At 47.0% G+C, this 144179-nt stretch overlaps 1 protein-coding gene across 1 annotated transcript; it reads right to left on the bottom strand.

Annotated features, from left to right (window-relative positions):
* Positions 1-82903: 82903 nt before the first annotated feature.
* LOC144772248 (uncharacterized) lies at positions 82904-139386 on the bottom strand. Its single transcript, XM_078656464.1, is given in 3 exon segments — positions 82904-85130; positions 85132-88691; positions 139304-139386. Coding segments are annotated over 2 exon segments (2100 nt in total). The 5' UTR covers positions 86959-88691; positions 139304-139386; the 3' UTR covers positions 82904-84857.
* Positions 139387-144179: the final 4793 nt, after the last annotated feature.

Genomic DNA, 144179 nt, shown 5'->3' with positions numbered 1-144179 from the left:
GGGCAACCAGCCGCCAATATTCGGCGACAGTCGCCTCCAGCCTCCGTTGCCGGGCCCTTTTAGCCAGCTCCTTCCATGTTGGTTTGGAAGGAGCATCTATATGAAGAAAGAAAGACATAGTCTGTAACCAATGTTCTTTAAGATTAACACAAAATGATTCAGCAGAAAGTTGTGTCACAGTAGAACTAGCAACTTGCAAGCGCAGTACATAACTATTGTGCAGGGATGTGGAATTCCTATAGCCCGACGGCCAGGACATATTGTTTGGTGTCAAGGGCAACAAGTTTTAATGTATATTTTGTCCTTGGGACAAGTAGGCCCAACCCCCTGCAGCGCAAACCCTTTGGCTGCCAGTTTGCAGTAGCACATTAAGGACCAGGGATGGGCACTGCCTGAAGTTAAGTTATTATTTGTGTGCCAATGTTAATGCTGTTCAAACTTGTATTTATGGTTCATTAATTGAAAGCCTTTATTATTAGGGTGAGCGCTCTAAGTAAATGTAATTTCCTACTGCATTACTGACTGTGGTTACAGTATAAAAATATGTACTCACGGTTTCAAAGTTTAGCAATATGAGGCTATGCATAATTCTCCCAGAATGCTCTCTGACTAGATGCAACTATTTGCAGAAGCCTGAGAGCAAGATTAATGACTCTTTGCTTTCAATATAAAATGTTCCTAAAAAAATGAAAGTAGGAAAAAAAAACATTTTGCTAAACTACTGTGAAATTTCAGGTACCGTTTCTTTGCAGCATCATTTAGTAAAATGTGTTGATGCATGCTAGTATTTTGCAAAAATATTCATATTGGAAAATCAGTGTAACCAGTTTCAATAAGATTATGAGAAACCTAAAAATAAACAAGCAATGGCAAAGCCAGTAGGTCTGAAATTAGTGGTTAGCTTTTCAGTTTTGCTAATGTGTGACTTGTTTTGGCATGGTTTTTGTAAAGCCTTCTTGATGTGAGAGCTGCCCGGCCCTCACCATTATAACAAACATTGGCAAAAGCAAAAAAATAAATTGTTCTAAAAAAAGCACACACCGCCACATATATTTACAGCCACTGAACAAAACTACTTTGTGGGCCAATATACTCCTTGTGAAAGAGCTTCATGCCGTCACTCACAGTGAAGCCAGCCGATACAGAGAGAGGGAGAGAGAATTTTAATAAACACAAAAGGTTGTGGTTAACGCCAGACCAAATTAGGGGCCCTATCATTAAAGAAAGTCTCAAAAGTGCACCCTTGGTATATATCCTTGCTTTAAGTGCAGCAATATAGCTTTCGTGAATTTACAAGAATTTATAGAAGTAGGGCAAGAAATGTACTCTTGGAAAATATTTCTGAACTGCAGTTCATCATGAGCAAATATGCATGTGTAGATTTCCTCATGCAAAAACCAGAGTGTTTGCAAGGTCATTTTCCCATCAACCACTTTTTTCCAAACTCTGGAAGAAGGTTTACGTCTGCCATTGTCAGGAGTAAATTTCCAACATTTCTCAGTATGGAAAAAGATTAGAGAAGAGTTGTTGAAAACCCTTAAAACATGCAAGTTAGTAGATTTGCACGGACTTAAAGGGCATTCCAACCCTGGAACTATTGCTTACCACTATCTTCAGTCCCAGTATGTAGATCTGCAGAAACGTGGCAACATAAAGGGATTGCTAGTATTAAAAAACTACTATGGTTTGAGCCCTGGCATAATCAGAGAGGCTATATAAGAGCTCTTATATAATGAGTGCTGCTATAATTTGTCGCCGAACCACATGGCACCAAAGGGACAAGTGGATTTTGTTACAGGACAAGTAGATTTATGAAGCAACTTGCCCCATGGACAAGTAGATATTTTAATAAATTCCACGCCCCTGCTATTGTGGCCAGTATCTATCTAACCTCCCACTTCTTCATCCTTGCTCTAACATTAGTGGGAGTTTAAGGAATCAATTCTACGAGCACTATGGACTCACTCCATTAGAGTCGAGTATGACAGTACACCATTCTTCTTCTTCTTCTTCTCTCTTGTTTAGCAAAATTGGTACGTTAACTTCTGCAAGCCGGCATAATGCCAGCGCAGTCAACTTGCACCCGAGAAAAACAGACGCCCGCCATGATGAGTGAGACAGACTTGCGTTACTGTACCAGTCCAGTACATGCAGGTGGTGATGCTCTTACTTCTCTATTACAGGTGGCACTGAGAATACTCTATTACAGGGGTAACTGCTTAATTAATTTAACTTTCACCCTACCGTGCCAATGAATACTAGAAAAGGAAAATGAAGAAGATAAATAATCTGATTATCTATCACTGCACATGGTATGTATTTGCTTACATACGGGATGACTTTAGGTGCTTTGCTTTTTATTGAGTGAACAGTGATACATCCACACATGAATGACTGAGTTGTACTAAACTTATTAACAGAGGTAGTGAGTGGCCATCGTAATAGCCGGATATATGCTTTGCTTGCAATACAAACTACTGCTACTATTCATGGTAGTATTCGGACAAAATTAATACTTCTTTTCCTTGCCTTTCCTACACTGGAACGGACGTGCGGGTGCGGTGTTACATGCTCTTCAAAGTAACACTTAGTTCATCCAGTGACCGTCTACTCTCTCTAGATACACATATGCTATCTAAGAGTCAGATAGTACCATGATCCAGGCATCCATCCATTCAAACTATATGTCAATCATACTTCTTCATGTCTCTCATCTGGACAAACCTTACGTTTTCTCTCGGGAAAACAACCTTTTCATTTTATTTGGGAAACCGCAAGCCATACATCCGTGCTTGACTTGCATTTGAATTTCAACCAAAGGATATATTGCGCACACATACAGTTTCTGTTTCACCCACCAAGGCTGTTCTCCTTCCACCCATCCTTGCTTCATCCTTCACCCAGCCATGCATCATATTCCTTCCTAGCCACCTCGGGCACCAATCAAACACGTATCATTCTTCTTTGCCAGTCATCATTACTTTTAACTTGCTCGTCCTTCCACACTTACTTACACCCTTCTTTCACTTTTCGTTCATCCCATCCATCAAGTTCATCTCAGATCTGATTTGGATTCTCGAAAAAAATTTCACCGCTGAGTTGAAGTAAATTTAGAGGAAGCTACTACCTGGTTGATAAAAACTTTGGGGCAGATTTACAAGCCCCCTGCGCCACCACTACGTCACTTTTCCTGACGTACTGGTGGCGCAGGGGGCTCCTCCATATTTACAAGGAGAGGGAAAGCCACCCTGCGTGACTTTTCCACTCCTTGTAAATATTGCCTCTTCACACGCAGCACGGTGCGTGGAAGGGGCGTTCCATGGGTGTTGCTGTGGGTGTTCCTACACAACACCCATGGACCAAAACACATCTCCAGATTTACGAGAAATCGTAAAGATGGAGATGCGTGTGAATGCTATGCCACCCTAGAGGTGGCGTAGCGAGGCGCAACGAGGAGAAATGTTTTAATTTCTCCTCGTTTGTTCCTCTTTGAAAGCGTGCTGCATTCTGCAGCACGCATTGAAAGAGGAAAAAGCCTCTTGTGATTGTTTTTGTGCTGGAAGGTTCCCCTTCCCGCACAAAAACAATCTCCCCATGGCGCAGACATCCTTGCACCATGCTGCAAGGGTGCCTGCGCCGGCGCATGGCAGCAGTTTGTGCGCCAGCGCAGGGGGAAGTGCAGAGATGCGACATATTGTAAATATGTCGCATCTCTGTGCTTTCCAAAGTAACGCAGCACGGCGCAGCAAAATGACTTGCTGCACCGTGCTGCGTTAGTTTGTTGTAAATCTGCCCCCTTGTTCTAAATTTGAAAGTCTTCTTAACAGTATAGTAACTTAACTGTACAACATATATACACCCGTGCAGAGAGCACACTCTGCAGTCTGCAATCTCAATAAGTAAGGAATATAAGAGCTTACCACTGCCCGCCACTACCGTGGCAACCCTCACAGCAGTTTCCTCTGGCACTTGCACCGCCTCCTTCCCAGAAGTGTCCGCCTCCAACTCCACGCTGGCCCCAGCACCAGATGTTACACCTACAAAGTACATTTAAGAATGTTAGATGTCATAGACATACACCACTCACTAGTATTTTGTCTAGGAATGAAGAAATGTGAATACAGAAACCAATCTAATAATTTGTGACTGTCTAGTCTAAAGTAAAAATGTCCCTTTTTCCAGGGAAGGGTGTTGCTGCACTTTTTGGCACAACTGATGAATGCTTGCTTTTTAACACGCACCATTTTTCTCATAACAGACAGAAGCTTCACTTCTAAGAACAAGAGCAAGATCAGATCATCATCACTAGGACGGAGTGACCAACGATTCAGCACCAAAAAGAAAAGTTAAAGTTCAAACCAGGTGAGGGCTCGGCTCGCCCACAATAAATGTGTGAAACAAATCACTAAACACTTTTCCATTTTTAATCAACCGTTTATGTTTTATGACAAACTTGATTTTAATAAATGTTTTTACTTTTAATAAAGCTTTAAAACTTAAATAGACTCTGTGGTTTTTGGTCAACAGTGACTTAGCGAAAGGTTTTGCAATTTGCAAGCATGAGTCCGTGCCTCTGACACTTCTGGACTCTGACTCCGTACTCTTGTCCTGCGTTGGATAATCATCATTGGGGATCAATCGTCGATTAATTCGGGAGCTAAATGACTCTGCCACACCATCTAATCAGTAAGGAGATTGGGGGTTCTTCAAAGTCTGTTATCACTGAGGTATGTGGAAAGTCTACCTGCGCCTATTATAATTGATAAACAATGCACTATTTAGTGTCCATAGTTCTGTTTGTGCAGATTTGTCCCTGCAACAGTAGTAGTATGGATTATCCTCCTATCCAAACCAAAAGTAAAGTAGTATCTTATTCTTTCTTGGTGGTCATTCACATTTTATTGTTGGGAATTGTCAAAGCATAAACATTTAGAAGACTTCAAAGGACATTATGGACAATCCCAGAGGACTGCACTCAGTGCATAGAGCTATTGCTGACTAGAATGGGAGTTTCGTTTAACACCTTTTGCCAACTGTGCAATCTTAGTTAGCTACACATACAGACTAATAAGAATAATCTAGTAATACCACAGGGAGTCATAGTAGAGGCAGGATAAGAATGTAGATACAGTCTACAAGAAGATCAAAGACGATTTAGAAAAAATCGAATGAGGAACGCTAGGAAAAAATAGGTACTCTATATTAAAATAAAAACTTACTGGGGCCAGCAAAGGAGCCCTCGCCTGACCGATCCTGGCCTGCATCCAGTTCTACAGCAGCCTCCTCCTCTGTCCTCTTGCCCCTGGGGGGAGCTGATGAACAACATGAAAGAAAGAGCCAAAAACATGGATGATTGTTGTCAACCAAATCAAACATTTCAAAAGAACAATAACAAAATATTTCGGCGAAATAGCAAATAAACAACAATTCCAATAGATTTAGTGACCTATCTGATGTGGTCTACTAGGATATTAGTATTTCTTGATTTGCGGACCGTCGACTTGGAAAGTTATGTAACTCACTAAACAAACGACTAAAAAAGGTTCGCCTAGGACTGGCAGGCAGCAGTCCGCAGCACGCGAAGTGACAGACATACTCTATCGTGATTGCAGATCAGTGACAACACTAAAAAGTTTCCTACTACATTAACCAGTGTGAGAAGTTGGCCTGATGTGCAGTGTTCACTATTCTAGTGATCACTATATATCAGTCCAAACAACCCTTATTGATGATTGGTTGTAAGTCAACCTTATAGACCAGCTATCCTAGTAGCATGGATACGAGCAGTCTAAGGCTAAGACTCTAGAGGGCGTGTTAAGCCAGCTGTTTTACCATCACATTACCCCTTGAACACCCAGTGAAAGGACACCACACAAGTGTTATGAAAATAAACAGTGTATTTATTAGAATCACAACAACCCTGTACTCTTTATGAGGACAGGGTGCTAGGCACACAACAAAACTCTTACGAAAATACTTAAGTTAGCACGTTATCCACAAATGCCCGAGGGGCACGAAAAACCATATACTTAAAAAGTGGAATGCGAAATTACTAGCAGGTAAGTACAGTACTAATAGGCTTTGGAATCACTAGGACTTGACTATAGAATCGTTAGATTACTTCTAGGGGACCTAGGGGACTCGGGTGCAGAGTGTGCACTCTCACGCGGGATGCGGGACAAAGTCTATGGAAGCTAGTAAAGGCAAAGTTAGTGTTCACGGGCGAACCCGACCTGGTAGGAAGAAAACGACAGTGGATCCTGACCCTAGGATAGTGAGGCTATGCTGGGACACCGAAGTGCCGAAGTTACCTAGCCCAGGGGCTGCAGCTGCATAGGTCTGAAAAGACGTCGGGGATCTCGTTGCCGGACCAGGAGCCTGGAAGAAGGAAGTTGCTGGCAGGCGACCAGTGAAGGAAAGTTCGTTGGATCCAAGCCTGGATCGAGGAAGAAGAAACCTGAAAGCAGAGGGGACCAAGTTCTTGAATCACTAGCCAGTGATTAAGTGGGCACCAGGATGGCACCGGGCGAAGTCACCTCGACTAGGTGAGTGGGCGACGCTGGCTCTGCAGATCTCACGGACCAGGAGGCGTTGTCGGCAACCAGGATGGAGAGGCGAGCTGTCCCACGATGGATGAAGCTGTCGGCGTCGAAGTTACCCAGGGTTGGGCAACAAGCCTTGGCTAATTCAAGCCCACGCGGTGGACTCAAAATGGCGTCTTGAGTGGACCAGGAGGGTCCGGGGGGCTCCTCTTTTGGAAGGGAGCAAGGGCCAGCCTGGAGCAACCAGACCAGCAGCAGAAATGTCGTTGGGCGTTGTTCAGGAGGCCACAAGCCAGCGGGCTAGTAGCCAAACAACGCGGTGAGCAGCAAAAAGCAGAAGGGCCCCACGCAGATCGTGGAGATGCTGGGAGGCTGCACTTCGGTGCTGGAGCTGCTCAGGGTCGGGGCTTCTCGGACCCCAAAGCACTCACCAGGAAATTACTCGGCGGGCTTGCTGGAAAGAAGTCGTGCAGTCTTGAAGATGGCCGGTCCCTCGAGGTCTCGTCACACCCACGAATCTCAGCGTGACTGATGATGCAGGTAGAGGTCAGAGGTGCCAGGGAAGCCGGTTCTCGTCGAGCTGGGCAGTCTTGATCCGGAGGAGAGACTTGCAGCAGACCGCAGTGTTCTTAAGGTGGTGCCTGCGGATGCAGGGTGACTACTCCTTAGTCACAAGGGAGAAATCTTAGGAAGAAGTCTTGAGTTCCTTTCGTGGAAAGTAGTTTCAGGATTCAAAGATGATCTGATTTGGAAGGGGGCCAGTTCCTACCTTTATCCTGTAAAAAGGGGCTGGCACGCGACTAAGTCCTGCCCTATGGGTGGGACTAGGAGGGGGGTGGTTACACCCACTTCCTTGGTGGGCTTTTCCCCAGCACAGGGTCTGGAGTGACCCTGGAACTGGTTCCAGCCAGCCTATGCACAGTGAGCACCGGGGTGCCACGTGCAGTCACCTTCCTCTAAAGCCCTGCCTACCTACAATACACAAAACCCTGTCTGGGACGGTGCTGGCACCGCCCCTGGCAGGAAACCCTTTGTCCTTATCTCCTGCTCTGGGAGGACTCCCAGCAGCAGGAGGGCAGACTTGTGTCTCGGTGGCAGCATCCATTTTGTGGAGCTGAGGCTCTGTTTGACTTTAACCGGGGTTAGGGGTTACATACATGTCGTGTCCCTCTAGAAGGGTGGAATGCTAACCCCGTCGCCAGAATTGGCGAGGGGTTAGTATTCCAATTCGTATGACACCTTACTCGACATGTTTTGATAAAGCGATACCAGAGTTGGCATATAACCGCGAGGATTATAATGCACTTAAGAGTATATGGTATGCGATATCATGGAAACGGCTAAGGGATGGATCCCGAAAGCCGCAGACAGGCTCAGCTCATGCCAGAGCACCATCTCACACGATTCCAAGCACTCTGCCTTCAGGATTGTTAAGGCCTGCCATAGGAGTGACTGATAGGAGATCTGTGTGTCCATTTTAGGGTTAGATATAGGTATACTATATCTAAAGCAAAGGGTGAGTACACCACCTTGCCCCAGCTGTCGTGCAGCCAGTTGTGTCAGTTTAGTTAGTCAGCCCAGGGGTGGCATAATACATGCTTCAGCCCCTGGGAGACTTCTGGGTACCTCAGCCCTGGGTACAGGGACTTAGAGAGGGCCCAGTGCCAATTCAGTACCTGAGTACAATTTGGATAGAGAGAACAGCTAGGCTGTGGGTCTGATTAGCAGGCCCACAGCCAGGGAAAGTCGTAAACCAGTGCAGCAAAAAGCAAACATCTGGGTGATCATAGGATTGCAGACCCTACTCTCCTACATGACCCCCCCCAAACTTTGGGACAATAAACTAACCTTGACCAGGTGAGTCTTCTTGCTCTAAGTGGAAATACCTGGAGAGCCCATCAGCATTGCTGTGATCAGTACCAGGTCTATGCTCCACTGTAAAATCCATCCCCTTTAGGGAAATGGACCACCTAAGCAGTTTGGGGTTTTCACCCTTCATCTGATTTAGCCACAAGAGGGGCTTATGGTCTGTCTGAATGGTGAAGTGAGTGCCAAACAAGTAGGCCCTCAGCTTCTTCAGGGCCCAGACCACAGCAAAGGCCTCCCTCTCGATAGCTGACCAATTTTTCTCTCTGGGTATCAACCTCCTACTAATGAAAGCAATAGGCTGATCATTACCATCAAAATTCAGTTGAGACAGAACAGCCCCCACACCCAACTCAGAAGCATCTGTTTGGACAATGAATGGCTTGGAGTAATCTGGACTCTTTAGGATAGGTGCTGTGCACATGGCCTGCTTTAGGTCATTGAATGCTTTCTGACAGCTTGCTGTCCACTGAACTTTCTTTGGCATCGTTTTGCTTGTCAGGTCATTAAGAGGGGTCACTATGGACCCATAATTTCTGACAAACTTCCTATAGTACCCAGTCAGGCCCAAGAAAGCTCGAACCTGAGTCTGGGTGATTGGAGGAGTCCAGTCCTTGATGGCCTGTATCTTACTCTCCAGTGGCTGAACCTGGCCTCCACCTACAAGGTGGCCCAGGTATACAACCTGTGTCTGCCCTATCTGGCACTTTGTGGCCTTGATAGTGAGGCCTGCCTTTTGCAGGGCCTCTAACACTTTCCTCAGGTGGACCAGGTGATCCTCCCAGGTGGAGCTAAAGACAGCAATATCGTCTAGATATGCTGCACAGAAGTCATCCAGCCCAGTGAGGACTTGATTCACCAACCTTTGGAAGGTGGCAGGTGCATTTTTCAGTCCAAAGGGCATTACCACAAATTGATAATGCCCTCCAGGGGTAGAAAATGCTGTCTTGGGTTTGGCCTCCTCAGCTAACCTGATTTGCCAATACCCAGCTGTCAAATCAAATGTACTTAAGAAGTTGGCAGAAGCCAATTTATCTATAAGTTCATCTGCTTTTGGTATTGGGTGGGCATCAGTCTTAGTGACTGCATTGAGGCCTCTGTAGTCTACGCAAAACCTCATCTCTTTCTTACCACCCTGGGTGTGAGGCTTTGGCACTAGAACTACTGGGCTAGCCCAAGGGCTATCTGAGGGCTCAATGACTCCCAGCTCCAACATTTTCTGCACTTCAGTTTTGATGCAGTCTCTAACATGATCAGGCTGTCTGTAGATTTTACTCTTGACAGGCAGACTGTCTCCAGTGTCAACATCATGGGTACACCAATCAGTTTGGCTGGGTGTCAGAGAGAACATATGTCTGTAGGATTGCAGAACTTGCCTGCAATCCTGTTGCTGATGTTCAGTGAGGCTGCCACAAAAGACAACACCATCAACTGATCCATCATCAGGATTCTGAGTGAGCAGGTCTGGGAGAGGGTCACTCTCTTCCTCCTGTCCCTCATCTGTGGCCATGAGCAAGCTCATGTCCTTCCTGTCAATATATGCCTTGAGCCTGTTAACATGGAGCACTCTGAGAGGGCTCCTGGGAGTTCCAAGGTCCACCAAGTAGGTAACCTCTCCCTTTTGCTCAATGATGGAGTGGGGCCCAGACCATTTGTCTTTCAGAGCTGCTGGGGCCACTGGCTCCAGCACCCACACCTTCTGTCCTGGCTGGTACACAGTCAGAACAGCCTTTTGGTCATGCCAAGCTTTTTGAAGTTCTTGGCTGGCCTCAAGGTTTTTAGATGCCTTTTCCATATACTCAGCCATCCTGGAGCGGAGACCAAGTACATAGTCTACTATGTTGGTTGCAGGCTTTTTGAGAGGTCTCTCCCATCCTTCCTTCACCAAACACAGGGGTCCTCTTACAGGATGCCCATACAGAAGCTCAAAAGGGCTGTAGCCAACCCCCTTCTGTGGGACCTCTCTGTAAGCAAACAAGAGGCAGGGGATCAGGACATCCCATCTTCTCCTAAGAGTTTCAGGTAGTCCATGAATCATCCCTTTCAGGGTCCTGTTGAATCTCTCAACAAGCCCATTGCATTGTGGGTGGTAGGGTGTGGTGAACTTGTAGTTCACACCACACTCCTTCCACATTGCAGTCAGATATCCTGACATGAAGTTTGTACCTCTGTCAGAAACGACCTCCTTAGGGAAAGCCACTCTGGAGAACACTCCAACTAGGGCTCTTGCCACTACAGGGGCTGTAGTGGTCCTAAGGGGAATAGCTTCAGGATACCTGGTGGCATGATCCACTACCACCAGTATAAACTTGTGCCCTGATGCTGTCTGGGGTTCCATTGGACCAACAATGTCAATCCCCACTCTTTCAAAGGGAACCCCCACCACAGGTAGTGGTATGAGGGGGGCCTTTGTTGTGCCACCTGACTTACCACTGGCTTGGCAAGTGACACAGGAGCGACAAAACTCCTTGGTATTCTCATTCATATGGGGCCAGTGAAAGTGTGAGACAAGCCTGTCCCAAGTCTTTGTCTGACCTAAGTGACCTGCAAGGGGAATCTCATGGGCCAAGGTGAGAAGGAAACCTCTCAGAGACAAGGGGATGACCAGCCTCCTGGTTGCACCAGGCTTGGGGTCTCTTGACTCAGAGTACAGGAGTCCATCTTCCCAGTATACCCTGTGGGCACCTGTGGCATTCCCTGCAGCCTCAGCAGCAGCCTGCTGTCTGAGGGGTTCAAGGGAAGGGCAGCTCAACTGTTCCTTCCCCAGGTCTGCTCTGGAGGGTCCCCCTGAGCCCAGAAACTCAACTTGATCAAGTTCAAGCTCTTTAGGCTCAGTTTCCCTCAGCTCTTCTAGATCAGCCTCCTCAGAGACTTGATCCTCAACCTGGGGCAAGGGGGAAGGCAAAGCCTTACCCTTACTGCTCTTCTTCTTGGAAGGTGTCTGGTCCCTCATTTCAGGATCCAGCACCTGTTCAGTGGGGCATTTTCTGGCCTGTGACCTAGTCACAGCAAGCACATGTGCTGGCAAGCCTAACATTTCCATGTGAGTCCTCTGCTCCACTTCTGACCATTGTGATGACTCCAAATCATTGCCCAACAAACAATCAACTGGGAGGTCTGAACTGACTACAACTTTCTTTTGTCCCTTCACTCCACCCCAGGAGAAAGCCACAATTGCCACACTATGACTAGTAGTGACATTGCTGGCATTGGTCACCAGGAAATCAGTACCTGGCATGATCTGTCCAGGGTCCACAAAGTTAGGTGTCACCATGGTGACACTGGCACAAGTGTCCCTATAGGCCTGAGCCATTTTGCCATTTATTAAAGGTGTCTGCCTGTATTTGCCCAAAGTATTGGGACTTATTTCAGGGGTTATATCCATATCCCCTGTACAGACAAGGACAGCCTGAGTGAGTGTGCCAACTAAGTTGTCAGACCCCTCAGTACCCAAGGTTAACCCAACTAATGCCTTGGGAGGTACACTACCACTACTGACTGTACTAGGGGGTGCAGTTGCCTTAGGGGCTGTAGTGGCAGGAGTTTGTCCTCCTCTTTTGGTGCACTCACTAAACCAGTGAGATTTACTTTTACAGTACTGGCACCACCTTTTTGACTGGCCTTCTTGAGTCTCCTTCTTCCGGGAACCTTGACCCCCACCCTCTTTGGTTTGTTGGGGACCTGGTGAAGACTTCTGGTCATTTTGCTCATTCTTAACATTACCCTTCTGGTCTGCTTTCTTCTGACCACCCTGGTTCTGGTTCTGGTTCTGCTTGATCCTTGTCCTGACCCATTTGTCTGCCTTCTTTCCCAATTCTTGGGGAGAAGTCAGATCTGAATCAACAAGGTGCTGGTGCAACAACTGGTTCTGACAATTGTTTAAAATTTGTTCTCTCATCATTAGATTATACAATCCTGTGTAATCTGTAACCTTGCTACCCAGCAACCAGCCCTCCAAAGCCTTAGTGGCACAATCCACAAAGTCAGACCAGTCCTGAGACTGAGTTTTCTGGGTGTCTCTGAACAGCAACCTGTACTGCTCAGTGGTTAAACCAAACCCATCAACCAGTGTATTCTTCAGGACCTGGTAATTGTTAGCATCCTCCACTCTTGTAGTGAGGAGCTTATCTCTACCTTTACCATCAAAGGAGAGCCACAGTATAGCTGCCCACTGACTCTGGGGAATGCACTGCACAGTGCAGGCCCTCTCCAGAGCAGCCATCCATTTCTGGATATCATCCCCTTGCTTAAAGGGGGGCACTATCTTAGTCAGGTGTTTAGTATCTAAACCCTTCTCTCTATCTCTTGGGAGGTTGCTGCCACCAGTGGGAGCTAACCCACTCATCTGCTGCTCTCTTGCCAGGGCAAGCTTCTCTTTGGCCAGGGCAATTTCTTCCCTTTCAATCCTCAGTTCAGCTTGTCTCATCCTAGCTTCATGCTCCTTTCTCTGAGGGGAAGTAAATCTCCTCTGTGGAGGATTCCTTCTCCCCTGAGAAGAGGCATTAGAGTGCAGAGATCTATTGGAGTCCCTAGAAAGAGATCTATCTCTCCTAACTCCAAGGTTAGGCCCACTTCGGGTTAGTACTGGGGGTCCCCCAGATCCTAGCCCAAGTAAGTCTAAGTTGGCCCTGGTTAGCCTTCTGACTACCTCAAGACCTTTGTCTACCTCATCCCCAGAGAGTTCCTCCTGATCCTCCTCCTCCTCAACTGCAGTAGCAGTGTTGGGGAGGTCTGGATCCCCAGAGGTCCCCTCTAAGGCTGGCATGTTCTCATGTAACTGAGAAAGCTTTCTGGCATCATATGTCTCTAAGAGACCTATCAGAAAGGGAATGGTGGGGTTAGACCCCTGCTTCAGTTTTCTGGAGACACAGATCTGTCTCATCTCCTGGAAACTGAGAGCTGCATATCTTGAAGTGACCTGTGGAGGGTCAACACTGACCAGGGGAGTCTCAGTAGAATCTCCCTGGGTAGACATGCTTTTCTAGTGAGGTGTAAGTGGTGCACTTACCTACACTATATGTTTGCCTACTGATCCCTTGCTAGAGTTGTAGTTTAGGGTGTGCTAGGCCCTAGGAGCTACAACAGCTGGTTCAGTAGAACTCAGAGTATTCTAAGCTAAGTTATATGTACCTTTAGTACTTATGTGATCTTTCACAAGATATTCTTAGGGCATGTGTGGTAAAACAACAGCAAGCTCAAATCCCAACCGCTGCTCACCAATGTGAGAAGTTGGCCTGATGTGCAGTGTTCACTATTCTAGTGATCACTATATATCAGTCCAAACAACCCTTATTGATGATTGGTTGTAAGTCAACCTTATAGACCAGCTATCCTAGTAGCATGGATACGAGCAGTCTAAGGCTAAGACTCTAGAGGGCGTGTTAAGCCAGCTGTTTTACCATCACATTACCCCTTGAACACCCAGTGAAAGGACACCACACAAGTGTTATGAAAATAAACAGTGTATTTATTAGAATCACAACAACCCTGTACTCTTTATGAGGACAGGGTGCTAGGCACACAACAAAACTCTTACGAAAATACTTAAGTTAGCACGTTATCCACAAATGCCCGAGGGGCACGAAAAACCATATACTTAAAAAGTGGAATGCGAAATTACTAGCAGGTAAGTACAGTACTAATAGGCTTTGGAATCGCTAGGACTTGACTATAGAATCGTTAGATTACTTCTAGGGGACCTAGGGGACTCGGGTGCAGAGTGTGCACTCTCACGCGGGATGCGGGACAAAGTCTATGGAAGCTAGTAAAGGCAAAGTTAGTGTTCACGGGCGAACCCGACCTGGTAGGAAGAAAACGACAGTGGATCCTGACCCTAGGATAGTGAGGCTATGCTGGGACACCGAAGTGCCGATGTTACCTAGCCCAGGGGCTGCAGCTGCATAGGTCTGAAAAGACGTCGGGGATCTCGTTGCCGGACCAGGAGCCTGGAAGAAGGAAGTTGCTGGCAGGCGACCAGTGAAGGAAAGTTCGTTGGATCCAAGCCTGGATCGAGGAAGAAGAAACCTGAAAGCAGAGGGGACCAAGTTCTTGAATCACTAGCCAGTGATTAAGTGGGCACCAGGATGGCACCGGGCGAAGTCACCTCGACTAGGTGAGTGGGCGACGCTGGCTCTGCAGATCTCACGGACCAGGAGGCGTTGTCGGCGACCAGGATGGAGAGGCGAGCTGTCCCACGATGGATGAAGCTGTCGGCGTCGAAGTTACCCAGGGTTGGGCAACAAGCCTTGGCTAATTCAAGCCCACGCGGTGGACTCAAAATGGCGTCTTGAGTGGACCAGGAGGGTCCGGGGGGCTCCTCTTTTGGAAGGGAGCAAGGGCCAGCCTGGAGCAACCAGACCAGCAGCAGAAATGTCGTCGGGCGTCGTTCAGGAGGCCACAAGCCAGCGGGCTAGTAGCCAAACAACGCGGTGAGCAGCAAAAAGCAGAAGGGCCCCACGCAGATCGTGGAGATGCTGGGAGGCTGCACTTCAGTGCTGGAGCTGCTCAGGGTCGGGGCTTCTCGGACCCCAAAGCACTCACCAGGAAATTACTCGGCGGGCTTGCTGGAAAGAAGTCGTGCAGTCTTGAAGATGGCCGGTCCCTCGAGGTCTCGTCACACCCACGAATCTCAGCGTGACTGATGATGCAGGTAGAGGTCAGAGGTGCCAGGGAAGCCGGTTCTCGTCGAGCTGGGCAGTCTTGATCCGGAGGAGAGACTTGCAGCAGACCGCAGTGTTCTTAAGGTGGTGCCTGCGGATGCAGGGTGACTACTCCTTAGTCACAAGGGAGAAATCTTAGGAAGAAGTCTTGAGTTCCTTTCGTGGAAAGTAGTTTCAGGATTCAAAGATGATCTGATTTGGAAGGGGGCCAGTTCCTACCTTTATCCTGTAAAAAGGGGCTGGCACGCGACTAAGTCCTGCCCTATGGGTGGGACTAGGAGGGGGGTGGTTACACCCACTTCCTTGGCGGGCTTTTCCCCAGCACAGGGTCTGGAGTGACCCTGGAACTGGTTCCAGCCAGCCTATGCACAGTGAGCACCGGGGTGCCACGTGCAGTCACCTTCCTCTAAAGCCCTGCCTACCTACAATACACAAAACTCTGTCTGGGACGGTGCTGGCACCGCCCCTGGCAGGAAACCCTTTGTCCTTATCTCCTGCTCTGGGAGGACTCCCAGCAGCAGGAGGGCAGACTTGTGTCTCGGTGGCAGCATCCATTTTGTGGAGCTGAGGCTCTGTTTGACTTTAACCGGGGTTAGGGGTTACATACATGTCGTGTCCCTCTAGAAGGGTGGAATGCTAACCCCGTCGCCAGAATTGGCGAGGGGTTAGTATTCCAATTCGTATGACACCTTACTCGACATGTTTTGATAAAGCGATACCAGAGTTGGCATATAACCGCGAGGATTATAATGCACTTAAGAGTATATGGTATGCGATATCATGGAAACGGCTAAGGGATGGATCCCGAAAGCCGCAGACAGGCTCAGCTCATGCCAGAGCACCATCTCACACGATTCCAAGCACTCTGCCTTCAGGATTGTTAAGGCCTGCCATAGGAGTGACTGATAGGAGATCTGTGTGTCCATTTTAGGGTTAGATATAGGTATACTATATCTAAAGCAAAGGGTGAATACACCACCTTGCCCCAGCTGTCGTGCAGCCAGTTGTGTCAGTTTAGTTAGTCAGCCCAGGGGTGGCATAATACATGCTTCAGCCCCTGGGAGACTTCTGGGTACCTCAGCCCGGGGTACAGGGACTTAGAGAGGGCCCAGTGCCAATTCAGTACCTGAGTACAATTTGGATAGAGAGAACAGCTAGGCTGTGGGTCTGATTAGCAGGCCCACAGCCAGGGAAAGTCGTAAACCAGTGCAGCAAAAAGCAAAAATCTGGGTGATCATAGGATTGCAGACCCTACTCTCCTACAACCAGTCATTAAAATACTCAAACTATCAATACACCACCACTATTTCTTCTTATTGCCAGGTGTACAAAGGAAGGACTTGACTTGAGTCTCTAGGGGCAGATTTACAAGCCCCTTGCGGCTCTTTTGCTCTGTTGTTGCGTGACTTTTGTGACGCAGCGGCAGAACAAAAGAGGCGCCATGGTGCGGCGTATATTAACAACATGAAGCATATGGGAGATGCATCACGTTGTAAAGCCCTGCGCCATCAGGGGGCGTTACGGCGCAAGGGAGGGCGCTCCTGCGCAGGAACGCATCCTAAAAGTGGCTGAGGGAAATCTACAAGATTTCAATCAGTCACTTTTAGGACAATGATGCGTCACTCAAACCCTGCGCCTTCTTGAAGCAGACGTACGGCTTGACAAAGCATTGGGGAGATAGGGCACCCCAGAGCATTGCTGGAGCTGCGCCATTGTTGCGATGCAACTCCAGCAATGCGCCGCCTTTACGGCACAGATGTGTAACGCTTTTGGTGACGTTTTGGGCCCATGGTGCGCAGCATTGTAAATACGGCGCACCATGGGTGGTGGTGGTGGTGTGGCTCACAATTACTGGCGCATCCCTGCTACTTTGCAGGGATGCGCCGGTAATTGCAAATCTGCCCCTTAGTGTCTAGCATTACGCAGTTCTGTAAAGTACACTCATACATAATTTCTTAGGCCAATGAAAAATTAATTAACACAAAATCGAAAACAAATAAGCATAGTAGCAACGCTACTGAGAAGGAGAGCAGTGCACCTGAAATGCACAGAAGATTGTGAAATATAATTTACCTACAATGTAATCGGCAGCATTATTGCTCTTGGTAAAAAACAAAAATTTGCAATATAATAACACACAGAGCAGGAGAAAACAGAGTAGTCATGAAATAGCTACTACTACTCACCAAGCCCGGGGATCTCGACGCCGAGCAGGTCGCGTTCCCGGTCCAGGACATCCGTTCAACGGTGGGTGGCCTAGTTGTAGGTGCGCCGGACCCGAGAGTGTTGATACCAGGCCCGGCACAGCTTGTCCCACCGCTTCCGGCGCTCCCGCAGCCCATAGCCGCTCGCGATCCTGCCACCTGCCGCGATGGTCCTGGGGAGGCGGCGCTGCACATAAAACACTAGTGCGCCCACCTCCTCCGCGCTAAAGATCTCCCGGGGTGTGACAAGCTCCCCCCTCAAAGCCGGGCACGGGGTGCGGGACCCTTCCCCTTCTTGGGCTGCTTCCCGGCTCCCTTTACCATGGTCTGGGCAGAAAGAAAAGTAAATAAGAAATAGAATAGGGAAGAAGAAAAGAAAAGAGTTTAAAAAAGTAGTTTAAAATTAACCAAAAGTAGCAGAAAACACAAAAATATAGAGCTAGAAAAATAGAGGGATAGATAATAAGTAAAACAGATTAAAAAAAACTTCAAACAAGCAAAGGATGGCAGAGATTGAGAGAGGATACAGGAAAGATACCCAGAACCATAGTAATGAATGAAAAACAAGATGGCTGCGCCCGTTCACGACCGCGTGGGTAAGTTCGCGCGAGATTTCCCCCGCGATCACATGCGAACTTGTACTAGCGAACCGCACACTTCACGAGATTACACATAGCGCCCGGAAACGGAAATACGTCACGCAAACTTGCCGCGCCCATGTACGACCGCTAAGGTAACTTCGCATGAGAATTCCCCTGCGCACACATACGTACTTGTACTAGCGACCCGTACACTTCACGAGATTACACATAGCGCCCGGAAACGGAAATACGTCACACAAACAAGATGGCTTCGCCCATGTACAACCGCTAGGGTAACTTTGCATCGTTGCGCTACAAGCGGATCGCAAAAACGCAAAAAATCACACGAACTAACACGCCGCAAAAAAAAAAAAATCGCATATTCGCACGAATTCGCGGCTTCCGAATTCGATCTCGCGCAAATTCGCGCCCCGCGAATCCAGCGAAATTGCAGAAAAACGATTTTTGCAAAACTGAAAGCACTCAGCAGGGCAAAAGTTCAAGCTCATCATTAGTAACCATTCCTGTAGTGCTTCCTGAGGGGCCCCTCCAGAGTTCAGTTGCCTACTTGCAACTATTCTATGACCCTGCTCTGACCCTCACAGCAGGCTCAGAGAATAGCTACAAGTATGCCACAAAGGTCCTGTTAAAAAAAATTACACTGCAACAGAAAGCAATTACAGATAAGGAAGCAGGTGCCAGACTGGAAGTTCAAATTCAGTGACACATTAATCAGCCCCTAATTCATTCATGTCAGTTGAGGCAGGGCAGGTGTGCTAACGAACTTTTGCAAAACTGAAAGCACTTAGCAGGTGCCAAAGTTCAAGCTCATCATTAATCAGGAAGCACTTACAGCTAAGGAAGCAGGTGCCAGCTCAAATTCAGTGACACATTAATCAGCCCCAAATTAATTCATGTCAGTTGAGGCAGGGCAGGTGTGCTTTTCCACCCATAATCTACAGTGATGAACCAGAGGGTGGCAGTGATGAACCAGAGGGTGGCATGGTTGAACCAGAGGGTGGCAGTGGTGAAACAGAGGGTGCTGTGATGAACCAGACGTAGAAACAACATGGTCGCGACCGTTGCGACCCGACAAGTAAGTTCGCGTTTGCGAACTGGTAAAAAAACCCTCGCGAACAGGCAGAAACCCTTGCGAACACAAAAAAAAAATCCGCAAATTCGCAAAAGTTCGCGAATTTTGCGAATTGCGAATTCGCTAATTCGCGAATTCGCAAAATTCGCCCATACTTAGTTTCTCATCTATTTACACCACAAACTGAAAGTAGGTAGAAACTACAAAAGTATAAAGTGACTACAACTTAGAAAATTGCAAAACCTGGAATGTAATGTGTTTAGTAACTCTGCCTGTTCAAGCGAGCTGGGAAGAAGGTGATCATAGCACAGCAAAACGTTTGTTTGAAATGTTGGGAGAACAAAATTCTTCCCATGTTTTAAAATAAATACATTTTTATTTTTTACATTTGTTGGTTCCCACAAGGGGATATGCAAACCTTGCGTACTTTTAGAATCCCCAACATGTGGGGACAAAAGGATGCAAATGAGGCCTGGATACCTATCTTGGATGAGAAGTAATGAAGGCTTAAGTTTGACATGCCCGAAACATCAAAAAAAGGGGTCCGCACTAGGTGAGGCGGGGAAAACTCTAAGGAGTGTTGTTTACATTTCAAAGCAGTAGTAGTGAAACTCTCAACTTGTATATACCTTATCATTTGTTTTGGGAATGGTATTAATAATGGTGGGAAGTGAAAAGATAAAGGTAGAAGAGGAAGACACAAACTTAATGTATGCAATACATCTTGAAGCTGGCAAATTCACTATACTTAAAACTAATTCTAACCATTATCTAGGTAATAATCGATTCAAGATAGTAGTACAGAAGGTGCTCTTTCTAGTCCAGATTAGTTGTGCATTTGTTATAAAAGCTTTTCCATTTATTTTCCAGCCCTAAAAGTTGCAGATTTTCATCAGCCATGGAGAGTCAGATATACAGAGATCCTCAAAAAGTATACCAAAAGTTAGAGCAAACACAGACGTTTATGACAAATACTAAAGTTATTCATTACTGTAAATAGCAATGCTCCCACAATGCATAGCGATCCCAGCAGGAAGAATAGGCAGTGTGAAGATATCCAATGTTTATGTTATCTATCTCTTGTCCAAATCCTCTTTCTCGGGTCCACTGCAGGCCAGCATAACTTACTGGCATGGTGGCGATTGGGATCAGGGAAGTGCAGATAGTAGCTTTTCTACCTGATAACAAGACCTTGGAGCATGATGCATCTTAGCCTTTTATACCAACTCAGCTGTTCTTCCTTCTGACTCGTTAGCAAGAGAGACAGGCCTGGACACATCACACTTTATCGCCTTGTGTGCAGGGCCAGTATTAAAGACGATTCAGGCTTCACTTGTTTCATCACCCTGATGTGCGCAGCCAAGGGAATGTCATAGGACAACTGCATCAGGAAGTTAACTCTACAGCGACCACCAGCAAATAACTCATGTAACTTTGGAAGACTCAAGTACTCAAACACCTAGCTAGAAGCAGGGTGCCCGACCGGACCCAGGGGTCAGGACCCATGGTCAGGGCCCATGCTCAAACTTTGTCATATTCTGGATTGAATTAAGGGCCCTGGAGCATAATGCGCCCCACTTGGAACCACATATTAGGAGTGTGCTCTTGGCAGAAAATCTCCTTATAGCGTACAAGAGGACAAAAACCTTCCCCCCCACATTGGCAAGGGAAAACCCCCCAGCCCTAGTAAGCAGATAAAATTCATGCTGCTTAATACACGCTCACTCCAGAAGCATTGGCTGGAAATATTTACCCTACTGCAGGAAGATTCACCCAACATTCTTGCACTCACCGAAACATGGCTCGAAGATTATTCAGGGCCAAATATATTTGCGGCACTCCACGCAGGCTACGATGCCATATGGCATAATAGGCCTGATGGGAGAAGAGGAGGGGGGGTGGAGATACTACATAATAGGCAGCTGACTATAGGAAAATTAGCTGGAGAAAATCAGGAAGGTGCCGATATTTTAATAGCCAAAGCTTGCACAGACATCACAAGCCTGGCAATAGTGGTGGTGTACCGACCCCCGTGAGCTTCCCCTAAGTTTACCAAACACCTGACTGAAGTTGTTACCAACCTCTGCTCATGTTTCCAGCAGCTCCTGGTAGTTGGGGATTTCAACTACCATTGGGATCAGCAACCTACAGACACACAAGTCCAACAGCTAGAAGAAATTATGTCCACACTGGGGCTACAGCAGCTAGTAGAGACCCCAACTCATGAACAAGGTCACACTCTAGACCTCATGTGGTCAACTCTAACCCGGATTGACTTGGTGGAGACCCCTCGCTGCGGATGGTCTGACCATTATTTAATTAACTACCAAATGACCCTAGACAACCATGCCCCATGCTCCCACCTAGTTGGAAAAGTGTGTAGTTTGAACAAAATTGAGGGTAATAATCTAAGGGATACCCTATGTGAGAACGGACCTAGGAATAGATGGTCAAAGGATCTTGAAATTAGGAGCGAATCCATCTCCAACCATCTGAGAATGGCCATCAACAGGCTGGTGCAAACCCGTAAAATATAAAGGGAAGGGTTCCCCCTGGTTCACTGAAGAACTTAGGGTACTGAAGCAGACCCTCCGCTGCTGCGAAAGACAATGGTGTAAAGACTACGAGCCACATGCGCTCACAGAATACAGGGCCAGTCTCACCTGCTACAAAAAAGCCATCCTAAACAGAAAGGCTGAATTCTACTAATCCAGGATCAAGAAAGCTGACAACAAACAGAAAGAAACCTTTAAAATTCTGAAGGAGCTTAGCCAAAAACAGACGCTAGAAGCCTCCACCAGTCAGGAGCAATGCAACAAGTTCCTGACCTTCTTTCGGGATAAAGTGGAAGACATTCTAGCAGGTATTCACAGAAAGCCTATTAACCAACAGGCGTTGCCAAAGGCAGGGCGGCATATTAATAGGACAGTATCCATCACCTCCTTTTCCGAAGCTAGACCATAACTCCATGCTCCATATTGCGAGCAGGATCAAGTCTGGCTCACCCGTGGACCCCTGCCCAGCAAAGATTTTCAAACTAGCCCTTCCCACGATCAAGGAAGACGTCCTCTCCCTTATTAACCTCTCTCTAGATACAGGGAAGGTCCCCAGGAATTTTAAGGAAGCTAGAATTATTCCGCTATTCAAAAAAACACTACCAATTTGAAAAACTATAGGCCCATCTCCCTACTTCCTTTAATGGCCAAAATCCTGGAACAACACGTTCTCAAAACTCTGTCAATATTCATGGAAGAACATCACTTACTTGGGGACAGACAGGCTGGCTTCAGAGCCCATCACAGCACTGAGCTGGTGATGCTGTCAGTATTGGATGAAATCAGGCTCACGGCTGTAGGAAGGTGGACATCTGACTATGGTTACCCCCAAACTTTTTGCCTGGTGTTTAGCTGGTTTTTGACTTTAGTTGGCCTGGGATCCTGCTATCCAGGGCCCTAGGCTAATTGCTCTCTCCTTAAAATGGACTCCATGTACCTTAGGTACATACACAATTGGAACTGGTTCACCTTATTGGCCCCTGTAACAGTGTACCCAGGTACCCATGGCATAGGTGCTTCCAAGGCCTACCAGGGGCTGCAGCATGTATTGTGTCACCCCTGGCCTGGCCTCCATATTTGACACAACTGGCTGATCACTCAGCTGGGGTAAGTCGGTGTAACCACCCCTTACTTAGGTGTAGTATGCCTATACCTAACCTAAAATGGACACATATGTTCCTATCAGTCACTCCTATAGAAGGCCTCATCAATCCTGGAGGCAGAGTGCTTGGAAATATGTGAGATGGTGCTCTGGCATGAGCTAAGCCTGTCTGCAGCTTTCGGAACCATGTCCTTTAGCTGTTTCATGATATTGCCATACCATATACTCTTACGTGCATTATAATCTTCGCGGTTAAATGCTATCTTAGGTTTGGCTTTATCAAAACATGTCGAGTAAGGTGTCATACGAATTGGAATACTACCCCCTTGCCAGTTCTGGCGACGGGGGTAGCATTCCACCCTTCTAGAGGGACACGACATGTACCTAGCCTGAACCCCGGTTAAAGTTAAACAGAGCCTTAGCATCACAAAATGGATGCTGCCACCACAGACACAAGTCTGACCTCCTGCTGCTGGGAGTCCTTCCAGCGAGGGCAGCTTGGACAAAGGGTTTCCTGCCTGGGGAGGTGCTAGCACCACTCCAGACAGGATTTTGTGTATTGGGTAGGACAGGGCTGAATAGAATCAGACATGCCTGGGGCACACAAGGTGTCCCTGTGCATAGGCCATTTCAAACCGGTGCTGGGGCTTTCCAGCCCCAGTCCTGGCGCAAAACTGGACAAAGGAAAGGGGGTGTAACCACCCCCCTTCCTGGTTCCACCCAGAGGAGGGACCTAGTAGGTGATCCGGCCCCCCAGATTCGAATAAGAGTGGGAGCTGTGTCCTGAGACTTCAGATCATCCTGAATCAACTTGAAATACAGAAGAAGACTGGACTTCGACATTCTGCTGCACAGAAGACGGAAGAGAATCTCCCTTGTGGCCAAGGAGTGACCACCCTGTTCACACAGGCACCATCCAGCAACTCGACGTCTGCTTTGCCGCCGCCTCCCGCCGGAGCCCGAGCCCAGAGCCTGACAAGACCCAGACTCCCAGACTTCTCACAGCCCGATCCACAGTCCCTGCAAAGAAGGGACCCGTGGAGGCACCGAGAGACGTGGGACCAGACATCTTGGAAGACCCCCGAGACGCTGACTGCGCAGCATCAGAGGCACCCTTGATGCTGTGCTTTGGGGTTTGAGAAGCCCCAACCTCGAGCAGCCCTTGCACCGAAGATCAGCCCCCCAGCATCTCCACGATCTGCGTGGGGCCCTTTTGCATCGTGCCACTCGACGCGCCTAACCGTCCACTTGCCACGCGGCTAGTGGCCATCTTGGCAACGAAACCTACAACTTTCACTGCGGGTCTGGTTGCTCCAGACTTGCCCTTGCTCCTGTAAAAAGGAGTACCTGCTCTGACCTTGCTGGTCCGAGTAACAAGCCTTTTTCGATTCCTGCGTGGCTTGCATTAGCCAAGGCCTGTTTGCTTCTATCAAGACGCCGACACCGCCAACAGTGAGAAGCCTGCGTGGGACAGCTCGTGACTGATTCTGGACGTCTTCGACCCCTCGTGTCCACGTGGCTGCAGAGAGAAGCTACACCTCGACGCCTGTTTGCACCCGACATCGCCTTGTCCCACTCTGGTTCCACGGTAGTCACTGGCTAGTGACTTTGAACATTGTCCCCTCTGCTTTCAGGTCTTCACCTCTTCAGATCCACCCTTGGATCCACCGGAACTCTTCACATCGAGCCGCCTGCAGCATCTCCAGCTCCAAGCACCATCGACCTGCGTGACGAAACCCGACACTACTTCGACCCTATGCACCCGCTTCCTGTGGGTGAGGTAACTCAGCTCCGCCGGTGTTCCCACACTGGTACACACCTCTAGTGTCTGTGTCTCAAGTTTCAGCTTTCTAGGTCACTCGGAAGGTTCCTTTCTAACTAACTTTGTACTTTTTACGCACCATTGACATTGCATTGGTAAAGCGTGCACTTTCCGCACTGCTCCCGAGTCCCGCGGGCCTTTCCCGACTTCTTCACTGCTAGTCCCGAACAGCTCCAGCGATTCCCCAGGCCCTAGGCCTCTTCACTTTCCCCATAGTGGTTCTTATACCACTATTTTAGTATATGGTTTAGGTGGCCCCTAGGGCTCATCCATATTGTGCAACTTTTGTGTATTTAAACTGTGTTTTGTTTTAACGCATTTGCTTCTGTGCTCATAAAGAGTATCAGGGATAATTGTAGTAATAAATCTATATATATTTTCAATATATATCTGTGTGGTGTCCTTTCATTTGGTATTCGAGGGATTGTGTATGGTAAAACAGCTTGCTTCACATGCCTTTACAGAGTTTAGCCTAAGACTGCTTAGTCCATGCTACCCCTAGGATAGCTTGTCTATAAGGTTGACTTTACAACCTGCACCATAAGGGTTGCTTGGCATGATACAAGGTGATCACTAGAACTAGTGAGCATCATATATCAGGCCAACTTCTCACAACGGCGGACAGTAAGAAGCTGTGTGTCCTGGTTCTTCTCGACCTGTCGGCCGCATTCGACACGGTCGATCATGACCAACTCCTGACAAGAATTTGTGATATAGCAGTGGATTGCATCCTTCCTGACTGATCGCACCCAAATAGTTCAGATAGGTGATTATGTATCTGACAGAGGATCCATAACCTGCTGAGTCCCTCAAGGGTCTGCCCCGTCTCCACTGGTGTTCAATATTTGTCTCGGACCACTGGTAATGGACCTGGCCCGGATGGCCTGCCAGGTGTTTAACTACGCGGATGACACTCAAATCATCCTACAAATGGATAACAACCCTCAAGCCCACGCACTGGTACAAGACATCCTAAGATTTGTGGTAAACTGGATGACAAACGATTCTCTCCAGGTCAATCCAGACAAAACAGAGGTTTTAGCCATAACTACGGACAACAACCCCTTGTCCAACCAATTTGGGCCACAGGAGTTGGGAGACACACCGTCTCCAGCACCAGAGGTGAAAAGCCTGGGTATTAAAATTGATGCCAATCTCTCTCTGTCCAATCAAGAATCCCCTGTGTTCAGGACCTGTGTGAGCCTGCTAAGGCAATTGAGTACATTTTCACCCATCCTCCCCTTCTCCTCCTCCATACGTACGGTGGTGACCGCTACGATTCTATCACGCCTGGATTATGGCAACTCACTCTATATGGGGTAGCCGGACAACCTGCTGGGCAAACTCCAGGTGGTGATGAACGACGCTGCCAGGCTGATTTTTAAGCTCCCCAGACACACACGGGCCTCTCCCTGCTGCAAAAACTCCATTGGCTCCCCATTAAACAGAGGACCAAGTTCAAGGGACTTTGTATTGCCCACAAAGATCTATATGGCCAAGACCCCAGATACATCAAAGAGCGCCTGGTGAAATACGTACCCGGCCGCTCCCTAAGATCTTCCACAGGGGCCAACTATCTTGTTCACGATTCAACTACAGGAGGAAAGGAGGACGAGCCTTCTCTATCCTCGTCCCCCAGCTCTGGAACAGGCTGCCATGCCACCTTCGGCTAGAGAAAGCGCTCCTGTCATTCAAGAAGAAATTGAAGACTCTCCGCTTCACCGAAGCCAGGGCCGAACATTGCCCTTTTAGGGGCTACACTCACCCAAGGGGACTGTAGCTTGCTTCTCACAGCGCTTAGAGACCTGACAGTTTAAGTGTTCTACAAGTTACAATTAACCATAACAATACCTCTCCTACATCCTTGGAGCACTGTTCATCTAAGAAGTCTGGTCTTGGTTCCCCTTTGACCTCATGGGAATATCTCAGCACCCCTACTGAGTCACGTTTTTTTGCATGATCTTGAAATAGTCTGACTGATTCTAGAATAGAGGGTCCCATCTTGCTGAATTATATTACTATAGAGATGCCAAAACAACACGTTGAAGCTCTTACTAAGTACTCTTGTCTAGGAACTTGGAGATGTGAGAGGTGTTCTGTCTACTCTTTAAGGTGTGGGAAATAGATGTCCTGTGTACTTGGGGCCAGATGTACGAAGGTAATTGTTTGCGATTACCAATTAGAGAATTTTTGTGATTCGCGATTTGGTAATCGGACACAGCAATGTACAAATATGTGTTTCTCACATTCTGTGATCCGCAGTTGGTCGCAACTAGATCTACCTCATTAATATTCATGAAGTATGTTTCAGTTTGTGACAGTAAAGAAGGCCATGACCATTAAAGCTTGATTTTAAAGGCCAGTTTATTCAGAGGTAACAACCACGACCTCCTGCGACCTGACAGGATCCCCTTTCAGGAATGTCTCAACTGAATCTGGAATCCACACTCACTGCTCACTGGGCACACGAGATACATTTATGTGTATAGACGTTTAAATAACAATATCAAACTACCCACGTGTCTGTCACCAGCACAGAACAAGAATCACACAACAGGCGCGCTTAATATATACACTTACACTTACTACATCACCTTCCCCCTAAAAAAATGAAATGAGAAACCCCAAGCAATCAATATTATCCCCAAAACAAAACCCACCAAAATACATGTGAAACTAAGTCACCACACATAAGAACATTTTTGATCCTGGCTAGGACCCTAATATCACATGTGTTGCAGGCTCAATACATCAGATAATCCTTGCACCTGGTTGGCACCCTGATATTGAATGTCCTTCCCTGTCTCCTGTGTGCAGGTGTGGTCAACAGCGGAATCAGTAGGGCAGGGAAATTCAGGTTTTCTAAAATCATCAGATGTGGTCTGCGAGGATTGTAACACGGTTGCCCAATCATATTCCAACACTGGTTTTCCTTTGCTCAGTATAATGTTGGCTTCTTGAACAGATAGTTTCACTAATTGGCGTTTATTCCACAACCCTCAAGTAGTGCAGCAGCGTTGCTGACCCTTACAACTTTAACAGGAGCTGGGTAAATGGATTCTCCCTTTTTAAGTTTAACTGGACTTCTGAGTAGTACCCAGTCACCTTTATCAATGTCTTGGGATAACACATAATGCTTTCTGTCAAGATTCTCCTTCATCTGACTTTGATTGGCGTTTTCTTTTGAGACAACTTTTCTTTGTGCACAGTGCCACTCGTCTCCCCATTACCAACTTGTTTTCCCAACCAAGTGGAAAAAATGGTTGTATGAAAGTTTCTGCCCCTGAGCAAGGAAAAAAATGTAACCCCTATACAACAATGGGGTGTTGTGTTGTAACACAACACTTTCTGCTTAAGAAACACTTTCACATCCAGAATAGCAGCTAAAGTCATTTGTGCCTCCTCCTTAATGATCCTGTTCTCTCTCTTTACGTGTGCATTGGAGGAAGAGGGAATACAACGCCACCTGCAGATGTGTGATATTGTGCTCTTTAAAGAACTTGGACATGCATTCAGAGGTAAAGTGTGGTCCACTGTCAGTGACAATGCTCCTGGGTGAACCTTCCAGACTGAAAACCTTCTCTAAAAATTCCACTGCTGACTCGGTGTTAGGTGATTTTACAAAAGAAAAGTACATCCATTTCGAGTGGTTGTCCGCCACCAGAATCAAATACTTCATATGATCAGGTAATAAGGCATACGGTCCAGAAAAATCCAGACCTAATTTCTCCCAAGCTGCATTTGGGTATGGTACAGGATGTAACGGAGTGTTATCTACTTTCCAGTGCTTGTACAGGTATTCTCGACACTTATCAATAAAATATCTAACTTGTGCATCAATACCTAGCAATATGGTTTCACTCGCATAATGATTTTGGTCGCACCAAGGTGGCCTTGATGCATAGTAATGGCATTGTGTTGCTTGATGGGAGGTATGTGCAAATCCCCTCTCAACAGTAGACCATTAGCAAAAGACAATTTATCTGCCACCTGCCAGAACTGCTTCAATTCTCCAACTAGTTGTCTTTCCTTAGGCCACCCAAACAATGCACTCACTCACTTTCTGCAAGACCTAATCACGTTGACAAGCAGCCAACCACTCCGACTCACTCAGACCTATACTGTACTCCCTGCTGACAGTTATCAACAAAAGCTACACACACCACTTCAATCAGCAAATCGTCATCACTCGAGTCCTCAATTGGCAGACAGTCTACTCGAAAGATTTTACCTCCTGGGACATGCCTAATCTCAAAAACAAATTCTTGTAGTTTGGAAGCAAGCCTAGTCGGTCTGGCTGATAAGTTGGTGCTTGTCCCTAGAGGACAAATATGATCTGAAGGCTTGTGATCTGTATTGAAAAGAGATTTACAGCCCCACACATACATTTTGAACTTGTGGATGGCTCATACGCAAGCCAATGCTTCACGCTCAATGGCACTGTGCTGTTTTTCTTACTAGAAGCAAAGGCCAATGTGCATTATTTTCCTGACATTCTTTGAATTAAAATTGCCCCAAAGCACATCTGGCTTGCATCTACAGTGATAATGGAAGTTTGCCCTTCTTGAAAAGCACTCAACTCAGGGGCCTTTTCTATGAGTACCTTTATCTCGTTGAAGGCACTTTCCTTGTCAGTGGACCAAAGAAATTTCACACCTTTTCTCAGCAAACTCCTCAGACGTTCTACTGCCTGGGCATAACTGGGAACAAACCTAGCGTAGTACTCTGCAAGACCAAAAAGGGAGCAGAGGGTTTCTCTGTCAGATCGAGATTTAGCCTCCTTAATGGCAGTGCTTAATTTGAGCTGGTGGTTTCTGGTGCTCAGCACTGGCAATTAATTGACAGGACCGGCACTTATGGCAGCCTGCCACATGGTCAATCAATCAATCAATCAATCAATCAAAAACATTTATAGAGCGCGCTACTCACCCGCAAGGGTCTCAAGGCGCTGGGGGAAGGGGGGGGCGCTACTGCTCGAAAAGCCAGGTCTTGAGTTGCTTCCTGAAGGAGAGATGGTCCTGGGTAAGTCGAAGGTGGGCGGGGAGGGTGTTCCATGTCTTGGCTGCCAGGTAGGTGAAGGATCTTCCTCCGGTGGTGGTTCTGTGGATCCGTGGGACGGTGGCGAGGACCAGGCTGGCGGAGGGGAGCTGGCGGGTCGGCGTGTAGAACGTGAGGCGGTTGTTGAGGTATTCGGGCCCAAGTCATGGAGAGCCTTGTGTGCATGGGTGAGGAGTCTGAACGTGATCCTTTTGCTGATGGGGAGCCAGTGCAGGTCCCTCAGGTGGGCGGAGATGTGGCTGTGTCTGGGGATGTCCAGGACGCGTCGTGCTGATGCGTTCTGGATGCGCTGGAGTCTTTTCTGTAGTTTGGCAGTGGTCCCAGCGTAGAGGGCATTCCCGTAGCCCAGACGGCTGGTGACGAGGGCCTGGGTGACCGTCTTCCTGGTTTCAGTGGGGATCCAGCGGAAGATCTTATGGAGCATGCGGAGGGTGTTGAACCAGGAGGAAGTAACGGCGTTGACTTGCCTGGTCATCGTGAGGGAAGAGTCAAGGATGAAACCCAGGTAGCGTGCGTGGTCCGTGGGCTTGGGGGGGGGTGCGCAGTGCAGGGCCAACAGGAGTCATCCCAGGCGGAGATGGATGGGCCGAGGATGAGGACTTCCGTCTTGTCTGAGTTCAGTTTCGGACGGCTGAGCCTCATCCAGTCCACGACGTCTTTCATTCTGTCCTGGAAGCTGGCTTTGTCGGTGGTGGGGTCGTTGGTGAGGGAGAGGATCAACTGGGTATCGTCGGCGTAGGAGATGATGTTGAGGTTGTGCCTGCGTGCAATGGCTGCGAGGGGGCTCATGTAGACATTGAAGAGGGTGGGGTTGAGCGAGGAGCCCTGAGGCACGCCACAGATGATCTTGGTGGCTTCTGCGAGGAAGGGCGGGAGACGGACTCTTTGGGTTCTGTCAGAGAGGAAGGAGGTGATCCATTCCAGGGCCTTTCCTTGGATCCCGGTGTGGTGGAGGCGGGTTGTCAGGGTGCGGTGGCAGACCGTGTCGAATGCAGCCGAAAGGTTGAGGAGGATGAGGGCGGCGGTTTCTCTGTTGTCAAGCAGGGTCCTGATGTCATCGGTGGCTGTAATGAGGGTGGTCTCTGTGCTGTGGTTCGCTCGGAATCCGGACTGCGATGGGTCGAGGGAGCCGTTCGTCTCGAGGAAGGCAGTCAGCTGATTGTTGACGGTTTTCTCGATGACTTTTGCGGGGAAGGGGAGGAGCGAGGTGGGCTGTTTGTCTCATTTACAGTGAGCACACCAACAGTTGTTTACTAATTCAATATACATTACAAATTACTGATACCTGCTGCCCACGCTAATCTTATAGCTTTAAGGCCTTGAATAGCCTGGATTGTCACACTCAGAGTGTGATGTTTAGTAGATGGTTTGGCACGGTCGTTAGTAGCACTAGAAGGGGTAATGGGTGGTGTAGGCTGAAGTGGCCTCCTGATGAGGGTCATGGCACTTAATGTTTTACAAATTAAGCCCTGCTTAACAGCCCTGATGAGGGAATACCTCGGCTTGAGTCCAGATGAAGAAATGGTATGACCCAAATATTCTAGTTCACCGGTGTCAAATTTGCATTTAACTTCTCGGACTGTCTTGACCCCTACCAGTGTGTTCTATAGTTCCTGCCAGTATAGTGTGTGTTTAGTCACACTCAGCTGTTTTATGTGTGCCTTGTGTGTTTGTGCCATAGTCTTTACTATGTGTGCTAATTCACATTACGATTGTGTCATGTTCTTTATTATGTGTCCTAATTCTAATCACTCTGTTGACACTGCTACAAACTAATAATTGAAAGCTTGTATATGCAAACTGGAGCCTGCAGTGTTTAAGTTGGAATCAGGGGCGTAACACAGGCCCCTGCATTCCCCGCAGTGCGGGGGGGCCCAGGGTCTGCAGGGGGGGCCCTCAGCACTGTACTCATGCCAGAGAGTGCCGGATTAAATCCGGAGTGGGGCCCCTCTGTGTACCTTGCAGGGGGGCCCCTACGACTATCATTACACCACTGGTTGGAATGCGTGTATTTTACTTTGCCTTGCACGCAGGTGTTCTCTTTTGCCTGCCGCTCCTTTTTGTCCACAGATGCTTCCGTACCTCATGGCACACATCCGCCTCCCGCAGATTATTCCAGCTCTTCAGGTCGCGGTTCAGCTTTCTTCGTTCTCTTGAGGAAATCATTTTTCCGGCTTACCTTGTTCGTGTTGGATTTATTGTCCATTAAGGAATAAAGCATCTAAAGGTTTGGTATATCTCCCTGACTTTCCCAGCGTCAGGTAGGAGATGCCAACCATTTGATTTTTGTAAAGTTCATTTTAATTTTGTAGCACGCACATGTTCTTTCTATTCGCGCACGTGCTTTTCGACGTGCATCTGCTTAAGGGACATATTTTACAAAGCTATTTGCGCTCATTATGTGGAAACTATTCAAGCCAAATTGACAGTATATTTTTGGAATCATTCGAGGCGCTTGAACAGAACACTAATTAGGTGCCTAGAGTTACAAGTTAATTCAGTTCAGGGCACTTCAGAGTTACAAGGCAACTTAACCCAAGAGTTATTAAAGAAAAGACTTAAGAACATTCTTACGGATGACGAGCCTCTGACAATTGATAAGTTACAGTAAGAACATTTGCCATCATTTGATGCATGAACGATTCATTTATGAATCAAGGTTTCATACTTGGGAAGCACACTAAAGGAAATAAGTAAAAGTGCTATCAGACTTTATAAACTCTCTCAGCATATTGAGTGATTACAGAACAGTTCATTTCTTGGATTCTATGGTATTTTCCCTTTACAGGTAAAGCTTGTTTCTATATTTTGCATATGTTAATTATACTAAGAATAAAGGTATCAGGATTCACACTGCTGTACCATCTTCGTTCCAGGTCTCCCTCCCCACAGTAGCCTCCCTAATTCCCTTCCCCTTGTCTGGCCACTTTGATCCTCTGGTGTTTAAAGCGCAGAGTCAAAGCTGCTGGAAGGTGGGCTACTTGACGGTACTGCTCCTGAGGAACTAAGAACCTGACAGAATAATCTGCCCACAGATTTTGTTCCTCCCGAGCAGTGCCACCAAGAGGATATTTGTAAGGTGTTGGGTAATATGCAGGACTTAACTGCTACACGATTAGAAACGGCTACCTTGGCCAGTACGGTGGCTCACATGCAAGTACAACTCCAGACCAGTCCAATCACCTCAATTTCCAGCGGAGGAGTTTCTCCAGAGCCCACTACACCTACAATTTCTGTCACAGTGCCTTCGACAGGGCCCTTCGCCTCCCAGAACATTTCTCAGGTGATCCAACTAAATTTCAGACTTTCTTGACCCAGATTCATTTGCATTTCATGGTCAAACCTACATAATTTCATAACGCACAATCCCGTATTGCCTTTTTGATTTCGTCGAGTGGAGACGCAGCTATGTGGGCAGTACCGTTGGTCAATTCCGACGACCCAATATTATATAATTGGCTAAACTTCAAAGCAGAGTTCAAAAACGTTTTCGACAGACGCATGATCACTGGTTCAGCTGACCAGGAGCTCCTGGAACTAAAACAAGGAAACAAAGATCTTGTACATTATCTAACACAATTTGATAGATTAATTTCAGAAACTTAATTGGCCAGAAGAAAAAGTAACAGCTCTTTTTTTATCAGGGCCTTAAAGTCGACTTAAAGGATTTGTTAGCCTCTATTGATCCTCAACCTTGAGTTTGTGCTGACCTGAGTGCATTAACGCTCTGCTTGTATCACTGTTTGTCCGAAAGAAAAGGAGACAAAAAGAAGCTCGAATTTAGATCCACAGTGCGCTTCAGAGTAAGAACCAATCCAGCAAACAATGATCATAGTGAACCTATGGAGATAGGAGGGGTTCATAAACCCCTTACCCAGGAAGAAAAAGAGAAACGTCATAAGCTAGGCATGTGCTTATATTGTGGTAAGAAAGGACATTTTGTTCGGGAATGTCCGATTTGACACAAAGGACAGAAAAGCATAGACCCATGCCCTTCTAAACAGGAAAACGAATTAACTTGAGGAACACCCAGTGGAATTCCCAGAGTGTCTCACCAGTTTCCTCTGATCAAAGCCATGCTAATACCCTACAAATCTCAGTTCCGCACTTGACCTTAAATGTGCTCTTTTTTAAGCCAGAAATAATTAACCAGGAGGTTGGAGTTATGGTAGATTCAGGTGCCACCAGAAACTTCATTGATTCCACGTATTGTTCCAAGCTTCAAATCAAAACTATCAAGAAAACCAAAATAGATTTGTCTATGTCTGAAATTAAACACCGACAAATCGGAAGTTGTAATTTTTGGCAATCTCTCCCCGGAGTGGTCCCCCCTTTGGTGGCCTTCACCTATGGGCCAGCCCCCAGACCCGGTTAACAAAGTGAGGAACCTGGGAGTCGTGTTCGACAACCGCATGAACTTTTTACCACATGCCAACCAGATATCCTCTTCTGCCTTCTTTAAATTAAGGATCATTAAGAAAATTCTGCCCTTTCTTCCTGAAAACACCGTTAAAACATTGATAAGCTCCCTGGTACTCTCCACCCTAGACTATTGTAACGCTCTGTTTCTAGGTGCCCAGGAGAGAGTGTTATCGAAAATGCAGGCCATCCAGAACGCGGCCGCCAGGCTCTTAGGGCGAATCCCCAAACACCAACCGGTTTCACCCACCATAAGACAACTTCACTGGCTTCCGGTGAAGAAAAGGATTAAGTTTAAATCCCTGTGTTTAGTATATAAGGCTTTACACAATGCCGGACCAGTGTTCTTCACTCAGAACCTAACCCCTTACTGCCCGTCCAGAACACTGCGTTCCTCCAGCTCCTTGGAACTGGTGGTCCCCCGAACTAAATCTGTCAACTGGGGTGACAGAAGATTTCTCGTAGCCGCTCCAAAATTGTGGAACACATTGCCCCATTCCATCAAGACCAGTACTTCTCTGTGGTCTTTCCGCAAAAACCTTAAAACCTGGCTTTTTAACCAATGAACCTCAGTCCCCCCTTGCTGGCTAAACATTGCAGTTACTTAGCCCCGAGATGCCCACGGGCCTTCGTTTCGCGCTTTACAAATGTTTTTATAAATAAATAAATAAATAAATGTAGTTGATGGCTCAGTACTAGCATCTGGTCCTATCATTCACGCCACTGTAAACATCACCATGGTTTGTTATACTCCAGAAGATAAACACTCTGAAAACATACATATTTTCATATCATAGATGTACCCCAGTTTGGAGTTATTTTGGGAATGCCATGGCTCACTGAGCACAATCCCACCATAGATTGGGCCAAAATGAGCATTACCTTTAATTCCATTTGGTGTCACCAACAATGTCTTTCTCGACCTAAATCCCAGAACACAGTCATAGAGTTAGAATCACAGCCTCTAACCGGGGCCCATCTCATAGCCACAGCAGCCGAACAAGACACTGTACTACCCCCACAGAATGCTGCCGTTCACGATGTCTTCAGTGAAGCTAGTGCGAAAACTCTACCACCACATCCTGACTACGATTGTGAGATTGAGTTGCAACCCAGAGCTAAAATACCATGTAGCAGAATATATGCCCTCACTGAAGCCAACATCTTCGTTAATATCTGGATAAGTACCTCAAAAATGGGTTTATTAGACCCTCTAAATCACCAGCTGCTTCTCCTATCTTCTTCATGCCGAAGGGTAATGGCACATGTATTGATTATAGGGCATTGAATACCAATACTGTCAAAAATCGTTATCCGTTACATCTTATACCAGTACTCCTCGACCAGGTTCAAACAGCCAACATATATATGAAATTAGACCTACGAGGAGCATACCATTTTGGTTCGTGTCTGTTCAGGTGACGAGTGGAAGACCGCTTTTAGAACTCGCTACCGCCAATTCGAATATTGTGTGATGCTGTTTGGGCTCTACAACGCCCCTGCGGCGTTCCAATTCTTTCTAAATTACGTCTTAAGAGAGTATCTGGATCAATTTATTGTCTATATAGGTGATATATTAATATGTTCCAACTCAAAAACTGTCCCCGAACAAAATGCTAAAACCATTTTAACCACTTTGAGAATGCATGGCCTTTATTGTAAACTGCCAAAGTGCGAGTTTCATGTAGCTCGTGTTGAATTTTTGGGTTTCATTCTTTCACCCGAGGGAATAACCATGGCTGATCAAAAAATGCAAGCTATACAAAATTGGCCACAACCACAATCTGTGAAAGAAATTCAAAGATTTTTAGGCTTCGCCAATTTTTACCGGCGATTTATCCAAGAGTTTTCAGCTAGAGCCACACCTTTGACACAGCTTTTACAGAAGGGCGAAAATTCCAATGGTCCTCTGACTCTGAAAACGCCTTCCAAGATTTAAAAAAAGCCCTTGTTACCACTCCTGTATTAAGACACCCAGATCAGTCTAAACCTTTCATAATTGAAGCCGACGCTCCACACACCGCTATAGGAGCAATACTGTCGCAATGAGATGCTGTAACATGTCAGGCCGTGACGACGGGTTAGGCACTGACAGTGGCCAAACAGGAATTCCCGGAAGCCCGATAGGATAAAACTACATTTCCCAGCGGACATAGTGCGCGTCACGCTCCACGTGACGCTACGTCACTCAAACCCGGATATAGCCACAAAAGGAAGATCGGGCGCTGCCGATTATTCCTTTCTGATGGCCCGTTTCCCTGATCTCCGGTCTTCTGATTCAGGGGCGGATTCTTTGCTACTTGTTCCCTCCCTTGACTTCTGGATTTCTGGGTGGATGGTCCGGACGCTTGGGATCTGTTTACCGAAGCCGTTTGCAGGACTCCTCTGTTGGGGAGACCACTCGCCACAGGATTGTGGCCTCTTGCAGAGAAGCTCATTTCTGGGATTGCTTTAACGCTGCTTCTCTGTTGGCGAGATCACCCGAAGGTGTTCTCATGCAGAGGAGCGTGGTGGTACTTTTCCTATCCACAGTACGGAAGAGGACACAGATGTAAGGTATCGTTTCAGATATCCTTTTTACCGTTCCAGAACCTTTTGAATCAGAGTATTGTGGCCAACCTCTAAACTGCATTATTTCTGATTTACTTTGGTATCAGGCTGAACTTACTGTCTATGCTTTTATTTGAGAAAAGGGAACTTTCCTTTGGAACAATACAGTGTGTGAACATTTATGGTGCAAGATAGCATTGTGCCTCTAATCTAACTCAAAGGAGTTCAAGTTGGTTCTTTTGTGTTTCCAATTATTTCTAGAAGAGAGAGACGGCAGAGGGGTGCATTATTGAAGTTCCTACTTCGTTTCAGGAACAGCAGATATCAGTTAGGGTATGTAGGAAAGGGGGTTGCACTATTCTCCGCTGTGAGGGTGGAAGAGGAATTCTATATCCTGCATCTGAACCCAATTCTTTGTGTGCTCTCTCTTTATATACAGTATCAAGCTGGAGGTCCGCACCTACTCTCTCCTCTCTTCTGATGTTGCTACCCTTCTTTCTTTTACAGGTAGAGTGTGATTAACCAAGTCAAGTATAAATGGTACATCAGTATTGTTTGCCCCTTTAGAAAAGCATTATGTCTAGACTGACTGTGTGTTTATTGTCTCTTTCTTAGATCTCCTTCCCTGCTGTCCCTACCCTTTCCTTCCCTCGCTTAACTATCCGACAAGTCTGTGTATATCTTATTCCTGACTTGGGGGTAGTTGAGAGGTGGACCCCTTTGAGCATCAGCACAACCCCGAGGAAACGAAAAGGTGGAACCTGACATAACAAATCATCTCCATCCAGTAGCCTATCAAAAAAGTATTTACCTGTGGAAAAGAATTATACCATAGCAGAAAAGGAGCTATTGGCTATACGCTTAGCTTTCATGGAATGGCATCACTATCTGTTTGGGTCTTATCATCCCATCACTGTATACACTGATCATCGCAATTTAAAATTCTTAAACCGCGCTAAAGCTCTGACTCCCCGACAATTGCGATGGACCCTCTTTTTTGCGGAATTTTATTTTCACATCACTTTCAGGCCACGTAGCGCAAATAAAAAGGCAGATACGCTTTCTCGTTATGAGGAATCACAGAACTCCTGTGATCACAAGAAGCAAGACCCATGATTTCAAAAGACCACATCAAAGGGGTAACTATGTCTGGACAGTTTTTGACAGAGATTCAAAATAGTATACCTGTACATAAAATAATATGCTGCAAAAAGTTTGACACAAAGAGACAAATGATTGATGGACTTCCTTTTTTCCAGAACGCCTTCTAGACGTCCCTCAAAAACAATTACAGCAAAAAGTACTTTTGTAGTGTCATACTTCTCCTTTCGCAGGTCAGCAAGGTTGTACAAAAATCCTAGACTTGGTAAGTCAAGATTTCTGGTGGCCCAGGAGGAAAAAAGATGTCATCACGTATGTAAAGGATTGCGACACCTGTGTAAGAGCTAAATCCGACCATTCACAAAAAAGGGCATTTTTCTTCCATTACCCACGCCTACACATGTGTGCGAAGATATTTCTTTAGATTTTATTACAAATTTATCATAAGATAAAAGCAAAACTGTAATATTGGTCATTGTGGATCGCCTATCAAAGATGGCACATTTTGAGGCTTGTCCTCTTGTGGACATGCTCTTATTCCATGTTGTATGTTTACATGGGTTACCAATGAACCATAACATAACAGGGGATTGCAATTCACTTCTAGACTGTGAAAAACCTAGTATCCAGCCTTATGAATTAAAAGCAACTTGTCTACAAGTTTTCATCCAGAATCGGATGGACAGACTGAACGTGTCAACCAAGTGCTCTGGCAATATCTCCATTGTTATCTGGCTCAAACTCATTCATCTTGGGTGGACTTATTGTCGGAAGCCAAGTTTGCAAACAACAATTGATTGCATGAGGAGCCACGCGCCTAACTGAGATGGCTGCGTGAGCTCTCGGCTCCTCTGGGACCGTCCCCCGGCCTCAGCATCCTGCTCAATATCCTCAGAAGCCTGTGATACTGTCGGAGCGACCTAGAGCCTGCTCCGGGACCGAAGCCGGGCCTGGCGTGTGAGGAGCAGCTGCCGCGGAGAACGACAACTGCGGGGACCCGGACCGGAAGTCGCCGGTCGGGTCCGCCCGCGTGAGTCGGCAACTGCGGGACATGATGGCGGTGAGCGGTGACTGCAGCGATAGTGAGAGAGGGCCCCCCGTGCTGTCGTCTGAAGGACATCGGGCGTGTGTTGGAGCCCTTTGCAGTCACCGTGCATCAGGGGGCAGCAGAGGAAGGGCCGGTGTGGCGGCGGGCTGCACTCTGTGAGGAGTCTGGGGGTGTACTGAGCTGGTGCCCATTGCTCTCCCTACCCATGTGGCAGAAGTGGAGAGGGGTGAGGAAAACAACTATCAGGCCCTGCTCCTTGGGTTGAAGGGGGTCCGTGAATGAGCTCTTAGAGGAAGTGTAGTGCCTCCTGCCTGCATATAGGCCTGTGTGGAGAGTACCGAAGGATTGGTGCCCCCACCCCTGCAGGTGGAGGAGGAAGTGTTGCAGTCGACAGTGCTGGTGCTAGGAGTGGAGAGGCGATCTTAGTGGGGATCCAGGCGGACGAGAGTCCCATATCGCTGTGGTTGTCTGCTCCTGGCCCCCCGGCGAGTCACACGCTATTGATTTTGAGTGGACTGGTGGACACATTTGGGTAGATTTGAAAGGCTATATCCCGCAATTAATTCTCGGATCAAGGTTAGAGAGAGGGGCAAGCAGCTCAAGATATGGCGACCAAGCTGGATAGCGAGAGGCATTCATCCAGGGTGTCGAAGGGGCCTAAGCATGTCCAGACCAATAAATTAGACTGCTACACTATGCCTAAGGGTTCCTCATCTGACTCGCGGCACGGCACGGCGCGGTGGGTGGGTGGAGGAGATTCATCGGGCTCAGTGGCAGAATTGATGCTGCTTGATGTCATGGGGGCAATAGAGGTGATTAAGTCTTCCCTGGGGCAACAGATGGAAGCGCTGGACACTAAGCTGGACACGGTGTCGATAGAAGTAAATCTAATACGTGCAGACCTTACCAAAGTAAATGAAACGGTCAAATCGCTGGACATTAAGACTGCCAGTCTGGTGGAGGACGTGGTGCAGTTGCAGCAAAAAGTGCGTGATCTTAAACTCTCAGGACAAGGCGGAGCGTAAGCTGGATGAATATGAAGGGAGAGCACAGCGCAATAATATCCGTATCCTAGGTGTGCCCCAAAAATCCGAAGGCCTGGCCCCCGACCTGTTTGTGGAAGAGTTGGTTCTCCAGCATCGCAAGCCCAAGGGGATTGGAAAATTCTTTACAATCGAGCGGGCACAGAGGGGGGAAGACCGAGGCCCAGAGCGCCCCCGAGTCCCATGATCGCCAGGGTCCTGAATTTTAGAGACAGAGACGCTATCCTGCAGGCTCCCCGTCTGGGAGGTGCCCTACGTTACGAGAATGCCACACTCTCCTTCTTTCGAACTTTACTCAACTAGTACAGAAGCAGCGCTGGAATTTTCTGGCAGTCAGGAAAAAACTGCGAGAGAGGGGGTACAAATACGCCATGATGTTCCCGGCGCATCTAAGGGTGGAGGCCGGGGGAAGGGCGTGTTTTTTTGATAATCCGGACACTGTATCAGACTGGATTGACAGAACCCCCACCCCCCCTCCCCACCCCCGATGGATGGCCCTGGATCCCAAGCCAGAGAGGAGGAGGAAGCCGCTGAAGAACAGGATTAAGTCCGAATATGCTTGAATGGATTGTCTGGACTCTATCAGGTATTGGATGGGTGCACGATCGCCTGCCTGGTAAAATCCTCCCGGGGAGCTCGGAACTGTATCCAGATATGTGATCTCAGATGGACTATTGTGGTTGTTTTTTGAGTGCGGGGTTGGAGGGGTGGGAAAATGTTGCCGGCACCTCCCTTTTATCTACCTTTGGTAGCTTTGTAGTTTTTTGTGTATGGCGACAGGCACTCTGCTAGTTGGGGATGGGCATATGCCGTGGGGAGGGTTGCAGGAAGGGGGAGTGGAGGGTAGGGGTTGTATTGCTTTTTGTGTTTATGTTAGTTAGGTTTGACTCTGGGAATTTTTTGACACTACTGGATAGCAGCGCAGGGCTAGACTCTCATTTACAGAGGCGTTGGGTCGCTTGGTTGCGACCTTGCAATAGACACATTGATGTGCACTAAACAAGAATTAGGGATCAGGGTGCTCGCTTGGAACGTGAATGGCCTGGGGGACAAGATAAAGAGAGGCATGTTAACCAATTTATTAGAAGGCACACTCCAGATGTCCTTTTACAGGAAACAAACCTAGTTGGGAACAAATGTATGGCCTTACATAGAGGAGGATATAAGCTAGTAGCGCACGCGGGATTCACCTCGGGGTCACGGGGTGTTGGCATACTGGTTAAAAACTCTTTCCCCTTTACTGTCCAGGCAACGTGGGCAGACAAGAGAGGCAGATATATTGGGGTGTCGGGCCAATGGGAAGGAAAGACTGCCACATTTATGTCGGTCTATGTCCCATCAGGCTTGCAGACAGACACATTCAAAGACATAAGTACAATTTTCCTCTCACTCCCAATGGGTCCTCTGATACTAGGGGGGGATTTCAATGCAGTTATGTCAGGAGAGCTTGATCGCCACCCACCGCGGGATGTTAGTACCGCGCTGAGTTGGTTAAAGAATTTCACAGAGACAATGGGGCTGGTAGATGCATGGAGGATACACAACCCGGTTAGGTCACAATACACCTATGTGTCAAGCGTGTACAATAGTCTTTCTCGCATAGACTATGTTCTCGTCCCGGGGATGCAGGCACAGTCTATCCCGGAAGTTAGGCACCTGGGTCGGGGCATATCAGACCACTCCCTAGTGTGGCTAAGAATCGGGATAGAACAGATGAGCGTTGGTAGGGTGGCTCCTCTCAACCCCTGGTACTTTAAGGACCCGCCCACTCATGAGAAAGTAGTCAAAGCCGCAGACAATTACTTTCGGGACAATGTGGGCACAGTGACTTCCGCTCAAACCATGTGAGAGGCCTTTAAAACAGTCATCCGTGGTGAAACTCTCTCCCTAGTTGCGGGGAAAAAGAAGGAAAGGCAGGCAGATCTTGAGAAGGCAGAGGAGGAGGTGGTGAAGCTGGAAGAAGAGTTAGCCAACGCAGTAACCCCTGAAAGAGTACACCTCCTCAAGCTGAGGCAAGACGAGTTTAACAGCATTGCCAGAGATAGAGCTAGGGCTCAGAGCAGAGAGGTCCAAGGTAGGATATATGCACATGAGGATAAAGCAGGAAAACCTATTGCCTGGTTGCACAGGAGGGAGTGGGCGTCGCGATTGGTGCCGGAAGTGCACCAATCCCATTCCCACTCCATTCCCACTACAGACCCACAAGAGATAGCAGATACATTCGCAGAATATTATCAAGGGGTATATAGTTCAATGGGAAGATACAATGAGGAGAAGAATGGCGATCTGCTCAGGGATATAGGGTTGCCCGTACTCTCGAAAGAAAACGTCCGATACTTGGAATCCCCGCTGACAGATGATGAGGTGGCACAGGCAATTAGGGGGGTGAATTCCGGGAAAGCAACAGGACCTAACGGTATTCCCATTGAATTATTCAAATTAGCTCTGAATAAACTAGTGCCCCATATCTGTGCAATGTGGCTTGAAAGTAAAGACAAAGGAATACTTCCATATGATCAACGAGTTGGCAATATAGTTGTAATATACAAGGACAGAAAACCCAGGACCTGCTGTGCCTCATATAGGCCAATTACACTATTGAATGTGGAACCTAAGGTCCTGGCGAAATTGCTGGCGACACCTTTAGTCAAAGTCATAGACACCCTGGTGCACCCTGATCAATCGGGCTTTATGCCGCACCGTAACACGGCCCTTAGCCTGCGTAGGTTGCACGAAGTACTCAGTAGAGCTCCCACAATACAAGAGCCGGCCGCAGTGATATCGTTAGACGCTACCATGGCGCTTGACATGGTCGAGTGGCCCTACTTATTCGCAGTCTTGCGCAAGCTGGGGTTTGGTCCGGAGTTTACGGGATGGGTTCGCCTTTTGTATTCCGGCCCCATGGCCCGAGTAGTGGTTAACAACTGCAAATCCGCAGATTTCCAGCTCGCGAGAGGGACACGCCAGGGTTACCCCTTGTCACCGCTTCTCTTTGCGTTGGCTCTGGAACCATTGGCGGCCTGGATCAGGCAAGATCGGGTAATCCGGGGAATGAGGTGGTCACTTGATTGGGAGGATAAGATATCTCTATATGCAGATGATATCCTACTCTACGTGACTTCCCCCAGGGTGTCTCCGATTGGCCTTCTGGATATACTGGCTATATTCGGGAGATACTCCGGGTTTGCTGTTAATTGGTCTAAGTCAATGATTTATATCATCCTCGGGGACCCATCCAGGATTCCGTCAAACTTTCCAGTCCAGATTGCGCCTGAGGGCTTTCTGTATCTCGGCATATATGTGACACTGGACTCGAGGCTCCGATTTGCCCGTATCTTGGATCCTCCTATGCAGCGCCTTAAAAGGGTTGTGGCACACTGGAGATCCCTCCCCCTATCTTTGTTAGGCAGCGCGTCCCTGTTTAAAATGATGGCCTTGTCTTGCTTCCTATATGCACTCTAAAATGCGTCTCACTTTAGGGATGTGGATAGCCTCCAGAGGCAACTCCTTTGGGAAAGTAGGCCTCGTATAGCACTTTCTAAACTAACTCTTAATTGGTACGACGGGGAGATCAGCCTTCCAGACCGTAGAAAATATTATTGGGCGTCCCAGCTTGCGGCTATCAATCATGGCATATATGGCCATCCGGATGACCCGAGATATGCTATGGACAGGTGGCAGCTCCCTGGCGGTGACTATAATAGAGTTTTGTATGCTAAGCCAAGTAGATTTCCCCTGACTGGACCCACGGCTCATTCTACTCATGTATGGCATGCAGTAAATACGAACATGCAATGGGAAAATAAACTCGCTCTGGCTACACCACTGTGGGGTTCCGAGAAACTTGGGAGCCTTTGGCGTACTAAGGGGTTTGATAAGTGGGACACCATTGGGATAGCGCGGATAAAAGACGTCTGGGGGGAGGGTACAGTCCTTCCCTTTGCCTCACTGAAACAACAATACGGTCTGGCAGATACCGAGCATTACAGATACCTCTAGGTTCGGCATGCCTTACTCTCCCAGGTACCTAGGAATGCCACGCTCTTGGAAGCTTCCCCTATGGAGGATAGAATATTAGACGGACACCTGCCCGAAAAGACAATCTCCCTTACCTACAGGAAACTAATTAATAATATGGCGGATCCGCTGCAGGCCCTTAAGGGGAAATGTCACACAGGATGTCGCAGTTCCGGCCAGATTACGGTTAATACAGCTTAAAATACTCCACAGAACGTGTGTGACAGGTCCCCGTCTGGTCCAGATGGGGAAGACACAGTGCAGAGTGTAAAAGAGGGTGTGGAGAACCAGGGACGTTCCTCCACATACTGTGGGAATGTCCCTATATACAAGCATATTGGAAGCACATACATGACACCCTGCGGGTAGTATTGGGGCTACACTTGCAACCAGAGGCGCGAAGGTGTATTCTAAACGTTTGAGAACCCACTGATCTAAATACAAATAGCACACGGTGGGTAACGCTGGCATACATGATCGCAAAAAGGAATATTGCGCAGGTGTGGGGGGCGCTCCAACCGCCCCTCATAAGGAAATGGGAGGAAGATTTAGACTGGAGTACGTATAGGGAAAAGTCGGTCAGAGGATGCCCTGGGAAATGGAGCAGGGTGTGGGGAGCGTGGAACCACTACAGAGGTGACATTTGTGCCTCGTCGACTCGACAGCTTGATGTAGGCACTTTAGAATCCCCTTGATTTATGTACCTCATTAATTCTGATTGTTATTGTAATTTCAATCTTAATAATGTGGAATGATGGGTCACTGGCCTAAATGTAACTGTGATGTTATATGTCGGAAGTGTTTAATATAAAGAACTATTAAAAAAAACAATTGATTGCATACTTCCCCCAAATTGTCACAGTTTTTTGCTACGCACGGCTGGAGCCCTCGGTCACTACCGTTAATGAGTCCGATTGACACACAAACCCCACATGTAACGGCTAAATTACAAAAGATGAAAACTATATTGCAAACTTTACAACGGAATGTAACTAACGCCATGTTAGCCTTTAAAAAATTTGCAGAAAGATGGGTCCTAAGTATCCACCAGGTGATAAAGCATGGTTGTCCACAAAGAATATGCACTTTAAACAAAGAAACCCTTTCCATCCACATTTTATTGGACCCTTTACAATAGTAAAATGTATAAATCCAGTATAATTTATGTATATGAGATTTATAAAGCGCTCAATTACCCATGGGTATCTTGGCGCTGAGGACAGCAGGCTTATACCATATACCGGAGGGACTTACTGATTAAACAACCAGGTCTTTGTCGTTTTCCTGAAGGTTAGTAACGATTGGCAGGATCGGATTTTTAGTGGAAGAGAATTCCAAAGTTTTGCAGTGGCAACGATCAAACACTTATCACCCCATGAGGCAGTTTTAGTGCATTGGACCCGAAGCAAAAAAACTGTGGATGAGCGAAGGGCTCGGGCCGGAACATAGGTCGCTGGCTCCTTGATACGAAACTGAGGTCCAGTGTTACAGGAAGCCTTGTAAGCAATACACAAGGCATTGAACTTTATGCAGTTCTTCACAGAGAGCCAGTGATACTTCTGAATAACATGAGAGATTGGTTTGTATTCAGGGGTTCCTGATAGCATCCTGGTGGCTGTGTTCTGGACTGACTGTAGTTTCTGAATGACCTTGTTCTGGGCGTTTATAAGAAGCCTGTTACAGTAGTCAATGGTAGGCATGACTAGTGTACTAACCAGAGTTTTTCCTGCAGTCAAAGGCAGAAATGGTAAAATCTTTATCGTACATAGCTTGTGAAATGAGGCTGTAACCACCGAGTTAGCATGAGGCAGAAAAGTCCATTTGTCATCGTATATGACACCCAAGTTCCTAACCCTAGTAACTGGGAGTGGGGGCGGGGGCAGTGAGGCAGGCCACCAAGAAGAGGACCAGATAGGAGATAGATTGCCAAATGCCATAACCTCTGTGTGTTCAGAGTTCAAAATAAGGCAGTTGCTAGTCATCCAGCTGCTGATTGCAAGCATGCCTTTTTGAAAGTTGGCTGCTATCTTTTCACCATCATTGTGTATAGTCAACACAAATTGCATATCGTCGGCATAAGATGTAAGGCCCATCCCATGCACCTTGATGACTCTAGCTAAGTCCGACACATAGATGTTAAAGAGTGTCGGACTTAGGGATGAACCTTGCGAGACACCCCGTGGGAGGGTCAGTTGGGCAGACTGGAAGGTGCCGAAATGTACCGACTGTGTCCGATTGGTGAGGATGGAGGTCAAGAGTGCTCTTGCATTGTGTTGGATACCCATTTTAGTGACATGGTCGATCAAGATGGTGTGATCGACCGTGTCAACAGCTGCTGAGAGATCCAGCAATACAAGAACAGCCGTGCCTCCCTGATCCAGAATGATTCTGATGTGTTCAGGTGCTTTAATGAGTGCGGTCTCTGTTCCATGGCCCTTACTCAAACCAAACTGAGTGTCTTCTAACAGATGATGATCTTCAAGGTACTTGGAGAGTTGAGTATTAATCATCTTTTCAAAGATGTTTGCCGGGAAAGGCAGGCTGGCTATCAGTCTATAATTTTTTGTGTCATTCGGGTCTAAGTTTGCTTTTTTTAGCAGAGGTTTTATAATAGTTTTCTTCCAGGGCGTGGGGTATATGCTGGAGGCAGACATAGTATTGCAAATGCTAGATAGAACAGGTGCCACATGTTCTGTGACTGGTAAAAGTACAGTCGGAGGACGAGGGTCAATAGCAGAGCCTGATTTCACAGAAGAGATTAGGTTAGCATTCTGATCAGGTGGAGTGTTATCAAATTGTAGTAAGGAGAATTCCGTGGTTTCCCTTGCTAAGAACTGGTTAAACTACAACTTCTGCAGTCAATGAAAATACACCCAGTATTTCATACTTCCTTACTCAAGCCAGCACGTGTGCTAACCAGGACCAAGCCTTCTCCACTATTGGTGAAAGATCAGCTGGAATATAAAGTTCCGCAAATATAAGAACGGGCATGTATTTAATCTCTTAGAAAGGTTATGGTCCTGAGGAGGATTCCTGGGAACCTCGAGATGCCATACATGCTCCACGCCTGCTTCGTCAATTTCACAAGCTACATCCTCATGCACCGTCCTAACTGGGTGGCCCTGTTTTTAGTGGGGAGACTGTCATGACCCCTACCAGTGTGTTCTATGGTTCCTGCCAGTATAGTGTGTATTTAGTCACACTCAGCTGTTTTATGTGTGCCTTGTGTGATTGTGCCACATTCTTTATTATGTGTCCTACTTCACATTACGTTTGTGCCATGTTCTTTTTTATGTGTCATAATTCCAATCTCACTGTTGCCACAGCTACAAACTGTTAATTGAAAGCTCATATATACAAACTGGAGCCTGCAGTGTTTAAGTTGGAATGCGTGTATTTTACTTTGCCTTGCACGCAGGTGTTCTCTTTTTCCTGCCGCTCCCTTTTGCCCACAGACGCTTCCGTAGCTCATTTATGGCCGCTATAAATAGCAGCCGCACCCATCCGCCTCCCGCTGATTATTCCAGCTCTTCAGGTCGTGGTTCAGCTTTCTTCGTTCTCTCGAGGAAATCCTTTTTCCGGCTTCCCTTGTTCGTGTTGGACTTATTGTCCATTTGGGAATAAACCATCTACAGGTTTGGTGAGCGGCTCCACAATCGGTGGAGAGCATACTCGCTCCCAGGAAAGTCCGGTTTAGCCTGAGGGTATCTTTGAATCCAGCGTGCGTGGAGCCTACCGGGGGACTGCGAGGACCAGCATCCTCTACTCTACCCAGCTGGTGCCTCTCCCCCCGGCGGCCACGCCCCCAGTTTCCAAGGATATCTATTCCGGGGATTACCGGCGCATTGGGCGCTTTCTTTCTCTACTTCACCTTACTGCAGCGAGGACTGCCTTCAACTCCAGCCCGCTCATCGAGGCCGATAGTATCTGCATTACTGTTCGCGACACCCGCTCCGCGGGTGCCGCTCACTCGTTCCTTCTGGCTGCCGACCCTGGTGTGAGCGGCTCCACAATCGGTGGAGAGCATACTCGCTCCCAGGAAAGTCCGGTTTAGCCTGAGGGTATCTTTGAATCCAGCGTGCGTGGAGCCTACCGGGGGACTGCGAGGACCAGCATCCTCTACTCTACCCAGCTGGTGCCTCTTCCCCCGGCGGCCACGCCTCCAGAATCCTCTTATATAAACAGGCACACCCATTTCCGCGAAGCGGGACGCGCGCGGGACGGAGCTCGGGGCGAAGACCGGGCAAAGAGCGGGCCGTTTGAGGCCGTTCAAGAACGTGAGTAGACCGGACCGGGCCCTCCCACTAAGCTCTCTATAAGCAGATCACACTTCTACAACCCATTCAACCCATTATAGCTCATCCATCTATTACGATCCTGAGAAATCCTTCTGTTGAAAATGAACACCAGTGGTAGAAAGATGAAGAAGGCAAAAAAGGGCGGGATTGGTTGTTAGGCCCCATGGACGATTTTATCTCTAAGGCAAACTCTTTTATTGACCAAAGCATTAGCCTAATAGAGGGAAGAGTATCTACTGACCTCGCTATTGCGAGGCGATCCTCTCTGGGGCAACTGGCCACAGTAAGATCCCCAGAGGTAGAGGGCACTCTAGAAAGATCGCTACAAGGTAACAACAGACTTAGCCTACCAAATGTAGTAGATCTTTCAGCTTCACAGCTTTCTTTATCACTTTCAAGCTCTGATCTAGAAAGAACACCTGAAATTTTATGCAACCAAACTCCAGAAGAACTAAGACAAGCAAGAGGGCGGAGGGAGGGGGCGGTTAAGAAAAGGAAGGACAAAGAGAAAGGTGACAAACCCACAGTTACTGACATGGTGGACACATCCGACCCAGTAACACCTTTAAACGCAGTAGGTCCTACTCCTAAAATGGTCATTACTATCGACCATCAGGCAGTGGTACACCATTCCTCATTTAGTAACATCCCAAGCACTGCCGTCTCGGGTTCACCTGTTCTAATTTCTCATAGCAGCGAACCCGATACTCCGGAGCTAGTAAACAAAATTACCTCATTATTACATTCTTTTCTCTCACCCCTTGAAACCAGAATAATTAACATAGAGAAGGAACTGTTAAAAATATCAAAATCCATCCAACCTAGCCCAACCCAAGTACTTCAAAAAAAGGGAATAGACAATCTGACAGTATTAGCCCCACAAAAGGAAAAAACAACCACAGCTTGTCCTCCGCCCAAACAGCCATTAGTAGTTAAAATCCCCATAGCACCGAATTCTCCCTCGAAAGTTATAACACCAACCTCTCAGAGCAGCATAGTTATAAAGCCCCCTGTAACAGTAACTACAGTTCAACAAACGCCAGTTCCGAAAACACCTGCTACCACAATACCTGTTCAAAAAAAATCGTACCCCATAGCAAATAAAACAACCTCGAGAGGACCCCATGAGGGCAGACCTTTTACGAACCTGCCACCTGAAGCATCACCATTCGTGGTTGTGATGACTGGGGTACCAGAACTAACGGGGGAGACTACCGAGCCCAATTGGTCCCTAAAAAATAAGGCTCAATATTGGCTAAAGCAAAATCGACCTATCCCCCCCAACTGGCCAAGTAGGATAGTAACGATATGCAGGACCCCATGGGTGGGCCACACTAAAAAAGTAACACAGGGGGACTGCATTGTGATTACCTTTGAGGACCCAAGAGTTGTAGAGTACATATGCTCTTGGGAGCAATATAACACAAGTAGTGGGATTGACACAAAGCGTCTTTCCTTCTTTTACCCAAAGAAACATCAAAATAATCACCCCAATGATTTTGACACCATTTGGCGCAAAGCAGTCCCACAGCCCTGGGAATTTACAAATCCTAGACCAAAAATGGCCCCGAGGCAAAATGAACATGAGACCCCTTGGTGGCCAGCAGAACCTAATTACCACCCACAGGAGGTTCCATGGCAGACTGTGGGTCCCCGTAATAGAGGAAGAGATTGGGAGCAATGGGGCGCACCACCTCAGCGACCATATAGACCTACCTTTAGAGAAGTACCTCACTGGGAAAATTGGCAGGGTATACCGACCATGAATCGGTTCAGCGGTCTAGAATTGGTCGATTGACCATCATCCGAATCTCCCAAATATGAACAACCTATGCCACATCAAGATCTTGTACGGAGGACTCACGCAATTACAGAGAATGGGCTGCAATCTTTGTCCATCATCTTCTGGAATATTGCGGGACTCCGTCCCAAAATAGAGGATGGCTCAGCAGCCCATTTTCTCAAAGAAGGAAAGATAATATGCCTCCAAGAAACATGGGCCAGGAAAGAGCTGCATATCGTAGGTTATAAAACTTTTTTTTCCCCAGCCCTCCCAACCAATGCGGGCAGGCCCAAGGGGGGTTTGGTTACATACATAGCTAATATAATCCCATGTATGAAGATATTAAAAACAGAACTTACTCCAAATTACCAACTTCTCGCACTTTCAACAGGCAAAGATGCAATTGTCATTTTAATAAACTTCTATAATAACTTAGACGAGGACCATCTTATTAATATACTTTTGATAATCCAGGAAAAAATTATCAAATATAAACAACGATACAAAAAAAAGGCTATTGTCCACCTAGTATGGGGAGGGGACTTCAATCTGCATCCCTGCCCACGCCTGAGCAACCAGATTTGTGGACGAGCAGGATAACCCTCTCGTGCATTTTCATCATGATAGAACAGGGGAAGTAATGAACAACCTTCTTGTAGACCTTGAATTATCAATAATAAATAAGAAAAACCCCGTTAACAATGCATTAGAGCCCACTTATTTGGGGAGAGGCCATGAGACCACTGTTGACTATATCCTCTCGACCGAGGGCTTTAGGCAACTAACCAGGGATTTTGCACTACTGGAAAACATCTTAAGCGATCATTCTGCACTTAGATTGGACTTAGACCTTTCTAATCAATTAACGCATACCACAATGATCGCTCATACTCTATCTCAAAACCGACTTGACGTGGGCAGAATAAACGGATATACGTTAAAATGGGGAAAGATAGACCCCACTAAACTTACTAAAAATCTAATAAATGCACTATACCCTAATATAATACAATGTTTGGACCTGGAAACAGACGATAATACTATCCTTAAAAATTTTAAGATCATCTTGGATAAAATAAAAGAAATGCTGACAAGGAAAAGCAATCAAAATATTATCAAACAAGTAGGCTGGTTTAACCACGACTGTACTGTCTCCTTAAATAAGCTAAAAGAGGCTCTCAGATACTCGAAAAGTGATAAACAACTGATTCAGCAGAGAAGGTCCGAGTATAAAAAGGCCACGAAACTGAGGAAACTAGAGTTGAAACAGACCCTATGGGATGACCTACATAAAAGCACTCTCACAAAAAACAGTGAGTCTTTCTGGAGAATAGTAAAAACCCCATTCTTATCTGATTCTGATAGACCCCAGATTGATGTGGCAATAGAAGAAGAAACTTGGGTAAATCATTTCTCTCATATTTTTAAATTAACATCCCCAATAGAAGAATTGAATTACTATCTTCCCCCGGTTGACTTCCCAATCACCCTACAATTTGATATACTTGATGTAGTGCAGGCATTAAACCTAAGTAAAGGGGGCAAAGCACCTGGACCAGATGGGGTCCCTGTAGATCTTTTTAAACATCTTCCGGATCTCTGGGCCCCCATATTGACAAGAGTTTGCACTGCGGCAGCAAACCTAGGATTGATGGAGTCCTGGTCCAAATCCATTATGGTGCCTATTTTTAAAAAGGGGGACCGTCAAGATGTCAAATGCTACCGCCCCATCTCTTTATTAGATTCACTAGGAAAAGTAATTGGTAGAATAGTCCTAGAACAACTCCAGCGATGGGCTAACGAAAGAAATATCTTATCGGACCTACAATTTGGGTTCAGGGAAGGTTATGGAACCGTAGAACAGGCCCTTAACCTAAGTATAATTGTCTCTAAGTACATTCACGCAAAGCAGGGGACAATGTACATGGTTTACGTGGACTTGTCCTCTGCTTTTGATTGCGTATCACATGCAAAGCTTTGGACCCTTCTGAGAGACATGGGGTGGATCCCCCACTTTTGGACTTTCTAAGAGAACTTTATGGGGAAGCTTCTGCAAGAGTGCGCTATGGGACAAAGGGAGAGCTTATCGCGTCATTTGGGGTAGAGCGAGGAGTCACGCAGGGGTGCGTTCTTGCCCCCTTCCTCTTCTCCCTGTATACAAATGGGTTAGAGGAGAGGATGCTGAGGGGAGGGCAAGACCTCCCAAGGTTAAGAGAACGTCTGATCCCCGCACTGCTCTATGCGGATGACGCAGTTATTCTGGCTCGTACTCCAATAGAACTCCAAAAATCCCTGAACAAATACGCTGAATTTATGAGTGCTCTGGATCTCCATATCAATGTTAAAAAAACTTTCGTCGTGGTGGCAGGCGGAGGGCGAAAACGTATAAAGAACATTCATCTAAATCAGGGGTACTCATAGTACGGCCCGCGGGCCGGTAGCGGCCCGGCAAGCCTTCCTTGGCGGCCCGCGGACCTTACAGACATCCTGCCGGTGTTTTAAAAAAAAAAATAGTGTCAGCAAACACCGCCGGTTGGAGTCCGAGAGACTCTGCTCTCTGGGGGCTGGGCTATGTTCCAGTAATAGAGTGGAGATGCAGGGGCGCTAAGAGGCGAAATACAACAAAGCCTCATTTGCAAGTTAATGGTCTTTTAAAGACCTGTGGAGTACTCGGGTGCGGCTCTGTGTGTGCCGGGAAGCTGAGCCGGGCTGACACACACTTGGGGGAAGCGGGAGGGGGGAGAGGGGACAGGGGATTTGCTGATGCCCTTTCGGCCAGGGTCTGGGCTGGCGTGGGTGCACACTGCACGCTTACAAGTGCAGGAATGTCAAAAATTATTCCTCAAACCGTGACCCCGGCTGGGTAAATTAGCCTGCCACAAACACGTCATGGAAATAGCTCACCCCACAGAGCAAGCACATGTACATGGGCATTCAGAATTGTAAATTTTTATCATTTGAATAATGAGGCATACGAAACTCAAAGCACAACACATTTTAGGTGGTCACAATTCAAGTAATCACGAGAAGAATCAGGAATCTCGTGCAACTTCACATGAGGCTGCTTTGTGTTACTGCTCTATCATGGGAGGGCCTCAACCTAGAAATTAATGTTGCTGAACACTTGGTAATATCACACACAGCCCTGGTAAGTATTTGCAATTAGTACACAACGTTTCAATTTGTGAGGTATGCTAATCATACGTGCAAAATATCTTTTTTTTTTTTTATGAACCAAATTACGATTTTGACAGCATCGTTTTCACATGCATATGCCCACAAAGTACATAGATACTGAAGGGGAATCATAAATATCCCTGTACTTTTACCAAGCATACCTCTCCCCAGGACTGTTGCTGCTTCCCGTGGTACCCATAGTGCGGCCGGCAGGCCTACCTTGGCGGCCACTGACTGTACAGTTAATGTACCCGTGGCCCTCCAGAAACCCACTTTTACCAGTGACAGAAGAGAGTGGAAAGAGAGTGGAGAGAGAGAGAGAGAGGAGAGGAGAGAGAGAGAGAGTGGAGTGAGAGAGAGAGAGAGTGGAGTGAGAGAGAGAGAGAGAGAGAGTGGAGTGAGAGATAGAGAGAGAGAGAGAGAGAGAGAGAGAGATAGCGGAGAGACAGTGGAGAGAGAGAGAGGAAAGAGAGCGGAGAAAGAGGTGAGAGAGGGTAGAGAGAGTGTGGAGAGAGAGAGGGGGAGAGAGAGTGTGGAGAGAGAAAAAGGAGAGAGCAAGAGTAGAGAGAGAGATAATGAGAGGTTGGTGAGAGAGAGTGGAGAGAGACTGACTGACTAAGAGAGAGATAATGACTGACAGAGAGACTGACTGGCAGAAAGAGACTGACAGAGAAACTGACTGAGAGAGAGTGACTGACAGAGAGAGAGAGAGACTGACTGACAGAGAGAGAGACTGACAGATTGGCTGACTGACTAAGAAAGACTGACTGACTAAGAGAGACTGACTGACTAAGAGAGAGAGACTGACTGACTGCGAGAGTGCTTGACTAAGAGAGAGAGACTTACTGATAGAGAGAGAGACTGACTGACAGGGAGAGACTGACTGACGGAGAGAGACTGACTGACTGGGAGAGAGACTGACTGACAGAGAGAGACTGACTGACAGAGAGACTGACTGACTGACAGAGAGACTGACTGACAGAGAGAGAGAAAGACTGACTGACTAGGAGAGAGACTTACTGACAGAGACTGACTGACAGAGAGAGAGACTGATTGAGAGAGACTGACTGAGAGAGACTGACCTAGAGAGTGACTGATAGAGAGTAACTGACAGAGAGAGAGACTGACAAACAGACTAGCTGACTTAGAGAGACTGACTAAGCGAGAGACAGACTGACAGAGAGACTGATTGTCTGACAAAGAGAGACTGAATGACTGAGGGAGAGAGACTGACAGACAGAGAGAGACTGATGGACTGAGAAACTGACTAAGAGTGAGACTGACTGAGAGAGAGAGACTGACTGACTAGAAGAGAGACTAAGAGAGAGAGACTGACTGAGAGAGAGAGAGACTGACTGAGAGAGAGAGACTGACTGAGAGAGAGAGAGACTGACTGAGAGAGAGAGACTGACAGAGAGAGAGACTGACAGAGAGAGAGACTGACAGAGAGAGACTGACAGAGAGAGAGACTGCCAGAGAGAGAGACTGAGAGACACTGACTGACAGAGACTGACTGAATGAGAGAGACCGACTGAGAGAGACTGACTGAGAGAGACTGACTGAGAGAGACTGACTGACAGAGAGACTGACTGACTGACAGAGAGACTGACTGACTGACAGAGAGACTGACTGACAGAGAGACTGACTGACAGAGAGACTGACAGAGAGAGTGACTGATAGAGAGAGAGTAACTAACAAAGAGACTGACAGACTAGCTAACTGACTTAGCGAGACTGACTAACAGAGAGAGAGAAACTGATTGACTGACTGACTGAGAGAATGACTGACAGACAGAGAGACTGACTGAGAGACTGACTGACTAAGAGTGAGAGTGACTGACTGATTGACAGAGAGACTTACTGACTGACAGAGAGAGAGAGAGACTGACAGAGAGAGAGGAGGGCTCTGACTGATCGGAGGGTGGAGAGAGGGCAAGAGAGGAGAAAGGAGAGAGAGAGAGAGACTGACAGAGAGAGAGATAGACTGACTGACTGACTGGGAGAGACAGAGAGAGAGAGACTGGCCTCAGCAGTCATGGAGTTTGCTTCTGGAATAAAAAGTAAACCCTTGGGAGTCCTCTTGACTTTCTGCTGGTTTTGGTCCTTGCCTCACCGCCATTGCGTTTGCAAGACATTGCAGGCTATTGCGGGGTTAAGGATGGGCCAAAAGTAACCCTGTGGTGGAATTGGGGTAATGTGTGTATGAAGCTATGCAATGCCTGTTAAGATAGCATTGTCTTATTTTTTTAACAGGGTTGTTTTTTTTTACTCTAGTCCCGCCGCCTCACTGACCCCGCCCCCCCCTGACCCCACCCCTACCAGTGCGGCCCTCAGCCACAAACTACACTGTCATTTTGGCCCCCGACAGAAAGTTTGTGAGTACCCATGATCTAAATAAACAAAAACTTGAGAGGACTCCTCAATACCCCTATCTGGGCATAATGATAGATGAAAGACTAAATTGGAAAGCAGCCATTGAGGCAAGGAGACATCTTTTTAAGAGAGCTATCGTTGCCCTAACAAATTTCTCACAAAGACTTGGAAGGAGACCACCAGTTGAGCTGTTAAAAATTTACTCTGCTAAATGTCAAGCTATTGCCCTATATGGAGCCGGTGTATGGGGTCATGCTGACGTTAGCTCGCTCCAAATAGCTGAGAACTCGTTTATGAGATTTCTTTTATCTGCCCCAAAGTGCTCTTCAATCTACGCATGTCATGCGGAACTGGGAATCCCTTATATAGAGGACCTGATAAAAGTCCAGCCATTGTTACTCTGGAGACGCAGTTGGCTAGCGGAGGAAAATATGCTTACTAAAAACATCCTAGAGGACTCGATGGCATTGGACCATGTGCACAAAATAAACTGGATTACCTATGTTAGGCGTTTTCTTACAGACATGGGCTTGGAAAGATATTATCTCAATCCAGCATCCTTAATTGAGATAACAAAAAAAGAGTTGAAGCTGAAAGCCATGAATCATCTAGAGACACTTAGATTAACTCTGCTTTCAAATAAACAATCCGTCCAACATGCAAACATGGTACAGCTAACTGTACAAATTCAGCCTTATCTCACACTGGAAATCAGCACATATGATAAGATGCTTCTGACCAGATTCAGGCTCAACCTTTTTCACAGACTTGTGGCCTTCCCAAAAAAGAACACTTGGGATTCAAATCTGACTTGCTGTCCGTGTGACGATATCTCCTCACAGACATGTATGCACACGATATTGTTCTGTAAATACTTTCAGCCCCACAGAAAAACTTGGTTATTTCCATTGCTGAAATCATGGGGTTACAGACAATGTCGCCCGGCTATGTTATCCTTACAGATGCTGGATTCTGAGCGCTCTTGTTATCATGTACTAAATTTTTTAAAATGTATTATCAGGCATAGGAATAATCTTTAAATACTGCATGAATTTTACTAATGTACTGTGCAATGTTCTTAATGCTGCTTTTATGGTTTTACAATGATAAAAACCGAATAAAGATTTATATATATATATATACAGGTTTGGTATATCTCCCTGACTGTCCCCCTGTCAGGTAGGAGATGACAATCCTTTGATTTTGGTAAAGTTCATTTTAGTTTTGTAGCGCACATGGGGCCAGATGTAGGTAACTCATTTTTACCGATTCTAAAATACCGAATTTTACCGATTCGATATTTTAGAAATGGGAAATGAGATGTAGGAAAATAAAACGGTAATAAATACCGATTCAGTAAAAATCGGAATCCCCGAGTCGGTATTTACCGAATCGGCAAATACCGATTCGGTAAATCCCATTGATTCCTATGGGCCTGGAGGCCCATAGGAATGAATGGGAGTTACCGAATCAGTAAATACCTGTTAGACCCGGGACCCCCGGCTGGCCAGGGCTCGTGCCCAAGTCAGTCAGAGACCCCCAGGTCTAAGGTCAGGGCAAGGGAGTCACACACCAAGATAACCCCTGCTCCCCCTCTAGGTAACGTGACGCGAGCAGCAAGGCTAAACTCGGAGGCGATGTGAGTTAAGTGTTTGCGCGTGCACCCCCAGCAACAACACCCAAGGCCCACCACAAAGGAAACTCCACACAAGGTTATATAAAAATAGCCTTTGTATTATAATAAAAACACATTAGATAAAACACACATACTGTTACAATGTGCCAACAGGCACGGGCAGAATTTACAAGGGATTATGTACAGGACAGGGCCACCTGGGCCACTGTCAGGGGTATGCACTTTTTAGAATAGCACTTGCAGACATACTACTTTGTAGGAATAATACTCAGCACATAAAGCATATAATGACTGTAGCATAAAAATAGCACATGTAGCACACAACCAGGACTTCCTGGTAAAGGGTAAATACCTCCTACGTAACCCTAACCACTCTAGGAAAATCACGCAGGGAACTAGGACTTTAGTATAAGGACCTATGGAAGGAAAAGCAATCACCTAAGCATCAACACATAGCAAAGGGAAAGAAGAGCAAGACACATGATGCATAAAAACATTCAGAGGTGTAGCAATAACAATTGCTCAGAACTCACATTTAGCAAGTAAATCATAAATGCACCAGAATCACATGGCACAACACTAGAACAGTCCCTCAGGCCAACTGGCCTCACAAGGGCTGAAATGCCCTGAGTCCAAATGTCAGGGAGGCTGCGCAGGCAGCCAAGTACACAAGCCTAAACGTAGCAGTTGCCCACAAAGTGCTGGGCAACTGGTGCAGACAATGATAGGGCAACGTTGGAGCCTCGTGGGCTCAAGAACAGGAATACACTCAAGAGCCTCTCTGGGCTCGTAGGACAAAGGTGGGCTGTGAGGAGCCTCGGGGCTCTGAACAAAGGAATCCCCTCTAGAGCCTCTCCGGGCTCTCAAACAAATGTGGGCGGTGAGCCTCTCGGGCTCATTAAGCAAAGAACTGGCCCTCGAGCCTCTCTGGGCTTGTAAATACACAGGATGTGGGCGTGGGGAACCTCGTGGGTTCTCAGAACTGGAATGGCCCCTCATAGCCTCTCTGGGCTCAACACACAAGGTCCGGCACGTGGGAGTCCCTCCGGGGGGACTCGGAAGCACAGAATGGCACCTCGAGCCTCGCAGGCTCGTAAATACCAATGCCCAAGGTCGTCGGAGCGGCCCTAAGGAACTGCGGCCATCGGTAGAGTCCCCCTCTCTGGGGACTCAAAGCACAAGATGCCCAGACAGAGACGCGACCCGGGGCACGCCCGCACTCACCAGATGCTTCGGGAGGCGGCGTCTCCTCGTGGCGTCGGCTCTTCTCTGTTGGGCGTCTCCGGCTGCTGGCAGAGGTCCGGGGCTCTCCTCTCGCGCTGCGGGGCTCTCCCTTCACTCGGGAGCCATGGGGGACCCGGCAGGCAGCTTCCTTCCCTCCTCTCGCGGCTGCGGTGGGGCGGGACTTCCGGTCTGTCTCCCGGTCGGGCCGCAGGGATTGGCTGGCCGGCCCAACACTTACAGGTCGTCGCGGGCAGCGCGGCGGCCCGCTTCAGGCACTTGCAGGCGGGTTACCACTATCCGAGGGGTAGGCTCCCTCGCGATAAATTAATAAAAAGTGAATACGTGGCAGGGGCAGCCGCGGAAGGGCATAACAGCGCTACCACGCGCTGAGGGGATAATTACAGCGCTCCCAGCGCTATAAGTGAAATAAAGCGCTCCCAAGCGCCAGAGGACAAAATAAAGCGCTCACAGCGCTATGGGCCAAATAAAGCGCTCTCAAGCGCTAGGCAAGGAATCCCAGTGCTGAAGGACAAGAGAACAGCGCTCTCAGCGCTATGGGCAAAAGCAAAGCTCCAGCAAGGTCTGGAGGCAGGCAGGGGGGCAAGGCTGGGCCCGGAGACAGCTCACTGGGTCTCCAGGCAGGGAGACAGTCCAAGTGGCGGTCCTCCTGGCCCCAGCAACAGCAGCAGCCCCCTCTGGCAGGATCCTGGAAGAGAACACCTTTCATGGGGACACAGCCCCTTCTTATACTCTAAAATCCTTTGTTTGTAGGTGCAGGGTGGGGGGAGACCTGTCGCAGCTGGTCTTGGAGCACCCTTGATGGCCCAACCGCCCCTTTCATTCACTAGGGAGGCTAGGGTCGTTAGACGCACCACAGGGGGCGGAGCCATCATTGTGTGGGAAAAGCCCAGCCCCATTCAGGAACCAGATGCAGCCATCCCTCACATCATTCATGCTGATCTCTCCACTCAATCCTGGGCAGACCCATCCAGACTTCCTGGAGCCAGGCTTGCCAGCCAGCTCCAGCCAATCACGCTCCAGCACCCTTACTGTACACACACATCAATGTCTAGAAGTGGCACTTCCCTACTAGACACATACATGCCGCACATACCATTGCGTAGCATTCACTCTCACGAGTTCGCACATACCAAACTCGAGCCTGCACTCCCCACACATCAGGAACTAACATGGACACACACATTCCCCATGCATTCCTATGGGAGGGCAGGCCAGCCTCACTACACGCACGCACTTTACTCTGGGACACAGGGTAAAAGTGCGCAGAGACCCAAAAATCACTAACACAGATCACATACTAAAATCAAAAAAGATTAGGGGTGAACCCGCCAGAAGGCCAAGTCCAACACAACCCCCTTCCAGCCAAAACGCAGAGTAGGCCAATCACCACCGTGATGGACTTCCCTGCTTTGGGCGATAGAACATGGATGCGGGCCCGCCACTGCCGGGACACAGGGTAAAAGTGCGCAGAGACCCAAAAATCACTCACACAGATCACATACTAAAAGCAAAAAAGATTAGGGGTGAACCCACCAGAAGGGCCAAGTCCAACAATACCGATTCGGTAAATACGGACTCGGGATATAAATAAGCAAGCAGTTGAGCTACCAACCAATCACGTGCCTCCACCCCGCCCCTCAGCCAACCAACAGAGGAATCAACCAATCCTGTGCATCCACCCCACCCCACAACCAGGAAGTGGCCACAACCATGCAGGTGCAGAGTAACTGATCACCCAGGAGAGCAGTTACACACTGACAGGCTGTTGTGAAGCTGAGCTGTGCAGGAGTGAAAAATGGATTTCCAAGACTCCCAGAGGGAAGGTGCAGAGAGGAAGAGGAAGATGAAGTTCAGCACAGGTGAACTTCAGGTGCTGGTGGAGGAGGTGGTAAAGCACTACTCCAAGCTTTTTGGAAAGCAGTCTCTGCAGGTAGCAGAGGCTGTGAAGAGGAATACTTGGCTGGGGATCCAGTACAAAGTGAACGCAATTGGTTGACAACCAGGGAAGTGGACGATCTGAAGAAGAGATGGTATAATCGGAGGATCATTACCAAAAAGAAATTGGCAGCAAGAAGGAAAGAGGCCAATGCTACAGGTGGAGGAAAGAACAGGGCACCTGCTCTCACGGATCTGGAAGAGCTTGTGGAGTCCACACTGGAGCCAGAGAGCGTTGTAGGAATTGGTGAGGCTGACAGCTCAGCCCGAGCTGCATCAAAGAAAGGTAAGGGACATGTCCTTCATTCCTCACCCCTTGCCTGTCTCCCTCCCCCAATGTGGCTGTTAGTTGAGGAACTCCAGTACAGGCTTCTGTATCCACCTGCAATGCATTATTGGGGTGGTAGTCATAAGAATTCACATAAGAGCAGGCAACATGAAAGAATGTAAGCCATGCCACACAATACAATTAGAGACAGGGGAGGACCATGAAATAGTGCAAATGATTTGTGATTTATTATAGAAATACACGGTGAAACCACCACTAAGCCACTGTCCATATCTGTCCACAGGAGAGACTTTGCGCAACACAATGCAGGAGAGGGAGAAGAGGGCACCCCAAAGGGAGAGGAGTGAGGAAGAAGCCAGGGATGCAGGGCCCAGCACTGCAACACCTCCAGCACCCTGCACACAAGCAGCTGCCACACCAGTGGCAGCCACCATGCAACTGCCATCATCTCCTCTGCTCCTTGACTCACCACAACATGAGCCACAACAACTTTCCACACCAGCAGACTCAGAGGTGTCAGAAATCTGCAGGCCCAGGAGGCATGACGTTCCCCCGCTAAGAATCCTACAAACATCCTCTGATGAGGAAAGGGAGGGTGAGATCCCAATGGAGTAAATGGCGGAAAATACAGCTGGTCTTCCGTCCACTCCTGTCACTGTATCCGGAGGCACAAGATGCCGTAGGGTCTGGGAGGCAAGCTTGAGTGGGCATGATGACGGTGTTTTCCGTGGCCTCGAGACAAAAATGGTGAAGGTGCAGCGCCTGCAGGCAAAAGCAATTAGTGCAGTGCACAGACAAATGCGCCAAATGAACAAAAACTTTGACAACATGAACCGGGGGATCACATCAATGGCGGACAGCATGAGGGACATGGCCGATGGGGTCAGGGACATGTCACAGTGTGTGATGTCACTTTGTGACGAACTCCATGAGGACCGCGCACAAAGGCGCAGGGAGAGGCAGTGCATGCAACAGCAGACAAGGGGAATGCCCCGCCTTGCAACAGGGACTTCACTGCTGTGTCGCCGTTCTGTTGCCATGCAGATTTGGCTGGTGCACTGCTGCACAGATCACACAAGGGGAATGGGGAGAGTCACTACAATGGAAGTGCTGCTGACTAACCAGTCAGCCACCACAGGAGGTGAAGGTTTAGGGGACACAGACAACACCAGCAGCAGGAGCAGCACCCCTATCCCGGAAATTCAGAGGAGCAGCAGACGCCAGAGTACAGGCGCTGGCACAGCAGACAATGATCAAACCCAACCGCAGGCATCACGCAGTGTAGTGCATGGGCGCAGGCAGTAAGGCTGCCAAATTTTGAGTGGACATGTGAGGGTGAGGTGACCCCTGTCCGCCCAGTTGTGCTAGGCATACTTAGGATTTAACAAATGTGTCTTCAGACATTTACCGTAGTGCCAATTAAACTGCGTTTATTGCATTTAAACCCTTGCTGGGTCTCTCTACTTACTCAAAAGTAGTTGTGTGTGATCTCTGCCCGTCTCTGTCTGCCGTCTGTTGGTGTTGGTACTCCTACTGTGTTGGGTGCAGGTAGTGCATGGTCATGGTCATGGTCTTCATCGTCGCTCAATTCCACCTCGGTGCCCTTCTTAGTAGCGAGGTTGTGCAACATTGAACAAGTTGCAATGATCTTACAGCAGATGACTGGTGAGTACTGCCGTGCCCCTCCACTTTTGTGGAGGCAGCGGAACCTGCTCTTCAGAAGGCCAAAGGTGCGCTCCACGATGTTCCGGGTTGATTTATGTGCCACATTGTATCGTCTCTGGCTGGGGGTCGTGGGGTTGAGGTAGGGTGTCAGGACGAAGGAACGGAGGGCATATGCACTATCCCCTAATGTGAAATGAGAAAACCATTACTCACAGGCACACATAAACATACGTCTGCATTATCTATCAAGGGAGTGTCACACAGTAATTTACCTAGCAGGTATCCTTCGCCAAATTCCCCCGCTGTCAGGTGGGTGTAGATCCCACTGTTTTGGAAGATGTAGGAGTCGTGGGTGCTTTGTGATCATGTACTTGGCATCACAGATTACTTGTACATTTTTTTTTATTTATTTATTTATTTATTTATTTTTTGTCCTCATACGCCACTTCCCACCCCTTCTTATCTTGTAGCGCCCTTAGGTGGTTTTCAACTCAACTATGAGAGGTTGTTTCCTACTGCTTATACTGCAGGCTTATAGGCTTAAGGGAGATGGGAAGTACCACAGCCATGCCTGGTGTAGCAAAGCATATAGACTACATTGACCTCCAAGAGCATCTAAAGTGACTTAATCATCGGACCGTTTTTCTTCTCACAACAATAAAGTCACAGGATTTTGAACTCCCGTTCCCCTCACCCATAGTGATTTAAAAATAAATTCCAAAACTGGTGCTTCCTGTTATTTTGACCGACCATGTCCAACTTAGCTATGCCTCTCATAGCTCTGATCCACATTAAGTCTGTCGGAGGCTCTGGCGATACCCATAATTTACATGTTTCTCTTCGAGCAATCAAAATGGCATAGAAAAACAACTTAGAATTATCATCAAGGCCCTTACCTTGTGTGTCCAATCTGCCCGAGATGATCTGTTCAGGGCTTACCGTAATATTTAGTTCCATCATTTTTGATAGCGTTGTACTTACAGCTGCCCAAAAATCTTGAATCTCTGGGCATGTCGCAAACATATGAATGTCATCTTCATTTGGGTTTTTGCACTTAGGGCATAACACCATGCCCCCATCCTTAAATTTATCGAGCCTCTTTGGGGTCCAATATGCCCTGTGGAGAGTGAACAAGTGATTCCTCCTTAAATTTACAGGTTTTACCACTTTGTAAAGAATCAACATATCTACTTGCCATTGTTCTTCTGTAGCGATCCTCGGCAAGCACTCTCCCCACAGGACCTCTGGAAGTTGAAAAGGGCCATCCTCCATTTCGACTATTTCCCAATACCATGTTGCCACTTCTTTTTTTATCCGAATGTTTGAAACCAGCTTCTCTTCGAACTCGTTGTGTCGTCCAATTAACTTTTCTTTACCTACCGCCCAGCTTTGTATCTGAAGATACTTAAATTTTGCAAAGTTACGACCCCAAAGTTGCTCTCAAACCGCCCACGGTAACAAAACTCCTTCGCAGAACAGCTCACGCCAAACTTGTGGGCCTTCTGTTTTTAATGCCCTTGCTAATACATCCTCCGTCCAACTTGGAGCCCCCGGAGCCTCCCAGATTGATGCAGCCGCACTGAAGTATGGGATTTTTGTCACTCGCCTAATACGGTACCACACCGTTGCTAAATCTCTTAAGACCTTCAGTCTAACTTTTTTAAAGTATTTTGGGTCTGCGAATTTATACAGAAAACCCCGCAAGTGGCACTTTTCTACTTTCAACATGGCAGCAAAGAGGTCCCCTATTGCTGAATTATTGGGGATTCCGAGGAGCATTCTACAGTTTTTAAGCAAAAAGGCCCAAGAATAAATTTGAAAATCTGGAGCTGCTAGACCTCCCTTAGCATATTTTCTCAGAATTATTTTCCAAGATAGCCTTGACCCCTTGGAACCCCAGATAAATGAACCAATTTCACTCTGTAATTTAGCTAACCCCTCTTTCTCGAACATGAGAGGAATAGAATCAAATAAAAATGTCAACTTAGGAAGCACCATCATTTTAACTAAATTTACCCGACCAATCATAGTTAGTGGTATTAAACTCCAATTCCTCAATAGTACGGTAATGTCTTTCCTTGTTTTGGCCAAATTTACCAATGCTAATTGTTTTATATCTTGAGTGATTTGTATCCCCAGATATCTGATCTGTTTTTTTGAGATTCCAGGCTCCACCGCCATATTCCAAGCCATAATTTCAGTTTTGTCGGAGTTTAATCGATATCCTGAGACTTCTCCAAACTTCTTTGTAATGCTTTCTATTTCGACCAGTGACTTTGTCAAATTCGATGTTAAAACTACAATATCGTCCGCATATAGCCCTATCTTCCTTGACCAGCCCTGAAATGTAAAAGCGGGGATATTCTCTGTCTCTCTTATTTTGCAGGCCAACGGTTCGATATAAAGGTCAAATAAAAGCGGGGAAAGCGGGCACCCCTGCCTGGTTCCTCGCATGATCCTAATAGATTTTGTAAGAACTCCATTAACCAATACCTTGGAATTTGGCGTGTGATATAATCGGGACACAATTTGAAGAAAGTTTTCCCCTAGCTGAAGGTGCTCTATTAAAATTTTCAAAAACTCCCAATTTACACGATCAAAAGCTTTAGCAGCGTCTAAAGCCACCACCGCCAGAGGAAGCTTCTGCTCGACAGCGACATCTATACTACCTATCAGGGAAAACGTTAGTTCGTTTAGGTATCTGCCTTTCACAAATCCTTTTTGATCTTCGTGAATAAAGTACGGAATCACTTTGCCCAGCCTATCAGCCAGAATCTTAGCAAACAACTTATAATCACAGTTTAAGAGTGAGATAGGTCTATATGAATCCATATATTTCGGAGACTTGCCAGCTTTAGGTATGACGATTATATTTGCCTGGTCCCATGATGCAGGAATCTCCCTTTTTTCAGAAAACACCTCATTGAACACCTTTGTTAGTAATGGTGCCAACCCCTGCATCAAACTCTTATAAACTTCTACAGCAAGACCATCGGGGCCAGGTGCTTTGCCTTTTTTTGCCTGCCTAATACCTTCCTCTACCTCTTCCTGCCTGATCTCTCTGTTCAAAACTCTTCGGTGTTCTTCCGTAGAGGACTTTAGAACTCTGACCCACTCCTCCATCTCCTGTCTGTCCGGGTGCAGATCTTCACTATACACTTCCTCAAAGTGATTATAAAATGCTTCCACAATCTCGTTTGTGTTTGAGGCTAATTTTCCTTTTACACCAACCTTGATCTCTTTTATCATATTTCTAACCCGATCTTTCCTAACCTTCCATGCTAGAAGTTTGCCTGGATTTTCCCCGTATTCGAAATGATCCTGCCTAGAAGCCTCCCATCTCTCCTTCACCCTTTTATTAATCACGGCAGTACGTTGTTCCTTTAACCCTTCCAGCTCTTGAAGAATCTCCTCCTTAGGAGCTACCCCCGAATTTATAATAATAGTGTCATACTTTCGGATTTCCTGTTCCAAACTCCGTACTTCCAGGTAGTATACTCTCCTTCTCTTAGCCCCCAGGGTTCCCAGTCGCCCCCGGAGAAAAGCCTTGGTAGCCTCCCATACAATGTCCAATCTAGTTGATCCTACATTTTGTTCAATAAAGACCTCAAGCTCCTGTTGAAGGGACTGCATTACTTCCTGATCGTACAGAACTGTGCGATCTAACCTCCAGACTGAATCCAAGTCGCATCTCCCAATTTCCAGTTCTAAGGAGACCGCTGAGTGATCGGACAAATGAACCCCTACATGTACAACCTCTTTCACTTTATCCGTTATTCTTGCATCTAATAAAAAGAAATCTATTATGGATCTGTGACTGTATTTTTTATTGTAGTATGTATATCCAAGCCCAGTCCCGGCCAGCCTCCTCCAGATGTCGCATAAACCAAACTGCTTTATTACATTTTTAACACTGGCCGCCATTTTGAAATTTCCCAAAGCTCTACTATTCGCAGATCTGTCAAGCTTGGCATCCAGTACTGTATTAAAGTCCCCTGCAAGAACTACGTAACCTGACAGCCCTGTCATCTCTTTTGTTAGTTCTACCAACGGGGTGACGTCGTCCTGATTGGGGCCATAATATCCAATAATATTATATAATGATCCCGCTATCTTTAAGGTCACGATCAACCACCGGCCTTTCTCATCCGCTATACTACTCTCTACCTGGCAGTCTAGCCCCTTTCTAATTATCACAAGTATTCCTCTAGTAACCCTTGTTTGTGGTGAACTATAAAAGTACCTTATCCACCGAAGTCGACCCAAAAATTGCTTGCACTCCTCCTCCGTTAAATGAGTCTCTTGAAGGATCATTATGTTTGCTGAAGTATCTCTTAAGTACTTCAGGATCCTGTCTCTTCTCGCTTTTACCCTTAAACCATTAACATTCCATGACACCCATCTCACCATCTGTGTTTTTTCCCTCGTGCTCTTACCCTCCACCATCATATATTGATTTCGAATTTTTTACCCTCAAGGTGGACCATAGCACATGAGAACATTTTTGTTTTTCACCCCCCCTTCTATCTATCCCACCCCCCCCACGCATATGCCCTAAATGCTCCCCCCTCCCCTCCATACCCCCCCCTCCCTGGGAGAACCCTTCCAGATTCCTAAGGCCCAAACCTAGGCCCTTTGAGTGCCGGTCACCAGCAGACGTGCTACCCAAACTTCTATAAATAACCCTTTTTTTTGTTGTTTTGTTTTATACTGATTAGGCAACCCGTGAGTTCAACCTACCTCAATTAACTATGCACCACCACCCTGACAGTGCTCCAGGAAACTATCCACGTCTTCCACAAATCTAAAGGAGTACATTTTATTATTCCACATAACTTTTAAGAAAGCTGGGAATTTTAACTGCACCGTCGCCCCCAGTTTCCTTAGGGGCTCAATTCGCTTCCCCAGCTCCCACTGCCTATTTGCGGTAACTACCGACAGGTCCGATCTGATCTCAATTTTTGCTTCCCCCACCATAAGGGAGCCCTTCTTCAATGCCATGGCGAGGATCTTTTCTTTTAGACCATAAGTGAGGAAGTTGAACAAAATCCTTCTAGGTTTAGACCGATTTGGCTTCAGTCTGAAGGGATCGCGGTGGATCCTCTGTATATCAGCAGCTATATCCCCCTCAGACTCTTCTATCTGCAGTTTAGATTTTAATAAATGGACCACAAAACCTTTTAAATCTTCTCCCTCCTTTCCCTCTGGAAGCTTCAAGACTTTCAGGTTATTTCTTCGCTGCATGTTTTCCAACCTCTCTAACCGGTCCTCGTAAGCTCTCTCTCTAAATTTAACCTCTTCGAGCTCCTTACAGTTATCTTCCACTGCCGCCTGCATCTCCTTAACCTCCTGTTCAAGTTTTCCTGTCCGTGTGTTTAACTCGTCAAACTTAGCCTCCAATAAACCCACTGCCTCCCTAATGCTATCCTGCTTGACTTTAGATTCCTCAAAGCCCCTATGGACATCTAGATCTGATTTTCTTAGAAGGGCTATAACCATGCTATCTGAATGCATCACTCCATCTCCTAAAGTGTCACCCTCCTCTTCAATCCCGTCAATCTTACCCCTGTTCTCACCAACTCCCCCTCCCATATGTTTTTCTGATTCTATCGGGCTTTTAAATGGGCCATCTTCTATTGGAGTTGCTGTCAGACTGCCAACCTCGGCCTGCATCTCTCCCGCTTCTGCCTCTGCCTCTGGAGCCTCCTCCACCTCCAAAATTTTATAGCGGTTCGGGCTCAAGTGTTCCGCCCAGCTGTTATTCAACTCGGTTGTTAACTCTCCTTGCTTACAACCTCTAGCAAGAACCAATGTCTTGGGAACAGGTTTAAAATAAGAATTTAAAGACGGGTTGGTAGAGATTTTCTTCCCAAGGATTCCTGACCTGCTTGTTTGCGTTGTTGTTTTTTTAAAATTTAAATTCAGCTTGTATGAAGTTTTACTCTTCTGCTGAGTGCAGGCTTCCCTGTACTCCTCAGCGCGTAACCTGAATTAGATTTTTGTGGGCTTTTTCCTTTCTCCTTTGGCCGGGTACCCACCTCCTTACAGTTATTTAGTTCCCCAGCTGGGTCCTGTGCTGTCCCTCTCCCGACAGCCCCACCTGCAGAAAACTGAAGCCTCGCTGCCGCCCGCCTACCTCTACCTCTTTCTAAAGCTGCACGACTCCAACGCTCGAAGCCCTTCGGTGAAGACACCTCCGTAAAAGTTCCTGCTACTTCCTTCCCAGCTGCTTTCACTGCCACTAGTGCAGTGCAGCTTGTAATGCTCCCGTCCGCGTTCTCCATAAGCCGCCGCCTCTGCTCTCCGCTTGCCGACAGAAACCTGCCGGCCTCTCGTCACTCAATCGAACTCCGCTGCCGCCGCCTTGAATTATTAAACCCTCGCACACCTTAACTCACACAGGTTAGCGAGCTTGAAAATCGCACAATCCATCGCTATCTCCTCGCTATTCCGCCGTGATTCCTCTCTTTACTCGCTTCAGCACGCCGCCTAAGACCGGCACTCCCGACCAGTCTCTCTAGCTGGCCGCCATGTTCCCCCTAGCCACGCCCCTACTTGTACATTTATTGTGTGGGATGACTTCCTGTTCCTGTAAATGTACTCAGTGGCAGCAGGTGGGCATATTGGGATGTGGGTGCCATCAATACAGCCAATCACGTGTGGGAAATGTGCCATTAGGTAAAAGTCAGTCTTGGTCCTGAGCAGGTCCGCATCAGTGTCCGGGAAGCGGATGTAATGCTCCATTCTCTGCAACATGGCATCCAGGAACTTCCTGAAGAAACGGGACAGGCAGCTCTGGGACACCCCACCTACCTCAGCAACAACACTCTGGTAACTCCCAGATGCAAGAAGGTGTATGCTACAGAGCACCTGCACATGGGGTGGGATGGCGTGCGCCCTTGGTGTTGGGTGCTCCAGAAGTGGGTACAGGTCCATGATGGTTTGGGGGTGTAACCTGTACCTTTGCAGTATCTCTGGCTCAGTCAGTTGGAAGAGTGTGATCCTCTGCCTGTCAACTTGCTCCTCCCTTCTCCATTCCCTCTCTCCTGCTGCCTGTAGCCGTAGCCGCCTTTCTATGACGTAGAATGCCGCCATTCTGGTTGCACTGTTGCATTTTGGGGCCCTATTTTACAGCCTGCACCTGGTTACCACCTGCTTTCAATCCATGCTAAATACTGACTCTTAAATACCGAATTTCATGCAAATTCGGTATTTTAGGGGTCACCTACATCTCAAGAGTCTTATTTTTCCATTTCTTAATTACCGATTCAGTAAATTTACCGATTCGGTAAATTTACCGATTCGGAAGAGTTACCGATTCGGAATATTTACCGATTCGGTAAATCGACCGATTCGGAAAAGTTACAGAATCGGTAATTTTTGGGAGCCCTACATCTCAATGTCCAAATACCGGTCGGTAACGGCCGAAATTCGGTAATTTCAGCCGTTACCGAACGGTATTTGGCTACCTACATCTGGCCCATGGTCTCTCTATTGCTACGCGCACTTGCTTTTCAACTTGCATCTGCTTAAGGGACATACTTTACAAAACTATTGGCGCTCATTATGTGGAAACTATTCAAGCCAAATTGAAACAGTATATTTTTGGAATCATTTGAGGCGCTTGAACAGAACACTAATTACATGCCTAGAGTTACAAGTTAATTCAGTTCAAGGCACTTTAGAGTTACAAGGTAACTTAATCACTGAAGCCAAGAGTTATTAAAGAAATGACTTATTAAGAACATTCTTACAGATGACAAGCCTCTGACAATTGATAAGTTACAGTAACAACATTTGCCCTCATTTGATGCATGATCAATTCATTTATGAATCAAGGTTTCATACATGGGAAGTGCACTATAGGAAATAAAAGTGCTATCGGACTTTGGTAATAGGCAAATACCTCATCTAACGATTACATTACAATTACCTTAGCGACATGTTTCAGCCTCCACCTCGGCATTATCCAAGGCTTCTACGGATGATACCTACTCCTGCACTTCCCACCCCAGTTGACACTGCGTGCCTCCTTTTATAATGTATATTCCCGTTTTAATTGTTAACCAATATGTAGCTGGGACCTTATACTGCGTGCTTTTTTTTTTTTCTTGTATAATGTATCCACCAATTTTACCCAAGTGGTCCCTCCATTCCTAATGCTTTATATACCACTCTTAATACTGTAAAGCGCCCTGATACCCTCACGGGTCTGGTTCGCGCTCTATAAAACTATAAAACAAATACATAAATGATGTAAACTCTCTCAGCATATTGAGTGATTACAGAATAGTTCATTTCTTGGATTCTATGGTATTTTTCCTTTATAGGTAAAGATTGTTTCCATATCTTGCATATGTTAATTATACTAAGAAGAAAAGTAATAAAGATTCACACTGCTGTACCATCTTCGTTCCAGATTTCCCTCCCCGCAGTACCCTCCCTAATTCCCTTCTCCTCATCAGGCCACTTTGATCCTCTGGTGTTTAAAGTGCAGAGTCAAAGCTGCTGGAAGGTGGGCTACTTGTGGGTACTGCTCCTGGGAACTAAGAACCTGAGATGGACTGTCATGTTTCTTTCTCTTTCTGTCTCAGCAAACAGTTGTGTTCCTCCATGGTGTTTGCAAAAATGAGGACATCGTCTTGTAGGCCTGCAGCCCCCTGAGATTGTCAAACAGATGATCCATTAGCTTTTGAAAAACAATGGCGGCAGATGCCAGACTGAATGGCAATCTCAGGTACTTGAATGCCCAAATGCCCTGACTAATGTGTTCAACTTCTGTGACTCTTTCGACAGAGCCATTTGATGATAGACTGAACCTTAAATCAATCAAAGAGAAGTACTTTGCCCCCCTACGTTTGCTAGCAGCTCCTGAATCCTAGGAAGAGGGTGCCAATTTATGAGTATGTTAGCATTTAGGCTCCTCAAGTCAGCACAGATTCTGATGTACCCAGACCTCTGGCGCACAACCACAATGGGTGCGACCCAGACTGAAGAGTCACAAAGCTCAATAATACCTTAAGAGCCCAAATCCTGCAACATGAGTTTAAATTCTTCTCTGACACTCAGTGGAACCAGTCTCACCTTGTGCACCACCGGTTGGGCTTGAGGTTTGGTTGGGTCTAATGCAGTGCTTACTGCCAATTACACTACCCACTTCTTCACAGAAAAATTATTTAAATTCAGCCAGACTGTTTTTTACAGGATCTGTTACTCCACAGACATAATCGGCGGTAACTCCCCATATACAATAAGCATGTCAGCACCTGGTTCAGTAAGCCCATTTCGGCCATATTCCGCCATGCCAAAATGTTTTTACTTTAACGGCTACATAGATCTTATTGATAGTTTTCCTACCCATGCAAAACACTTTGGCCAACACGAAACCCAGCATCTTTAGGTCTTTCTTGCCAAATGCCTGAAGGTTTACATTAGTAGGTGTGAAAGATCTTTGCCAGTGCTTGTGAAAAGTAATATTTTTATTTATTTATTTATAGAGTTTTGTATAGCGCGAACAAGACCCGTGGGTATCAGAGCGCTGAACATAAAAGATTACAGAATTGACAGTTATCACACCAATTATAACAACAAACAGTTATGAGGTAGAAGCGGTATGGTACAAGGTGACTAGATAAAAGGCATTGAGAGGTGCATTAGTCTCAGCTTGTGTCATAGTCATATCTTCAAGCTCGTTGAAGTAGGGTTACATAACATTATCAATACAAATACCTATATAATTAGCCGTTAAAAGTTGAATAGGTTTAGCTTGTCATAGTAGTCATAAATATAATAAAGTGAGGTAGAGGTTATATAGTTTGAGCTGTGAGATACAGTGTATAAGCTCCCAAATATATGAGGTAGCAGTACAGGGTGTAGCCGAGGCTTGGACGGGAGTCTTTCATTTGTTTGATATTGAACTTCAAATTATTCATGATGAGTACCCCCTCTTTGGCGTAGATGTTCATATAAATCAATAGTCTGTAGTTTTCTCTACGTGGGGTATTTACTCATCAAGTGGCTCTTTAGTTCCCGTTTGAATGTTACCGTATTTTGAATCTTCCTGATGTTTGGAGGGAGTGAATTCCAGACTCTGGGTGCAGCTCCGGAGAAGGCTCGATCGTAGGTCCTTTTCTTACGGAAGAAGGCCGCCGCAATAGCAGCTCATTGGCGCTTCTGCTTGGTCTGTTGCCTCCCGAAAGTTTAATTTTCTTGGCTAGGTATCTAGGCATGTTGTAGTGAACTGCTTTGTGGGTAATACAGGCCATTTTCATTTGAATTCTGGCCTCGTAAGGTAGCCAGTTTAGGGCTTTCAGGTGGGGCGATATATGATCGAATTTCTTCGTTCCCGTGATGAGTCTTGCCGCTGCGTTGAGACAGGCTTTTAGTGGTGCTATGGATGTCTTGGGTAGGCCAGCTAACGTGGTACAACCATATTCAATCCTCGAGATAACTAGCGATTGGGTGGCCAGTTTTAGATCCGCCTCAGAGATAAAGGGTTTTAGTTTTCTTAGATAGTTCAAATGGAAGCGGGCGCTCTTGGCCATTGAGTTAATGTGGGCTTTCATGTCGAGGTTCTCATCTAACGTGATTCCCAGTGATTTAGCTGAATTAACTAGGGTCGGAGTGCAGTTTAGCGCAGTCACCAATTTCACCCATTCCTTTACCTCAGGTTGGCTCCTTGTTGGTGAGATTAGCAGGAATTCTGTTTTGTGGGCATTTAGTTTCAGATGATTATTTGTTAACCATTGCAACGCTTTCTTTAGTGTGTCATTCATTCGGTCGACGTCATCACGGGAGGCGATCTTTATATATATTTGCGTGTCGTCTGCATACATGTGATTGGATATCCGTGATTTTTGAAGAATCTCCGTAAGGGGTTCTACATAAAAGTTGAATAGATCTGGGGATAGAGTTGAGCCTTGTGGGACCCCGATTGTGTTAGGGCATGGGGAGGAGGTTGCTTGGTTGATCAGGAATAGTTGAGTCCTGTTCTGTAGGAAAGAGTTGAACCATTTCAGTACGTTTCCGGACAAACCCATCCTGTCTTGAAGCCTGGTCATTAGTATTTCGTGATTTACCGTGTCAAAAGCTGATGACAGGTCTAGTAGGATCAGTAGGCATGCCTGATTTTGGTCTAGGGCTTGTAAGGCGTCATCAACAATATGCAGGATCGCAGTTTCAGTACTATGTCCTGTTCTAAATCCTGATTGGCAGTCGTCTAGTAATGCGAACTTAGCGATGTGTTGACTCAGTTGGCCCTGTACGCATTTCTCAATAAGTTTGGCCAGTAAAGGTATGTTGGTCACTGGTCGATAGTTATTCGGGTCTGTCGCATCCACTGTTGGTTTTTTGATGATGGGCACTACCTGCCCCGTTTTTAGGCAGTCAGGGAGGGTCCCTTGTGTAAGTGAGGCATTTATTATCTCGGTCCATATCGGAACTAGAGTGTGGCTGATTTCTCTTACACACTTTGACGGTAGAGGGTCTTGATAGTGGTTGTTCGGTCTAAGTTCGGCTAGCTTTTTGGCAATCTTATCCTGGTCATATAGTTCGAATGTGTCCCAATTTGCTTTATTTTTTGTTTGAGGATCCTCTGTTGTCTCATTAGCCTCATTTTTAGGTGAAGGAAGGGTCACAAGGTTGGCCGCTGCACTTGTGAGCTCAACTTCTAGTAGTTTGGTTTTTTCCGAGAAAAATGAGGAGAATTCCTCACAGCTTATGGGAGTTTTTGAGTTCTCTTGGGTTGTTTTGGCTAGTTTGTTTGACTGTTGTTTTAGGATCTCGAAGAGTTTTCGTGGTCTGTTTATGGCATTATCCAGTTCAGCCCTTATAAATTCTTTTTTGGAGTTGATTATCTTTTTGTTATATTGTTTTCTGGTTTTTCTGAGGGCTTTCAACTCGGGGGAGGAGGGATGTTGTCTCCATTTCCTTTCGGCCATTCGTAGTTTTCGCCTGTCCTCGTTCAGTGCCTCATTAAACCAAGGATTTTTTTGCTTTTCTGAGACGTTTTTCAGTTTTTGAGGCATGGTGTCATTGACGATGTTACCGATTGAGGTTATGTAATGGTCAGTCAGCTCATTGACATTCTGCCTGTTATTAGGTGGCTTCAGGTCTTTTTCACATCTTTCAACTAATAGTTGAATATTGGCTTCTTTTGTCTCCCGAATCAGTCTTTTGAACTTGCGTGGTTGCACGGTCTTGCCCTTTTTTATTGTAGGTATCAGGAATGTTATGGCGTGATGGTCAGACCAATCGCATGGATCTATAGTAAGGATTGATGTCTCATTATTTCTTGAGATAATCCAGTCTAACGTCGCTCCTTGTGAGTGAGTGGGCTGGGTGCATGCTTGAGTAAGGTTTAGCTCATTGAGGAAGTCTTTCATCGAGTTGACCAGCTTGTCATTGTTGTCATCCCAGTGTAGGTTAAAGTCACCTAGGAATATATTGTTGGCATCCGGGTTAGAGTTGGCCGTTATGATCTCTATTAGTTCCTCTGTGAACTTTGCGTTATCCCCAGGTGGGTGGTAGAATGCATGCAGGTTGCAACTTTGCTTATTTAGTGCTCTTATATTAAGACCAAGGTATTCACAGGACTCTAAGGGGTCAGATTGGAATTGGCTGACCTCGATCTCCGAGCGGTGAATGCACGCTATACCTCCTCCCACTTTCTTTGGTCTGTCTAACCTGACGATGTTATATTGTGGTGGTACTAGGAGATCAATGGTAGGAGATGATGATTCATTGAGCCATGTTTCTGTGAGGATGGCCAGGTCGATATCCTTGTTAATGATGAGTGCGGCTATGTCTGATGCATGTTTATTTGCCGAACGGCAGTTGAGTAGTGGGCAATTCAGGGTTTTCTGTGAGTTATCGACATTACTATTTTCGGTTTCCGTTGTAGTTAACTGGATATGTTGTAGGTTGTGGTGTATTGCTTTCCTGTCATTCTTTCTGGACATTCTATTGGAGTCAATGGGTACTATTTTTATATTCTCTTCGCTTCCCCGGGCCGGATGTTCATAAGATCGAAGTAACAACAGGGTTTCTTCATTTGACAAGGGATAGGTCCTGTTAGGTCTGTTGGGTCGGAGTGCAAGATTCTGGATGTGTGAAACCTTAGTGTGCATACTTATCGTCATCTCCCAGATTTTTCCAATTGTCTGTGCGACTTTCAGCGAGTCTTGTGCCAGGTTTCCTACAAGTTTCTTGAGTTCCTTGATTTCTTTCTGGGTTCGGGATGATTTCTTATGTGAGCTAGACTTGGCTGTTTGGGTTCTGCATTTTGCTCTTCTTCGTGAATGATTAGTTCTCGTAGCCCCAGATCTTTCCATTGACTCCTTAGTTTGGTTGTTGTTCCTGACTCTATTGGGAGTGTCCTCATTGTTTCTTATGTTGCGAGGTGTAACGGGTGTCTTTGTGGATAGAGATCTAGGGGGCTCCAGTCTCGAATTCGAGGGGGGTTGAGGAAGGTAGATATCTTCTGCTTTGTTCATTTCGTGGTTATCTTCATAGGGGACTCGTTAGGTGTTGAGTTACCCTCTTCCGGCGAAGTGGCATCAATTGATAGCGGCAACCGCTCTTCCATTGGGGCCACTTTCTTTTCTTTGTTTCCAAGGTTATTAGATGTCGCAATCCTTTCACTCTCCTTCTCCGGTGTTGCCATCGCCGTTTCCGGTAAATCTCCGGCGTTAGAGATTTGATTGTTCTGGCAGTTGGTTTGATTAGCATCTCTAGTGATAGAGTCGTTGTTGTCAGTTGTGGTAACTGGTGGGGTCCTGTTTTGCTGGTAGTTTTGTCCTTCTATGCATTCCTTTAAGGTTTGGAAAGCTGGCTCAAATTTCTCGAGTTCTTTGTTAGTTGCTTGTATCAGCACTGTTCCCGTTTTGTACATAGTAATGAATAATTCTGAACTACATCCTTTAGTTAGTGAAGTCGTTATTTTTGTGCCATGTGGTATGTTTTTTATGGTTTTTGTGAACAGCCTATTTGTAATGATATTGCGCCATTTGGCTGTTTTGTCTGTGTAGAATATCAGGTCATTCATCATGACGCCTTTAACTCTATCGAAATATGGGTCGGAGAACAGGATGTTCGGGTTTTTTCTCAAGGTGTTATGTTTGAATTTTTTGGCAGCATGTTTGGATAGAGTCGGAGGATATTCTATATTCTTTGCATTGGATCCCGTCGATCCTCGGTGTCTTTCATCCATTTCCGCTTCACCTTTACGTTGTAATTCTTCAGAAAGCCTTTGCCTAACTGTACTGAGTAGTTTCTGAGTGTCCCCAGTACTGCTGTTTCGTGTTGGTAGGTATAGTTACTTTGTAGTTCCGTTTGCTTTTATAATACCTTTGTAAACTTGGAAGATAAAGAGGTTTGAGTGAATTCCAGATTACTATTTCGTAATGGTAGGTGTCGTTGCACTGTAGTGGGAATCCTCTAATTACTCCTTTATAGTTATGTTACCTTATTCTAATCAATCGTTTGTACTTAAGGTGCCATCAACAGTAAAATAATTAATTAATTGACTATCTCTCTTTGTGAGAGGAGTTTGTCTGAGGACTCTTTAGTTAATCTTTGTAATAGTGTTACTTCTTCTAGTCAATCCTTTGTAATTATGGTGCTCTCACCAGTAATTAATCAATTGATTGACTCTCCTTCTTTGTGAGCAAGAATTATCTGGTGATATGTTGGCCAGTGCAGGATGTCAGCTAAATCTGCCCTCATGCTTTCCTGAGGGGGAGAGAACTTTCTCTCTTTTTCCTCATGAGATTGTGTAGTCCCTTTTCAGTTTTCCTAGTCCTTTCTCTCTTTCCCTCTTGGGATAGGTAGGTCAGAGTAAGAAGTCATCTAAATCTGCCCTGATGATTTCCTGGGGGGGAGAGGGCTTTCTCTCTTTCCCTTGAGCTTGTGTAGTCCCTTTTTCAGTTTTCTTTGTCCTTTCTCTCTTTCCTCTTGGGATTGTGTAGTCCCTTTTCCGTTTTCCTTGTCCTTTCTTTCTTTTCAGTTTCTTTTCCCTTGAGCTTGTGTAGTCCCTTTACGGTTTTCCTTGTCCTTTCTCTCTTTTCAGTCTCTTTTCCCTTGAGCTTGTGTAGTCCCTTTTCCGTTTTCCTTGTCTTTTCTTCCTGTTCAGTCCTAAGTATTGGTTGGTCCCATATCCCTTTTCCTCGTCTGTTAGGGGGGGTGTCTGTGATGTCTCACTCCCTTTCCTCAGGTCGCCCGTCCTTTAACACCGATTCTGCCCCTGTGGTGTTGATCGGTGGAGTCATTTGTGTATTGTTGGTGCAGACGTCTTATGCGGCCGCCATGTTAAGGTCAGGCGCGCCGCATCTCGGTCCCTTAGCTTCAGTTATCCTGCGTTTCCCCTTTTCATGAGCTAAGGAAGTTGCGAGTTGCGAGCTGGTAGGGCCGCGTAGGTATTGAGGATGATCATACCTTTTTCCGACGGTCTGGACAACCGAGGCCACTCCGCTCCGTCTTCCGAGATGACCCGTCTGTCTACAAGGCACCGGAGCTGCTGGCGATGGTTTTTCAGGGATCTCCGACACGCGCAGTCCAGGGTGGCATCCGGAGGCTATTTAATGTCTTCCACAACCGCTCCACATCAGGACGTTCATCTCACGCGGTGTCCGACGTCCGAGGGGTCCAAGCGCGGAGGCAGTCTTCTCTACTGACCAGGTAAAGGATTTTCTCCCGCGTCTTGCTTCTCCTACGTTCCTTTGCGCTTTCTGTTGTTCCGATCTTGTAACAGTGGTTCCGCTGGGACCTGGGTCGTCTTAGGGGGTGTTCAGGGGTTATTCAGGGATTTAATCCTTATTTGGATATCCCTTGCCCCGGAGCTCCTCACTAGAGCTCCCCTACAGCGGCCATCTTGGTGTCTTTCTTAATATCACTCTGGATGTTAATTGGAGATCCTGAGTCAGCCATGACTTTTAATGTGACACCATCTATCAAGGCTTCACAGGTGGGATCCATAATGGATGTACAAATAAAATTGCATTTTATGGTCAAAATAAGATTATTGATGGACTCGGCACAATTATCAATGCCAGTATCCACACTGCTAATTCTGACAGTATAGTTCTTGCTACTTCTGCAGACTGACTGGAAATGGCCCATTTTCTTGCAAGAGAGGTAACGTTTTCCAATGGCTGGACATTACTTATGTGGCTCTTAGAACCACACCTGAAACACATGGTTGGAGTTTTCCGAGGTACACCTTTATAGATTCTGTTTTTAGTCTTCAACAAAAATACAGGCTGCGCCCGACAACTCTCCTCAGCAGACAGTGGGCTCACTGAAGCCTCAGCATATAGAACTTTTGATGATATTGTTCAATGCTTTTGGCAAGGTCAATTACCTCATTAACGTTAGGATTGCGGCAACTAAGTCAATTTGTGGGAAGAGCACCTGAACACAAATTGATCCTGTATAATTGTGTCTACATTAGACCCAAAACCACAAGTGGACGCTCAGATCATAAGCACAGCAATTTATTCCTCTACTCCTTCATCCTCAGCTTGCTTACGTTTGAAAACATTATGGCACACTAACATAATACTAGGTTCCTCTGAAAATTGTTTTCATAATCGCTCGAGCACTTCAACATATATATTCCATTGAGAATCCCCAGACTGGGCTGCAGGCGGTAATATGGGAGGCAAATTGTCAAATATTTCCTGCTCTGCGAGACCCAAACAGCCATACAAACGAACTTCCGCTGGGGGCTGTAATTACCTGCATCAATGGGTACAATATAATTTCCAGAATCTAAGCCATTGTTACCATTTGATGGTTGGCTTGCCAGGTCTGGCCAAAACGGGAGGTGGCTGGGTGACTTTTTGAGGGGTTGTCGGGTCACAGAAAGCTGATTTGTAACCTAAAGTATGATGTACTCAAAGCAGCTGCAGAGAGTAATAATATGCAGAAGGAAAATGTACCCCAAAATAACTGTCATGAAGCCAAAACACCTTGTCAACCGTCCCCAGTAAGTACCTAAGCAGAGATGAAAAAAGTAATTCTTGCGGTAGCAACTAACTGTGAGGAGCAAATGACACTTGAGGCAAGTGCTAGGAGCAGTCAACGCGGAAACTTGACACGATGTCAGAAATGCCATTAAGCAATATGGCTGACATGTTGAACGCTGATGTGACGTCAGGACACTGCACGCTGGGATGTTGGTGCCCACTCACAGGCATGCGTGAGTGCGCGAGGCACAATACCATTGCTGAATCAAAAAGTAGAAATAAGCAAATCCACTCCAGAAAATGCAGATGTCATGGCCATAGTGTCTGAATGGAGATGTTGTGCAGCATAGAAAATTTAAATAAATCCAGCTGAAGTGGTGTTTTGGCGAAGTGTGATGAAAAAGGCATCCGTGGGTAAACAGTGATGCAGTGTCCGCTCGTCGCCAATATGTAATGAAACAGGAATTTAAAAGCCAGTTTATTTGGAGGTAACACCCACTATGTCCTGCGACCGGCCAAACAGGATCCCCATTCAGGAATGCCTCAACTGAATCTGGAATCCACACTCACCTTTCGCAAGGCACGCAAGATACAGATATGTATACATGTTTAAATAATATCAAATTACCCACATGCCTGTTGTTAGCACAGAACAAAAATCACATGACCGTCCCACACCATCTGGCTTCTGAATCCTGACTTGGGTAAGCCAACTCAGCCCACGGCTGAAAGCTGAGTGCCGAGGGCAGATACAAAAAAAAAAAGGACAACAGTTTCACACATTAAACATATTCATGTTTAATAGGAGTGTCAGGGGCCATAATTATTAGTGGGGCAATGCCCCAAAGGACCCATCACCACTAGTATTCATGCTTAGATATACAGTCAGACAGCAGAGCTCAGGCAGAAACTTCAGTACCTTTCAAGGACAAAGCACAACAAATCTCCCAACAAAATTGATCTCACACATGTGCAGTTGTACATTTCATAAACCTAATAATGCACTGCAAGCATTTGTGCCGAGACGTGGGTTTGGAGTGGCTACTTCTATCAGGACGTTGGTACACCCCTTATTGCTTTCAACAGACTCTTATGGACTGCTAGGACTGGGGTGAGGTCCATTCAGGGCATTCATCCTTAGTATGCCCATTCTTGCCACTGCAAAAGCTACCTTCTTTCAGCCGGAACCAAGCACCCCTGCCTCAGTGGATGGATCTATTGCCATTGGGTTTCTGTACAAGATGAGTCCTGGGAATCGCCACAGTGCACAGTGTTCCAGTAATGCTGCAGGCCACGTTTCCCATAACCACTGCAGCCTGTGCCTTGTATTCTTCTGTTTCCTACCCATAAATTCATAGGCAGCTCCAAGGGACCAGCAATCTGAGTCAGGAAGCTAGACTCCACCTCAGAGAGGTGTGGCACCGTGGCCAGGGTGACTGACTCCGGAATCTGGGGATCACGGTTCGATCCCCGGCACCGGCGGCAGATTAGCCCAGCACCATGTGACTCTGGGCAATAGCTTGCTTAATCTTCCTGACGGCCCCCCCAGCGCCTAGAGACCCTTAAGGGTGATTGTGCGCTTTACAAATGTGGATTATTATTATTATTATTATCCAGGGGAGATTCTGTCAGAGCTGCACACTACTTGGCACACTCTCCTGTCAATGTCAATGGTGCTGATGGTCACTGCGAGCATCATTAAAAGCCAGAGATGTCCCCTTCCTGCTTGTGGTGGGTATCATGGTAAACTTTGCTAAAACTTGCAGGGTTAAGTAGGGTGCTTGTCTTGCATCTAAATTGTGTAATTAAGTGGAATGTTAAATGGACTTGGAACAGCAACAGAAGATCTGGATTAATAAAATTAAATTTCAGGTGGTAGATGCCTTTTGCATAGAAATAGTTTTATATGAAGCCCTCTGCATTCCTGCTCTTTCACATTTAGGTATCCCTGGGGAATCAACCCGATCTCTGCTCTTCCCTACCTATGTGAATACGAGTATTGCACGTAAAAATCAGGAATCCTCTTCAAGACATCACAGTGGAACCCTGCAGAAGGCTGGAGCTACAAGCGGGACATGGATCTCTGGCAGTCTACTTTCGGGTCAACTTCTAGAGAGCCTAGATGTCTGAATACACCTAGACATGGGGCTGTCTTTGTGTCCTGGTACTTGAGAGCAGAGCCTTAGTAGGCTACGAGTAGTGCTGCATGGTTATTGTAGCTGCTATAGTTACTTGGGTATGGTTCCTATCAGACTATTAATGAGTTAATATTACTTTGTTTTGATACCATGTGTAGAAAGTCTTATCTTGTCCAAATTCAAGTTGCTGATGGTATTGATTGACATAATGTATGTATTGCCATGTATGATTTCTTATAATTAATTGTGTCACTGATGACTGTTCTATTGATGCTGGCTCGCCAGCTTGATAACAAAATTATCATCAGAGCAAGAAAAAAAGAATCACTGGAGAAGAGATGGGATCTTTCCCCAAAGCCCCAACCCACAGGGCAAGAGTCTGTACAGCAGTATGCAGGCAAGGAGCATTTAAAGTCTGACTCTGATAAACCGTTACTCTGAATAAGTGATGAATAGTCATTAGAGGGGGCCATTTCAACCAGGTGCTGTGCATGAATTTTGCTTAGTCGGTTTGAGTGTTGAGTTGCGAGCCACAGTCACCTCGGAGATTCCATCAAGGAAGCTAGAAACATTTTTATATCATGTTGTTTTGTTGAACCCTGTTCATCTTAGTAGTGGCATCACCAGGTAGGGTCATTGGAGCACCCAAACCAAAGACTGACTGCTTGGAGCTGGACCGGGCATGGCCGCTACCCTAGATGGGTACTGTGCTGAGACCAGCTGCAAGGAACAAGTGCATTCAATTTCCTTTCATTGTAGTCAATCTTTTAAGGGTTTTTGTCCAAATGGCGACAAAGAGATGGAAGTTTACCAGGTAATCAGCAACAAACTCGAAGGACCATAAGAAATTGGGAACGTAGATGTGATTTGTCCTACACTGTTCCCTAAGAAATCCTTCAGTTGTGAAAGATTTCTGCAATAAATTCTTAATTTTTGTGCTTTGTGGAGAGGTGGTTAGCGCATTATTCAGCTACGACCAGGAAACACTAACATTGAATATATTTATTTGCCTTACAGAGTCTAATTTACAGTTCGCAGCCTTCAGGCTTTTGAAAGTTAAAGTATTTCCTCCGGCCACTGACAAGATAGATCTCAAAGGATCGTTACTAGGGCTGGGGTCTTCATGGTGGTTGGGATATGGCATAAAGGTGGATACATGGGATGTCTAGGTTCTCCTGAATGCAGAATACTCTACATGTTATTAAAAATAAAAATCTGTACACCTACTGAGCATTTTCCATGATGAATTATGAAATACTGTGTGTTTTTAGATAGATCGGTACATTTTACCTTCGATGACCAATAATTTAACAATATCCGATCACGGTGTTTGGTTTGGTATCCGTTTTTCTTGGGGATAGTGCCTCATTAGGGGCTTGTTTCAGATACACATCATGGCAGGATTGAACATAATTTCTGGCATTCTAGTTAACAAAAGCCCCTACCCAGCACATCTTCTGACTCCAGATTAGGGCATACCCCTGATGCCATGGCACCTGCCAAGGAGCACTCAACAATCTTATGTATTTGAATATGGATGAGAATTGTGATCACATGGTAGTCTGCCAAGTGGGCATTTCTCATCCATTAGCTAATTAAGCATTGTCAAGTTTAAATGGATATTGTGATTTGGAAAAGCAATAGGGAATTGTGAAAAATGTCATTCAAATGAACACAAAACAGGTTACAAGATTAATAAAATCATCATTAACATATATATACCAATAAGGATTAACTTTATTTCACTTTATATAAAGTGAAACTTAACAGACTTCAAAAAACTTAACCTAAGATCCTCCACCAGATTTCTTTGCCAATGCTTAACACCATAAGTAGGCTTTTACTGTAATGGCTGTTCAAAGCCTATATCACATTCATTCCATGATTATGAATTCCTCTTGCACAGTTACTAGTCTAACATTGGTACATTTTGTTCATACACGAGTTGTCATAACCCAGTAGTACGAGGAAAGATTCTATGATCTGCTTTCACTTGGGCATAGAAATATTTAGTCATGTTACAAAAAACATTGCACTTGTGAGAAAACATTGCAAATCTACAGGCATCCTTTCTTTGTGAGAAAGGAGATAGTGGCATTTGTTCAATAGCAAACAGAGCACAAACTAATGCATAATATTTTGCTGTGTCTATAAAATAAGAAAATACATTTTATCCAAATGCCTCATCTAATGGTTGGATAGTTTGCTTACGTAACATCCATCAATTTTTATGGGGTGAATGTACTCAAAAGCTAGCAGAGCACCGTACAGGGTCAAATAAAAGCTTACATTCAATTAGTGATAGGAGGTGGTTGGTTTCTAGACCGTTACTGCACTGTGAAGTAGTGTTCCTTAAATATGTGAGTCTTCATCTTTTTCCTAAATTGGAGTAGCGTTGGGGTGATCCTCATGGATTCGGGGATGTTGGTCCATATCCTGGTTGTATAGGTAAACATGAGTAAGCAAACCAGGTATACAGTTCCTAAGGAAAAGAGCAAAAAAGCGAGAAGAGGCCTGGTCAGTCTACTACCCTGACCCTATGGTAGAGACAGGGAGTCTCCTGTTTTGGGAAAGAGAACTCACACAACCGGGTGGGTGCTATGCTTCATCAGAGGGCATGCTCCTCATCAGCCCGGCGCTGCAATGTCTGACAAGCACCCTATGAGGGGCTCTTAATCGGAGATCTTTTTATCCCAGGCCAGCAGGTGCAGTGAGGGTAAAGGGCCTAGTGGTGTAGATGCAAGTGAAAAATGTGCAGGAATAGTGTAGGGAAGGTTAAAAAGGGGAGTCCAGCGATGCACCAAATTCAATTTAATAAGTAAGTCCACTGGTCCCAATTAAAAATTGAGAGTGCAAGCAACCTCTGAAATGATGTCCAGTCGTGGCTACGAGTTACAGGTTGACTTGCTTCTTGCCTGGTGTATCTGGAGGATCACATGGCAATACTTCAGGACCAATCTATATATACTATCAACACAGTGGATAGTTCGTATTAGTATCACCAGTGAACCAAGCACTTAAGAAATAGCCTATCAATGAGGTAGCTGTCGTTTGTAGCCCAACCCAATTTGGGCGGCTTGCTGGCTCCTTCGAACGAAAGGCGGGGCAAGTGCTAAAATTATTAGCGTAGATCAGCAGTGGCATATTACCCAAGTACCTACCCCTGGTAGGCAGCTTTTTTTGCAGTTTCTTCACAGACCGTATGCCTTTGCATGGCGAGCAGCCCAAAAAAAGGCCTCTCATGTACTGCAGTTGAAAATATTTTCTTGTGTGCTTGCCGATGGTGAATTAGAATGGATAGCCAAGTAAGTAGGTGTACATTGTTTTATACAAAATTAGGTATGAAAAATAAAATAACTTGTTCTCTCTGATATAAAGTTACTCTATTATGCAATAACGTACTTTCCATAGTCACTGAGTGTGTATGTTGTTTCACCTGTGTGTGTATATCTGTTGATGGATCTCTAGAAACACTGATTTACCCCTTGCCTGCGGTCGGAATTCCGCTCCTGTGCTGGACATTCCGATCGCGGGCGTGGTCGTGACGGCCCCCGGCCGTCATCAGCGAACGAGCACTGTGTGCCATGACGGACGGGAGCCGTCACCAGCATGCAAGGGGTTAATAAAGCTCTTTTACAGTCTCTCCAGGTGTATGCTTTACTCCCTGTGTGTTCACTGATGGTTCTTTAGATGTGCTAATTGAGTACGGCTACTTCCACCAGTTTGGTTTTACAGAAGTGTGTTTGTTTATGTCTCTTTAGGTGTATAAATTGAGTAAAGCGCTTTCCACATTCACTGCATGAATACGTTTTTTCGCCGGTGTGTGTTCGTTGATGAGTCTTTAAAGTTGATGCTTTATTGAAATTCTTTCCACATTCACAGCATGTGTATGGTTTTTCACCTGTGTGTGTTCGCTGATGGCTCTTAAGGTTTGCAAAGTGAGTAAAGCTCTTTCCACATTTACAGCATATTTATGTTTTTTTCCCCAGTGTGTGTTAATTTATGTCTATTCAGGTGGGTAGATTGAGTAAAGCTCTTTCCACATTGCCTACATGCGTATGGTTTTTCCCGTGTGTGTATTCGCTGATGAGCCTTTAGAGAAGATGTTTCACTAAAATTCTTTCCACATTCAGAGCATGTATATGGTTTTTCCCCAGTGTGTGTTAGTTTATGTCTATTCAGGTGAGTAGATTGAGTAAAGCTCTTTCCACATTGCCTGCATGCGTATGGTTTTTCCCCTGTGTGTATTCGCTGATGAGCCTTTAGAGAAGATGTTTGACTAAAATTCTTTCCACATTCAGAGCATGTATATGGTTTTTCCCCTGTATGTGTTCGCTGATGGCTCTTTAGGAGTTTTAAATTACCAAGGCTTTTTCCACATTCATTGCATGTAAATAGTTTTTTCCCTGTGTGTTTTCTCTGATGGATCTTTAGGGTTGAGGTTTGAGTAAAGCTCTTTCCACATTCACTGCATTTATATGGTTTTTCACCTGTGTGTGTTCTCTGATGGTTCTTTAGAGTTGAGGTTTGAGTAAAGCTCTTTCCACATTCACTGCATGTGTATGGTTTTTCCCCTGTATGAGTTCTCTGATGAATTTTTAGGGCTCTTGATTGACTATAGCTCTTTCCACATTCACTGCATTTATATGGTTTTTCACCTGTGTGTGTTCGCTGATGGTTCTTTAGAGTTGAGGTTTGAGTAAAGCTCTTTCCACATTCACTGCATGTGTATGGTTTTTCCCCTGTATGAGTTCTCTGATGAATTTTTAGGGCTGCTGATTGACTATAGCTCTTTCCACATTCACTGCATTTATATGGTTTTTCACCTGTGTGTGTTTGTTGCTGGTTCTTTAGAGTTGAGGTTTGAATAAAGCTCTTTCCACATTCACTGCATGTGTATGGTCTTTCTCCTGTGTGTGTTTGTTTATGTCTCTTTAGGTTAACCAAGTAAGAAAAGTTCTTTCCACATTCATTGCATGTATATGGTTTTTCCCCTGTGTGTGCCAAATGATGGTACTTTAGGCTTGTTAAGTAAATAAAGCCCTTTCCACATTCACTGCATATGTATGGTTTTTCCCCTGTGTGTGTTCGCTGATGTTGCTTCAGCATTGTTAATGTAGTAAATCTCTTTCCGCATTCATTGCATGCATATTGTTTTCCCCCTGTGTGTGTCCACTGATGGTACTTTAGGCTTGGTAAGTGAGCAAAGCTCTTTCCACATTCACTGCATGTGTATTTTTCCCCGGTGTGTTGTCTCTGATGACTCTTAAGATTTCTAGCATGAGCAAAGTTCTTTCCACATTCACTGCATTTGTATGGTTTTTCACCTGTGTGTTTGCGCTGATGCCTCTTGAGCTGTAATGCGTCAGTAAAGCTTTTTCCACATTCACTGCATGTGAATGGCTTTTCCCCAGTGTGCGTTAGCTGATGGTTCTGTAGAGACCGTAACTGAGTATAGCTCTTGCCACATTCCCTGCATGTATATGGTTTTTTTCCTGTGAGTGTTCTCTGATGTCTCTTTAGTGATGGTGAGTTACTGTAGCTCTTTGCACATACACTGCATGTGTATTTTTCCCCGGTGTGTGCTCTCTGATGACTCTTAAGATTTCTAGCATGAGCAAAGCTCTTTCCACATTCACTGCATTTGCATAGTTTTTCCTCTATTTGGGTTCGCAGATGCCGTTTTAGTTGTTTACCCCGAGTCAGGCTCTTTCCACATTCACTGTATGCATTTGATGGTTCTCCTGTAGATGTTTCATAATCATCTCCTTGAATTGATGTTGCATTATAACTCATCTTACTTTCAATGCATCTGAATGATTTTGATCCTTGTGGTTGCTGTTAGCAAAGTTTCAGTTTGATACCTTTTCGCACCAAAAACTTCTTCTGTATAGTTTTTTTCTGTTATTGTTTGTGAGTGGACTTTGAGCTATGATGCTTGATGAATGGACTTCCCAAAGCCACTCCGCTTTTATGAGGTGCCTCCTGTTTGCCGATACTGCTTCAGTATCAAGTAGAAACCAAAGCTAACCTTTTGTTTGCTGTGCATGTATGATTTTTTTTCCCAGTGATTAAGGTCCATTGGTCAGTCACATTTTGGCATACATCCCATTGATGTGCATGCTGACTGACTGTTGCTGAAATTCTAACAAGGCAGACGGACTGTGGTTGCTGAAATACTGATACTTTATTAACATTCACTACATATATGTGGTATTTCCAACATGTCTGTTTTGTACCTTTAAATATAAAGTTCAATGGTGACTAGAATCCTTGCCAATCAGTATGCTTTTTCTGCTGAGGTATGCATCTTCGATCTTGGTTAAACATTTTCAAAGAACTGAACAAAGAATTAACATCATTGCTGGCTAACTGCTTATTGCAAATGATTGATTAATTTGGGATTGCAACAGCTACCCAAAGGTTGTCCAAGCTCTATTAACAACAGTAATCCTAAAAGGAAAAAGGAATTAACAACCGATTGGATCTCACTGAAAAACAATTGTCTGCTGTTTCGGAAAGGAATGAAAGTTGTTGCTAAGTTTTAGTTCAATTGGGAGGGAATCCTTAGGGAGGGTACAAGAAACGTAGAAGATCTACCTCCTTGCCTAGAAAGATTGACTCTTGGTATAATTACTAAAAGGCTTCTCCTACGAACATAATTCTGTAATTTACAGCTAAGTTACGATGATTCCGTATCATTGTAGGCCGTGTGGGTGATACATAAAGTCTTAAACCAAATTCCTTTTTTTTCACCAGAAGCCAGTGAAGTTTTCCCAGATTCTCCAGGTTAATCCTACATCCAGTCTAGCTGCCGAATTTTGGACAATTTGAAGCCTTTGCACAAGATACAGAGGTTAGCCCAAATATAGGACATTTCCATACTCCAATTTCAAGCCAAACAGTGGTTTGATGACAGTATTCCTAGAGGTAATCGGTAGAAGTGGAAACATTTGAATAGCATACCCAGAATTACAAACCAAGTGGTAACAACCTTCTTCATGTGTTTAGTAAAAAATAAACTGGCTATTCAAAAGTATTCCCAAAATGTTGGGCTCTTCAGTTTGGTCCGTTTTTACCACACATGCAAGCAACGTATAAACTTCTTTGCCAAGTCTGTGCACACTAGGGTAGTGTTCTGCGTTTGAAATATTATATTATTGTCAACTTTAGTTGTTTGCTTTACAATTGATGTTTTGCCCACGTTTGATTTTGTTCTGTTGTTCAGAAGGTATAGTGCAACAGATTGTATGATGGACTAAAGCCACAGCATGGTTCTTATCATGTTCGCTAGTCGGTGCACCCTTTAATAAAGAATGTCCAGAGCAATAACTGATGCTGCAATTTGTTACTATGCTTAGGGGTCATGTGGCTTGGTCGTTCTCTGATTCTTGGAGCGACTGGATTGCTCATGATGCATGTTGTAGCATTTCTTCATGTGTGAGTCCTTCTGTCTCTTACTGTGCTGTTCGGTTTCTGGTGTCATCTCTGTTCTTCTTCATCGTATTACGTATTTATGACTCTGCGCTCTGTGGAAATAAAAAGATTTGTTATCACTAAATCTATAGGATGCATATAGAACATAACATGGAAAAGAGAATAACTAATTTCAATTAAATGTACACTAAGTCTGATGACATTTATGTTACTGTATCATTCGCAGCCACTGTACAGATTTTCAGTTATTTGTCGTATTGCTCACTTTGCCTGTAAAGACTGGAACCATCCTTATACAAACCAGTCTTGATCTTGCTCGAATGAGAACAGTGAAGCTCAAACTGCAAGGCAACCTTCACACCAAACAGGAACAAAGGCAACCCAAGACTGGTTTCGATATTCAAGATCCTTGTAAATAACATGCATCTTGAATTTTATGTCACAGCAAGAAAATTATTGAAGAAATCTTAACTTCAGTGTGTCTACAAGTAACCCTAGAATAACAGAATCATGAAAAAACAACTCACTAGCTCACTTGCAAAAAACTTTGTTGCTGTGACTTACGGAGGATCAGGAATCCTGTTGGTTCTGTTGTTGCTGGGGCTGAGAAAGGACACCTACAAGCGCCGCACTCGCTCTCCCGGAGTGCCGCTGATTGCTGCTCTACCACTGCGGGACTGCGAGGCATTAGAAACAGCTGTAGCCTCTTCCCGCAGCGGCAACGCCCCCTAGCCTGCCGAGCCCATAACCTTTCGCGGCACCCACTTCGCGGGTGCCACTCACTAGCTCACCTGCCAAAAACTTTGTTGCTGGGACTTACGGAGGACCAGGAATCCTGTTGGTTCTGTTGTTGCTGGGGCTGAGAAAGGACGCCTACAAGCACCGCACTCGCTCTCCCGGAGTGCCCCTGATTGCTGCTGTACCGCTGCGGGACTGCGAGGCATTAGAAACAGCTGTAGCCTCTTCCCACAGCGGCCACGCCCCCTAGCCTGCCGAGCCCATAACCTTTCGCGGCACCCGCTTCGCGGGTGCCACTCACTAGCTCACCTGCCAAAAACTTTGTTGCTGGGACTTACGGAGGACCAGGAATCCTGTTGGTTCTTTTGTTGCTGGGGCTGAGAAAGGACGCCTACAAGCACCGCACTCGCTCTCCCGGAGTGCCCCTGATTGCTGCTGTACCGCTGCGGGACTGCGAGGCATTAGAAACAGCTGTAGCCTCTTCCAGCAGCGGCCACGCCCCCTAGCCTGCCGAGCCCATAACCTTTCGCGGCACCCGCTTCGCGGGTGCCACTCACTAGCTCACTTGCCAAAAACTTTGTTGCTGGGACTTACGGAGGACCAGGAATCCTGTTGGTTCTGTTGTTGCTGGGGCTGAGAAAGGACGCCTACAAGCGCCGCACTCGCTCTCCCGGAGTGCCCCTGATTGCTGCTGTACCGCTGCGGGACTGCGAGGCATTAGAAACAGCTGTAGCCTCTTCCCGCAGCGGCCACGCCCCCTAGCCTGCCGAGCCCATAACCTTTTGCGGCACCCGCTTCGCGGGTGCCGCTCACTTGCTAAAAACTTTGTTGCTGTGACTTACGGAGGACCAGGAATCCTGTTGGTTCTGTTGTTGCTGGGGCTGAGAAAGGACGCCTACAAGCGCCGCACTCGCTCTCCCGGAGTGCCACTGATTGCTGCTCTACCGCTGCGGGACTGCGAGGCATTAGAAACAGCTGTAGCCTCTTCCCGCAGCGGCCACGCCCCCTTGCTTGCTGAGGGCTACAAGAGCAGTCTAGGCTCTCCGCGAAGCGGGACGCGTGCGGGACGAGGCACGGGACGAGGCCCGGACAAAGGGCGGACAGTCTTAGACAGTCCGAGACTGGCCGTGACTGGACTGGGCCGACCACTCTGCTATTATCACGTTTGAAGCATCCTCATTTCGTAAGACTCTTTTATTTACTCCTATTAATCTACACAAGAGGATTGTCGATCTGCTCGCCCCTCTCACTTCCCATTTAAGTACTGTTTGTCTGAGGGCATAATACCCCCTATATTCCTGTGGGTGCTAACTAGTAACTGTGTAACATGCCAAAAAACTAGCTCCAATCGCGTCAAATACGATGGATAATTATATGGTCCAAGTAGTATCTAAAATAAACAGCGAAAGGCGTCAGTCATTAGGACTAAGCCAATCGCCAGTACTCCTTCCTATAAGTCCGTCCCAGCTATTCACTGTGGCCGATACATCCCTACAGGCTGCTGGTAGCGATGCCCCTGGGACCGATCTCCATGCCAGTGGCATGTATGATCAAAGCACACTCCCAGCGGTCGATCTAGAAATTGACCCTGAGGTTATTTTGGAAAGTGATGATGATTTTGATCAAGAGATACATGTTCAGGTCTTAGAAGATGATCTTTCCTCTGTAGAGCAGGAAACTAGGACAGACAGAAAATGTAAAAAGGCCCTACCCAAGCGTGGTGGGTTACGCTCAGGGTTAAGGAAAAAAAGGGCTTCACCTCTTCGGAAAACTAAGGATAAGAATACGGACGCTGGGGAGGCCAGTGCCAAGCACACTATGGATGAGGAGCTATTCCTTAGGATAGCAGACATGATTGAGTGTAAAATTAAAGCCATTATAAAACCAATGGTGGCCAAAATTGATAAGCTCACTGCAGAGGTGAAAAAACTTGGTGGGATCCAGAATAAGGTAAATGGGGAGGTTGGTAATATAGTGACCCTGGTTTCAAACTTAACAGGTACACCTGGGGAGAATGGTTTGACTGTGGTAGAGGTAGAGAGGAGTATGACAGCAACCATTCCACTTGGTCAGATGCCAGCAAATGTAGACATTCACACAATAGTAAGAGAGGAGGTTTTGCCAACATCCACCGCTCAACCAGTATTTTGCCATGAAACAGACTCTCCTCAATTCATGGTAGAAGCTTCACCTCTGGTATTGGTATTGGCAAACGTTCCACCGCTGGCACCTGGGCAACCAGAATCCCCAACATCCCTCTCTAGTAAGGCGTTGCACTGGCTGTCAGGTAATATGCAGATGGCCCATGGAGGGAAACAGCAGCTAGCAGGCGAGATTACGTCGGTCAGAAGAACAGCCTGGATAGGGAGCAGACCGAAAAAGTTTAAAGGGGATTGTGTGGTGGTGAACTTTTCCCATTCGGCTGTTATCCCCAATGTTTTGTCAAATGTACTCCCCCCCCAACGTAGGAGTGGCACTATTGTTCCCCTCACCTTAAAATTCTTTTATGGTGAGCGGCAAAATGTAACGTATCCCAAAACTCCAGGGCCAAGGTGGGATACCTTGATGAATAGGTGGGGAGTAGATGCCCAATCTAACGAATGAGTGATTAGTTTAGGAAATAGGTTTGGTATTCTGTCAGGGCTAAATGACTGCGATTGACTCCAGGGGGACCGTAACACTGTATGTATTAAACTACCTCAGTCCTGTGCAACGGACGATATTCTAGCTCATAGTCCCACTCACACAAGTGATACTTGTTTGCCCCGGTCTATCATAGAGGGCATATGTAATACCTTAGAGGTTTTCGAAGGGACCAAGAGCCCAAATCAACCAAATGACTGCATGGTATTAAATACTTTTCAAAATAATATCGATTCGAATCAGGAGGTATTGGACACCAGTCTAGACGGGGGTTTATCATTCAAAAAAAGGCAGGGGTAGGGCTGACCCTCATCCCAGAGCTGATGGTATGAGTTTTCCTGCTTTATCAACTCTGGTGTCATGGAATGTGGCTGGGTTAAGGAGTAAGGTAACACCTCTGGACTGGCAAGCCTTTTTGGATAATAAGGATATAATCATGGCAGGTAACTCCAGAATACAAGCAAGGATATTTAAATTTCTATACCTCTGCCATCCCTAGCTTAAGGGGAAGACCGAAGGGTGGCTTGCTGACATGGGTTAAGCAGGACAGTAGATATTCTGTCACTCAGCTGGTCACAAACAGCCCAGACATTTTGTTAGTTAAACTTAAATGTTCAGACTATAAGGAGCTCCTTATTTTTAATATTTACTCAAGGGGACTCTCTGGTGGCAAACATACTGAAGCAGTTGATCAGTTAGTCTCCTCGAGCGATATCGCTCAATAGGTAGTAATATTATTGTGTCAGGAGATTTCAACTGCTGCTTTGAACAGCTAGACAATCATGATATGGATCTCACAGTGGAAGAGGATTATATTTGGAAGATCCCTCAGCTGACAATATCACCTATTAAGAAATGGTCAGAGGCAGCATTACAACTCAAAGTCCTCAGTGTGGAGCATGGTTTACGTGCCACAAATGGAAGAATGGGTTCTGACAAGCAGGGCGCCTCCACTTTTAATAATGGTATATCACACAGTCATATCGATTACATCCTGACGAATAAGGAAAATTGGTCTACTATGGATGATATGCGGATAGAAGAACGGGTGGAGAGTGATCACAACCCATTAGTCCTTACATACAGGTTATTTGATTTACCAAAATGTGAGGGCCCTGGTGATTGTGTGGAAATAGCCCTCTCAAATAACCTTAGACGGATCAGATGGGAAAACTGTGTTACGAATGAAGAGGGTCTAGCTGCCATGAGGGACCTAACAGTTCAGGCCATAGTAGTGTGGTAAATAAATAATTAATTACCGGTTCTATTTTTGACTGGATACAATATAAACAGATAGCTCAATAAATAAGAGTCAAGATACGAGGTAGCTAGAGTTGACAGGCTTTAATTAAGCATAAGGGACAGGAACGGGACAGCCTGCATGGGAATAGGATGGCAGGGCCCGGCAGCTGCCGGGGCAGGATCTGGGAGCATAAGGAACAAGGGGTAACTTTTAATAACAGTGCACAATATTTATAGTTAAACAAATACATTGTATTCAGTACAGTAGGCGTAGCAGTAGGCGGAGTTTGTAGCAGTCGCGAAAGATAAGGCATAAAGTGGGTGTAACAAGAGGTGTGTACAGGGCGTATACATAGACATGTGATGCAAACGTAACAGAATATGTCATAAAAAGGGGCGGAAACATGGAGGGGGCTACCTGAGCAGCTGGGACCTCTAACCTAGTGGTGCGCGCAAACTGACAATGACGTGTTACCAGGGAGAACTGGGGGGCTATGACTTCTGCGCTAGAAGAGGAGACGAAAGTCTGGAGGGTCAGAGCGACATGTACCTAAAGCCTATCTAGTATCTAGTGTTTAGAGAACATGTTGATAGAATCCAAGAGTTATCAGAGTAAAGGCTAACAGACTGGTGCATGCATTATTCTATATGTAGTGCGTGTGCGGGGAATATTCTATGAATATTAATACAGTATTTCTCTTACATGGAGACATAAAGGCTAGACCATGACGGAAACTATTGATGCGATTCAGTAGCTTAGGAATGCAGAGAAGGAGGGCTGAACTGATAACTAGAAACATAACATACTCTTGGGAGACTGGAAGGCAGAGCCAGGCCGAGCCGGGCACTGCGAGGCATGAAAGTAAGCTAAGGGTCAGGGATACAGGTGGGGGCTGTATCGCTCCTCGGAGAGGGTTCAGGAAACAGGAGCTGAATCTGAGTCCGGGCCCTTTTGAGGCCTAGAAACGGGGACAATTCAATGAATTAACGTGCACACTGTAAAATGTGGCAACGTAGGATTACATAGGCCTGATATTCGTTGTATTCACGAGGACTGGAGACTGACATACTAGAGATGGACACAACTGTAATTGCGTCTTTAATCGATCAGAGGGGAATACATGCATATCGATCATGCACATATGACATAACATGGGGAACACGTAGGCACATACAACATGGCAAAATTTACTTTTCCACATTCCCTCCTTGTGCCCTACGTTTCCATCAGGAAACATCAATATTCATGATACCATCTATCATTTCATATAGCATCATTTGCTCGTCTCGAATTGTCTTGGAACGGGACTTAGGACTAGGAATACAAGAGGTAGCACAAATGCCACAAATCGCAGGGCCACATTGTATACAGAGGCAGCAACTGAAAATGATCATTACTGCAATACCTAGGAATGACAATACTTTCCATCCCCAGGCAGATATGATACTCCAGAGCCAACCGGACCATGTCCAGGTGCCTGGATTCTGGTGTAACTGATGGGCAATTTTATGAAGTCTGGTTATAGCTGAATAAACAGACGGTGCGTTATTAGGAATGAAAATGCAGCAACTAGATCCGATGACTCTACATGCTCCTCCTCTATCGGCCAGTATGACGTCAAGAACGAGACGATTTTGGAGCACGACAAATCTCATAGCAGATTGCTCTTCGGTTAAATTACCTAGAGCAGAAGTAGTCTCATTCACTACTGCTTCAAGGGTTCTGGTTAACCTACGTATTAACTTACTATTCTGGATAGGTCCTATAAAAAAGAAGAAACCTTTATTGAAATCTGTATACTGTTCTAGAGTAGTTTCAGTTTGATCGACAATTGGGGACTCGATCTCCCTTCTATGTCTGACGTGTACTAGATGTGTGTTTCTATGATAATCAGATGGGGCTAGAAAAACTGGTGGCAGTAGGAAGGCAATGTAACATGTTCCATCCCAATCGAGGGGCAGACGAACATACAACAAACAAAATAAGAATGACGTGATGCTTTGAAAATAGATTTCCCACTGTCACTATACTCGACAGTAGTAGTACAATCACTATGTCCTACATGTGCGGAACCATTCTTTCGGACACATAATTCGCCTTTGACTGGTAGTACTGAAATAGCAGGTAAGTCTGGAGTAGTATCAGACTGAACATTCAGGACCATAAAATTCGAAGAATAATTACCTAAATTGTAAACTTCATTTTCTAGATCTAACCCTGTTCTATGGGGGAGACCTTGCTTGTCTGGAAAACATGTTCTATTCAGAAGGGACATATCATTTGAAGATGACGTTAACGTGGACCATGCCCCACACGAACCATTATGTGAAAACGGATAAGGAAAGAGTGGCAGAACTCCCTTCGGTGTCTGGAAAGGGGGGAGTCGACCACACACCCAACAATTAGTGGCATTGCTGGTCTGGTGTGAATAGTGTAACATTCTGATGAATGTGTTATTACGCATAGCAAGACGATAGGATAACTCGTGAGGAGGCAGATCACTAAATGTGTGCTCTACTGTAGCATTAGAAAACATATTTACATGAGAAATTGGAAAACATAAATGTAATGCATAACTTGTGCAGGTAACCATCAAACTCAAAAATAGAAGAAAACTTAGAACAATGATACATTTGATAGAGTTTTGACTAACTCTCTCACTATGGGGGTCTATCTCATACATGTCAGAAACCTGTCTAACCGTTTCACCCGAGAGGGACTTAGACAATTAAACTGGCTGACTTATTTTACTAGACCGGAGCTTTAATTTATACTCCTGCTGCGGAGTTTTCTCTAACAGAGGAACTTTCAGTTCGGGATTGAAATTAATGTCTGATTTAGAGTCTTGTTTCAGGCAGTCTTTAGAAATGGAACAGTCTTTGGAATTGTCATTAAAAGTCTTTTGTCTGATTCCATGAAATTTCTTGATATGCGACAGATGGACCCATCCCTTGCGGCCTTCCAACTTCACGGCCGTACGGGTGGTCAGAAGGACTAGTCTCGGCTCCTTCCAGCGAGGCTCCAGCGGACTTGAACGATCAAAGTTCCTGACCAGTACTAGGTCACCTGGGATGACCTCATGCGGTTTCACTTCGGTATTATCTGGAAATGCAGCGGCAACCTGTGAACGACAAGAGTGTAGGGCAGACATCAAGGAAGCTAGGTAATCTGTCAACATACTACTGGAAACATCTGTAATACTGCGAGGTCTAGGTGTACCCCACATGTTTGGGGGACGGCCGAATACGACCTCATAAGGGGACAGACCTGATCTGGAATGTGCGACCATGCGCATAAAGAATAAAGCAACTGGCAGGGCAACTAGCCAGTCTACACCTTTCTCTTTACATGTCTTAGCAATACGGATTTTCAGGGTTTGATTATGTCTCTCTACGAGACCGGCTGCTTCAGGATGGCGTACACAATGGAACTTCCACTGGTACCCTAACAAAAGGGAAACATGTTTCATCAACTCAGATGAGAATGGCTGGCCGTTATCAGAATACACGACCCTAGGGAGTCCATAACGGGGGAAGAATTCACGAACCAACTGCTTGGCAGTGGTCGCTGCTGTGTAATCTGGAACTGGATATGCTTCTGTCCACCTGGACAAAGCGCATACAACTACGAGGACATACTTGAAACCTCGACATCGCTCCATCTGAATATAATCCATCTGGAGGACTTCAAAAGGGTGGTCAGGAGGTTGGAATCCACCTTGTTCCACCGGGACACTTTTACCTGGATTGAACTGGCAACATATCATACAGGTACGGACTTTCTGCTTGGCTGCAGCTCGTAAGTGCTTGTTGAACCAAAGGTTCTGGATACTGTCTAACATGGCTTTTTCTCCTAGGTGTGCTGGACTATGTGCGGTATTGATAATGACTTGAACCATAGAGTCGGGGAGAAACCATGTGGCTTTTCCCTTCGTCACCCATCCCTGATCTGTCTGGACCCCTCCTTGTTCGGACCATTTCTTAATTTCTTCAGGAGTAGCATGTAACTGTATGTCTATGACATCTTGTGTAGGGTCCTTAACTGTCATACAAGTAGTCTGTTCTGGAATGAATGTCTGTGTCTTGTTAACTGGAATGTCTGGTGTCTGAGCTGTAAGCTTGGCTGTTCGATCTGCTAGATCATTACCTTGGGAAATGATGTCAGTAACTTTCGTATGTGCCTTGCACTTCATGATAGCGATAGCTGTCGGTAAATGTATTGCATCTAACAGAGCTTGAATGAGGAGACCATGCTGAATCTTGGTTCCATGAGAAGTCATGAAACCTCTCTCCTGCCAGAGTACTCCAAAGTCATGTACAACTCCGAATGCGTAACGTGAATCTGTATATATGTTTACTTTCAGGTTCTTGGCACGTATGCAGGCTTGGGTCAGACCAACTAGCTCTGCTGCTTGAGCAGACAGGGTGTCAATACGGTGTGTTTCAATAACTTCGGTTTCAGTAGTCACTGCATACGCGGCTACTAGTTCTCCTGTACTAGTTCTCATACATGAACCGTCCACATAAAGTGTCAGGTCGGGATTAGGTAATGCAATGTCTGTCAGGTCTTGTCTTGGCTTTGTCATAGTGTTAATAACTTCCACGCAGTCATGTGTGGCAGGATTTGAAGTAACTGACGGTAACAGTGTAGCAGGATTTAGAATGTTGCAGCGTCTGATTTCTATGTGTGGCTGGAACAGTGTCAGTTCATAACCTGTTAAACGTGCAATGGTCAAATGCTGAGTCTGTGTTCGGTTTAAAAGAACTTCCACGGAATGTGGAACTTGTACTGTCAGGGAATGTCCTAACACTATGGAATCACTTTGTCTGATTGCTAGAGCTGTGGCTGCAACTGACTTGAGGCACGCAGGCAGAGCCTGGGCTACTGGATCTAGTGTGCTCGAAAAATAAGCACAGGGCTTGTACTGTCCTGCTTGATCAGGTGTGAGAACAGATAATGCAGTACCATCACGTTCTGTGACAAAAAGTGTAAAAGGCTTACTGTAGTTCGGTGTAGCTAGAACCGGTGCTTGGCATAAAGCTTTCTTTAATTCATTGAAACTAAGTGTATGTTCAGATGTCCAAGGGAGGACAGTCGATACGGCTGCCTCCTGTGTCGTTAACTGTATCAGTGGCTTGGCTAGAAATGCATACTGAGGAATCCATTGTCTGCAGTAAGAAGTGAGGCCGATAAAAGCACGTACCTCCTTCTGTGTCTTGGGCTGTGGAAGACTCGCTATCAACTGGATACGGTCTGGTGTCAACTGCCTACCCTACTTGGACAGTAAGTGGCCTAAGTAGATCACTTGCTGGACACAGAACTGGAGCTTCGAAGGGGACACCTTGTGCCCCATCTCGGCTAGGAAATACAGAACTGTAAGTGACGCTCGCTCGCAGTCACGTTCAGAATGGGCTGTGATCAGTAGATCATCGACATACTGGAGCAGGGCAGTGTCAGCTGGCATGTGAATATTGTCTAGTTGTCTTTTAAGTGCTTGACTGTAAATACTAGGACTTTCTGTGAAACCTTGAGGAGCTCGTGTGAATTTATAGCTCCTTCCATTTAAACAAAAACCAAAAAGGTACTGGCTGTCTGGATGAATGGGAACACTGAAAAATGCATTCTTGAGGTCTATTACAGTAAAAAATGTAGCTTCAGAATCAATGGCTGTTAATAGGGATGAAATATCTGGGACTACTGGATACTGAGGTATGATACATTTATTAAGTTCTCGAAGGTCAATCACTAATCGATATACCGGAGGTGCATTTGGATTAGTACGTTTCATGACTGGAATGATAGGAGAATTACATACATTGGAGTCAGTTTCTACAACCACTCCTTGAGCAATGAGCTCGTCAATAATTTTGGATAAGGCTGTTACAGCCTCAGGTGGCAATCTGTACTGTCTGATCCGTGGCAGGACTATACCTTGCTTGAGGGTCACACGATGGGGTGTGATTTGCATAAAACCTACATCAGTTGGACCTTGCGCCCATAGATGCTGCGGTACATTGGATAATCTTGGATCAAAATCGCGTAATACATAGTGACCTTTATAGTCCCTTAAAAACAAACGAACTCCCTCTGGGGAGCAACAAATTACTGCACCTAATTCTTTTAATGTCTTAATACCTAACAAATTTTCTGGACATGACTTCGTAAGTAATAAATCAGTAGTTCGGGACAATGGACCAACTTCTAGAGTAACTGGCTTTGAAATCTCGTTTACAATAGGCTTTCCTGAAAATCCAAGGGAAACATTTCTAGAGCCTGAGAGCGGAGCCCCTGGAACCTCGTCATGACTGATAGTAGTCCTACTTGCCCCTGTATCAATCAGAAACTTTCTGTCTTTCCCTAATACTTGACTGTGTACATAGGGACCCTCTTGATCTACAGGTATCTCGATGAGAGGCAAGCCTACCTCCCTCTCTAGGCTGTTTCATAAATATGGTTGATACTCTGGATACTCTGTCTGGGCATACTGGTACATCTGCTGTGTAACATGCTGTGTTGCAGCGATAGGCTGCGGTGCTGGAGCTGTCTGTTGTGCATTCTGTGGTGACTGAGAAGTCTGCGAAACTTGTTCTTGTCTAGGCGGACGTGGCCTTTCTTTAGTCTTACCAGTGGCTATGTTGTGTTTCAGAACTGCACACTCGTTTATAAAATGACCTGGCTGTTTACAATAATTGCATGTCCCTTTAACGGGAACTGCAGTATGACTGGCTTGATTCGGACCCCTCTTCTGACTGTCTTGGGGAACAGATTGTGCAACTAGTACTTTCATTTTCGTATCTTTCATACGTTTCCTTTCGTGTTCTTGCTCTTCTCTGATTCTGTTCTGGTGATACTGGAGCATCTGGAGCATTTGTGACGGGGTATTAGCTTGCCAAGTACTTTCGACTTTTAAAACTCGATTTTTAACTTGTGGGCTTGAATTCTCGACTAGTTTAGTAACAAAAAGATGAGGGTATGACTCGCTACCTGTCTTCAAACCACTGTTGATACTAAAACATTTCTCGAATCTAGAATAAAAATCACTAGTGTCTTCATCTGGTTTCTGTTTACAGGCTGAGATGGCATCCCAGTCTTCCTTTTTCGTGGCTAGTAATCTTGGCAAAACCTGGATCAATAACTCGGGCAATTCTTTACATTTGTCCCCAAGACCGGTACCTGGTACACGTGCATTATCTTCAGCTTCTAGAGCTGTCCAATCTATCTTTTTCTCTCCCACCTCCCATTCTTTTTCCTTGAGTTTTTCATATATGCCCGCAGGCAACAGGACCTTTAACATTTTAATGATATCTGGATACGTGTATTCTCCCATACGGAGCATGTCTTTTAATTCTCGATGGAACCCTGCAGGATCTTTGTCGTGACAGGGAATTAACTTCTTCATCTCTAAGAGTTCCATCTTGGTAATCGGGGTGTAAACAAATACTCGTTCTAGATCGCCACCCGCTCCTCTAACTGGGTGGACTTCTCGTAACGGATGCTGTCTGTCTATATAGAATGGTTTACTGTCTGGAGGTGAGACATGAACAAAATGCTGGTTCAGAAACGTTCGGTATTTGTGGCGCTGTTCTAGAATGACACTAATTAAATCAGTACCTAAACCTTTCCATCTATACTGGAGCAACTCGTTCAGAACATCATGTAACGGACCTGGATCAGAATGTTGTCCCTCATACAGTGTAATGAGGTGCTGGATCATATACATACCCACCAGTCGCTGCTCGGCTGGGGGCAGTTTCAGAAACATTTGTGCCACTATTTCATCTGGAAAAGTGGTAGAATCAGTAGCCCATCGGACTGCTGATCGGGCTAGTTCTTGTTCATGCATGGTACTAAGTTCACTATAACCGATTCGTGATTTCAGAATGTGATCGGTAGCTTGAAATACTTGTTCTAGCGAATCTTGTTCTGGTGCTGGAAGATGAAAAACTTTCTTGTGTTCTAGACGTGAATGTCGGTCGGGAAGTCTAGTTTTACCTACATACGCTATTCTGGAAGGATTTTAGTCTTCTACTTCTTCAGTATCAGTGTTGTCTTCTTTCTCGCTTACTTGTGCTGCTTTGCGTTTCTCGTGAAACCTTATTATTTCCTTACGAATTTTCTTGTACATACTTTCTATACTACTGAGTGTCTTGTGTCTACCCTCGGCTATATTATCACTCCACCTTGTCAGGACTTTCATTTTGGTCGGATCTTTAGTCGGACAATCTTGTTCCCTTACTAAACAATTAATTAGAAATTTTAATAGCATGAGCTGGGTCTCAGCTTTCCTTAGAGACATGATTTCGCCAATACTTTCTGGATCGTCTCCTGTACGGATGAAACGATATATTCTGTCTAGATCTTCTTTCATATTCGGTAGGGTGTCCAAATACTCGGTCACCCGTCTTACACGCAATGAATATATAACCATATTATCATCGCCTGGGACTGGATCATAACGGCATTCGGTAAGAGCTCGTCTGATATCTGCAATGGACTGATGTTTGGGCGTACGCTGTAACGCACGTTCATGTAACTCGACTAATGTTACACGTTTATGTGGCGGCGGGGTACCAGGAGGACCTCCCCCCGCGGCCCCTAAACTGGAATCGTCGACGGATACTCTTCGTGCAGGCAGAGTGACTGATGTAGCGGGTACTTGTACTACGGGCTGGACCGGGGGTACCGTAACAGGTGCTGTAACAGGTGCCCCGGTGGCTGGAGGAACAGGAATTACATTATTTACAGGAGCTGGCAGAGCAGGATTTGCATATTCTGGGACTGTCTCGTCCAAATAGGACGAGAGAAAAATATCAGCTGCGGTCGGTTTGTGACGTAGCTTAATCGGAACTAATGGCGGCGGAAAATTACATGGTGCTTCCGGGGTTGCTTTCGGCAAGCCCTCGGCAAGAAGAGGATACATACCCTTAATGAGGGCATTTCTCTGTCTGTCTGACTGTTCGGCTTTAACTCATTCACCTATTTCGATTAATTCCCTTTCTTGGGCTCTTTCTGAGGATTCTCTACTTAATTCTGACTTTCTGATTTCTTTTTCGGTTCTTTTATGAGATTCTTTGCGCCATAACTCGATGGCATCTTTCTGTGACTGTCTGGCTTTCTTTTTCCATAATACTTCTTCTACTCGCATGATGCACTCGGCATCCCATGTACCTGATACAGGCCATCTATATTTCTCTTCTAGATCTTTAGTATACTCGACCCATAAGTCTAGATATAATATGGCACTTATGCCATGCTTATGATACATAAAATGACCTGGACTGTCCCTAGGCGGGACAGGAACTGCTTCCTCGAGCAGACCTTTTCTAGTTTTTAACTGACGTAACTTAGAGAACAGAGGCATGACTAGACTGGAGTCTAGAAACAATACAAATACACAATAAACACAATAATAACTTTAAGAAAACAAATCACTCATACCACGACATTGAAAACACATGAAATAACATTTAAAAATAACGGTTCGGACAAAATACTACCTGGAATACTGAGAACAGAAACACATGAATTTCTCGAGAACAGAACTTACTAGAATTACTTAGATGCACTGCTGAAACAGTACGAAACATACCGGTCTCATAAAGAGACACGTCAGGACCCACATCCACCTAGGTGGACACTTCGTGTTGGATTTGCGTACCCAAACCCATGGACCAGAGACAAATTAATTGACCCTGTCTAGATACTACCCCAGCAACGGTACTCACCGGGCAGCAAGAACGGAAGGCCTCGGACTGGACTGGACTGCTACGACGACGGACGACGAACTTCGGACTTCAGTTACAGGTGGGCCTCCGGATACCTCGGACCTTGAACTCTCGGCTTGGGCTCTGGTCGGGACTCGCCGCGTTCCTCCACCGCCTCGTCTGGATGCTGGACCGCAACCTCCGTCTCCTCCGTGGACCTGAGGGATACTTGAAGCAGAAATATCTGCCGCTGCGCAGGATGGTTCCGTCACGGCTGCAGAGGATCAGGGGGCCTGCGTGGCTTCTCCGGCGCGTGGGGAAAGGGCAAGTCCCTATTCGGGCGCCATTATGTGGTAAATAAATAATTAATTACCGGTTCTATTTTTGACTGGATACAATATAAACAGATAGCTCAATAAATAAGAGTCAAGATACGAGGTAGCTAGAGTTGACAGGCTTTAATTAAGCATAAGGGACAGGAACGGGACAGCCTGCATGGGAATAGGATGGCAGGGCCCGGCAGCTGCCGGGGCAGGATCTGGGAGCATAAGGAACAAGGGGTAACTTTTAATAACAGTGCACAATATTTATAGTTAAACAAATACATTGTATTCAGTACAGTAGGCGTAGCAGTAGGCGGAGTTTGTAGCAGTCGCGAAAGATAAGGCATAAAGTGGGTGTAACAAGAGGTGTGTACAGGGCGTATACATAGACATGTGATGCAAACGTAACAGAATATGTCATAAAAAGGGGCGGAAACATGGAGGGGGCTACCTGAGCAGCTGGGACCTCTAACCTAGTGGTGCGCGCAAACTGACAATGACCTGTTACCAGGGAGAACTGGGGGGCTATGACTTCTGCGCTAGAAGAGGAGACGAAAGTCTGGAGGGTCAGAGCGACATGTACCTAAAGCCTATCTAGTATCTAGTGTTTAGAGAACATGTTGATAGAATCCAAGAGTTATCAGAGTAAAGGCTAAAAGACACTAAGACTGGTGCATGCATTATTCTATATGTAGTGCGTGTGCGGGGAATATTCTATGAATATTAATACAGTATTTCTCTTACATGGAGACATAAAGGCTAGACCATGACGGAAACTATTGATGCGATTCAGTAGCTTAGGAATGCAGAGAAGGAGGGCTGAACTGATAACTAGAAACATAACATACTCTTGGCAGACTGGAAGGCAGAGCCAGGCCGAGCCGGGCACTGCGAGGCATGAAAGTAAGCTAAGGGTCAGGGATACAGGTGGGGGCTGTATCGCTCCTCGGAGAGGGTTCAGGAAACAGGAGCTGAATCTGAGTCCGGGCCCTTTTGAGGCCTAGAAACGGGGACAATTCAATGAATTAACGTGCACACTGTAAAATGTGGCAACGTAGGATTACATAGGCCTGATATTCGTTGTATTCACGAGGACTGGAAACTGACATACTAGAGATGGACACAACTGTAATTGCGTCTTTAATCGATCAGAGGGGAATACATGCATATCGATCATGCACATATGACATAACATGGGGAACACGTAGGCACATACAACATGGCAAAATTTACTTTTCCACAGTAGACCTAAGGAATAATTCCACTGTTGAGGCAATGGTGCTAAATGCAAGTCGGATCCATGATACTCTTTTTACTCAATTAAGACCTTTTTTTATTAAAAAGGCGCCTAAAAAACAGTGTAGGCCAGCTAGGAAGGAGGATCAATGGTATGGAAAATCCTGTAGGGTTGCATACAGGGCCCTATCAGATGCAGTAAAGACCAAAGAGACAGCTAAGATTAAGACTGACCGAGTCATGTATAAAAAAACACAACTTAAGGCAAAAAGTGACTGCGACAACGAATATTGGAAGGAGCTCCTGAGTGCCAGTAAAGAAAGATCTATGTGCTCTTTTTGGGATATGGTCAAATGGGGTAGGGGGATTAAAAGGGGCGATCCAACCAACTACGTCTCACCAAATGCTTGGGTCGCTTACTTTGCGTCCCAGTTTGCCGCTGTAGACGCAGCGGGAGTAGAGAGCAAGGCTCTTTCAAAAGCAATAGAGGGCACTAACCACCTATCCTTTTCTAAAGCTGATACTATCAAAATTTTGGACAACATCCCTAAAGCCAGGGCACCAGGCATGGACTCCGTACCAGCAGATCTTTTTATGCATGACAAGGACCTTTGGGCTTCCTACATTCATTTGATAGCTAACGGCATTGCGATGGGCTCACCAATACCTGAGTCCTGGAAGGGAGCCGAGATTATTCCCATCTTTAAAAAGGGGAAGTGCACGGACCCCGGGAACTACAGGCCAATTAGCCTGATTGCCTGTATACAAAAGGTAGTGGCAAGGCTCTTACTGCAGCGTATTCAGGGCTGGATAGAGGATAAGGATATTCTGTCGCCCCTACAGGCAGGGTTTCGTAGTCATACCAGTACCATTGATCAAGTTTTTAGATTTGTTTTAATATATTGGCATGTAGTGTTATTAGGGGGGGCATGCTTTTTGCAGTCTTCGTTGATCTTAAATCAGCGTTTGACCTGGTGCCTCGCACTATGTTGTGGGCAGCCCTACAAGAGCAGGGTATCCCACTTGATATTTTGTCACTTCTAATTAGACTGCATGAAAATAATTATGCCCGGGTACGCTGGAATCAGCAGGGAAGCGTAACAGATAAATTCCCTATTGCTAGGGGGTACGCCAAGGGTGTGTACTCGCCCCTACTCTCTTCTCACTATACATCAACAGGGTGATCGGCTATTTTGAGCGGCAACCATTTGATGCCCCTAAGTTGGATGGCAAGCCGGTCCCCCTGTTGATGTTTGCTGACGATACGTTATTAATTTCGAGAACACAGCAGGGCCTTCAAAAGGCTGTTGGTGTCTTTGAGGTTTTTTGCAAGGAGCATGGTCTTGTCATCAATACATCAAAGACAAAGTTCATGATCCTACATAAAAATAAAATCGTCAGAGGGAAGATGGTTATGGATGGGGTCCAACTGGAGCAGACCCAAGTATTCAATTACCTGGGTATAACCCTATCACCTAACTAGATTGGAAACAGCATACCAACCAGCTTCTCACAAAACATGCACAATTGACAGGAGCTCTCACGAAGGAGTTTTACTTATCCCACACTAGGCCAATTACCCCGGTTCTAAAGATTTATGACGCCAAAGTAGGAGCATCAGTTCTATAAGGGGCGGAACTGTGGGGATTTAGTAATCTGAAAAGACTGACGGGGGCGAAAAATAAATTTTTCCGTAACATCACAGGCCTACCGTCCTCCACTCCACTAATCCCTCTCCATTATGACCTAGGGTCTCATAGCCTCGAGGATATGGCCAGATATAGATCGGCTGCCTACTGGAGGAGATTATGGGTTACTCCAGAACTCTCCCAGTATGCACGGGCCTTCGTCGAGGTAAGAGACCTTGACAAGGCACACAAAATAGTATGGTTGAGGGAGGTGAAGGCTATCTACAAGGCTATGGGGTTATCTAAATTGGGGGATGACCCAGTAGGCAATCTCTTCCCACCAAGAAAAACTTTTCGAGACCTGTACTGGAGTATGCTCGAGACAAAAAGATTTGGCCGCTGTACTGAACCATCTTTTACGGCAGATTTTCTAGAACTCAAGCATTCTCCGGCCTTTGAGGCATATTGGGATTGGATTACCATCCCAGGGGACAGGAAGAAATACCATCAGTTTAGGGTGGGGACATTACCCTTAAATGCTTTTACCGCCAAATGGCGAGGGGTTCAGGGACTGGCCTGTCCCTTTTGTCCTGATCAGCGGGAAGTTATTGGGCATGTCCTCTTTGCCTGTCCTGAGTATAAGGTTCCTAGGAGATCCTGGCTAAAACCAATTTGTCTCCAGCTAGGTCTCAAAACGGGTAGTGAGGCAGTCAGGATTCTACGCTCTGACAATTCCCAAGCTGTAGTTATAGCCACAGCAAAATTTCTTCACTGGATGTGGATAATTCGGGCCCGTAAAATGAGCCTACAGTAATTTTGACTAAACAATATTTGAAACTGTAAAATGTACCTAGTGAATAATGTTCCTGGTGATGAATTCTATTTATTCTGAACATTTTTATAATTATTGATGTCTTTTTTTAATACAACTTATTTATTGATTGTAATGTATGGATTGTATGTTCGTTAGCTGGCCAATAATAACTGATAATGGAGAGACGAAGGGATGAATTGCGGATTTCACCAGCTATAAATGAGCTTTTTTTCTCCTTTTTTAAACTGTTAAATTCTTGAAAATTTTAAATGTACTGTCTTTTATGATTGAAAAAAATTGAAATAAAGACTTTGAATTGAATTGAAAAAACAAAACAATAATGCATAAAGTAAAACAAAATACAACTCGGTTGTTTGAAAAACAGTATCATGCTCAAGACAAACCATAACCCAGGGACAAAGTCCTTTTAAGATCGTAGCTTACCAGAGAGTGCCGCTGTCTGGTAAGCTAAAGACATCTCGGGGACTTTCAGAAAGTTGACCAAGCAATGCATCCACCCGTTGTTTACCACTAGCTTTGTGGTTTGTAACTCACATTTTCTGGATATCTATTTGCTGCTTTTATTTGTTGTAAGTTCTACAGGTTCAATTCGTCTCTCCCGTTGCCCATACCGTGTTTACTTTATTCTTCCACAAACTCACTTTCTCTAAACGGGCCTTTAAATCTTGTTCTCGTCACATTTGCTGTGCATTCAAAGACAGGTCAAATGTCAAGCTGTGTCTTCCAGGGAGCTTGGAATTTTTTTTTTCGTTCTCCGACTTCAGAGTGGGAGGATTCATGTGACAATCATGCTGGCTAGGAAGGCTGTACATTTTATTTCAAGCACACAACAACATTTAAATGTTTGTAAATTAACTGTGCTGATGATCAAATCAGTACATTAGGTGATGACATTGCCACACATTGTGCGCTGCATAATTTTTATCTGTAAAACTGTATGTGAGTGCAAATGTGATTAAAGCAAACACAAGGGGATGATGGACGGAGCATTGAAACATTTCAGACACTCACCCCCAGTCACAGATCTGGGATGAATCCATCATCGTTCTTTAGCTCACTTCACCACCCCAGTTCAGACCCAGCCATATGCAAATCAGTCTTAACCCTGTGCCTCATGGTAACAGTCCAGACCGAACTGCGGGAGCTCAATGGCATGTCCGGCTGCACGTGCACAGGCTGTGCCCACTTGTCATTTAGTGTTTGAAACACTTTCTTATCTTTGCTCTTATATGAAAAATAAACTCTTGTCCAGCTGGACAAAAGACATACTATCGGTTTATAGTATGACTATTGTATGAATGTGATTTCCGTTCTAAAAAAGGGACTACTGCACTCTATGCCATTTTACTCTAATCTACTCTGCATTACTGCACTCTACAATACTCTGCTCAATACCACTGCACTCTACACCACATCTCTCTACTCTGAAACAATCTACTCTACGCCACTGCAGTCTATGACACTCCATTTCACTCTGTGCCACTGCAATTAAAACGAATACACTGTACATCACAACACTCTAAACCAATCTGCTCTGCACGCCACTATACTCTACGCCAATGCACTCTACGTCACTACTTTGCAGCACTGCACTCTCTGCTACTACACTTTCTGCCACACTACTTTCTGCCATTCAAATCTACTGTGCACCACTGCACTCTGACACTGAACTCTACGTCTCTCTACTCACTCTATGCCAGTGCATTTTACCCCCACTCTACTATACACCACTCCAGTCTAGGCCACTCCACTGTACTCTATGCACTCCACTCGGCAACAGAGTATTCTTTGCCAATTCACTCTACGCCACTCCAGTCTAGGCCACTCCACTGTACTCTACGCCACTCCAGTCGGCAACACAGTATTCTTTGCCAATTCACTCTACGCCACTCCAGTCTAGACCACTCTACCCTGAACCACGCCACTCTACGTCACTTCACTCTGAAACAAACGACTCTATGCCACTACACTTTACGACGCTCTACTCCACTCTACTGTAATCAACACTGATGCACTCTACACCACTGTACTCTATGACAATGAACTTCACTATACTCTACCCTGCATCACTCTAATTCACTCTGAAACAATCTATTCCACACCACTCTAAACAACTGCACTCTACACGATGCCACTTGACTTTAAACCACTGCACTCTATGTCAATTCACTCTATGCCACATTACTCAAAACCAATGCACTCTACACCAATGTACCTATGCTTACTACTTTGCTCCACTGCACTTTCCTTGACTATGGTCTGCAACATTATACTCTATGCCACTGCATGCTTCATCACTCTACACCATTGTGATCTACACTATTCTACTCTGCACCACAGTACTCTACGTCACTACCCTCTGCACTACTCTACGCCACTGCACTCTATGCCAAAGTAGTCTATGCTATGCCACTGCACTCTACAACACTTTACTCGAGACCAATGCATCCTTTTGCACTGCACCTATGCCAACTACATTGCACCACTGCACTCTACGCCACTATACTCTACAGCATTCTAATCTATGCCACTGCACGCTATGTCACTACACCATTTCACTCTATGCCGCTGCACTCTACGCTGCTCTACTTGTCACCACTTTATGGCCACGTACTCTCACACTCTACTCTGCATGACTGCACTCTAGGCCATTGCACTCCATGCCACTGCTCTCTACTCTGCACCACTCAACTCTACGCCACTCTAGACCTCTGACCTACTCCACTCCATGGCATGGCACTCAACACCACTGGAATCTACTCTGCACTGCTGTACTCAATGCCACTGATCTCTATGCTACTCTATATCACTGCTTTCTAAGCCAATCACTACACTAAGCCAATGCACTCTACACCACTATACTCAAAACCAACGCACTCTAAGCTGAACTGCTCTGCACCACTATACTTTAAGTTACTTCACTCTAGGTCACCCTATTCAACTTGACTATATGACACTCCACTCTATATTGTACACTATTCAACTCTGCTCCACTGACACTCTACACTACTCTACTCCACCCTACTGCACTCTAATCCACTCTATGCCATTCTATGACACTACTGCACTCTACAACGCTCTATGCAACTCCTTCCGTGCCCCTCCAAGCCACTTTAAACCACTCTATTGTATGACACACTACGCTAAGCCACTCCATGACAATATACTCTGCGCCACTGTACTCTATAACGGTCTACTCCACTCAATGTAAAACCCTCTACACCACTAAACTTTGTCCTACACCACTCCTTGACACTCTACTCAACTCCGGCACTCTACTCCACTCAACTCTTCTCACTTCCGCTCTACAAAACTCTACTCCCTCCATGACACTCCACAACACTGTACGCTACTCCATTTCACTCCTCTCCATGACACTCAACTCTACGCTCCACCGCGCCACTCTACGCAACTCCATAAAACTCAACTATACGACAACACTCCACTCTCCTTTACCCCACTAACTTGTAGACATGCTGAACAGCAGCCAATCTGGTATAAAACATTGCTAAAACATACTGGCAAAGCCAATAGCTTTTGCAATGGTGAGACGTATTGGCTTTCCCAATGCTTGTTTAGTTTATATCTGTACATCAAGCAGCAAAGAGAGTGACCAGATGGTTCCCATGTAATCCCAAATAAATCAACAACAACGTGATGGATGGAATCCTTAAATTAATCTCTGCAACTGGCAATTGCTAGGCCTGCATCCCAAGCCATTGTTTTTTTTGCCCACAATGCCACTTCAAACAATAGAGAAAAAGAGTGGCAGGGTATAGGAGGGGCTAAGTTGTGTAGGGTCACATGTAACCAATCAGAATGCTCAAAGGATATATGTAACGGCCACCCGCCGTCACCAGGTGCATTGACAAAAGCCCACACGTATAGCCATAAAAAGTGTTAATTTCCTGGAGCAATAAATGTCCAAAGTAATTAGAACCATCCACAATGGTAGTTGGTACAGAATTATTCTTCTGTTCTTTATTTTCATTTGACACAGTTCAACATAGATGTAGATTCTAGCCAACACGTGTTTCGTCTATATGAAGTCAACCTCAGACTTCTTCAGGGCTATAAACATTAAATATGGAAAAAAGCCCAAGTTACAAGTCAAGATTTGCTAACTAACATAAGTCATAATCAAAAAAAAAAAAGGACAGTTAAAGTAATTTAGTGCAAGGGTCAGTGAGCAGAGACCCATAGTGAGAAACACCCTCAGATTGGGGAGAAAGTGAATAAGATGTCAAAACAAGGTCACATAATATTATACGCAAACAATCTTCATGCTGACCCAAAGAAATTATGTGAATGCTATATAACTGCCACCGTATTGTGTAGAGATTGAAAAAAGACTCAGGAAGTATTCAAGAGTAAATGACTATTGGTGTTAAGTAAAGATACAGCTTGAAAAAATGGAGCAAGAAAAATGGGGGGCGGGGGTGGTGAAAACACAAACCATGCATTCCTCTAATAGTGTAGATACGGTTTTAAGCTACTCACCAAACTGCAATCAAGCTAGGTCAGAGTAGTAGTATAAAACACGAAGGAGCAAAATCCAAGTGGGTTACTCCAGTGTTGTCGGAAAGCGCGATAATTCAGACATCTATATCCGATGAGTAAGATGGGAAATTAGGCAAAGTAAATGGCTAATCAAAGTAGTTTACTAAAGCACTTACTACTTCTAAGTAGTAGTTTGTAGTAATGTGCTAAAACTTAAAAACCATATTCACATCAAGAAAGTAAAAGGGCTCCACTAGCAAGGCGCTAAGTTCTCAAGTTTCAAACATTGGTCAATGAATGAGTCTCCTAATGGTAATAACAAGAATTGGACATTAGTGTCTAAAAACCAATCATCCAACAAAAAATATCGGTAATAGTAAGAGTCCAAAAGACTGGCCGTACTCATATCCAAATGAAAAGGTGAGTCTGTATCCACCATATTCTATCTCCCAATATGACGTAAGTTAGCATATACTAATTGTATTGAAACAAAGTGTTTAACCCCAAGATTATTGAAGTGCGGCAGGACTGTAAGACAGAAGGCACACGTGCATGGTCAAACTGCAATTACAGGTGAAAATAAAGTAATCAACAAAACATTGTAAGGGAGATAGTCAAACCAAACGGCAAGATCAATTACGATCCAACAATATAAAACGAGATTATTGCAAATGGTATACTCCTAATACGTATATATTCGAAAACACCTATTAAATAACAGGAGACAAAAGAGTTAAAAATGAATAACTAATTATTAATTAATTAATACAGGCCAGTAAGTATCAGCCACTACTAACCTCACAGAACCTCAATAATATTACAGAAATACATTAGCATGCCATGTAAGGTTCGCGTTAAGTCATAAGAACAAGCATCAAAGTATGTAGAGTCTACAATGGAACTAATGGTCTGTACAGAACATACTATTAGAGCAGTCTGCTCGTACTGAACAGAGCCAAGCAGGTCATACAGTAAAAGAAAAAAACATAGTTCAACAGGGTCAAGTTACCTGAGTAGAATAGCAATCCAGGTGGAGAGTGCTCCCCGGGAAGTAAGGCGCCCAGCAGCGGCGCCCTCTTGGACTGCCCATTTATAGTAGAAATTAGTACAAATGGAAGAAGGAGAGAGCGTCCACCGTAAAAACAGCAAACAAATATGGCAGCCATGTTGGAGAAGTATAATGTAAGTTAACCGTAGATACGTGCAGGCCCGGACTGGCCGTAGCGGGCACCGGGCAATCCCCCGGTGCGCCGCACGGGTGGGGGCCGGTTTTGGGCCCCATGGGCCGATTTTGTCACAGGGCAGTTTTTGCAGCATAAATGCAAAATCGGCCCTGTAACGAAATCGGCCGAAAACCGTCCCTGTGCAAAGAGCTCGGCGGCACCCCCAACCCGGGGGGAGGGTGGGCGGCAGTCGAGCACTTTGCCAGGGCCGGTTTTGGTTCCCAGTCCGACCCTGGATACGTGGCTGTAAATACTGTATTGGCCACAAAAGCAGGGCCCACCGTGAATGGAATATGTGCGAGGCAACTACTGTGTACAATAGTCAGTATAAGTCGCTCAAACAATACTTAATCGCCAAGCAAATGGAAATCGGAATACAACTAATTAAAGTTACGCAATAATCAGGAACGGCAGCCCAAAGTAATTAAAGTATGTAGCTGTGAAAACCTACATTAATATTAACAATGAAGTTTGCGCAAACATGAACCAACCATAGTGCAAAGCAAGTTCTAAACCTACGTTTCACGGCGCAAGACCAGTAGGAATAAACGACTAACATAACAATAAGGTAGATATCAAATGACAGCATAGCCCAACATTTCAAATGACTCCGTAGTAGTAATAATGAAAGCACTATGTGTAAGCGAACTGATGACTTAGACCGTCATAGTAAACATAAGAGTAATTGAAGAAAACCACTATCTGGCGAAAATGTAACTGTAATGCAGTACAAGAAGAAGTAACGGCATATCCGCTCTGAATTCCAAACAAGGTGGAGAAACGGTACAAGGAAATGACCAGTGTTAACATAGATGCTATAGTAACAATAAAGCCAGACAAATTAAGCTATGTTAGTATGAAACATAGATCATATGGCATGCTCAATGTCTACTAACAAGGTAAAGAAAATAGTTTAGCGATACAGTGTTGATAATAATGGAAATGCATGTAAAGGAAGATGTGTGATAATTGTTAGAAACCAATAGGAAATCCGTAGAACTGAAGAGAAACCGCGGTGTAATTGGAAAGGTAACTCAAAGAGTAATAACGTGGAAATAAGAGGGAAGTTCACATATAGAGAGGTTAGAAGCAATGAACACCAAAATATCTGTTTTGAAGCCACACAAGTAGTATTAGATTACAAATCCCATACTAATGCATACAGTAGACGTGTGGGACATACTTAGAATAACCTAAAATCAGCAAGCCAGATTCAATTAGGGCAAGTTATTTTTACAACTTGCCCTTTCTAGCGAGTAGGAAGACAAACTGACTTTTGACTTCTGTCTCTGAAAGCAGAGGAAATGAAAAGATAGCAAGATTTAAAGGTATCTTTATTGCTCACAAAGTAAATGAGCCATAAAAATTCCTTTAAATCTTGCTAACTTGTCACATTTGCTCCGCTTCCAGACACTGAGGTCCAGTGCATTTCAGTTAGGTCGAGTACATTTTTTAGGTTACCAGACCTGCAGGTCTAGTAAGAATTAAATGATTTTTCGAGCCCTGCCTAAATCATATATGTTTGTATCAGGAATATGTATCCACAGAAAGTACAGTATAAGCAAGCAATTCCATCTCATATGTAGTTAACTGATGAGCATTTGTAAATGTGACAGAGGGGCAGAATGATTCTACAGTACATCAAGGACATTATCACAATAAACATGGCATGTAGGTTGCAATGCATACCCAAAGAAGTCAGGAATATATAACATCTCAATAATCAAGATATCATAGCGACATCATGCACCTAGAAAGTACTGTAGCTCATTGTCAATACTGAGGCCTTTTCCAACGGCTCACAATTGCATGATCCATCCAGCTTCTCTCAGTCTGAATCTCAGCTCACGGTTTCCTCCTCTTAAATCTGATTGGACAGTTTCTACACCATGAAATTTAAAGGTCATGTGAGTGCTTTGTTATTCGCATTCAAGAGCATGAACAGCAATAGGGTATCTAATATTGCTATTCTTCAGGGCCCTGTAGTGTTTAGCGATGCGATCTTTGAGGCTTCTGGTGGTGCTGCCAATGTAAACCTTATCACACTTGCAGATAATGGCATAAACCACAAACTTTGGGGTACAGTCTATGTGTGTGGTTATGTGATGAGTCTTAGATCCATTGAATTCAAAATCATGTATATCATGCATAGCTAGTCTGCACATGCTACAGTTACCACATCTAAATGACCCTGTACTACGCTTGTGAAGCCAAGTCTGTCCCTCGTCTTGTGTTCTAGGATAACTAGGGCCAAGGATATTTCGTATCGATTTACCTCTGCGGTAGGTGATTCTAGGATAATTCATTACATAAGGTTTAAGGGTTGTATCAGATGTGAGAAGATACCAGTATCGTTTCAAAATTCCATAGATTTTAAAAGACCATGGGTGATAACCAGTCACTAATCTCACGGGGCTGGGTCACTCTCACCAGGTTTAGACTTAATTCTCAGTGTTTCATTCCTAGACAAATTAACGGTTCTCTTTTTGGCTTTCTATATGAAGTCCTCGTCATATATCCTTGTAAGAAACCTTTGCTATATGTCTGCTGCACATTGAAAGAATTCACTATCTTCACTAGAGTTACGGAGAGCCCTGAATAGTTCTCCATTGTGGGATTGGGTTAACCTGGGATCTTGGGTGAGCGCTATCAGCATGTAATACAGCATTGCAAGATGTTGTCTTTCTAAACATTTTACTACAAACCTTATCATGGTGTATATATACAGTTCTACATCCAGAAAGACAATATTATTATTACTGTATGCCATAGTGAATGTCATATTGTAGATGTAGTTATGTGCGCAAAGAATTTCTGCAATTCTTCCTCATTTCCTGTCCATATAAGAAAACAGTCGTCTATATAGCTGCCATAATCACACCCTCCAGCATTTCACGATTCCCGAAAAATAACGCGAAATTGGGTGATTAGCGCGATATTTACTATTTTGGCCGCTAAAAAAGGTCTCCCAGAAGAAAGGGAAATAAATATGGCTTGTTATTGGTTGCACGCGCACAAGTCACTACGTGCCGCCGTGCAGCTGTAAAATAGGTTGGTGTAGGCTTCACTGTATTTGGACTCTATTTCTGGCCTCAAGGCACTCCGTTTAGTAGTGCAGATACTATCTGCCATTGGAATGCAGGCCCTGCTTAATTTAAAGTACCCCCACAGCAGCTGATACTTTTTCCTGCATGTTCATTCTGACAGCCTGTCCATTTACACGTGTTGTGTTTCTTTCCACTTGGGGTCTCTCGTGACCGTGTCTGTCCCTCACTTGTACTCTACCTGCTCTGTGACGTATAGAGAGGGAGAGAGTAGTGAAGGCAGTAGTTGCCGACCAGGTTTCAACAGTCTGGCAACACAGAATCTGATTTGTCTTCACTATAGTGGAAAACCCAGGGGACGGATCTGCCTTCGACGCGGTTAGGAAATACAGGACTGCTTGCCCAGGTTACCTTCAGCCAGACTGAAACCTGTAACGGACCGAGCCCCCTCTAATATCCAATATCCATTTGATTGCATTCATACATATTCTGCAATCTTCTGCAGATACTAGATTTTATGTTACAACGCTTCATAAATTAATAATTAATAATCTGGAACTAAATACGGGGGGAAAACGGTCCAACTACCGTAGCAAATTAGTATGAGGATACATTGTCACTCATTCCTTTATTTGGAACCAATATACCTTTCAACTGCATTAAAGTTGGTGGGAGAAATGTGACAGGTAATCTTCATTAAATACACCCAATAACAGCACAGCCTCTTTGTAACAAGTTGATAGAAGTCCCCAAGTTGCCCATCAGCCACGTAACTTACTCATTTTAATAACAGCACATAGCTTCTATTATTTCTTCTCAAGTAACCCTTCATCCGCAGCATATCTTATATGTAGTGCTACTTGTTCCAATAAATATTCATTCCATATTCTTGATCTGTTAAACTGTTTCTGTGGCAAATAAAACTAAACGTGGCACGGTTAGAGAAGACACAGCACTTTTATCTATGCAGGTCTATGCACACACTGTATTATACGGAATTGGCTGATTAGCATGATGGCCGAGATATTTGCTATTTTGGCCGCTAAAAAAGGTCTCCCAGAAGAAAGGAAAGAAATGATGGCGTCTTATTGGTTGAACGCGCACAAGTCACTACGTGCTGCTGAGCAGCCGTAAAATAGCTGCTTCCTAATGGGCTCAAGTTCATTTTTACGTGGCCAGGATCAGGCAGGCAGCGGATGGCGTGAGCAGTGGGCAGTCAGTCAAGCTCATTACTAGCCCAGTGGCCAGCAGCAGAGCAAGAGAGGCGAGCCTGAGCTGCTGAGGACTGACATATCTCTCCAACAGGTACCGGGAAATCCGGGCTTCACTTTGAAGAGGAGGACGGGGAAGTATCTTCCTTCAGCTCCTGGATTACACAACTATTGCTACCTGAATGGGTGTGTGCTGGTGAGATAGCTTAGGGGGTTAAAGCGCTCGCTTCAGAAATCTGCTTGGGAGATTCAAGACAGGTTCGTATAAAGTAATACTTAATTTTAGCTAGAGTTTACTTGTGTATTTTTGCAGACTTTACTTAAGTAAACAAGATGTGTCTTATTAAACAAATATTTTAGTTGAACATTTGTGTAAAATAAATGTAGAACCACCCCTGCCTTAGTCTACAAAGGGTTCCCTTTCTGTCAGTTTGTGAGACACAGAACGCACTAGGAAACAGGTACTTAGTACTCGGAAAAATTGTCTCATTTTATCATTTTTAGGGCTCATCAGCCAGATATAGCTTGGTTCTGGTGACAACGTGAGCACAGGATCCAAGTCATGGGACGGGTGTGCCCAGTCGTGGGCCCTGACTAAGCTTTACCTGGCTGATGAGTTCTAATAAGGACGTAACCGGTTCTGGGTTGTTTTAGGTCTTATTCAGGGAGTACCTGCTCTGGCTGGAAATGGATAGGTCCAAACTGAGGTGGCATGGTGGGCGAAATCAATGGATTGGGATGTGGCCCGAGCAATTACGAGTGGCTGAGACTTATTCAAGCATTCCATCCATCACCTTGCCCTAAGTGTGATGTGCATGACCAGACATTGGTTCCATGCTCAACGCTCTCCTTGACCAAGCAAGTCAACGCCATCTCCTCCTCCTGTTTCAACACCATCCGCATGCTCCGCAAAATCTACAGGTGGATCCCAACAGAAACAAGAAGAACAGCCACCCAGGCCCTCGTCAGTAGCAGACTCCACTACGGAAACGCCCTCTATGCAGGAGCCCCGACCAAGCTCATCAAGCGACTGCAACGCATCCAAAACGCCTCGGCACGACTGATCCTCGACGTACCACGCCAAAGACACATCACACCCCACCTGAGAAACCTGCACTGACTACCCGTCAACAAGAGGATATCCTTCAAGCTCCTCATCCACTCACACAAGGCACTCCACAAGACCGGTCCAGCCTACCTCAACAAACGACTTTCCTTCTACACCCCCAACCGCCAGCTCCGCTCCACCGACTTCGCACTTGCCACCATCCCGCGCTCCCATGGCCTTGGTCCAATTGCACAGATGCTTTTCCTCTCCCACCAACACCCTGCCTACCGACAGTATCACCTAATGTGCTGTGTGTGCTTTTCCGCTGCATTGTATTCATTCATATGTATCACCGAGTGACCCAATTTTCTCTACAGAATAGGCGACTGCCCTTCACAAACAACTCATCTTCCAAGGATCACAACAGTAAACTTTGTTTGCTGCTCACCACTGCCACTGTTGTTTCTCTAACAAGAACAAACTCCAACTTGAACCATTCCTCAAACATCGCTCCTAACTCATCACAGTTCACAAGCATAGTCCCCAAAACAAACAAAGTCTGGCCAGTAACTAAACAGTTCGATAGAATAATGCAAGCATCACTTCTGACCGTTAAGATTTCCAGTTACCTTCACAAAAAAGGTTGTATTTTATAAGGAACTTTGTGGCACAGTAAAACGCATGAAGCATGCACGAAAAACAACAGACCGATATTCCAATTCTAAAGAGGTACACTGAGCTCTTTTGCCATTCTGCAAAATAGCTCAAGGTTTAAAATACAAACATCTTCTATTTAAGCAGAACATATAAGAGACTAAACAATAAATCAACTTGTACATCAGTAAAGTCAACATCAAAGTACTTTGTTGCGGTTGTGCAACCATAAAAGTGCAAGTGCAGATCAATACATTAAATACATTAAAAAACATAGCTGCCAAAGTTGATATACAGTCGCATTTTTCGATTAAACATTCAGGTAGTCTATTATAAAATCTTCTGTTAGGGCTGTAGAATTATAAGTGTGGAGTGGTGTGGCTCACTGTTAAGAGGCGGCAGACCCGGGAGCAGAAGTCGGCCCGGGACCAGGGTTCAATTCCCGACGCGGCAGGGTCGTGGACCAGGGTCAGCGGACTCGACAATTCTCGCCTCGGTGCCTACTCTAACCTGGGGTCCCACTCGCAAACTCTGGGCATTAGCTTGCCTAATCTCCACAACGGCCCCATCAATGTCGGGGATGCCTGGCTCCACCTTGGGGATTCCCAATAGGGACCATCCCACAGGGAAAGCCAGGACGGGTTCCCCAGCGGTATACAGCGCCGGGACGCCCCTTTGCTGGGGCACCTGTGCGCTTTACAAGTATACGACATTTAACATTTAACATAAGCAACATAAACCTCAAGAAAAGACCTACACTAGGCTAAAAAGTGCCCGCCATGTTGAATAACTAGTCCCTACCAGTCTGAAGATAACTTAATCTTAAGTCTCATGCCTTTTTAAAGTGACCCCAATATGCTATTAAACAATTAAAATCAGATAACAAGACAAAACAAGCATTTGCAATGTAATAGGTCTCGCATTACTTAAAGTTTGACCTATTGGCTTGCAAATAATAATGCAACACCAATAACTCAAACTTTTAGTAATGCGAGTCCTATTGCATTGCAAATGCTTGTTGGAAACTGGAGATCCAGCAACTGCTAACTGAGGATGCCAGTCACACTACAGGAGTCTCTGGGGATTGCACGTCACAGTCTACAAAGGAGGCCGGGAAATTATCAATGCTTCTGAGTTTATATAGGAGAGAAGCGCGCACAGAGAAGGAACGGAGGATACATCCTGACTTTTAAAAAGGTTATACAGGATGTCAATCTAAGTACTGAAGTGTAAGGTGGGGCTCAGGGCCCTCCTGTGGGTTGTGTAGAAGTATCAGGGAGCGAGGCATGGGCCTGCTTGTTGTACAAAGGAATTCCACAGACACCCACAGCTAGTGCAAGCGCACACAAAATGGATAGGGGTCACGGAGTGACACTGTAAGGTGTACAGCCATGGAGGCCCAGTGGGCTGCCTATTCACCCTTTGGACCTCGTTCTGCTGTCTGTGCTTCATTAGGCCAGTGCTAACAAAGAAACGTTCACGCAGACAGTGGTCGAGGTTTAGTGACAGAGTAGTAGTTACTACTCACATCAGTGGCGCAGTGGCGCTGCAGCGCCTGCCCAGTGGCGGAAACTCTAATGCTCCCCTAAGTAAGTAGAAACTACTATAAACTAAGTTAAAACTTACTTGAACAACCGTCAACGCCGGCCAGGGTATTCTCTGTCATTAAGACAGACACCGGCGACACCTGGTGATGGGGTCACGGCGGGCGCTCTCACTGGCACAGCACATGAAGACCGGCGGCTGCACCACCAGTCACTCTGCTGGCAGTCAGACTCCCTGCAGGCAGCTACCCCAATCATGACAGCCATCAGCGCCGCGGGTGACCCGGTGAGCCATGATCATCGTGCTCCGGAGTGTGACAGGACAGTACAGTGCAGCGAGAGGACGCGCTGCCGTCCGTTGACCAGCGGCTGCCTGGTGGGTTATGTGTAGCGCCAGCCAGCAGCACCTGAGGCATCACTGCTGCAGCGGCGATGCGAGCACACTTCCACAAACTCCGTCGGACGAATCCACCGCCGCGGCGCGTGAGGTCACATCCGGATTTTGGGCAGTGAGTAACTGACTCCTGCCTCCCTTTCCGTATGTGCTGCATGATGTTCACATTCTGTTGGACAGGCCCCATGACGGGCTCGCTCCCTCCCCGCATGACAGAGACCAGACGCCGGCTCTCCGGGTGCTACCCCCAGAACCAACCCGCAACCCGTCCCCTATGGGGCGCCTGCCCCCGGATGTCCCTGTGTCACGGGCCCGGGCCACCGTCAGCACCATTGCCCGGCCCAGCCGCCATCTTGGACACGGCATCACGCGGCCGCGCGGCCTCAGCTCGACCCCAACCCTGGGCCTGGCCAGGCCCCGACATCCCGGCACCACCATCCCCCCAGGAGGTGAACGGACCACTTGGCAGGTCAATGGGAGTAAGAAGTGTCGATGGCCCTCTCCCGCCAGGTGCCGATCACCCCCAGCCTCCTCGGGCGCTGGCTCCACCCCCCTGCTGGGTGTCTGGACTCCCTCATCCCGGACCTCCCGACCTCCAAGAGCGAGGGTCCGGACATCAAAGAACGCCAGACCTATAACAGAGGCAGCTCCAGAACAGGAAGGCAGTTGTATCCTGGAGTCGAGAGACACCGAGAGTAACTCATCCTTGACGGACTGCTGGCGCTGCCGCAGCCCTGCCCTGTGAACCATCGTCCTGCCTGCTGGCGCTGCCGCGGCCTTCTGCACCCTTCATCCTCGTGGGACCTGCTGGCGCTGCCGCGGCCCGTTGTAACCATCATCTTCGTGGGGACCTGCTGGCGCTGCCGCGGCCCGTTGTAACTACCATCCTTGCTGGGACCTGCTGGCGCTGCCGCGGCCCGTTGTAACCATCATCTTCGTGGGGACCTGCTGGCGCTGCCGCGGCCCGTTGTAACTGCCATCTTTGCTGGGACCTGCAGGCGCTGCCGCGGCCCGTCGACCTCTTCGGGACCTGCTGGCGCTGCCGCGGTCCGACCTGTCCGAACACCGAGCTCGAGGATTGTGAGCTACCACCGTCTCATCGCAGTACCCGTGGGTACCAAGACTGTCCCGCTACCCCCTTCCCTTACTAGAGACTAGAATTGAGAGGATCCTCGTGTCCTGATCTCACTGTACCGTATTACCTTACTCCAAGAACGGCCTATAAAGAGTGTTGAATCTTATCTTCGTGTGGTGTCCATCTGTGGGGGGGGAAGTTACTTGTCTGTACGATCGCTGGAGACGGCCCTCACCGGAGGCCTCTCCCCCTTGTGCTCGGCCGACCCTCCAGGTCCCCGTCTAACATTGGTGGCCAGCGGCGCGATCCGAACCAACGCGTACCGTACAGATAGTAACTCACCCTACGACTAAACCACAATGACGACCAAAGAGAGCGGATCTGCAGAGAAGTTCCAGATGGAAAAACTGGAGGAATACAACCACCGAGAGCTAAAACAGTTTTGCATGGACTTAGGCATTGCTACCACCGGGCTAAGCACAAAAGAAGACTTCAAAAACGCCCTAGAGGCCTGGACAGAGACGAATACCGCCACCCCCCGGGACCTCGAAGCCCCGGAAGTCAACACCACCCTGACAGAAGAACGGAGAACAGGTCCCTCCCGAGAAGAGATCCAGGAGCGGGAAAAAAATAGACTACGCGAGTTAGACTTGGCACGGCTCAAATTAGACGGAGAATTGAAACTGGCGGAACAAAAAATAAACCTAGAACACTTACGGCTCAGAGAAGAGCGAGAGGAAAAACAGAGACAGAGGGATCTCGAAGAAAAAAGAATGGCATACGAACACGAGTGCAAGCTAGCAGCGAAAGAAATGCGCAAACTGAACAAAAACCTAGGGGTGCCCGAGCCACCGCGCTCCCCGGGTACTATCGAGCAGAAGGTCCACATCCCCAAGGATGTGGTCCGAGAATACCACCGAAATGACGACATACAGCAGTGGTTCAAGGCCTATGAGATCGCCATGACTGCCCACCGGATCGCTCGAAGTGACTGGGGAGCCGGTCTATGGGGGAGATTCGTCAACGAGGGCCGTGATGCCCTGCTGCAGCTTCCGGACCATCAAATGACGTCCTATGACCACATGAAGGCCGCCCTCCTCAGTCGTTATGGGCTTACGCCCGAAATGTACCGCCAGAGGTTCCACAACTGCACCCGGATCCCCGGTTCAACTTGGGTGGAATACGTGAACTATTTCAGCCGAGCCTTCGAGGGATGGATCAAGGGTAACCACGTAACCACTTACAAACAACTCTTCAATCTCATTGTGTGGGAGCACCTCTCCAACAACTGTTTCGTCGAGCTCAGGCAGCACCTCCTCGACAGTAAATTGACTGAACCACGGCAGCTCGCCACCGAGGCGGACCGGTGGGAGAGCACCCGAGTGGCCCGGAGTGGGCCGAACGAGCAGAACAGAACCAACCAAGGTCAGCATCGTCCCCGAGGAGGAGGACAGGGCCGGGGCAGGGACGCTGTCCCGGTCACTCCCGCTAACAACACCCCGCCCCCAGCCGGCCGGGGAAACCCCCCGATGCGCCCGGGGTTCCGAGCCAACGTTACGTGTCACCGATGCCAGCGAGTCGGCCACTATGCCAGTGAACCGACATGCCCGAAGAACCAGGCTCCCGGGCCCCGCCAGGTGGCGGCCGCCGCCCTAGGAGAAGAACAAGTCTCCGAAGACCCTGAAGCCTACGAGTCGGAGCAGTTCGAGTGGGAACCCGCCGCCATGACCCTGGCCTGCCTAGGAGGAAGAGACATGGTCCCGCGGACTCCCCTGCCCGCCAACACTCGGAAGTACAGCCAATGGGTGAGCATAAATGGGCGCAAGGCCGAAGCCCTGCGTGACACCGGGGCCAGTGTGACGGCCGTCCGTTGTCACCTGGTGACCCCAGAACAAATCCTGCCAAACGTTCTTTGCCCCGTCCGATCGGCAGACAATTCGGAGAGCCTGTGTCGGATGGCCTGCATCCCCTTCGAATGGGGAGGAGTGTCCGGCATGCTAAAAGTAACTGTCCGCGACGATGCCCCCGTGGACTGCCTCCTGGGGAACGATCTCGAGAGCTCCCCGTGGGCAGCTGTTGAAAGACGAGAGCATCTGGGGATGTTGGGTCTCCCGGACTGGGCGTGCGTGACCACCCGGTCCATGGCCACCCGCACCATCCTTAGACCAGAAGAACCCGAATGGTCAGCACCTCCGCCCCCGATCGCTCCAGAAGAAGACTCCATCCATACCGATCACCCGGAACCAACCCCAGAGGGGTCCGCACAGCCCCCCGAACTTCCCGACCTGGCTCAGTGGCGTCAAGAAGGGGGGCCCACCCAAGAACAATTCCGGCAGGAGCAAAAGACCTGTCCCTCCCTCGAGGGACTGCGACAGCAAGCGCTCGTCCAGGGCCAAGGAGACACCACCGGGGCCCACTGGGTTTATTGGGACAATGATCTCTTGTACAGCGAGCAAAGAATCGCAGAGCTGGGGGCCGGTCGAGTGCTGGTGGTGCCCCTCCACTTCAGAGACTTCCTGTTGAACCTGGCCCATGATGTCCCCCTGGCCGGGCACCTGGGGCAAGACAAAACCTACCACCGCCTGGTGACTCACTTTTTCTGGCCCAAAATGAGAAATGACGTCTCCAACCACTGCCGGTCCTGCCCGACCAGCCAGGCCAGCGGGAAGAGCGGCCGCAAACTCAAGGCACCCCTACAGCCATTCCCCGTGGTGACCACCCCGTTCGAAAGGGTGGGGATAGACATTGTGGGGCCCCTGGACCCCCGAACAGCACAAGGGCATCGCTTCATCCTGGTCCTGGTGGACCACGCCACCCGCTATCCTGAGGCGGTCCCCCTTCGGACTATAACAGCCCCAGTAGTGGGTCGAGCCTTAATGGGGATCTTTTCTCGAGTGGGCTTCCCCCGGGAAGTCGTCAGCGACAGGGGTACGAACTTCATTTCAAAGTATATGAAATCCCTCTGGCAGCAGTGCGGGGTCACCTACCGATTCACAACCCCCTATCACCCCCAGGGAAACGGACTGGTTGAGCGGTTCAACCGCACTCTCAAGGGGATGATCATGGGACTAGAAGAACCCCTACGCCGCCAGTGGGACGTGCTACTACCGTGCCTCCTCTTCGCCTACCGAGAAGTCCCCCAGAAGTCCCTCGGCTTCAGCCCCTTCGAACTCCTGTACGGACACCCCGTTCGCGGGCCTCTCAGCCTAGTGAAGGAGGAATGGGAAATGGCCCCCCTGAAGACCCCTCCAGACGTCTACAAGTACCTCCTGACCCTCCGCAATCAGACCCGGCGATTCAGGGAGATCGCCAAAGCCAATCTTGAGACCAGTCAGGAGGACATGAAGAAGTGGTACGATCAACATGCCTCCTCCATCGAGTTTGAACCGGGTCAGCAGGTATGGGTGATGTCCCCCGTCGAACCGTGCGCCTTGCAGGACAAATGGACGGGGCCCTTCAAGGTGATCGAGCGCAAGAGCCCCGTCACCTATCTCATCGACCTGGAGTCCCCCCGGAACCCCCTACGGGTGCTCCACGCCAACAGACTCAAACCACACTTCGCGCGCTCAGAGCTCAGCCTGCTGATGGCTACCGACAGTGGCGCAGAAAGAGACTCCGAGCCCCTCCCTGACCTACTGAGGTCCCGTGAAAGAGATGGTTCGGTGGACGGGGTCCGACTCTCCGAGGCCCTGACCCCGGAGCAGCGTCAAGAGTGTCTGGCCCTCCTGCTACCGTTCGCAACCCTGTTTTCTCTCGCACCCGGAGTCACCTCCTGGTGCCTGCACGACGTGGACACCGGGGACAGTCCCCCTGTCCGACACCGGGCGTACCGAGTACCGGATCGGGTACGAACCTGCATCCAAGAAGAAGTCTCCAAGATGCTCGCCCTCGGAGTCATCGAACCTTCGGACAGTCCCTGGGCCAGCCCGGTCGTCCTGGTCCCCAAGGTCGCGGCCCCGGGCACCACACCTGAACTCCGATTCTGCATCTACTATCGGGGTCTGAACGCGGTCACCCGAACCGACGCTCACCCTATCCCCGAGCAGATGAACTAGTCGACCGCCTGGGGGCAGCCCGCTACCTGAGCATCTTCGATCTGACAGCGGGCTACTGGCAGATCGGCCTCACCCCCAGGGCCCAAGAACGCTCCGCTTTCTCCACCCCGGATGGGCACTACCATTTCAGAGTGATGCCATTCGGCATGAAGAACGCTCCAGCCACTTTCCAAAGACTGGTGAACCAGGTGTTGGCGGGCCTCGAAGAATTCAGCGCCGCCTACCTGGACGACATCGCGGTATACAGCCGCCACTGGACAGACCACCTCCACCACCTCCGAGAAGTCCTGCAGGCCCTCCAACAGGCCGGCCTCACAATAAAGGCCAGCAAGTGCCAAATCGGCCAGGGGTCCGTGACCTACCTCGGACACCAAGTGGGGAGCGGTCTGGTGGCCCCCCTTCAACTCAAGGTAGCTGCCATTCAGTCCTGGCAACCCCCCGAAACACAAACAGAGGTCCGAGCCTTTCTGGGACTCACCGGATACTACCGGCGGTTCGTGAAGGACTATGGCAGCATTGTGGGGCCCCTCACGGAACTCACATCGAAGAACCACCCAAAAAGAGTCAACTGGACGCCCGACTGTCAAGCGGCCTTCGAGAAGCTGAAGGCCGCCATGTGCACCGCTCCTGTGCTCCAGGCCCCCGACTACAGCCGCGAGTTCATCGTTCAGACCGATGCCTCCGACCATGGTATTGGGGCCGTCCTCTCCCAACTGAACCCCGAGGGAGTCGACCAACCAGTGGCCTTCATCAGCAGACGCCTACTGCCCCGAGAGCAGCGCTGGAGCACTATTGAACGGGAGGCCTTCGCTGTAGTGTGGGCCCTCAAGAAGCTCCGGCCTTACCTCTTCGGCACCCACTTCCGGGTACAAACAGACCATCGGCCCCTGCAATGGCTAATGCAAATGCGGGGGGAGAATCCCAAACTACTGCGATGGTCCATCTCCCTGCAGGGGATGGACTTCACTGTGGAGCATCGCCCTGGCCAAGACCACGCCAACGCGGATGGCCTGTCCCGCTTTTTCCGCCTCGACGAGGAGAGTCCCCAGGAGGATGGGTGACTCTCCCCGCCTTCAGCTGGGGGGGACGCATGTTGGACAGGCCCCATGACGGGCTCGCTCCCTCCCCGCATGACAGAGACCAGACGCCGGCTCTCCGGGTGCTACCCCCAGAACCAACCAGCAACCCGTCCCCTATGGGGCGCCTGCCCCCGGATGTCCCTGTGTCACGGGCCCGGGCCACCGTCAGCACCATTGCCCGGCCCAGCCGCCATCTTGGACACGGCATCACGCGGCCGCGCGGCCTCAGCTCGACCCCAACCCTGGGCCTGGCCAAGCCCCGACATCCCGGCACCACCATCCCCCCAGGAGGTGAACGGACCACTTGGCAGGTCAATGGGAGTAAGAAGTGTTGATGGCCCTCTCCCGCCAGGTGCTGATCACCCCCAGCCTCCTCGGGCGCTGGCTCCACCCCCCTGCTGGGTGTCTGGACTCCCTCATCCCGGACCTCCCGACCTCCAAGAGCGAGGGTCCGGACATCAAAGAACGCCAGACCTATAACTGAGGCAGCTCCAGAACAGGAAGGCAGTTGTATCCTGGAGTCGAGAGACACCGAGAGTAACTCATCCTTGACGGACTGCTGGCGCTGCCGCAGCCCTGCCCTGTGAACCATCGTCCTGCCTGCTGGCGCTGCCGCGGCCTTCTGCACCCTTCATCCTCGTGGGACCTGCTGGCGCTGCCGCGGCCCGTTGTAACCATCATCTTCGTGGGGACCTGCTGGCGCTGCCGCGGCCCGTTGTAACTACCATCCTTGCTGGGACCTGCTGGCGCTGCCGCGGCCCGTCGACCTCTTCGGGACCTGCTGGCGCTGCCGCGGTCCGACCTGTCCGAACACCGAGCTCGAGGATTGTGAGCTACCACCGTCTCATCGCAGTACCCGTGGGTACCAAGACTGTCCCGCTACCCCCTTCCCTTACTAGAGACTAGAATTGAGAGGATCCTCGTGTCCTGATCTCACTGTACCGTATTACCTTACTCCAAGAACGGCCTATAAAGAGTGTTGAATCTTATCTTCGTGTGGTGTCCATCTGTGGGGGGGGGAGTTACTTGTCTGTACGATCGCTGGAGACGGCCCTCACCGGAGGCCTCTCCCCCTTGTGCTCGGCCGACCCTCCAGGTCCCCGTCTAACACATTCCTTCTGCTTTTACCGCTGAGCATGTAAACCCTACACTAAAAGAGAAAAGTATATGTCATGGAGAGCATTTTTTTAAAAGGGTACCACTTTCATTTTTCATTCAGTACTTTTTGTGCTGCATTGTGTTAGGATTAGTGTTATCGGAGTGGCCATTTTAGAGAATGGTATAACACTAATCTTAACAATGCAGCACAGAAAGTTCTGAATAAAAAACGAAAGTGGAACCCTTTTAACCCGTTCGACAGGGGCACTACCGTCGGCCAATGGCCGACGGAGCTCGCCCACCTAATGGAACGCCCGCACTGCGCCGAAATAACGGCCGCAATTAAGGCGTTAAAACGAGTGACGCAAACAAAGGCACTTCAGAAATATAAGCATACATACATATATATAATGGTAAAGGCGCGTCCCCAGTCATCACTATGACGCGCGGAGGGGGCGTGTTCTGAATTTCACACGGATCTGGCAACAAAACACGTTCCAGTCAAATATATATTTATGCAGATTGTAAAGGTCAAAATAGGGAGAAGCATACTGCCAAATTAACTCTCATAGACTTCTTTTAGGTATGCAAGGAGGCTAGACGAGGACTGACATCCTTTCACGATGCTTCATTGCAAGTATTTGTAGACATTTAAAGGTTGCTCAGAAAAAGCACGCCAGTGGTGCTAGCCTGGCTGATGACGGCTGATTAGCCAAAAACCGGTCCCAGGATGCTGGTTTCCGGTCGAGGGAAGACATGGCTTGGCAGTTCGGGCTGGACTGTTCCCATGAGGCACAGGGTCAGACTGATTTGCATATAGTCATGTCTGAACTGGGGTGGTGGAGTGAGCTAAAAAATTATGATGGATTAAACCCAGATCATTTGGCTGGGGGTGAGTGTTTGATTTGCTCAAATGCTCCGTCCATCATCCATTTTGGTATCGCTTTGTTCGTATTTAATAAAAAGACGCACTCTGAGGCCAATTGCCTACCACAAAAGGAATCACACACGCACGAGCGTGTGCGATTCCTAGGTCAGCCTGAATACCCCATTTTTCATCCACTAAATATCTCGCGCTGCACAAGCACGGCTGCCCAGTGCACCGCTAGGCACGAGACCTAAAAATGGCACATGCTCTTAAAATCAAATATAAGAACAGTATGAGCTTATTAAAAGGTGTGTTTCTGATAAAATAACCTTTTTGTGCAGTAGACACCAAGAATCATTCATTACGGTCACAAGTTCCCAGCTGCAAGTCTTTTCACTCGTATGGTCCAGGCCCTCTGTAGGAAGCTTGAAACCGCAAACACTATTGACTCTTTCAGGTCGCTTTTCAAATTTCGTTGTGTTTCCCAATAATGTTTTATGCTTTCTATCTTACACAGTGCAATTATCCATTTTTTCGAAGAATATAGAGTATCTAGGGCAGAATAAAAGGAAATGCTCTTATGTTTCCTTTGTCAATGGACAAAAAGGGCTAAACTAAGGTCCACACACCATTTTCCCCCAGCTTGTGGTGAATGATAGTAAAAGCTGGCTAAAACCTCCAAACTGGATGAACAGGCGTCTGGCCACAGGAGGATAAATCCAATCCATATAGGTTTCAAATCTAGGCGAGCATTTATGGGACAAAAACGTCCCTGTTAAGAACCCCACCCTATGCTCAAACCATATTCTAAACATAGCCTGTTCCCAATGGATTTTTTTTAAGTCTGCTTAGCAGCTTTAGTGGCTTGTTCAGGGGTATTCCACAGACTTCACAGATTCTGCAAATCACCCTGCTTTTTGAGAAGGTTCAACCAAGCAGTGGGGACCTGATTATCACATGTAATCAGGTCCCTAAGCGCCTACTTCAAATGAGTTAACACCCGGGGTGGACCATACCCTCATCCAGAATAACAATGATTTTAAAAGAGAAGTCAGATGAATACAATTAAGTGCCAAGTTAAATCTCAAAGGGACTAATGTGGAAACTTTGTGGCAGATTTAGAAGACCTCTGATGAATTTGTTCCCTTCTGTTGTTAAAGGGGATGAATTGATATAACCCCAGATCTCTGCTCCTTAGAGAGCTGCCGCCACCGCCATTGCTTTATGAGTTTTTAATGCTGGCGACACAGCTCCTCATGCAGTGGACTCATGTTTCCTTCTAATCAGAAGTGCTCTCTGGTTTAATGCTGCCTTGCTCTTCTCTACTTGCTGCCCCCATTTTAATTAATCTGACAGCCTCATTCCCAGATAATCAAAGTGAGATGTCTGTTCTATCGGGGTACCATTAATCCTCATTTTCCCTTTAAAGGTCTTATGAGCATTAATTTCCAGGAATGTAGACTTTATTTCCCAAACCTCTATTTTTACAAAAGGTGGTAAATTAATTCAGTTCTTTCTGGTGACTCAAGTAGGGTATCATCTGCAAACATAAAGATCGGAAGCAAGATACCTGCAATTTTGGGCGCATCATGATCAATATGGGAGACCCATTTGCCTTCCCCATGAATGTAAATGCTAAACAAAGTTGGGCAAGTGCACTGGTTGACACCCCTTCTGATTGGAATCTTTTATGTTAGGTCACCACGGAATCCCACTTCACTTGTGCATAGGTGTCAGTACGCAGAATTCTGATAATCCATAGGAGGTCTTCTGGTAACTCATAATCTTCCAAAACCCTCCAAAAAGTTATCCCTGAGGACCAAATCAAAAGCCGACCTCAGGTCGATAAAAGCAACATATAAATGGTCTTTCCTAAGGTGACATATTTCCAGCAAAGCACATTAAAACAGAAAGCCTGATCAATGGTGCTTATTTTCTTCCTGAACCCTGCATGGGTGTCTTCCAAAATATGAACATCAACTAATCAAGTTGCATCCTTGTTAATACCCATTGGCAAAATATTTTTGGCTAATGGGTCTATAGTTAGATGGTTGATCCCTTCTACCGTTTTTGTAGATTGGTATGATGGAAGCACCCAACCACGATGGTGGCATTCTGCTAACCTTCATGACAGCATGAGCAAATGATTATGGTTGGTAAGGGACTCAAACCTCAGGATGAGATAGATAGAGATCTCCAGGGATGCCAACCGGCCCTGTCGCCTTTTCTTTACTAATTTACCTTAGGGTATACTCAGTTTCACTTAAGGTAAAACATAGGGGCTTCCTGTGTGGACTGACCTCACTCGTCCCATGATTTAAAATGTACTCCGTTGTCAGTAACAAGGGCTTGGGGCAAGCCTTCTCTTCTGAAAACGGAAGAGGAAAATCGACAACAACCATGGTATTGGGTTCCCTCATGAACTTGCACTCCACCCACTTAGAGAAATAATTGACCACCACCAAAGCATCCCTCATGTCACACGGCAGATCATACCTGGGCCCCACAAAAGCCATGCCCTACTTTTCCCATGGACCACCCGGAAATTCAACAGGACATAAAGGAGTTTTGTTCAGTTGCAGAGTTTTGTTCGCCTGACTGCAACCACTGCACCTCCCAGCGATCAAGTCAGCTTCACTGTCCATGCCAGGTCACCAGTAAAAACAACGTACCCTTTTCTTTGTACCGGTCATGCCCACATGGCCATGATGAGCCAACCAGACCAAACGGGCCCACAGTACTAACCAGTCCTAAATGGACATTTCGTCCTGGACTATAAAGTAAGGTTTAAAATCATCACTCACATTTCTTTCATTTGGCCAACCCCTCACAATAAATTTCTTCACCCTGGGTTGGCACTTGTCCAGGTTCCAATATTCATACCATTCATGCAGCGATGCTGCCCATTCAGCAGCCACGAATCAGTCCACCATTCCTACCACACATTCCACCACCTGATCCTCTGAATTGCTAACACCATCACGGACTGGACATCTAAAGAGAAAATCTGCTCTGGTGTTTTTACATCCAGGGATGTGTCTGACGTCAAAATTGAACTCGTACATACAAGCAAGAAGTCTCACTAATCTGGGACTAGCCTTGTTCAGGTTCTTCTCAGACAACAGAAACACTAAAGGTTTGTGATCCGTGACCAATAAAATCTTTCTACCCCACAGATATGTCACAAATTACATGGTAGCCCAGACACAAGCTAGACCCTCCCTTTCTATACTGCTGTAATTACGTTCAGCTTGGGAAAAACATCTAGAGGTGAAAGAAACTGTATTCTCCTTTCCATTCACCATTTGGGAAAGCACTGCCCTCAAACCCACACCACTGGCGTCTACTGTAACAATGGACATTATATCATCTCTGAAAGAAAAAAGGGCAGGAACCTCCACAATAAGTTTCTTTAAAGCCACAAAAGGCTCTTGCTCCTCTGCTCTCCATACGAATGCTTCTTCCTTGCGTAAAAGTTTCCTGAGCGGTTCAGTTTGAACAGCAAAACTATCACTGAATCTCGAGTAATACTCACAAAGGCCCAGGAAGAACCTCAATTGATCTTTATCCACAGGCTCCGGAATGAACTTATTTGCATTCACCAAATTAGCCTTGGGTTTGATAACTGTGCTGGAGAGGACATGCCCCAAGTATTTAACCTCAGATACCATAAAACTGCACTTGTTTCTTTAACCGACAACCCATGGTCTCCCAACTTCCCCAAACCCTCATCCAACAACTGTAAATGTTACTCTTGAGTTCTGGTAAACACCAAAATGTCATCCTGATAGGCCAACACTGGCTTGCAGTCCCCAAAAAGCCTAAAATCAGTTTTGAGGCAGCTAAGGTCAATCCAAAAGGTAAACACAAAAATGTAAACGCCCCAAAAGGCGTATTGAATGCTGTGCGAGACCTGGAACCAATGCTTAGTTCCACTAGTTAGCGCCCTGAGACCTTGCGGTGAACTGTGCGCTATATAAGAATGTATGACTATGACTTGATATTAAGCCACCCTGAGGTCTATAGTGGAAAAGAACCTGGTGCTACCTACTTGAGCTAACAGCTCCCGAATCTTAGTTAAAGGGAAGCAATCTACCAGGATGTTTTTGTTCAAGGATTTGGGGTTGATACAGAGTTTCATGTCTCCATTCCTTTTCTTGGCTATAACAATGGGAGAAATCCACTGAGAGGAGTTCAACAGGTTCAATGAACTTCTCAGTACACAGGTTAGCTAAGTGAGTCTTCAACTGACTCCTCACACTTAAGCGAACATTCCTGCCTTTGTGAACCACTGGTACTGCATTGTCCTTAAGTAAAATGTCATGCTTAAAACCCTTGACCCACCCAACCGGTCCTCAAACAGAACTTTGTACTTCTCTAATAAACTGAAAATGGGCAAAGGAAGCTTAACTGGATTAGGCAAAGGAGTAATGGCAGGACTGACTAAAGAAATAGGACAGTCGGTGCTTGGATGCAGCACCATGCCAAACGCCCCTTGATCCTTAAACCCCAAAATGTTGTAACTTATTTTTACAACATAAGCTTTAGTATCAATTGCCCTATCTTGAAATGTAAGTGTATCTGTAAAATAACCCAACAAATCATTACTGTGCCCTCCACATGCTACAGTGCGTATGTCCGGAGGCAGCAAATGGATTAACCCCCACTTTGACCAATATAGTTCATCAGTAATTATGGCGATAGGTGACCCACTAACCCTACCCGTAACTCCTACTATGACTTTGCCAATGCCACAAATAGGATCACCGCCCCTTGGCAAAATAAGACGTGTTTCAAACCTGTTGGTGGATAATACAACTCTCTTGTCCAAATCTTCCTCTGCTGATTCATTAGGACTTCCAACATACTCTTCATCCTTGACTAACACTATTTTCTGGACATTCCTGCACACCCTGGCTAAATTACCCACTTTCTTGCACTTTGCACAAGTTTTACCCAAGAGCAGGGCAAACTTTGGCATTTGCAAAATACGAATAAGAACCACAGCAGAAGCAAATATTGATGGACTTGCCACTTTTCTTGTTGTCCTTGAGTGGGAAACTGTTTGGCCTAGGTTTAACATCCACCACATTTACATGTTCATGAATCACCAGCTCCTTGCATTTATTAAGTTCTTTGGGCGCCTGTACTGATCCTTCCATTCCCCTGGCTATTTCCAAGGTTTCATGTAAGTTGGGGTTGAGACAACACAACAATTTCTCCTGAAAACATTTGTTGTAGCAATTTACAACAATTTAATCCCTAAAATAATAATCTAGATTGCCATCAAACTCACAAATTAAAGCCAATACTCTCAATTCAGCAGGAAACGTGTCAATAGACTCAAATGGTTATTACTTAATAGTAAAAAACCTGTGCCTCTCAACAAACATACTAGTGTCATCCTTTTTTTAATTAAAGTGTTATTGATACTGTGACATACATAGAGAAGCATCACATCTCTTGGCATATTGTCATCATGTAATATGTCTAAGCATAGCTAACAAACATGACAATTAAATGCAAGAGGAATAATATCCTATTACAATCATCTACATTTATGTGTAGCTACAGGCATACTGACAATTCCGTTCTAAGTATGGAATATGTAGGGCATCCACTTTAGTTCACATAGTGTATGACGTGTGGTCAGCCTCATTCTCATTTCAACCTTTAATATCTCATAGTCTCATTCATGTAGAGGCCATGTTTGGAGACCTGTGTTGTATAGGCTAAGTACCGACTCTACCCCAGGAGGTTGTGTCCGATGGGGGAGTTGAGGCTTCCCTACGCCTAAGCCAATCTATAAGTGGAGCCCATGTGTCTTTTGGCCTGGAAGCAAAGGGCATCAGTTCACAGAAATTGGAGAGTTGCTCCTGACAATACGGACATCCTTTAACCAGGAGCCAGTGGAAGGACACGGTCTCCTTCCTCATTTCTTTGTTAGCTCTCGCTTAGCCAGTAATACCAACATCGCGGTTAGGCGCCAGTTAGCTTGGGGGATTTCTTTGACAAATCCCATTATCCCCACTAGTGGTGAGCAGTCTATATCCACCCCTGTGATGTTCCTCACTGTTTTGGTCACTTGTCCCCAGTACTCCGCTATCAACGGGCAATGCCACGCCAAATGCAGAAAAGTGGCATCTGGTGCTCTACATTTCCAGCAGTTGCTGTTTACTCTTAGTCCCATTTTTTGGAGCTGCCTTGGAGTTCTATATAGTTGGTGTAGGAACTTAAAGATTAATCTTAATCTGTAATTGGAGGGGCGGTGGTTCCAACTGGCCATAGCAGTAGCCATTGTTCCATTGTAACTGGAGTTTCAAGATTCGCGTTCCAGATCGCCAGCGCACGTGGATGTGTTACTGGGTGCATTTGTTGTGTCCTAGTGTAAAGGCGGGTAACTAGTTTCCGCGGTGATGGTTCTGTCAGCAGGTGCTCCAGAGGTGCCAGAGTAGGTGGTGGGTATGGTGATGTATCATGCAACGTCTTAACGGTGGCTTCAAGCTGATAGTATAGCAAGGTGTCTGACAAGCTTGGTGGGGTCGTACTAGTGCCATCCTTGAAATGGATTTTAAGTCTGTTGATGGCTTCTATGTCAGCATCCCATTCTGCTGCAGCAGGCGGAACCGCCTTAGGTAAATGATCAAAGATACGTTGCCCATCCGCACCCAAACAGTTGCATAAGAGTGCAAACTTCCTTCTAGCATTAAACTTGTCACCATCAATGGCTCTCAAATAGCTTTCAACGTTTTTAAACCATTGATTCCATTTAAATTTTTGTACACCAGGCACAACGTGAGAGACACCAAGGCTTGAACATTAGAATATGTAAAATAATTTGCCATACTAGTGATACTTTATGGCGCAAGGACAGTGAAAACAGAGAGTGCCTATCGCTGAATGATAGGCAATAGTTGAAGCTACTAACGTGCCTATCTGTGAGAAATGATATAAAGAAACTGAAAGACACTGAGGCCAAAATGCAAATGGATTAGAATGATGCAAGTTGTCTCAAAATATGGCCACCGAACGTGTTAAGTGTAATGTAGTTTCAAATTGGCGCTTGAACAGGGAGCGTGCAGAGCAGTGATTAGAAAATTGTTCCCAAAGTATGGCTGCCATGCGTGCCGTACAGTGGATCTGGAGTCAATTGGGCTTGTAAAGAAGTGCATGTGATCTTTGGGCGGCGTATATCTGACGGCAGCAGAAATTGCCGGCAAGCTGAACACAACAAAATTGGAGTTGAAGGTACGCTGCCAGAAGCAGTTTGGGTAATAACACCGACGCTGCGCAACGCGGCGCATACTTGCTCTGAAAAGAGTAAATGTTAATGGGCTCGTCCAGGTGCCATCACGCGGGCATGACAGGGTTCTTCAGATCCTCGCCAAATCGTGTTATATCCAACATGGAGAGACGAGATGGAGAAAATACCTTTATTCAGCAGGGTCGGACTAGTCGTAGCAGGCACCTGGCATTTCCAGGGTGGGGGCTGGTTTTAGACCCACGGGCCGTTTTTGTTACTAGGAGCCTGTTTTGCAGCATAGCTGCAATAACGCCCCCCTGCAACAAAAGCAGCACACTAGGGTCCCCTCCCCCCGGGGCCAATCCAAGCTCTTTGCCAGGGCCAGTTTTAGTTCCCAATTGATGATTTTGTATAATGAATTTTTATGATGGTTTTTAATCATCGAAATAAAGTTTTACTCAACTAGTTCCCAGTCTGGCCCAATTATTCCAGACACGGACAGCACGCGACCATTTCATCCTCCCGTCCCGGCTCCAACCCTCTTCTCTCGCCCCCGCTCCACCTCCCGCAATCCCACATTCCACCCACCGGATTCCATAAGAGAACCCTGGAAAGAGCGAAGAATAGAACACCATGATCACCAGCTAGTGATCTGCAAGTGCACACCGTAGGCATGCGCAGTGGAGCAGGAGGTATGATAGAGCGCAAGCTAAGAATCTACATTTAACAGGTTTGCACTGATTAATGCTGCTGCTGCCAAGTATTACAGGCTTCTAGGCATTTTCTCAAGCCCACAGTAAATAAAAGTAACTATTTTACAGTTTTCTTTAACGTTTCTAATGGAGTAGTATAGTTATTTCGCAGTATCATGATTACACAAATGAAGCATTTTCACTATTATTTATTACATAGGTGTTGTTATACCTCCTTCATCTAAATTGATAAAGCCAATAGTCTTGGCTAGTTTTTAGTGCATGCCAGTTGTCCCATCATATTATATCTGGTACCAGTCAAGCAGCAGAGAGACTTTTATCTGACATGTTTATTACACAGTCAACGCCCTATGAGAGCCCCCCCCTCCCCATCCATTTGAAGCCCTGCTTCCAGGTAAAGGGGAGCGGCTTCCCTCATCCTGCCCCTCCCTCCTACATTCAAACCCCTGCTTACAATTAAAGGGGCGTGGCTTCCCTCATCCTGCCCCTCCCCCTACATTCAAACCCCTGCTTAAAATTAAAGGGGTGGGGCTTCCCTCATCCTGCCCCTCCCCCCCCTTTGAAGCCCTGCTTCCAGGTAAAGTGGCGCGGCTTCCCTCATCCTGCCCCCCCCTACATTCCTTCCCCTGCTTACAATTAAAGGGGCGCGCTTCCCTCATCCTGCCCCTCCCCCCTACATTCAAACCCCTGCTTACAATTAAAGGGGTGCGGCTTCCCTCATCCTGCTCCCCCTACATTCAAACCCCTGCTTACAATTAAAAGGGCGCGGCTTCCCTCATCCTGCCCCTCCCCCCTACATTCAAACCCCTGCTTACAATTAAAGGGGTGCGGCTTCCCTCATCCTGCTCCCCCTACATTCAAACCCCTGCTTACAATTAAAGGGGTGCGGCTTCCCTCATCCTGCTCCCCCTACATTCAAACCCCTGCTTACAATTAAAGGGGCGCGGCTTCCCTCATCCTGCCCCTCCCCCCTACATTCAAACCCCTGCTTACAATTAAAAGGGCGCGGCTTCCCTCATCCTGCCCCTCCCCCCTACATTCAAACCCCTGCTTACAATTAAAAGGGCGCGGCTTCCCTCATCCTGCCCCTCCCCCTACATTCAAACCCCTGCTTACAATTAAAAGGGCGCGGCTTCCCTCATCCTGCCCCTCCCCCCTACATTCAAACCCCTGCTTACAATTAAAAGGGCGCGGCTTCCCTCATCCTGCCCCTCCCCCCTACATTCAAACCCCTGCTTACAATTAAAGGGGCGCGGCTTCCCTCATCCTGCCCCTCCCCCCTACATTCAAACCCCTGCTTACAATTAAAAGGGCGCGGCTTCCCTCATCCTGCCCCTCCCCCCTACATTCAAACCCCTGCTTACAATTAAAAGGGCGCGGCTTCCCTCATCCTGCCCCTCCCCCCTACATTCAAACCCCTGCTTACAATTAAAGGGCGCGGCTTCCCTCATCCTGCCCCTCCCCCCTACATTCAAACCCCTGCTTACAATTAAAGGGCGCGGCTTCCCTCATCCTGCCCCTCCCCCCTACATTCAAACCCCTGCTTACAATTAAAAGGGCGCGGCTTCCCTCATCCTGCCCCTCCCCCCTACATTCAAACCCCTGCTTACAATTAAAGGGGTGCGGCTTCCCTCATCCTGCTCCCCCTACATTCAAACCCCTGCTTACAATTAAAAGGGCGCGGCTTCCCTCATCCTGCCCCTCCCCCCTACATTCAAACCCCTGCTTACAATTAAAAGGGCGCGGCTTCCCTCATCCTGCCCCTCCCCCCTACATTCAAAGCCCTGCTTCCAGGTAAAGGGGCGCGGCTTCCCTCATCCTGCCCCTCCCCCCTACATTCAAAGCCCTGCTTCCAGGTAAAGGGGCGCGGCTTCCCTCATCCTGCTCCCCCTACATTCAAACCCCTGCTTACAATTAAAGGGGTGCGGCTTCCCTCATCCTGCTCCCCCTACATTCAAACCCCTGCTTACAATTAAAAGGGCGCGGCTTCCCTCATCCTGCCCCTCCCCCCTACATTCAAACCCCTGCTTACAATTAAAGGGGTGCGGCTTCCCTCATCCTGCTCCCCCTACATTCAAACCCCTGCTTACAATTAAAAGGGCGCGGCTTCCCTCATCCTGCTCCCCCTACATTCAAACCCCTGCTTACAATTAAAAGGGCGCGGCTTCCCTCATCCTGCCCCTCCCCCCTACATTCAAACCCCTGCTTACAATTAAAAGGGCGCGGCTTCCCTCATCCTGCCCCTCCCCCCTACATTCAAACCCCTGCTTACAATTAAAGGGGCGCGGCTTCCCTCATCCTGCCCCTCCCCCCTACATTCAAACCCCTGCTTACAATTAAAGGGGCGCGGCTTCCCTCATCCTGCCCCTCCCCCCTACATTCAAACCCCTGCTTACAATTAAAGGGGCGCGGCTTCCCTCATCCTGCCCCTCCCCCCTACATTCAAAGCCCTGCTTCCAGGTAAAGGGGCGCGGCTTCCCTCCTGCCCCCGCAGACCGCTGGTAAAGCTCATCCCGGAGCCGGGCTCCCTGCAGAGGCCTCTGCCCAGAAGAGCTCCGCTCGGCCCGGGGAGATGGTTTTAAGCCCCGGGGGCCCAGCCTCCTACCTGAGCAGAAGCCTCGGACGGGCCTGGAAGGGTCACTGCAGTCTGTGCTTCTCAGTCCGTCGTCTCTTTCAGTTACTCTCAACCCTGTGGCTCGTGATTTCCTTTTCCGGTCAGCGCGGGCAGAGACAGCACCAGCAGTGAATGCCGTCACTTCCGGCCGCTTCCTCGACTCCAGCAGCTGTAGGGGTGGAAGGATCCTCGGTCTGTGCGGTGACCTTCACCCCGTGACCCCGGACGTCACCCCCGGCCTCGGATTGACATCTTCACCGTCCCAGGCCGAGGGGAGAGGGCTCTGAGCAGGGGTCTGCGCAGGTAGAGTCTACAGCCCCCCCCCCTTCAGACAACCTGAACTCTGCACCCCCCTTCAAGGCATGACCCCCCCCCCGGGCTGAGGACCCTTCACCCCCCCCCTCAAGCCTCTCCTCTTCCCACCTCTCCTGTGCAGCCTCTCCTCCTCCCCCTCTCATGTGCAGCCTCTCCCCTCCCACCTCTCCTGTGCAGCCTCTCCCCTTCCACCTCTCCTGTGCAGCCTCTCCCTCCCGTGCAGCCTCTCCCCTCCCACCTCTCCTGTGCAGCCTCTCCCCTCCCTCCTCTCCTGTGCAGCCTCTCCCCTCCTACCTCTCCTGTGCAGCCTCTCCCCTCCTACCTCTCCTGTGCAGCCTCTCCTCTCCCTCCTCTCCTGTGCAGCCTCTCCCCTCCCACCTCTCCTGTGCAGCCTCTCCCTCCCGTGCAGCCTCTCCCCTCCCTCCTCTCCTGTGCAGCCTCTCCCCTCCCACCTCTCCTGTGCAGCCTCTCCCCCTCCCTCCTCTCCTGTGCAGCCTCTCCCCTCCCACCTCTCCTGTGCAGCCTCTCCCCTCCAACACCCTCCTGTGCACCCTCTCCTCTTCCACCTCTCCTCTGCAGCCTCTCCCCCTCCCTCCTCTCCTGTGCAGCCTCTCCTCCTCCCCCTCTCATGTGCAGCCTCTCCCCTCCCTCCTCTCCTGTGCAGCCTCTCCCCTCCCACCTCTCCTGTGCAGCCTCTCCCCTCCCACCTCTCCTGTGCAGCCTCTCCCCTCCCACCTCTCCTGTGCAGCCTCTCCCCTCCCACCTCTCCTGTGCAGCCTCTCCCCTCCCTCCTCTCCTGTGCAGCCTCTCCTCCCCCCTCCTCTCCTGTGCAGCCTCTCCTCCTCCCCCTCTCATGTGCAGCCTCTCCCCTCCCACCTCTCCTGTGCAGCCTCTCCCCTCCCACCTCTCCTGTGCAGCCTCTCCCCTCCAACACCCTCCTGTGCACCCTCTCCTCTTCCACCTCTCCTCTGCAGCCTCTCCCCTTCCCACCTCTCCTGTGCAGCCTCTCCCCCTCCCTCCTCTCCTGTGCAGCCTCTCCTCCTCCCCCTCTCATGTGCAGCCTCTCCCCTCCGTCCTCTCCAGTGCAGCCCCTCCCCTCCCACCTCTCCTGTGCAGCCTCTCCCCCTCCCTCCTCTCCTGTGCAGCCTCTCCTCCTCCCCCTCTCATGTGCAGCCTCTCCTCCTCCCCCTCTCATGTGCAGCCTCTCCCCTCCCTCCTCTCCTGTGCAGCCTTTCCCCTCCCTCCTCTCCTGTGCAGCCTCTCCCCTCCCACCTCTCCTGTGCAGCCTCTCCCCTTCCCTCCTCTCCTGTGCAGCCTCTCCCCTCCCACCTCTCCTGTGCAGCCTCTCCCCTTCCCTCCTCTCCTGTGCAACCTCTCCCCTCCCACCTCTCCTGTTGCAGCCTCTCCCCTCCCACCTCTCCTGTGCAGCCTCTCCCCTCCAACACCCTCCTGTGCACCCTCTCCTCTTCCACCTCTCCTCTGCAGCCTCTCCCCTTCCCACCTCTCCTGTGCAGCCTCTCCCCCTCCCTCCTCTCATGTGCAGCCTCTCCCCCTCCCACCTCTCCTGTGCAGCCTCTCCTCTCCCACCTCTCATGTGCAGCCTCTCCCCCTCCCTCCTCTCCTGTGCAGCCTCTCCTCTCCCCTCCCATCTCTCTCTCCTCTCCTGTGCAGCCTCTCCTCTTTTCCAATTCTCCCCTCTGCCTGTCCTCCTCTATTCTCCTCCTCTTTGTCCCACACCTCGACCCTGTGAGATCCTCCCTCTCAGCTTGGACTCACTGAGGAGGTGCCGGGGGGCAGAGAGTGAGTTCATCAGTCCTCGTCAGGGGAAGGGGCTGCTGAAGTCTGAAGAGCTGCCTGGGCCTCAGTCCTGCTTCAGTCGATTCGGCATCTTTCACCCTCCCGGCCCTGCCAAGTACCCCGCATCAGGGGTTCATAGTTGCCAAGTTTTCTGTTTGCCAATATCTGAAATGTCAGTGTTCGTATTGTGCTTATGTGTAACATGTCAACATCCTAGGTATAATATTATGATTGGCACTTTATTGTGAGAGGATCGAAACAAGTATTGTCATGTAATGAGACTAGAAATGTGCTTAGTAGTGGTCTTGAGTGGACATTAAAACAGTTGAAACGCCCTTGAGGAGATTAATTGAGGTTCATCATGGGTTCCGCGCCATCGACACGTTCTGATGTCGGGCCAGAGGCACCTGTCACCATATTGGAAGCCAACTGTCCAGCTTGCGCCTTCGCAAACAAGTCTTTAAGGGTCTTGTCTCTGCGGCCCCTGGAGGAGGACATAGCTCGCTTTAATTAGATCCAGAAATGCTGTGGGAGAACCTCTGTGGTGTAGCGCCCAGTCCCTATTTGCACTTAGCGGCGACCAGTGTCCCAATTAGAAGGCAACAGAGCGCAGGTGTCTGAGGGATCCCGCAGACCGCAAAACCCTCACCCTAACCAGCTGCTCCCAGGGGCCACCTCGCTTCTGGAGTCGTCGTCAAGACCTCACAGCCAATGACGACCCACCGTCCTCCGCCATTATCCTCTGCGTTGCCCCTTTTCACCTTTAAGGCGTTCCCCAGTCGGTGTACTTGGCTATTCCAAACTGGTACTTCAACCACTTCTGCTGGCCAACCATTACATCAGGCCTCAATTAGCTCTGCCGCAATCTAGTCCCCTATTGTGACTCCCAAGCTTGACGTCCGTCTAGGCCTAGGCCAGGCCTGGAATCAAGGCAATGTCTGGGGACAGGGGGGCCTCCCCCTGCCCCCTCAGCGCTGCGGCATGGCAGTCCTCAGCTCTCCTGCCTGGGCTCTCACAATGCGGGAAGTGACGGTGTGGCTGCACCAATGCTCGGCTGCAGGAGGGCGCTAGCGACACTGCAGGGCCATCTGCAGTAGGTGCTCGGACCCGGCGTCTGCCAAGTCACAGTCTCCAAATGGCGGGCCTGGATCCCTCTTTCCCGGACTCTCCTCCGCTACCCCGCTGGCATGTTTATACTGCCCCTCCAAGTGCGGTCTCCTCCAGTGCGGCCCCTGTCCGGCAGAACCGCTCCCGGGTCACCAACCAGCCTCAAGGCCGCATCCCACGAGGCCCACTTAGCCGGCCTACTAGTCCGTCCCACGGCTCTTAGGGACTAGGCCGTGGCTACGCTGGCAGCAAGCTGGCGGCCTCACCTCTATCTGTTGCCTCAACTCCCGGGTCGGCTCCATCATCTGCTCCTCCCTTAGCTTCCTCCGGGCACCCGAGCTCCGCAAGGCCCGGCCTCCTCCGGGCCCTCGTGGTCTGTCAGGCCCGGTCGAGGCAGGAGAGGCCCGGACCCAGTCACAGCTGCTCCGCCACTCGCCTTCCGCCTCTACAGCTCTCTCATGGGCTCCGCCGGGACCCCATTGCAGTATCCCAGCAGGGGAGCGCCAAAGTCCGCTGATGGGCCCGCGCGGGCCCAAGGTACGGTACGCCTCTCTTTCAAAATGGTCGGCGGGCCGCGCACCACGGCACCTCACCCGCGTCCTGCAGCCACAGTCTGACCGCTTCGTCGGCACCAGCCCCGGCCGGCGTGCCGGTGTCTCGTCTGAGGTCGCCATGCTCCCCGGGCAGCTCGGAGATCCGGGCTCCGCCTCACCAGACTCTCTTCATCCCGCCTTCCGCTATCAAGCGTTTTAGCGTGGCCCTGCCGGCTCTGCGCGCTGTCCGCTCTCGTCAGGGTTGATGCCCAAGAATAAGCATCTACAGGCGCCGTTTCCACTCCAGGATGGCCCCCACCGGCACCGCAACCTCTCCAGCCCCCTAAATTTGAGCCGACCGTAGCTGTAACGGCCCTCGGGCCGGTGCTGTATCAGGCCGGCGGTGGGAGCTCAGGAGCAGTACGTCTGCTCACTCCGCCATCTTGGCCAACTCCCCTTTTTTTTAAACAAAATAATTCCCTAGCGTCTAGTGGACTCTCTGCCCCCTGAAGGTGCAGATCAGTGTAATGACCCCCATCTGACCCTCCATGGGTACAGAAAGGCTGTTTACCCTTTTATTAGGGGTGGGGGCCTGCCCATACCCATTCTGGTTAGCCACCACCTCTCTACTTGTATTTAAAAAAGTATTCCCTGGTGGGCTTTGTGCCACCCACCCCCCCGGTGGGTAGATCGGGAGCAATTGCCCCATCTGCCCCTCGGTGGGGCTGAAAGACTGTTTACCTTTTTATTAGGGGTGGGTCCATTTTGGGCACCACACAACCCTCTATTTTTTTTAAATAAAAGAAATCCCTGGGGCCTAGACAGCTTTCTGCCCACCCCCTTCCAGGGTTGAGGGGCAGATCATGGGTCATTGCCCCATCTGACCTGCAGGGTGGGCAAAAAGACTGTTTAACAGAATGGAAAACTTCCCTACAGAAGGGAAATAAATGCAATTAGATAATAAATTCCTTTCCAGAAAATAAACAAAGTCTGTGTCGAATTCCTAGATCCCTAAGATGTTCCATAATGTTACTCTGTCAAAGGCTGAGGTACGGTTTATAAAGGTCCTATGAATAGATCTTGGTTTGGCTACTGTACACTTGTTGATAATAGGA

This window comes from Lissotriton helveticus, chromosome 8 (assembly GCF_964261635.1).
Source record: "Lissotriton helveticus chromosome 8, aLisHel1.1, whole genome shotgun sequence".
In the NCBI taxonomy this organism is placed as follows: Eukaryota; Metazoa; Chordata; class Amphibia; order Caudata; family Salamandridae; genus Lissotriton; species Lissotriton helveticus.
Note: the sequence above shows the minus strand (reverse complement) of the source record. Positions and strands in the feature narration are given on the sequence as shown.